This window comes from Budorcas taxicolor, chromosome 5, assembly GCF_023091745.1.
Source record: "Budorcas taxicolor isolate Tak-1 chromosome 5, Takin1.1, whole genome shotgun sequence".
In the NCBI taxonomy this organism is placed as follows: Eukaryota; Metazoa; Chordata; class Mammalia; order Artiodactyla; family Bovidae; genus Budorcas; species Budorcas taxicolor.
Window position 1 is genome coordinate 73,876,265 of NC_068914.1, and position 122,724 is coordinate 73,998,988.

Here is a 122,724-nt window from a genome sequence, read left to right on the forward strand (position 1 = left end):
TCTGTAATGTGGTTTTTGTTCTAGCGGCTGTGGCATTGTGGTTCTTCTTGCTTCTTCTGTCTGCCTTGTGATGGAGGAAGCTAAGAGGCTTGTGTAAGCTTCCTAATGGGAAAGTGAAAGTCACTCAGTCATGTCCGACTCTTTGCAACCCCATGGACACTAAAGTCCATGGAATTCTCCAGGCCAGAATACTGGAGTGGCTAGCCTTTCCCTTCTCCAGAGGATCTTCCCAACCCAGGGATCGAACTCAGGTTTCCCACATTGCAGACGGATTCGTTACCAGCTGAGCCACAAGGAAAGCCCGAGAATACTGGAGTGGGTAGCCTATCCTAGCCTTCCTCCTGACCCAGGAATTGAACTGGAGTCTCCTGCATTGCAGGCAGATTCTTTACCAGTTCAGTTCAGTTGCTCAGTCGCGTCCAACTCTTTGCGACCCCATGAACCACAGCATGCCAGGCCTCCCTGTCCATCACCACCCGGAGTTTACCCAAACTCATGTCCATTGAGTCGGTGATGCCATCCAATCATCTCATCCTCTGTCATCCCCTTCTCCTCCTGCCCTCAATCTTTCCCAGCATCAGGGTCTTTCCAAAAGAGTCAACTCTTTGCATCAGGTGCCCAAAGTATTGGAGTTTCAGCTTCAACATCAGTCCTTCCAATGAACACCCAGGACTGGTCTCCTTTAGGATGGACTGTTTGGATCTCCTTGCAGTCCAAGGGACTCTCAAGTCTTCTCCAACACCACAGTTCAAAAGCATCAATTCTTTGGCACTCAGCTTCCTTTATAGTCCAACTCTCACATCCATACATGACTACTGGAAAAACCATAGCCTTGACTAGATGGACCTTTGTTGGCAAAGTAATGTCTCTGCTTTTGAATATGCTCTCTAGGTTGGTCATAACTTTCCTTCCAAGGAGTAAGCGTCTTTTAATTTCATGGCTGCAATCACCATCTGCAGTCATTTTGGAGCCCCCAAAAATAAAGCCTGACACTGTTTCCACTGTTTCCCCATCTGTTTGCCTAGAAGTGATGCAACCAGATGCCATGATCTTAGTTTTCTGAATGTTGAGCTTTAAGCCAACTTTTTCACTCTCCTCTTTCACTTTCATCAAGAGGCTCTTTAGTTTTTCTTCACTTTCTGCCATAAGGGTGGTGTCATCTGCATATCTGAGGTTATTGATATTCCTCCTGGCAATCTTGATTCCAGCTTGTGCTTCTTCCAGCCCAGCATTTCTCATGATGTACTCTGCATATAAGTTAAATAAGCAGGGTGACAATATACAGCCTTGACATACTCCTTTTCCTATTCAGAACCAGTCTGTTGTTCCATGTCCAGTTCTAACTGTTGCTTCCTGACCTGCATACAGGTTTCTCAGGAGGCAGGTCAGGTGGTCTGGTATTCCCATCTCTTTCAGAATTTTCCACAGTTTATTATGATCCACACAGTCAAAGGCTTTGGCATAGTCAGTAAAGCAGAAATAGATGTTTTTCTGGCACTCTCTTGCTTTTTCAATGATCCAGCATATGTTGGCAGTTTGATCTCTAGTTCCTTTTTCTTTGCTAAAACTAACTTGAACATCTGGAAGTTCACGGTTCACGTATTGCTGAAGCCTGGCTTGGAGCATTATTTTACTAGCATGTGAGATGAGTACAATTGTGTGGTAGTTTGAGCATTCTTTGGCATTGCCTTTCTTTGGGATTGAAATGAAAACTGACTTTTTCCAGTCCTGTGGCCACTGCTGAGTTTTCCAAATTTGCTGGCATATTGAGTGCGGCACTTTCACAGCATCATATTTTAGGATTTGAAATAGCTCAACTGGAATTCCATCGCCTCCACTAGCTTTGTTCCTAGTGATGCTTTCTAAGACCCACTTAACTTCACATTCCAGGATGTCTGGTTCTAGATGAGTGATCACACCATCGTGATTATCTGGGTCATGAAGATCTTTTTTGTACACGGATTCTTTACCAACTGACCCTCCCCAAAAAACAGAAAAATAGAACTACTACATAGTGGTTTAGTTGCTAAGTCTTATCCAACTCTTGTAACCCCATGGGCTGTAGCTAGCTAGGCTCCTCTGTCCATGGGATTCTCCAGGCAAGAATACTAGAGTGGGTTGCCATTTCTTTCTCCAGAGGATCTTCCTGATCCAGGAATCAAACCCAGGTCTCCTCCATTGCAGGCAGATTCTTTACCGACTTACCTGTGAGAGAAGCTCCTCCTAATGGGAAGGACCAGGAAAAACTGGGTCTTGCTCTGGTGGGCAGAGCCTTGCTCAGTTTTTCTAGTAGTCACGTATGGATGTGAGGGTTGGACTATAAAGAAAGCTGAGTGCCGAAAAATTGATGCTTTTGAACTGTGGTGTTGGAGAAGACTCTTGAGAGTCCCTTGGACTGCAAGATCAAACTAGTCAATCCTAAGTGAAATCAGTCCTGAATACTCATTGAAAGGGCTGATGCTGAAGCTGAAACTCCAGTACTTTGACCACCTGATGTGAAGGACTGACTCCTTAGAAAAGACTCTAATGCTGGGAAAGATTGAAGGCAGGAGGAGAAAGGGATGATATAGAGGATGAGATGGTTGGATGGCATCACCAACTCGATGGACATGATTTTGAGCAAGCTCTGGAAGTTGGTGATGGACAGGGAGGCCTGGCGTGCTGCAGTCCATGAGGACGCAAAGAGTCAGACATGACAGAGTGACTGAACTGAACTGGGGTTTTGCTCTCTTCCTGTTGTTTGGCCTGAAGCAACCCAGGCCTGAGGTTTGTGGGCTGTATGGTGAGGTTAATGGTGACCTCCAAGAGTGCGTATGCCTAGGGGGATCTTCCAGGACTGCTGCTGCCAGTATCCCTGTCCCTGTGGTGAGCCCGAATGCAGAGGAGTCTATAAGATAGTTGACTTGGACTCTATCACTGTTATGAAAGACAAAAAAGAATATAAAATAAGGACAGAGGAAACTATTTTAAATTAAAAGACATTGCAATGTGTGGAATTTGGATTATATACTGGAGTAGGGCAGAGACTATAAAAACATTTTTAAGACAGGAAGATTGGAATACAGACCCTGTATTAGATGGTATTAATAAATTATTGTTAAGTTTCATTGGTGGGATAATGGTATTGTGATTCTTGCTCCTGGAAGATAATGTGTTGTATTTGCTTTCAGATTGTTAAACCAAAAAATATATATATATATGTGTGTGTGGAGAGAAAAAAAGAATGTGCAAACAGGGCAAGAGTTTAATGTTTGGCGAATAAAGGTGGACAGTCATAGTACTCATCTTTCACCTTTTAGATTGAAAATTTTGAAAATAGCTGGGATAAAATAATGCTTAAGAAGAGTACGTAAAAATCCTCCTTATAAATGAAATAGGCAGAACTTATGGTAGCTGCCTTTGCATAGTACGCTTATGTATGGTTTTTTCTCTACTTATTTTCTGTACTTCAGATTTTGATAGTACAATATGAGGATAGACTATTTCGGGAATTGGAAAAACAAATTAAAATTTATAATAGTACACTTTAATTTTTAATTTTAAAATTTTATAAAGTATTTTATTTGCTGCGCCACACAGCTTGTGGAATCTTCTAGGGACTGAATCCAGACCACAGCAGTGACAGCACTGAGTCCTAACCACTGAAGCACCAGGGAACTGCCCTATTTTATACAGTTTTTAAATGGCACCCCACTCCCGTACTCTTGCCTGGAAAATCCCATGGATGGAGGAGCCTGGTAGGCTGCAGTCCATGGGGTTGCTAAGAGTCGGACACGACTGAGCGACTTCACTTTCACGTATTGGAGAAGGAAATGGCACCCCACTCCAGTATTCTTGCCTGGAGAATCCCAGGGACGGGGGAGCCTGGTGGGCTGCCATCTCTGGGGTCGCACAGAGTCGGACATGACTGAAGTGACTTAGCAGCAGCAGCATACAGTTTTTAAAGGTAACTTTCCACTTTCCACTGGGCTTCCCTGGTGGCTCAGAGGGTAAAGCGTCTGCCTACAATGCAGGAGACCTGGGTTTGATCCCTGGGTCAGGAAGATCCCCTGGAGAAGGAAATGACAACCCACTCCAGTACTCTTGCCTGGAAAATCCCATGGACTGAGAAGCCTGGTAGGCTACAGTCCATGGGGTCACAGAGTCAGGCACAACTGAGCGACTTCACTTCACTCCACTTTCCATTATGGAATATTGGCTATATTCCCTATGTTGCACAGTACATCCTTGAACCTATCTTATACACAGTAGTTTGTACCTCCCACTCCCCACCTCTATATCGTCCTCACCCCAAACTGGTAACCACTATATCTGTGAGTCTGCTTCTTTTATGTTAAAAATAATATACTTTAAAATTTGAGTTTATAAGTAATAACAAGTCCTTTGTTCTAGTAAATTTTTCAGATTTTGAAAGAAATAAAGTATCTATCTGATATATATATCTATATAATGAAAAGACCATATGAATCATGTGTGTGCTAAATTGCATCAGTCGTGTCCAACTCTGTAAGACCATGTGGACAGTAGCCTGCCAGGTCCTCTGTCCGTAGGATTCTGCAGGCAAGAATACTGGAGTGGGTTGCCATTTCCTCCTCCAGGAGATCTTCCCAACCCAGGGATCAAACCCGCATCACTTATATCTCCTGCATTGGCAGGTGGGTTCTTTACCCCTAGTGCTACCTGGGATAATAATAATAGGAACTGAGCACCTTCAGTATATCAAAACTTTGTATAATCAACTTGTTTAATCATCACAACACTGGTGCCAAGTAGGTATCAATAATCGTCCCAACTCTTACAAATACTAAGTTAACAGAATGAAATTTGAAACAAAGTCTGTCTTAGGTTCCAAAATCTATCCTCTAATAGTCTCTTGTGGTGGAGAGTAATGTTATATAACTGAATTCTGGTTGGCTGAAATAAGTGAACTAAACTGGGAAAAAAGATAAGAGGTTGCAAATAATAGATGCTGCCTGATTAGATAGGCAGACCTAAGCAGTAAGTAGGACATACCTTTGAATTGAAAAGCAAGGATTTTCCCTCCAGTGCTGTCAATACATTCTGAAGAGTTTCTTAACATTAATATCCAGGGCTTATCAAGTGAATCTGAATGATAGTCAGGTAGAATAAACAGAAAATGACTAATGTATTATACTGATTGTTATAGAAGCATCACCCACTAATTCCTTATAAGACCTTGTCAATGGATAAACTAAGGTCTCGTTCAAAAAAGAAGAGTCAGTTGCTCACATGTCTATAAAAAAGTCAGTTTCCTGCCTCTTGAACATTAAACTGCTGATGATCCCCAAGGGAATTAATTGATGGAAAACTCATGCTTACTTTCAGTTAAATCCTAAAATTAGGTTTAAGCTAAGCAAAGCAAAACAACAAAAATACATGGTTTTAACTGGTTGAATGTTAAAAGGAAGGATGAGAAAATAATTACTTCTCCTTTATGCATGAGTTTTCCAGAGTTTAAGGGAGATTCTGTCTTTTTTGTTTTAATAATTCATATTATAGATTAGTCATCATAAAGTTAATCCCAGGTTGGTATTCTTCCTTTCTAAGCATGCTTCTCAGTCACCTCACATTTAATTCAAGGGCCCAAGGAATACAGACTTTTAGCATGGGCTTCGAGAAAATAACATTCAGAAAGTTGATTATAACATTGTCAAAAAAAAAAGTCTTAGTATACATTTCTAGATAAGAAGTAAATTATTTGGAGGTGTTCGCACCACAATTCTCTCTTGGCTTCGGAAAGGAAGTATTAATATTAAATAGTTCTAATTAGAATTTGATTAATAGGCAGATACTTACTTCTTCAAATATCCTTTGAGAGTCAGAAACAAGATGATGATTCAAAAAATATATATCATACAACCAAATGTTTTTGAATAAAATAAAACCTAACTTAAAAGTTTTGATTAATTTAACAAAAACCAACTTTTCTTTTAACTATTAGCTCTTTATTATTTGACATTTATATACATAAAGTATATATTTAGCTGTTTATACAAACTCTAGGAAGATGTTCCAAATGCAAAATTATGATTATAAAGTATAACAAATATATCAAGAAGGAATGTGATAAGTGAGTGCCAAATCTGTAATCACTTATCTAATATGTCACAATCCTTTTATTCCAAAAAATGTTCACATGAGAACTCTAAAATGGGCAATTATTTGTCAAAAGAATAAATGATTTTCATTATGTAGAACATGGAAAGGGACACGATGCAAAATAAAGATTCTTCAGAATTTTTTTATGGAGTTGCAAGTAAGACAGCAGAACCTAAGGCTATAAGGACCTGTCCAAGTAGAATATTTATGTTAAATGTGCCTTTATTGCTTGACTGGTAGAGTTGCTCTGTCAGCCACTTTTGGTTGAAGGATGGTGCGCTATAGACACCAGGAAAATTTTTTCGACCACAGCCATATCCGTAACTGGTAATTCCCATTACAAAATATCGTTTACGTTCTGGTAGGTAGCACATTAATGGTCCACCACTATCACCCTATTAAAAAAGTCCCAAAATAGTATTAGTTACTTCCAGTAGTCTTTAAACAACAATAAATCTGGAATAAATTAATCACATTAATTATATATTTATATAAATATACATTTTTAACTTCTAACTTATAAAGATGCATAGATTTTCAGTTTTATATTCCAACTGAAACAGGTATTCAGTCTGGCCTGTTATTTTTGAGGAACCATATAGCTGGTGGATAAATTCTCCACCTGCATAGTTTTGAACCAAAATACTATAATTGAATTGTTTGGATTTTTTAATGTAGTTACTCAGGAGGAATATAATTTAGGAGTTGTGCAAAATACTATAAATATTGTCTATTAGAATGCTTGTATTAATGCTATGTAGGAATGGTAGAACTAAGATATATAATGGATTCATTTAGGTGTGTGTGTGGTTTGCTAACTAGAGGACAGGAGTGAACGGGCATCTTGCAAGACACGGCATCTTTCTAAGTGTTGACATTAACTGGTGCAGGATCATAGGAATAAATAGCTAAGCATGCAATGCAGGAGACCGGGGTTCAATCCCTGAGTCAGAAAGATCCCCTGGAGAAGGGCATGGCAACCCACTCCAGTACTCTTGGCTGGAGAATTCCATGGACAGAGGAGCCTGGTGGGTTACAGTTCATGGGATCACAGAGTCAACATGACTGAGCAGCTAACATTTAATAGTATTAAAATGACAAATCTTTGTCATAGTTTATACTAGACTGTTAATACACCAAAACACCATTACTGAAGAGTATTAATCATTCAAAACAATAAGGACACTGAGATAACTGTTTAATGCTTAAAGTTTAAGGACCGAGTTTCTAAGGTGTTTTCAAATTCTCTATATAAGGAAAGCATTAAAAAATTATTTTTTGACGATGAGAATGTTTCATTTATGAATGCAATTAAATTAGATTGATTTCTTCTATTCAGTAAGATTTTTAAGGAAAAGGATACCGGAAAGATAAACCCTGAAGAGCAGAAATCAAAATGAGTAGGAAAAGATCAGAGCATGGGACACTGTTTGGGAGTGATGTGCTGGTAGATTTAGATGCAGTGAAGAAAAAAGAGGAATAAATAAAGATTTAAAAGCCACAAGGGACAAAACAAAAAACAGATACATTTGATTTTGTAAAAAAAAATCAAACATGGGAATTCGCTGGTGGTCCAATGGTTGAGAATCCACCTGCTGATACAAGGGACATGGGTTTGAGCCCTGGTTCTGGAAAATTTCACAAGGTGCAGGGCAACTAAGCCTGTGTGCCACAACTACTGAGCCTGCTCTAGAGCCTGCATGCTGCACCTACTGAAGCCTGCACCCGCTAGAGCCTGTGCCCTGCGACAAGAGAAGCCACTCCGGTAAGAAGCCTGTGCACTGCAACTGGAGAGCGTCCCACGCTCGCTGGGACCAGAGGAGCCCATGTGCAGAAAGAAGACCCAGGGCAGCCAAAACAGACAGTGAGATATGTTAAAGACACGATGGGACTTCCCTGGTGGTCTAGTGGCTAAGATTCTGTGCTCCCACCCAGGGGGCCTGAGTTCAATCCCTAGTCAGGGAAATAGATCCCACTTCCCAGATCTGAGAGTTCAATTGCCACAACTAAAGATCCTGCAATGAAGGTTGAAGATCCCCGAGTGCCACAATTTAGACCTAGAGCAGCCAAGTAAATAAAAAAAAAAAAAAAAAATCAAAGACAGCCCTTCCCTGGTGGCCCAGTGGTGAAGAATCTGCTTGCCAGTGCAGGAGACACGGGTTGATCCTTAGTCAAGGAAGACCCCACATGCTGTGGAGAAACTAAGCCCATGTACCAGAACTACTGAGCGTGTGCGCTAGATCCTGGGAGCTGCATGTGCTGAGCCACGTGCCACAACTACTGAAGTCTGCATGCCTAGAGCTCTTGCTGTGCAACAAGAGAAGCACCACAATGGGAAGCCTGCACACTGCAACGAAGAGTAGCTCCTACTCAACAACTAGAGTAAAGCCTGCGTAGCAATGAAGACCCAGCACAGCCAAAAACAAAATTGTTTTTAAAAATCATTAAACGAAACAGAAACAAACCACAGACATGGAAAATAAACTTATGATTACCAGAGGGGAAAGGCATATAGAGAGGAATAAATTATTTAGAAGTATGGGATTCACAGATACAAACTGCTATACATAAAATAGATAAGCAACAAGGATTTCAGTATCTTGTCATAACAATAATGGAAAATAATCTGGAAAAGTATACACATATTACTGAATCAATTTGCTGTACACCTGAAACTAATACAGTATTGAAAATCAACTGTATTTCTATTTTAAAAAAGATAGACAATAACAAGTGCTGACAAGGATGTGGAGAAATTAGAAACCCAGATAATCATGATGGTGTGATCATTCACCTAGAGCCAGACATCCTGAAATGTGAAGTCAAGTGGGCCTTAGGAAGTATAACTAGGAACAAAGCTAGTGGAGGTGATGGAATTCCAGTTGAGCTATTTAAAATCCTAAAAGATGATGCTGTGAAAGTGCTGCACTCAATATGCCAGCAAATTTGGAAAACTCAGCAGAGGCCACAGGACTGGAAAAGATAGTTTTCATTCCAATCCCAAAGAAAGGCAATGCCAAAGAATGCTCAAACTACCGCACAATTGCACTCATCTCACTTCCCTGGTGGCTTAGAGGTTAAAGTGTCTGCCTGCAATGAGGGAGACCTGGGTTCGATCCTTGGGTTGGGAAGATCCTTTGGAGAAGGAAATGGCAACCCACTCCAGTATTCTTGCCTGGAGAATCCCATGGACAGAGGAGCCTGGTGGGCTACAGTCCACGGGGTCGCAAAGAGTAGGACACGACTGAGCGACTTCACTTTCACTTTCACGTACTAGCAAAGTAATGCTCAAAATTCTCCAAGCCAGGCTTCAACAGTACATGGACTGTGAACTTCCAGATGTTCAATCTGGTTTTAGAAAAGGCAGAGGAACCAGAGATCAAATTGCCAACATCTGCTGGATCATCGAAAAAGCAAGAGAGTTCCAGAAAAACATCTATTTCTGCTTTATTGACTATGCCAAAGCCTTTGACTGTTTGGATCACAATAAACTGTGGAAAATTCTGAAAGAGAAAGGAATATCAGACCACCTGACCTGCCTCTTGAGAAATCTGTATGCAGGCCAGGAAGCAACAGTTAGAACTGGACATGGAACAACAGACTGGTTCCAAATAGGAAAAGGAGTATGTCAAGGCTGTAAATTGTCACCCTGCTTATTTAACTTCTATTCAGAGTACATCATGAGAAACCCTGGGCTGGAAGAAGCATAAACTGGAATCAAGATTACTGGGAGAAATATCAATAACCTCAGATATGCAGATGACACCATCCTTATGGCAGAAAGTGAAGAACTAAAGAGCCTCTTGATGAAAGTGGAAGTGGAGAGTGAAAAAGTTAAAGCTCAACATTCAGAAAACTAAGATCATGGCATCTGATCCCATCACTTCATGGCAAATAGATGGGGACCCAGTGGAAACAGTAGCAGACTTTATTTTGGGGGGCTCCAAAATCACTGCAGATAGTGATTGCAGCCATGAAATTAAAAGACACTTACTCCTTGGAAGGAAAGTTATGACCAACCTAGACAGCATATTAAAAAGCAGAGACATTACTTTGCCAACAAAGGTCCGTCTAGTCAAGGCTATGGTTTTTCTAGTAGTCATGTATAGATGTGAGAGTTGGACTATAAAGAAAGCTGAGTGCTGAAGAATTGATGCTTTTGAACTGTGGTGTTGGAGAAGACTGTTGAGAGTCCCTTGGACTGCAAGGAGCTCTAATCAGTCCATCCTAAAGGAAATATTCATTGGAATAGTCATTGGAAGGACTGATGTCAAGCTGAAACTGCAATATTTTGGCCACCTGATACAAAGAGCTGACTCATTTGAAAAGACCCTGATTCTGGGAAAGACTAAGGCGGAAGAAGAAGGGGACAACAGAGGATGAGATGGTTGGATGGCATCACCAACTCAATGAACATGAGTTTGAGTAAACTCCGGGAGTTGGTGATGGACAGGGAGGCCTGGCGTGCTGCAGTCCATGGGGTCTCAAAGAGTCAGAATTGACTGAGCGACTGAACTGAACTGATACATTGCTGAGATGGCCAAAAGGCACATGAAAAGATGCTCAACATCACTAATTATCAATGTTAGAGAAATGCAAATCAAAACTACAATGAAGTATCATCTCACACCAGTCACAATGGCTATCATCAGAAAATCTACAAAGAGTAAATACTGGAGAAGGTGTGGAGAAAAGGGAACTCTTCTACACTGTTAGTGGGAATGTAAATTGGTATAGCTACTGTGGAGAACAGTATAGAGGTTCCTTTAAAAATTAAAACTAGAACTACCATATGACTCAGCAATCCCACTCCTGGGCATACACCTAGAGAAAAATATATTTCAAAAAGATTACATGTACTGCAATGTTCGTTGCATCACTGTTTATAATAGCCTAGACACAGAAACAACCTACGTGTTCATCAACAGAGGAATGGATAAAGACTATGTGATACACATATACAATGGAATATTACTCAGCCATTAAAAAAGTAATGCTATTTGCAGCAACATGGATGAACCTAGAGACTGTCATACTGAGTGAAGTCAGACACAGACAAATATATGATATTGCTTATATGTGAAATCTGAAAAAAAGGAGTACAAATGAACTTGGTTACAAAACAGAATTAGAGTCACAGATGTAGCAAATGAACTTATGGTTAACAGGGGATCAGAGAGCAGGGGTAAATTGGGAGATTGGGATTAACATATACCCACGACTAAATTTAAAGCAGATAACTAGAGAACCTGCTGTATAGCATAGGGAACTCTACTCAACATTCTGTAATGACCTATATGAGGAAAGAACCTTTAAAAAGTGAATATACATGTGTGTGTGTATATATACATAACTGATTCACTTTGCTCTATACCTGAAACTAACACAACATTGCAAATCAAGTATATTCCAATAAAAAACAGAAGAAGTCTCATATTGTTGCATAAGAATGTAAAATGGTGTAGGCACTTTGGAATACAGTTTGACAGTTCTTTAAAATGTTAAGAATTGACTCAGCAGTTCCACTCCTAGGTAGAATTTCCAAGAGAAATAAAAACATACTTACACATAAAAACATGTACACAAATATTTATAGCCATGTTATTTGTAATAGCCAAAAAAGCAGAAATAGCTTAAATGTCCATCTACAAATGGATAGATGAATAAAATGTGACATATCCAAACTATGGTGTATTATTTGGCAATAAAATGAATAAGGTATTAATACATGCTATAATGGAGACGAACTTAAAAACATTATGCTAAGTAAAAGAACGTAGTCACAAAAGACCACAAATTGAATGATCCTGTTCATAGGAAACTTCCAGAATAGGCAAATCTCTACAGACTAATGGTTGCCTTAATGGGAAGAGTTTTTTTTTTGGGGGGGGGGGGTGACAAAAGTGTTCTAAAAATTAGATTATGGTAATGGTTCACTACTCTAAATATAAAATCCCCCAATGAGTTTTATACTTTAAATGGGTGAATTGTAAATTGTATCTCAATAAAGGTGGTAATGAAAAAAAAAGATTCAAGGCAAATATTTCTTAGATTGATCATGATTGTAGAAACCAAGGAATTAGGCAAGCATGGAATAGTTAAAAAGGAGAAAAATAATTAAGACTTGAGAATTAAGACTTCACCAGAAAGTGATCAAAGACTTGTTCAAGTTCCTTTCTGTCTTTAGAAAATATTGATAAGGAAAAGTATTTGGTCTTACCCTGCAAGAATCAAAAATTCCATCTTCATCACCTGCACAAAATGAAGTGTTAGGAACTATACCCCCATAGCTCCTCTCAGAATTACAGAAACTTCGAGAAATATAATGCACTTCTGCTTCATGTAACTCTTTGGTAACATTACCTATTAACAACAACAAAAAAAAAATACCAGTTAAATTATTTTGGAGAGCAGACATTTTGACAGCAATATAAAATGTTCATGTTCAACAGGTTTTCTTTCCATAGTGACTGATTGAACAATTATGTAAAATTGTATCCAGATATGTATGCATGTATGAATGCCTGGAGATACGGTGAAAGAAAGTCGACCAAGTCTTAATGATAGTTATCTCTGGATAGTAGGAATTTCAGGTTACTTTTTTAAAAATCTTTGCTCTCTTATGTTTCTTGGAGGTCTCACAGAAGGATCTGTAGTGTTACAAAATAAAACTATAAAGATTATCAAGGGCTAAAGAGGTAAATGGGGTCGCAAAGAGTCAGACATGACTGAGCAACTGAACTGAACTGAGAGAGGTAAATGCTGAGATCAGTCTTATGTCGTAAGTTGCGAATAATTTTAATTAAGTTTTCTAATGACGCTGTCTTGCAAAATGTTGAATGTGAAAATAAAGCAGATTTCTAATTCATGTACTCCCCTAACTTCTCTGCTTATTCTTGAACATAAAGTGGTTCTTTGCTACAGAAAAGATAGGAAGATATAAGAGAACACTTCAGATTATTCTAAGATTTATCCACAGAAAAGCTACTGTAACAGCAGCATCTGATACCATCAGGCTGTCTCAGAATTGCAGTTGTCATATGTGGAAGCTGAATATTTTATGTGTGCCACATTCTTCCTTAGCTTTTCAAGTAATAGACATTTTCCCCTTTACTGCAAGTGGGAAAATGACCAAACTGTTCCATTCACAGAATTCCATTCTCCTGGAATTAGTCTAGAGGTGATTATATTTGGTATAAGCCTTGTCAATTGGAATACTTATCCAGCTTTTTTAACTGGAGGTGCCAGAGAAGAATCTGTTTCACCCTAGTCACATGATTAGTTATTAATATAAGTTCAAATCAGCCTGCAGCCATACTTCCACATTTATGAGGACAGGCAGCCTGAGGAAGTTAAAGTCAACATGGATAGAGAATAAGAAAAGGAAATAAAAATAAAGTATATCTAATGACATCCAAATTCCTGGATCAAGGCTTCCTAGAGGAAAGATGCATTTCTACCCTTTGTTTTCAAATAATTAAAGTAATACTGGCTGTATACAAAAGAGTATATGTAACATAGACGTTAACCAGATATAATAATGAAATCAACATCTGTAAACCTACCACCTGATTTATGAACAATACTAATCCAATGTGATATTGGTGTAGGGTTATTCAAAATAACTAGAGATTTTTGAAGTAAATAGGAGAAAGAGAGTCCAGGAATAGATGCCTGTGTTTTCTGTTCTGTTCCACTGGTTACTTAGAATATCCTTGCACAAATACAATACTGATCAATTACAAACACCCTCTTCCAAAAACACAAGAGAAGACTCCACACATGGACACCACCGGATAGTAAATACCGAAATCAGATTGATTATATTCTTTGCACAAAGATGGAGAAACTATATATATAGTCAGCAAAAACAAGACCGGGAGCTGACTGTGGCTCAGACCACGAACTCCTTATTGCCAAATTCAGACTTATATTGAAGAAAGTAGGGAAAACCACTAGACTATTCAGGTATGACCTAAATCAGATCCCTTATGATTATACACTAGAAGTGACAAACAGATTCAAGGGATTAGATCTGATAGAGTGCCTGAAGAACTATGAACAGAGGTTCTTGACATTGTACAGGAGGCAGTGATCAAGACCATCCCCAAGAAAAAGAAATGCAAGAAGGCAAAATGGTTGTCTGAGGAGGCCTTACAAACAGCTGAGAAAAGAAGAGAAACAAAAAACAAAGGAGAAAAGGAAAGATATACCCATTTGAATGCAGAGTTCCAAAGAGGAGAGATAAGAGAGCCTTCCTCAGTGATCAGTGCAAAGAAATAGAGGAAAACAATAGAATGGGAAAGACTAGAGATCTCTTCAAGAAAATTAGAGATACCAAGGGAATATTTCATGCAAAGATGGACACAATAAAGGACAGAAATGGTATGGACCTAACAGAAGCAGATAAGAAGAGGTGGCAAGATTACACAGAAGAACTATACAAAAAAGATCTTCATGACTTAGATAGCCATGATGTTGTGATCACTCACCTAGAGCCAGACATCTTGGAATGCAAAGTCAAGTGGGCCTTAGGAAGCATCACTATGAACAAAGCTAATGGAGGTGATGGAATGCCCACTAAGCTATTTCAAACCCTAAAAGATGATGCTGTGAAAGTGCTGCACTCAATATGCCAGCAAATTTGGAAAACTCAGCAGTGGCCACAGGACTGGAAAAGGTCAGTTTTCAAAATGCCAAAGAATGCTCAAACTACTGCAGAATTGCACTCATCTCACACACTAGCAAAGTAATACTCAAAATTCTCAAGCCAGGCTTCAGCAGTACATGAACCATGAACTTCCAGATGTTCAATCTGGTTTTAGAAAAGGCAGAGGAACCAGAGATCAAATTGCCAACATCTGCTGGATCATCAAAAAAGCAAGAGAGCTCCAGAAAAACATCTCCTTCTGCTTTACTGACTAGGCCAAAGCCTTTGACTGTGTGGATCACAACAAACTGTGGAAAATTCTGAAAGAGATGGGAATATCAGACCACCTGGCCTGCCTCTTGAGAAATCTGTATATAGGTCAGGAAGCAACAGTTGGAACTGGACATGGAACAACAGACTGGTTCCAAATCGGGAAAGGCTGTATATTGTCGCCCTGCTTATTTGACTTATATGCAGAGTACATCATGAGAAACGCTGGGCTGGAGGAAGCACAAGCTGGAATCAAGATTGCTGGGAGAAATACCAATAACCTCAGATATGCAGATGACACCACCCTTATGGCAGAAAGTGAAGAACAACTAAAGAGCCTTTTGATGAGGGCAAAAGAGAGTGAAAAAGTTGACTTAAAGCTCAACATTCAGAAAACAAAGATCATGGCATCTGGTCCCATCACTTCATGGGAAATGGATAGGGAAACAATGGAAACAGTGAGAGACTTTATTTTGGGGGGCTCCAAAATCATTGCAGATGGTGACTGTAGCCATGAAATTAAAAGACGCTTGCTCCGTGGAAGAAAAGTTATGACCAACCTAGACAGCATATTAAAAAGCAGAGACATTACTTTGCCAACAAAGGTCTGTCTAGTCAAAGCTATGGTTTTTCCAGAAGTTATGTATGGATGTGACAGTTGTACTATAAAGAAAGCTGAGCACCAAAGAATTGGTGCTTTTGAACTGTGGTGTCGGAGAAGACTGTTGAGAGTCCCTTGGACTATGAGGCGCTCCAACCAGTCCATCCTAAAGGAAATAAGTCCTGAATATTCATTGAAAGGACTGATGCTAAAGCTGAAACTCCAATATTTTGGCCACCTGATGCGAAGAGCTGACTATTGGAAAAGACCCTGATACTGGGAAAGATTGAAGGTGGGAGGAGAAGGGGACAACAGAGGATGAGATGGTTGGATGCCATCACTGAGTCAATGGACATGAGTTTGAGTAAACTTCCCTGGTTATAGACAGAGAAGCCTGGCATCCATGGGGTCACAGAGAGTCGGACACAACTGAGTGACTGAACTGATATACATTATTATATAGTTATAAGGATTTAAGATTATTATTTCTTCTTTGACATAGGAGCTATTTAGTAGTATATTTTAAATTTTTCAAATGTGTGATTTAAATTTTGGGGGGTCATTTTTAAAGAAGCTTTATTTATGTTTAATTTACATAACAATTCTCACACTGTAAGAAAGCAGCTCAATGATTTTTTGTAAATTTATACCAGGCCCACATCCAGTTTTAGGATACTTCCACTCCAATGAGTCCTCTCCATGCCAACTGCAGTCAGTTCTCACCTCTAGGCTCACCCTCAGAAAATGACTGATAGGATTTCTGTCTCTGTAGGTTTGCCTTTTCTAGGAATTTTGTATAAATATATCAGTTGATCATAAACATAAGTTGGGTTGTTTCGGGGGTTTTTTGGACTCTGTATTGTGTTCCATTGATCTCTGCTATGTTTAACCAACCAGCACTGCCGAAATACAAAGGGCCATAAGAGACTACTACAAGCAAATATACACCAATAAAATGGATACCTTAGAAGACATGGCAAATTCTTAGAAAGGTACAATCTCTCAAGACTGAACCAAAAAGAAACCAAATTTGAATTAACAGTACTGAAAGTGAATCAGTAATTTAAAAACTCCCAGCAAACAAACAAATATCCAGGACCAGATGGCTTCACAGTTGAATTCTACAGATATCACAAAAAAGAAAAAATTATAGGGCAGTATCACGGATGAACATAAATGCAAAAATCCTTAACAAAATACTAGCAAACAGAGTCTAACAATGCATTAGGAGAATCATATATCATGACCAAGTGGGATTCAGCCCAGGGATGCAAGGATTTTCCAAGGTCCGAAAATTGATCAGTTTGGTACATTGTATTAACAAATTGAAAAATAAAAACAATATGACCATCTCAATAGATACAGAAGAATTTTTATAAAATTCAACATCAGTTTACAATAAGAGCTCTCCAGAAAGTGAGCATAGAGGGAACATACTTCAACATAATAAACGCTATAACTAACATCATACTCAATGGTGAAAAGCTAAAAGCATTTCTTCTAAGATGAAGAACAAGACAAGGATGCTCACTCTTGCCACTTTTATTCAACATAGTTTTGGAAGTCTGAGTCACAGCAGTTGAAGAGGAAAAAGAAAGAAAAGGAATCCAGATTGGAAAGGAAGAAGTAAAACTGTCATTATCTGCAGATGACATGATACTACACATAGAAAATTCTAAACATGCTACCAGAAAATAAATCAGTACCATACTGTCCTAATGGCTGTAGTTTTTAGTATTAGGCAAATTTAAATTAGGTAGAGTAACTTAGTTTTGTTGTTCTTCAAAAAACTTTTTGACTATTCTAGGTTCTTTGCCTTTCCATATACATTTTAGGATCAACTTGTCAAGTGAAGTGAAGTCGCTCAGTCGTGTCCGACTCTTTGCGACCCCATGGACTGTAGTCTACCAGGCTCCTCTGTCCATGGGATTTTCCAGGCAATAGTCCTGGAGTGGAATGCCATTTGTATGAAAAACCTTGCTGGGATTTTGATAGGGATTGCATTGAAAATATGGGTCAATCTGAGGATAATAGCCATATTAACAATATTGAGTCTTTGAATCCATGAATGTCGTATGTCTTTCCATTTATTAGGTCTTCTTTAATTTCCCTGTGTAACATTTTGTAGTTTTAAGTATACATGTTTTGCACATTTTTAGTTTTTTTTTAAATCTTAATTGGGATTCATTGAGCTTCTTTATTATAAATTAAAGTTTTGTGTTGTTTTTCTTTTTCCATGAAATTCAGGTTGTTTGGGGCTATTATTTTCTTCAGCTATTTTTTTGTCCCCATTTTTTCTCTCTTTCCTTTCCAGAAATCCCACTATATGCATGCTGGTATACCTGATGTTGTGCCACAGGCCTCTCTGAGTGTGTTTATTTTTCTTCAAGAATTTTTTCTCTGTTTTCTCCAGATTATATTATTTCTGTTTCTGTAGTTTAAATTCACAGATGCTCTCTTGTGCCATATCAAATCTCTAGAATTTCCATTTGGTTCTTTTTTAAATTGTTTATTTCTCCACAGGCATTCCCTATTTGTTAAGTCATTGTCATCATGTTTTTAATTCTTTGGATAATAATTTCTGTTTAATTTGTCAAACTATTTAAAGTGCTTCTTTGAAGTCTTTGCTGTATTCAACATCTAAACCTGTCCAGAGTCAGTGTCTATTGACTACTTTTTCCCCCTGAATATAGGGGGAAAATATAGGTCACATTTCTGGTTTTTTTTTTTTCTTAGTTTTTTGGATGTCTTACAGTATTTCTGTTGAAAACTTTGCATTTTCAGATTAATGTACTGTAACAACTCTGGGTTTTGTTTCTCTTCTCAACAAAGTTGTTGTGTTTTCTTAAAAATAACTTGCTGGACTTAAATTGTAGAATCTGTGTGTCCCACATTGTGTGACTGTTGATGTCTCTGCTCAGTTTTTTAATTCTGATTTTTACCTTTTAAGCTGCCTTCACAGGGCTTACCCATGTGTCTGCATAGTTTACTTATCAGTTAATGATTTTGGCTTTCATCCTCTGCTGATGAATCTATGTATGGTTTGGGGAGTGTGTTCAGAGTTCAGTCAGATTTCAACTCTGCCTTGATTTTCACTTTATGCTAAGCTCTCTCAGGTTTTTTTTCCCCACATGTGTATACATGTATGTTTTCCAGTAAACCAAGGATGTTTGGAGAGCTTATCTAGCCATTCTGTAGCTGTCTCATTTTGAGGTTCTTCTTGTCAAATTTCTGATCTTTTCCACTCCTGGCTGCATCTAGGATCACAATCCCAGACCAGCAGAGCTGTTTGTTTCCCCTCTTCATCTCTTGCTGCGTCCAATACTTGTTTAAGATTTATTTTTTTTAATTTTTTAGTTTTTTGAATCAATTACTTTTATTGACAGTGCTACTGGCCTGGATTATCAACTACTACTCCAAATCAAGTCCATATCCTTTGGTAGCAAGATCCTTTTTCCTCATGATCCTCATGATCTTGGTAAAGCTATTACACTGACTGATCAGAAAGGGAGTTAGGAGCAGCCGCAGCAAGAAAACTACAAGTTCCTCTTTTTACCCAAATTTCTAGATGCTTATAATAAACAAATACTCCTCAATTTATTGTGCATTTTTATTTCTAGGGCTCTGAAATGGTTGCTTTTGACAGTTTTTGAGTTTTTTTTCCAATTTGTGCTTATGTTGGGGGATGAGGATTTGCCAACCTCCTTATTCCATCATATTCCCATCTCTCTTATTTCTAAATTAATTGTAATCACAGTATATAGTTTGTACATTACCTGTCCTTCAAACTTGGAGATTTTCTTTATGGCCTAGTAAGCAGTCAGTTGTTATAAAGGTTCTACCTGTACTTGAAAAGATAAAAGTGTCTGATTTTGGGGTGCAGAATTTTCTGATTTGGCTATTAAATCAAACTTGCTAATTCAAACATTATAATTTTATTATTATTTTTTTTACAACCAACACTTTTATTTGCATTTATTTTTTGCGGTATTTATTCCTAGGCTGTAAGTTTTTCTTTCTTCAGTTTCTTCTGGGATATCTTTTTCCTTCTGTGCAACCTCCTTATCTGGTTTAGGAACAATCTGTTCTTTTTCGGTAAGGATCATCTCAATATGACAGAGTTCATGTAGGGGTTGATCCAACTGTGAATTCTCTAAGTCCTGTGCCACGTCTTGGGGGCTTTGTTCACCTGGATGTGCTCAGTGACCAGAGAATCTACATCTAAGCCCTTAAGTTCAGCATGACTCTGCATTGTTGAGCATGTGCAGTAAACTTTCAGCACTCTTTTTTGGCCGCTGACCCTGCGTCCAGCCCCACTGTTTGGCCTGTGCATACCTCCAGCTCCACCGTTGTAACGACAGAATGGCACACATTGCTTCTTTAAAGTGACATCCTCAGATACTTGCTGGCTTTTTGGATGTGCATACCCTTTATGGCCTGGGCAGTTCTACAAATGTTCTTAAAGTGAACACGAACATTTGAACCTCCTGATTTGCATGATTTTGTGGGGTTTTCTGGGTCGAGTGAATAGAGCACCATTTTTAGAGGTCACTTCAGGCCGCTTACTGGAAAGGCAAACATTATAAATCTTTACTAATTTTCCATCTGCTTAATATGCCAATAATAAAAGAGTTGTGTGAAAATTCCCTACTATCATAAGGAAGTTATAATGTTTGTCATACAATTCTATTTTTCTTTAATATTGTCTGCAGAGACTGTTTTCTATGTTTTTTTATTCCTTCCATTAGTTCAGATAGTCAATTTTTTGTGCACCTTTGTGCACTATAGAAAATACATAGCAATCAACCTGTTTGATACTAAACAGTACACTAAATAAAAAGGATACTAAATTTGATTCCTGATAGCCAGAAGCTTATCGTTTAAGATAAGCAAATCTGCCACAGAACTTGCTTTATCACCTAGGAGTCTCAGAAACTATAGAAACACTTGGAACCATCATTCTCTCTGAGAAAGTCTAAAAGTTTAAGTGTCTTGGCATGTAGGCGTGTATAACAAAAGAAGTCTCTATTTCTGCTTTGGAAGATAAATTTCTCTCTCCCACAAGGAAGAAAAAAACATAGAAAATTAAAACACATTTTCTTTTCACTGGTTTATAAAGACCTACTGTTTAAACTCATGATATAAAGAGATATAAAGACATACATAAAAGAATTCACCCTCTGCCAATTATCAGGAAAATCTGTATCAGCAAAATTCAGATTATAATTACCTTCTTCTTTTGTTCTTCCCCAGCCACTTATAAAACATGTTGTGTTTCTGTTTAGTCTTTGGAAAACACCAAAAGGTAGACAAATAGGCTGAATGTAATTATTATAACGCACTGCTTTTTTTAAGTGAAAAAGTGCAATATCGTTATTGTAAGACTCCACGTTGAAGTCTGGGTGGATAATGACTGCATTAACTTGGATCTTCTTGCTGTGTGGCTCTCTCCCTCTTATATTATTAGTTCCAATCACAGCTCTCCACATTACAGGATTTCTGAAAGAAAGTAAATGCTTTTGTTATAAACATGTTTATTTAAGCAAATATTCTTTTTCTCCCACTAGTTTTTGTTTTCCTCAGGTTAGATTAATAATAAAAAAAAATTAATCCTACTTTCATCTGACAAAGTCATACGAAGGAAAAACCTAACTACTGTGATGTAGAAAAGGAGAAAAAGATCAGTGGAACAGAAAGTCTCAAACAGATTCAAGTACCTGAGAATTTAATATATGGTAGCAGTTCTTATCAATGGACAAATGGATGAATTATTCAATAAATGATATTGGAACTAACAAACAAGTTAGAAAAGTGAAATAAAATTAAATCTCTGAAAAATATTAAACAGTAAAATAAACTCCAAATGGATTAAATATTTAAATACACAGATCTTTTAAATAAAGACTTATATTTCAGAGATACATAAAGTGGTATGTCTGAGATTTCTTTCAAAATAATTGAAGGGGGAGTTGGCAAGAATAAAGATGAAATAAGATCAGGCATGAGCTGATGAACTGAAGCTGCATAATATGTATTGGGAATTCACTAAACTATTTACTTTTTAACATTTTTGAAATCCTTGAATAAAACATTTGGATATTAAGTTAGGATGAGAGGCTTAAAACTTAAACCAGACAGAAAATATAGATGAATATACAACTTTGATGTTGGGAAGGACTTTATATATTCCACTGGACTGTATCTTTGTGAGAAAGGACTTTATAAAGCAAGACACTAAATGTAAAAGAAGCAACTAATGGATCTCAAACTACCGCACCATTGCACTCATCTCACATGCTAGTAAAGTAATGCTCAAAATTCTCCAAGCCAGGCTTCAGCAATACGTGAACTGTGAACTTCCAGATGTTCAAGCTGGTTTTAGAAAAGGCAGAGGAACCAGAGATCAAATTGCCAACATCCGCTGGATCATGGAAAAAGCAAGAGAGTTCCAGAAAAGCATCTATTTCTGCTTTACTGACTATGCCAAAGCCTTTGACTGTGTGGATCACAATAAACTGTGGACAATTCTGAGAGAGATGGGAATACCAGACCACCTGACCTGCCTCTTGAGAAACCTATATGCAGGTAAGGAAGCAATAGTTAGAACTGGACATGGAACAACAGTCTGGTTCCAAATAGGAAAAGGAGTGCGTCAGGGCTGTATATTGTCACCCTGCTTATTTAACTTATATGCAGAGTACATCATGAGAAATGCTGGGCTTGAAGAAGCACAAGCTGGAATCAAGATTGCCGGGAGAAATATCAACAACCTCAGATATGCAGATGACACCACCCTTATGGCAGAAAGTGAAGAGGAACTAAAGAGCCTCTTGATGAAAGTGAAAGAGGAGAATAAAAAAGTTGGCTTAAAGCTCAACATTCAGAAAACAAAGATCATGGCATCTAGTCCCATTACTTCTTGGCAAATAGATAGGGAAACAGTGGAAACAGTGTCAGACTTTATTTTGGGGGGCTCCAAAATGACTGCAGATGGTGATTGCAGCCATGAAATTAAAAGACACTTGCTCCTTGGAAAGAAAGTTATGACCAACCTAGACAGCATATTAAAAAGCAGAGACATTACTTTGCCAACAAAGGTCCATCTAGTCAAGGCTATGGTTTTTCCAGTAGTCATGCATGGATGTGAGAGTTGAACTATAAAGAAAGCTGAGTGTTGAAGAATTGATGCTTTTGAACTATGATGTTGGAGAATACTCTTGAGAGTTCCTTGGACTGCAAGGAGATCCAACCAGTCCATCCTAAGGGAGATTAGTCCTGGGTGTTCATTGGAAGGACTGACGCTAAAGCTGAAACTCCAATACTTTGGCCACCTGATGAGGAGAGCTGACTCATTTGAAAAGACCCTGATGCTGGGAAAGACTGAGGGCTGGAGGAGAAGGGGATGACAGAGGATGAGATGGTTGGATGGCATCACCGACACAATGGACATGGGTTTGGGTGGACTCTGGGAGTTGGTGATGGACAGGGAGGACTGGCATGCTGTGGTTCATGGGGTTGTAAAGTCGGACTCAATTGAGCGACTGAACTGAACTGAACTTTTAAATAATGTTTCTTTTCTTTCTTGAATTAAATTATCTTTATTTTAAAGATAAAGATAAAATTAATTTATCTTCCTTGAATTAAAATTTTGTTTTATTGAGAAATAATTGACATACATCATTGTATAAGATTAAGGTGTACTGCATATTGGTTTGATCTACATATACTGTAAAATGATTACAATAGGTTTAATTAACATCCATAATCTCATTTATATGCAATAAAAAGAAAAGAAAAAAAATTCTTGTGATGAAAACTCTTAGGATATACTCTGTTAATAATTTTCCTGTATATCATACAGCAGTCTTAACTATACTCATCATGTTATATGTTACATTCCTAGTTCTTATTTATCTTATGATGGAAGTTTGTACCTTTGACTACCTTTCCTCCAATATCCCTTCTCCCCACAGCCTGCCTCTGGGAACAGCCACAAATCTCATCTCTTTTTCTCTAAATTTGGTGGGGATTTTTTGTTTTTCTTGGATTCTACTTATAATTGAGAACATGCAGTATGAATTTGTCTGTCAGACTTATTTCACTTAGCATGATGCCTTCAAGATCCATCCACAGTGTCACAAATGGTAGGATTTCCTCATTATTTATGGCTAAATTACACACACACACCACATTTCTTTACTTTTTTATCCATTCATCCATCGCTTGTCACTTAGAAGCTGTTGTAAATAATTCTGCTGTAAACATGGGGTGCAGATATCTTTTCGAGTTAATATTTCATTCCTTTTGGATATTGTCCCAGAGATAGAATTGCTGGATCATGTTATAGCACTATTTTTAATTTTTTGAGGACCCTCCATACTGTTTTTCAATAGTGGATGTACCAATTTACACACTCCCATATGCAGTTCACAAGTGTTCCTTTTCCTCCACATCCACACTAGCATTTGTTAGCTGTCTTTTTTCATGATGGTCATTGTAAGGTGATATTTTGTTGTGGTTTTAATTTACATTTCCCTAATGACTAGTGAGTTGAGCATCTTTTCAGGTACCTGTTGACCATTCATTTATCTTCTCTGGAAAAATATCTATTCAGATTCTATACCCATTTAAAAAATCTTATGATCCTTTGTATTTCTGTGGTATAAGTTATACTATGTCCTTTTGCATTTATAAGTTTGTTGTTTGGGTCCTCCCTCTTTTTTCCTTGGTAAGAAAGGGTTTGTCAATTTTGTCTATCTTTTCAAAGAACCAACTCTTAGTTTGGTTAATGTTTTATATATTTTTGGTATCTATTTAACACTGTGCTGATCTTTATCATTTCCTTCCTTCTAATTTTAGGTTCAGTTTCTTCTTTTTCTAGTTCCTTCAGGTACAGAGGTAGGTTCTTTATTTGGTATCATCTTCCTTCTTAATATATGCATTTATTGCCATGAACTTCTCTCTTAGAACTGCTTTTGCTGCATAAGTTGTGTTTCCATTTTTGTCTCAAAATCCTTTTTAAATTTCTCTTTTAGTTTCTTCTTTGATCCATTGGTTTCCTAGGAGAGTATTGTTTAATTTCCATGTATTCATGCATTTTCCAATTTTCCTCTTTTTATTGATTTCTACTTTCATGCTATTGTGGTCAGAGAAGCTCCTTGGTATGATTTCGGTCTCCTTGAATTTGCTGACTTGTTTTGTGGCCTAACATATGGTCTGTCATAGAAAATGTTCCATGTGTACTTGAGAAGAATGTATAATCTGCTACTGTTGGCTAGAAGGTTCTGTCTATGTCTGTTCAGTCCTTCTTGATCGATAGCATTGTTTAAATCTGCTGTTTCCTTATTGATTCTCTCTCTAGATGATCTGTCAATTGTTAAGATCTCCAACTAAAGTCCCCAACTATTACTGAATTGCTATCTATTTCTCCTTTTAACTGTTAGTTCTTGCTTTATATACTTAGACGTTCCAAAGTTGGATGCATAAATATTTACTGTTATTATATCTTCTTGATGGCTTGACCCCTTTATTATTGTTGTTCAGTCGCTAAGTTGTGTCTGACTCTTTGATGGACTACAGCACAACAGGCTTCCCTGTCCTTTATCATCTTCTGGAGTTTGCACAGATTCATGTCCATCGAGTCGGTGATGCCATCCAGCCATCTCATCCTCTGTCGTCCCCTTCTTCTCCTGCCCACAATCCCTCCCAGCATCAAAGTCTTTTCCAATGAGTCAACTCTTTGCATGAGGTGGCCAAAGTATTGGAGTTTCAGCTTCAGCATCAGTCCTTCCAATGAAAACCCAGGACTGATCTCCTTTAGAATGGACTGGTTGGATCTCCTTGCAGTCCAAGGAACTCTCAAGTCTTCTCCAACACCACAATTCAAAAGCATCAATTCTTCTGTGCTCAGTTTTCTTTATAGTCCAACTCTCACATCCATACATGACTACTAGAAAAACCATAGACTTGACTAGATGGACCTTTGTTGGCAAAGTAATGTCTCTGCTTTTTAATATGCTGTCTAGGTTGGTCATAACTTTCCTTCCAAGGAGTAAGCGTCTTTTAATTTCATGGCTGCATTCACCATCTGCAGTGGTTTTGGAGCCCCAGAAAAGAAAGTCCATCACTGTTTCCACTGTTTCTCCATCTATTTGCCATGAAGTGACGGGACCGGATGCCATGATCTTTGTTTTCTGAATGTTAAGCTTTAAGCCAACTTTTTTATTCTCCTCTTTCACTTTCATCAAGAGGCTCTTTAGTTCCTCTTCACTTTCTGCCATAAGGGTGGTGTCATCTGCATATCTGAGGTTATTGATATTTCTCCCAGCAGTCTTGATTCCAGCTTGTGCTTCTTCAAGCCCAGCATTTCTCATGATGTACTCTGCATATAAGTTAAATAAGCAGGGTGACAATATACAGCCTTGATGTACTCCTTTTCTTATTTGGAAATAAGTCTGTTGTTCCGTGTCCAGTTCTAAGTGTTGCTTCCTGACTTGCATACAGAACATGATGCATGGTGCAGCCAAAAATAAAACAAACTTTAAAAAAAGGAAGAAAAAATACGATGGCCAGAAAGCACATGGAAATATGCTCACCATCACTAATCATTAGGGATATGTGAATGAAAACCACAATGAGATACCACTTCACACTCATTCAGATATTTACCACAGTAACAGTGTAAGTAGTATAAGTAATGAACCAAGGATATGGAGACTGATATTCTGAATCTACTTCTAATCAGTGGGGAGTAGTATTGGGAGACAGAAAGAAACAAATTTAAGAGATACTGCAGAGAGTCAACTAACCCTCTGGGTAATGGAACTGTTGGTGAAACTATAATTTAAGAAAATAGAGAAGGGAAAGAATTAGAAGATTTTAAAATTTCATGTTTAAACTTTTTGAGAATGTGACTCCAATATATATGTACAGGAGGGAGCTGGAAATATGACTCAGCTGGAGAGATTTGGGAGTTACTAGCACATGATGACTCTTAAAACGAGTCTCATCTCATTTCTGAGATGAGACATCTCTCAGAAAGAGTTCAGATGATAAGGCAAGAGGATAGAAGGTGGAACTCTTGAAAATACTGTCATTTAAAACATGACAAGGACTTCCCTGGTCCAGTGGTTCAACCCCACACTTCCAATGCAGAGGGTGTGAGTTGGATCCCTGGTCAGGGAATTAAGATCCTACAAGCCACGTGGCACAGCCAGAAAGAAAGAAGAGAACAGTAATCAACTTTGCCAAATGTTATAGAGATAAAATAGGATGAGGATTGAGTGGAGCTCATTGGATTTGACATGGAGGTGGGTCTTTAATAGCATGTTCTAGCCACAAAAATCAGATTGCAACTGGGATTTTATGAGTCAATGCAGGTGAAACAAAAGGAGCCTTTTTTTCAAGGAATCTAGTAGTGAAAGGAAGAACAGGAACAGGTAGGGTTCGTTTGTTTGTTAAATAATGATGAGTTGAGCTACATGTTTGAAAGCTGTAGGGAAGAAACGAGGAAAATATTGAAAAATACTAAAGAGACAGTGAGATATAATGAAACAGCTTAGATTTGAGAATAGGTTTAAATCAATAGATTGCCACTTTACAGCAGTGTGATCTTGGGCAAGTTACCAAATCTCTCTGATCTCTGGATTCCTCAAGAGTGAAATGAAGGTAACAGCAATTTCAGAGGGCTACTGGGAGGGTTCAGTTCAGTTCAGTCGCTCAGTCATGTCCGACTTTATTTAAATACAGAATTATATGTAACATCCTTAAACAGTACCTAATCTCAGAGCAGGTCTTTGATAAATAGTTGTTTTAAGAAGGAATAAGGGACAGCTGATGGTGTAAGATTTAGAAAATGAAGGGGAACAGGAATAGAAGTGGCAGACTTTTCTGAAACAGGAGGAACTCCTAAAAAATATACTCAGTAATGTTGACTTCCTCAGCATCTTGCCCAATTCCTAGTATATAACATATATTGAGTAAATTTTTGTTGAGTGAAAAGGTAAAAATATCAATAAGATTTAGCCTTGAGAACTGTTAGGTAGAAAATTAATACTATCTTCAAATGCTTGGAAGAGGAATGAAATTGAATACACATGGCTTCAACAGGCAGAACAAAAGTCAAGACACTTATTCAGCATAAGAAAAGGCTTTCTAAGAAAAACAGCTGTACAAAATTTAAATGAGATTCTTTCCAAGGTTCATCATCACAAAAGGTATTTTAAGTAGAAAGCCAAATGGTATAGTTATGGTTATGTGTGTGGATTTCCATTCTGACACACCTGGATTTGATCCCTGATTTTGTTGCTTTCCAGGCAGGGTTTCTCTCTAGCAAAGACTGGTTGTGGGGAGTAGTGGAAATTGTGTATGACAAAATGCCTAGCTCAATGCATTAAAGAACAATTATTTCAGACTAGAGAACCCTTTATTTCAGTACTGTAAGAAGGATTCAACTATAGGACAGAGAATTGAACTAAACCCTTAAAATACCTCTATGAACTCTAAGATTCTGTGACAGTATAACACAGCTATACTATTTGATCAAGTTGGTACATCTAGTAGGTTCTGGAACCTTACTTAAAACCACTGCACCACAAACAGTCAGAGGAGGACTAGGATACAGGTTGCCCCTCTCCAAATGTGTTAGTCTCCCCACCGTGTCAAAGGAACAGACCAGTAAAGGTGCAATGTCAGGACTTAACAGCTGAGAAGAGCTTCAAAATATCCCCTAAAAGAATAAAGTAGGAATGTTCTGAATACATACGTAGCATCCTTAGTGCAGTGGGCAGCCGTGAGGACCCATCTATTTTTCACTAAGCTTCCCGCACATACATGAGCACCAGATCTGCCGGAATGAATCTGTAGGCTAACTAGCCATGGCCATGCGCCAGTTTGAGCCTCTCTGCCCCCTACAATCCGAGACCCCTTGAACATACGCATAAGTGGTGCTATTCCACAATCTAAAAATAAAAATGATATATTATTTGAACTGAACATATTATTATATGTATTAGTTTCTAATCTTAATACATTAATATAATCTTTAAATTCCTATTAAAAAACGGATAGAGCAAGCTGGATACCTAAGCTATGTCCATATTTTGACAAAAAAATCTTAGCGAGTTAAACATGATGTCAAATTGCTTACAAATAGACATCAAATAAGCTCAATTCATGAATTTTAAAACTTTACTTCTGAAAAGTTTAATGGTGAGATAAGTTTCTCTGGTCAGGTAACACATTTTTCCCTATCTGAAATGGCAACTGAGAGCTCCTGGGACTGGTGAACCAAGAGCTACAGTTTCTAATACTTGCCGTTTAACTTGTGGGGTTAATTTTTCTGAACTGTAGCCTGAAGAAGTCACCCAACAGCCCTTTCAGCTTTGAATTTCAATGAACTATTAATCTGTAAAATGGGAATGACACACCCCAGAATATTCTAAGGTGCATATACAGACGCACAAGTGTATGGCATTTCTACCGCAAGTACTACTATTACAGTCGTCATTAAAATAGAACTGCTAGGGTCTGTAAATTTTTAGGTAAAGGCAGTTGGTAAAAACAGAAAAGGAGGGCCCCAGATTCAAACACTACTTAAAATGGGACAAACAAAGAAAGGGCGACTGACTGAAGAAGAGACTAGATACTGCCCTTTGAGTCCAACTCTTCCTGTTCCCGGGCCTCGCGCGCCTTCTGACCTCTGGGCCTCCTAGTCACGGCCTCAGGCCACCCCAGACTGCCAGCCTGTTCCCGCGAGGAGCCGCGCCTACTCCTTTCAGAGAAGAGCGAGTAGTGTTCTGAGCATATGAGAGCGCTCGCCAGAAACAACGGCGCTGCGCTCAGGAGCCCCAGCGCCATGTCTGAACTCCCGGTGGGCAAGATGGCGGCAGGCATTTCTTGCCGGCTCCCGCCTCGCCGCGAGCTCCGGGGCCTGCGGCCTAGGTAATGTGGTTTGCGAGGTGGGAGAGAGGGGGGTGGAAGGCGGTGGCGAGGCGCGCGCGGGGCGGCGGGGAAGGACTGTGCACGTGAAGTAGGCTAGGAGCCATACGTGAGGCCTGTGAGGCTGTCGAGAGAACCTGGAAGAGTCAGGCCTCCCCCTTGTTCTAGTTACCGGACAGACGGAGTATCTCGCCCTCAGCCAGCGTCTGGGGATTCGCTGATGAGACCCTCCTGAGCCAGATCTACACGCTTAGACGGTACTGTAAGACAGTTGTGGTAAGAAGGGAGCTGCTGGAACCACTGGAGGGCGCTGCTAGCTCAGATTTCCAGGGCCAGGAAGGCTTCCAGAAGGAAGAGCATCTAAGCTGAAGTGGGTAAGCTGGAGAAGGGAGCCGTAAAGCAGAAGGCAGACAAGTACGGAGGTGGGGATCTGAGGCCAGTTTCAGCTGTACACATTGATCTTACTATAGTTTTATAGTAGTTTACCTTCAACTGATCATCTTAGGGTGAGCTGATAGAATCAAATTTCAGTTCAGTTTAGTTCAGTCACTCAGTCGTGTGCGATTCTTTGTGACCCCATGAACCGCAGCACGCCAGGCCTCGCTGTCCATCACCAACTCCCCGAGTTTACTCAAACTCACGCCCGTTGAGTCAGTGATGCCATCTAACCATCTCATCCTCTGTCGTCATCTTCTCCTCCCGCCCTCAATCTTTCCCAGCATCAGGGTCTTTTCAAATGAGTCAGCTCTTTGTATCAGGTGGCCAAATTATTGGAGTTTCAGCTTCAACATCAGTCCTTCCAGTGAACACCCAGGACTGACTTTCTTTAGGATGGACTGGTTGGATCTCCTTGCTGTCCAAGGGACTCTCAAGAGTCTTCTCCAGCACCACAATTCAAAAGCATCAATTCTTCTGTGCTCAGCTTTCTTTATAGTCCAACGCTCACAACCATACATGACCACTGGAAAAACCATAGCCTTAACTAGACGGATCTTTGTTGGCAAGTAATGTTTCTGCTTTTTAATATGCTGTCTAGGTTGGTCATAACTTTCCTTCCAAGGAGTAAGCGTCTTTTAATTTCATGGCTGCATTCACCATCTGCAGTGATTTTGGAGTCCAAAAAAATAAAGTCCATCACTGTTTCCACTGTTTCCCCATCTATTTGCCAAGAAGTAGTGGGAGCAGATGCCTTGATCTTAGTTTTCTGAATGTTGAGCTTTAAGCCAACTTTTTCACTCTCCTCTTTCACTTTCACCAAGAAGCTCTTTAGTTCTTCTTCATAAGGCTGGAGTTATCTGCATAGCTGAGGTTATTAATATTTTTCCCAGCAATCTTGATTCCAGCTTGTGCTTCCTCCAGCCCAGCATTTCTCATGGTGTACTCTGCATGTAAGTTAAATAAGCAAGGTGACAATATACAGCCTTGATGTATTCCTTTTCCTATTTGGAACCAGTCTGTTCCATGTCCAGTTCCAGCTGTTGCTTCCTGACCTTCATACAGGTTTCTCAAGAGGCAGGTCAGGTGGTCTGGTATTCCCATCTCTTTCAGAATTTTCCACAGTTTATTGTGATCCACACAGTCAAAGGCTTTGGCATAGTCAATAAAGCAAAAATAGATGTTTTTCTGGAACTCTCTTGCTTTTTTGATGATCCAGCGAATGTTGGCAATTTGATCTCTGGTTCCTTTGCCTTTTTAAAACCAGCTTGAACATCTGGAAGTTCACAGTTCACGTATTGCTGAAGCCTGGCTTGGAGAATTTTGAGCATTACTTTACTAGCATGTGAGATGAGTGCAATTGTGCGGTAATTTGAGCATTTTCTTGAATTGCCTTTCTTTGGGATGGAAATGAAAACTGATCAAATTTAAGGACCTACAAAGGTGAGGACAAAGCCTGACTGGAGATCATTGTACCTCACCCCAAATACACACACACACACATACACTCTTCAGGCCCCAGCCTGAGAGAGAATATTCCTTGCCCTGTTAGAATGCCGACATGGCAAACACTGTGGTTGCAACACTGTGGAAAGAGAGCGCAGATAAATGGCCTTAGTTAATCGATCCATTGAACAAGTAGATATTAACTTCACATTTTGTACCATACACCAAAATAAGTATCATATTAAGGGAGATATGTTAAGACCTGGCCCTCCAACCCAGAGAACATTATACCTTGGCTAGTGGAGAAAATCAGGGATCATTCACTTGGAGTTAATGACGAAGGAAGTCGTGACACCCAAGCCTAGTATGAATTCAGACACAGGGGATTGGTGTCAGTTGTGGCAGTCTGGGAAGACTGCCTGTAAGAGGAGGATGTGAGCTGGACTTAGAAGGGGAAGATCAAGAAGAGGAAAGAGATGTAGTAAAGACAGACTAAGGCATAGATATGTATATCTATGTGTTTTTCCAGAGAAACAGAACTGATAGGATATACAGATATAGATATACAGATGTATTATTTTACTCAGTAAGTCATGTCTGACCCTTTTGTGACTCCATGGACTGTAGCCTGCCAGGCTCCTCTGTCCGTGGGATTTCCCAGGAAAGAATACTGGAGTGGGTTGTTATTTCCTTCTCCAGGGCATCTTCCCCACCCAGGGATGGAACCCACATTTGATTCTTTACCACTGAGTCACCAAGGAAGCTCGATAGATGTATAGAGATATATAAGAGGAGATTCTTTTTTATGGGAATTGGTTCACACAATCATGGAGGCTGAGAAGTCCCATGATATGCCATCTGCAAGCTGGAGAACTAGGAAAACCAGTGTTATAATTCAATCCCAAGCCAAAGGCCTGAGAACCAGAACCAGGAGCTCTTAAGTAGGAGGGCAGGAGAGATGGATGTCCCTACTCAAGAATAAAGAGGTAGACATTGCCCTTCCTGCACCTTTTTGTTCTGTTTGGGGCCTTAATGAATTGTATTGGATGATATCTATCCACATTAGTAAGGGCAGATTTTTACTCAGTCTACCAGTTCAGATGTTCATCTCTTTCAGAAACACCCTTATAGACACACCCAGAAATAATATTTTTCCAGTGACTTTGGTGTCCTTTAGCCCTATCAAATTGACACATAAAATTAGCACAATAATGAAAATACCTAGACAGCATATTAAAAAGCAGAGACATCATTTTGCTGACAAAGGTCCATATAGTCAAAGCTATAGTTTTTCCAGTTGTCATGTACAGATGTGGGAGTTGGACCATAAAGAAGGCTGAGTGCTGACAAATTGATGCTTTCGAACTGTGGTGCTGGAGAAGACTCTTGAGAGTCCCTTGGACAGCAAGGAGATGAAACCAGTCAATCCTAAAGGAAATCAGTCCTGAATATTCATTGGAAGGACTGATGCTGAAGCTGAAGCTCCAATACTTTGGCCACCTGATGGGAAGAGCCGACTCGTCAGAAAAGACCTTGATGCTGGGAAAGATTGAGGGCAGATGAGAAGGGCGGGGACAGAGGATGAGCTGGTTGAATGGCAGCATCAACTCAATGGATATGAGTTTGAGCAAGCTCTGGGAGAAGATGAAGGACAGGGAAGTCTGGAGTGCTGTGGTCCATGGGGTCTCAAAGAGTGACTGAACAACAATGATAATACAGTGTGTGTTTATAACTTTAGCTTTTCTTTTTTTTTTTTTTTTACTGTTTTCTGTTGTTTTACAGAGTCTAAAGAGGGAAACCATGTCTTAAAAATTTTAATCAGGGTATATAAGAGAAAAACTGAAGTTGAAGTCTTCCTGGTTTTGCATTTGATTTGATTCTGTTTGGAGTTCAGGATCATGTATGGCCCTTCTTCCCTTTAGCAGAACAATTAAACTTTGGTTTTGGATATGCAGTAGTAGCCTTGGACCCTGCTTTGTACTTAAGGGTGTAAGTATGCTCAGCATAATGAAGAGAAATTTTTCAGTATGCAGAGGAGGCTGGGGGAGAGAGAAGAAAGAAGCGAGCTGCCCAACTACATGGCAGGCCAGGTTTGAGCCAAAAAGATGTCTGTGAGAGTTTCACTGTGGTAGGTTGACCCAGGGTTTTTATGAACAATGATGTGTAACATTTGGTTTAAATTGTTTTATCATTGCTATATTGAACTGTGCTAAAGTTTGCCTCTGTTAACCCAACTACTTCAATAACAAGGGCACAGTGTGGGCTGTGGTAGTCTGGTCACATGGTGGGGATTGGAAGTAAGGGTCAGCAAAAGGACAGTGCCTAGCTCATGTCATCCTCTGAGGTTGTCATGGTTGGCAGCATTAAATCTAAGGAGGCTATTAGTTGAGGCTTACAGGTATTAAGAAGTGGAAAGAGAACAGAAGTTTACGGCTGAACGGAAATTCACTGGGAGGGAGGCCGGGCACAAACTGCAAACACACTGCAGCACAAACTGACCCAACCCAGGGGCAGAGAAGGAAGCAAATTTCCTGTTCCCCAAATAGGTTGGTGGAAGGTGATACCTGAAAGTGGGGAAACACAGTTGGGGTATGTTTCTGTGGGGGAGAGATGCAATCAGATTGGGTATGCATTGTAAGCAGGGCAAGATGTTGGGTCTTGCTGTGGCAAATAATAGAGCTTTGACAAATTTCTTTTCAATATCCTGGTCAAAAATAGGTGCTTGCAGCCAAGTCATGAACTGGCAATGAAAAGTACAGTGGACAGTTTTGGAATAATTTGTTGCATAGCAGATAATGCATCTTGTTTCTCCTGTCTTTGAAAGAGGATGAGGGCATTAATGCTGGGCCTGGGGTTGGATGCGGGGATGTAGGATGGTAGGGTTGACTGGGTCTTGAGTTAGGGGAGATTTTATTCTTCCTAGTTTTCCTTTGTCCACTTGAGTTAGTGCTAGAAATCTTTTTAATAAAAATATTTTATTATATAGACTGTAAATAATAACAAAATAAATTTCTGTGTACCTACCACCTCATTCACTATTTTTGCTTGTTATGAAATTTTTAATCCTTTTGCTTGTTATGAAATATTTAATCCTTTTGAAATTTTTGCTTGTTATGAATATTTATGGTACAGTTTAAAGAATTAAAATAATATAAGGCCACCTATTTAAGAAAAAGAACATTATTGTTACTTTGGAAATCCCTTGTGTACCCATCCCTGATTCTGTCCCTTTCTCTTTCCCTTAGAAAAAAAACAGTATTCTAAAATTTATACTTACTATTCCATTGATTCTCTTTATAAACCTGACTGTACAGTATGGTAGCAACTAACAACAGGTGACCATTTAAGGTTAAATTTAAATTAAAATTCAGTTTCTCAGTCATTTTAGTCTTGTGGCTAGTGGTTACCATACTGAATAGCCAAGTTATAGAATATTTGCATCATTGCAAATTCTGTTGGACAGCAGTGCTCTAAACAATTTTAGTTTTGCATGTTTTTAAACTTGATAGCAGTTGAAGCAGACAGTTCATTTTCTTTTGTAGCTAGCTTTGTTTCTTTCAGTGTTAGGTTCCAAACCTTCATTCATGTAGTTACCTGTAACTGTTGTTCAGTCGCTCAGTCGTGTCTGACTCTTTGCGATGCCATAGACTGCAGCACACCAGGCTTCCCTGTCCTTCATCATCTCCTGGAGCTTGCTCAAACTCATGTCCATTCAGTTGGTGATGCCATCCAACCATCTTGTCCTCTGTTGTCCCCTTCTCCTCCTGCCTTCTATCTTTCCCAACATCAGGGTCTTTTCCAATGAGTCGGCTCTTCACATAAGATGGCCAAAGTATTGGAGTTTCAGCTTCAGCATCAGTCCTTCCAACGAATATTCAGGGTTGATTTCCTAGGATCTCATTGCTGTTCAAGGGACTCTCAAGAATCTTCACCAGCACCACAGTTCAAAAGCATCGATTCTTTGGCGCTCAGCTTCTTTATGGCCCAACTCTCACATCCATACATGACTACTGGAAAAACCAAAGCTTTGACTATATGGACCTTAATCTTCAAAGTAATATCTCTGCTTTTTAATATGCTGTCTAGGTTTGTCATAGCTTGTCTTCCAAGGAGCAAGAATCTTTTAATTTTGTGGCTGCAGTCATTGTCCACAGTGATTCTGGAGCCAAAGAAAATAAAATCTGTTACTGTTTCCATTGTTTCCCCATCTATTTGCCCATCTATTTGCCATGGGACCGGATGTCATGATCTTCATTTTTTGAATGTTGAGTTTTAAGCCAACTTGTTCACTCTCCTCTTTCACTTTAATGAAGAGACTCTTTAGTTCCTGTTTGCTTTCTGTCATTAGAGTGGTGTCATCGGCATATCTGAGGTTATTGATGTTTCTCTAGGCAGTCTTGATTCCAACTTGTGCTTCATCCAGCCCAGCATTTCACGTGATGTACTCTGCATATAAGTTAAATAAGCAGGGTGACAGTATACAACCTTGATGTATTCTTTTCCCAGTTTTGAACCAGTCCCTTGTTCCATGTCTGGTTTTAACTGTTACTTCTTGAGCTGCATACAGGTTTCTCAGGAGGCAGGTAAGGTGGGCTGGTATTACCATCTTAAGAATTTTCCACAGTTGATTGTGATCCTCACAGTCAAAGGCTTTAGTGTAGTCAATGAAGCAGAAGTCAGTGTTTTTTCTGGAATTCTCTTACTTTTTCTGTGATCCAGCAGATGATGGCAGTTTGATCTCTGGTTCGTCTGCCTTTTCTAAATACAGGTTTTACATCTGAAAGTTCTTAGTGCATGTACTGTTGAAGCCAAGCTGAAGGATTTTGAGCATTACCTTGCTAGCACGTGGTAGTTTGAACATTCTTTCGCATTGCCCTTCTTTGGGATTGGAATGAAAACTGACCTTTTCTAGTCCTGTGGCCAGTGCTGTTTTCCAAATTTTCTGGCATATTGAGTATAGCACTTTAACAGCATCATCTTTTAGAATATGAAAGAGTTCATCTGAAATTCCATCACTTCCACTAGCTTTGTTCATAGTGATGCTTCCTAAAGCCCACTTGACTTCACATTCCAGGATGTCTGGCTCTAGGTGCATCGTTTTGTTGGGTTCCCCCCCACACACACACAAAATTTACCTTTTTCTTTTTTCCCTCACCATTCACCTAGAGACTTTCTGGAGACTAGGTGAGAGTGATCACAACATCATTTTTACCATACTCATGGTGTGAATATGCCACAATGTATTTACCTACATTGGCATCTATTATCGATGAACATTTGAATTGTTTCCTGAATTCTTTTCTTAACTGATAACTGTTAAGAGTATGACTCTGAGTTTCTTTGGATTATACACTAGTTTGGGCTTGCTGAGTCATACAGAATATACACCGTCACCTTCTGTGAATATACACCATTACCTTCTTTGCATGTGTGTATGCTCTGTCGTTTCAATCGTGTCTGACTCTTTGAGTCCCTATGGACTGTAGCCTGCCAGGCTGCTCTGTCCATGGGATTCTCCAGACAAGAATACTGGAGTGGGTTGCCATGCCCTCCTTCAGGGGATCTTCCCAACCCAGGGATTGAACCCACCTCTCCTGCATTGCAGGTAGCGTCTCTACCACTGAGCCACCAGGGAAGCCCATCACCTTCTCTAAATAATGCCAGATCGTTTTCTAAAGTGTACCAATACACTCTCCAATGACAACATGTAAAAGTTCCCATTGTGTATATTATTACTCAGTTCAGTTCAGTTGCTCAGTCGTGTCCAACTCTTTGCAACCCCATGAACTGCAGCACACCAGGCCTCCCTGTCCATCACCAACTCCCAGAGTCCACCCAAACCCATGTCCATTGAGTCGGTGATGCCATCCAATCATCTCATCCTCTGTTGTCCCCTTCTCCTCCTGCCCTCAATCTTTCCCAGCATCAGAGTCTTTCCCAATGAGTCAGTTCTTCACATCAGGTGGCCACAGTATTAGAGTTTCAGCTTCAACATCAGTCCTTCCAGTGAACACCCAGGACTGATCTCCTTTTGGATGGACTGGTTGGATTTCCTGCAGTCCAAGGGACTCTTAAGAGTCTTCTCCAACACCACAATTCAAAAGCATCAATTCTTTGGCGCTCAGCTTTATTTATAGTCCAACTCTCACATCCATACATGACCACTGGAAAAACCATAGCCTTGACTAGATGGACCTTTGTTGGCAAAGTAATATTGCTGCTTTTCAATATGCTGTCTAGGTTGGTCATAACTTTCCTTCCAAGGAGTAAGCGTCTTTTAATTTCATGGCTGCAGTCACCATCTGCAGTGATTTTGGAGCCCAAAAAAATAAAGTCAGCCACTGTTTCCACTGTTTCCCAATCTGTTTGCCAAGAAGTGATGGGACCAGATGCCATGATCTTAGCTTTCTGAATGTTGAGCTTTAAGCCAACTTTTTCACTCTCCTCTTTCACTTTCATCAAGAGGCTCTTTAGTTCTTCTTCACTTTCTGCCATAAGGGTGGTGTCATTTGCATATCTGAGGTTATTGATATTTCTCCCGGCAATCTTGATTCCAGCTTGGTGCTTCCTCCAGCCCTGCGTTTCTCATGATGTACTCTGCATAGAAGTTAAATAAGCAGGGTGACAATATACAGCCTTGATGTACTCCTTTCTGCTGCTTTTTAATTTAGCAGTCTTATGGGTATGAATTGAAGACTCATGGTTTCAATCTGCATTTTCCTGACTTTAAATGAATTTGAGTATTTGAATATGTTTTCATGTTTTCATCCTGTATTTAAGGGACATTAATTATGTCATGTTAAGTACCTGCTTAGGTCTTTTATGTGTTTGTCTTATGGATTTCATTAATGTAGCCACTCATCTTGTACTGTTTCCATAGTTTTGCCTTTTTCAGAATATCATATAATACATACATACAATATGTAGGCTTTTCAGATTGGTTTCTTTTACTTAGCAATATGCATTTAACATTCCTCTATATCTTTTCATGACTTGAGATCTCACTTTTTTCTAGTGATCAATAATATTGTTATCTGGATATACCTCAGCTTATCTATCCATTCACCTGTTGAAGAATAACTTAGTTGCTTGCAAGTTTTGGCAACTAGGAATACATTTGCTATAAATACCTGTGCACAGATCTTTGTATAAACATAAGTTTTAAGCTCTTTTGGGCAAATATCAAACAGTGCAATCGCTGGATCATATGGTAAGAGTATGTTTAGTTTTGTAAGAAATGGCCAAACTGTCTTCCAAACTTGCTGCACCATTCTTGCATTCCCATTAGCAATGAATGAGGGCTCCTGTTCCACATTTTTACCAGCATTTGGTGATTTGGATTTGCCTATTCTAAAAGGTCAGTTTTCATTCCAGTCCCAAAGAAGGGCAATGCCAAAGAATGTTCAAACTACTGCACAGTTGCCCTCATTTCATATGCTGGTAAGATTATGCTCAAAATATTTCAAGCTAGGCTTCAGCAGTACATGCACTGAGAACTTCCAGATGTACAAACTAGATTTAGAAAAGGCAGAGGAACCAGAGATCAAATTGCCAACATCTGTTAGATGATGGAGAAAGCAAGGAATTCTAGAAAAATATCTGCTTCATTGACTACACTAAAGTCTTTTGACTGTAGATCACAACAAACTGTGGATGGGAGTACCAGACCACCTAAACTGTCTCCTGAGAATCCTGTATATGGGTCAAGAAGCAACAGTTAGAGCCAGATATGGAACAACAGACTGGTTAAAAATTGAGAAAAGAGTACATCAAGGCTATATATTGTCACCCTGCTTATGATTTCTTTGGAGGGAATGATGCTGAAGCTGAAACTCCAGTACTTTGGCCACCTCATGCAAAGAGTTGACTCATTGGAAAAGACTTTGACGCTGGGAGGGATTGGGGGCAGGAGGAGAAGGGGACGACAGAGGATGGGATGGCTGGATGGCGTCACTGACTCGATGGACATGAGTCTGAGTGAACTCTGGGAGTTGGTGATGGACAGGGAGGCCTGGCGTGCTGGGATTCATGGGGTCACAAACAGTCGGACACGACTGAATGACTGAACTGAACTGAACTGAACTGAACAGAGTATATCATGTAAAATGCTGGGCTGGATAAATTTTAAGCTGGATCAAGATTGCTGGGAGAAATACCAACAACCTTAGATAAACAGATGATACCATTCTGATCCTAAAGGAAATCAACCCTGAATATTCATTGGAAGGACTGATGCTGAAGCTCATTTCTTTGGCCACCTAATGTGAAGAGCCAACTCATTGGAAAAGATGCTGATGCTGGGAAAGATTGAAGGCAAAAGGAAAAGAGGGCAGCAGAAGATGAGATAGATAACATCACCGACTCAATGGATATGGATCTGAGCAAACTCCAGGAGATGATGAAGAACAGGGAAACCTGGCTGCAGTCCATGGGGGTCACAAAGAGTTGGACACAACTTAGTGACTGAACAACCACCACCACCACTCTAAAGGCAGAAAGTGAAGAGGAAGTAAAGAACCTCTTGAGGGTGAAAGAGGAGAGTCAAAAAGCTGACTTGAAACTCAGCATTCAAAAAATTAAGATCGTGACATCCAGTTCCATCATTTCATGACAAATAAAAGGGGGAAATGTAGAAGCAATGACAGGGTTTATTTTCTTGGGTGCCAGAATCACTGTGGATGGTAACTGCAATGATGAAATTAAAAAACGCTTGCTCCTTGGAAGAAAAGCTGTGACCAACCTAGAGAGTGTATTAAAAAGCAGAAAAGTTTTTGAGAGAGAACAAGAATGCAGAGGAGTAGGTGGACGTGGAGTACATCTCTCTCCACAGATACGTCAAGAATACACCTTCAGACACAGAAGGGCTTGCAGTACACCCACTGAGAATAGGCAGGAGTACCTGACCACTGGACAAGAATATATAGAACCACTCAAAACTCGGTAGGATGAAGGAACTAGGGGGAAAAACATGGAGTGTTAGTAGCACTGGACCTGCCCTCGGCGGGTGGGGGAACTGAAGCAGGGGTCCGATCCCCACATTGGGGCAATTGTCTGGGTCAGAGGAGAAACATTTGAGGCTAAGAAACATAAAGCAGCTGATCTGAGAAAGCCTAAATGAAACAAGAATCAGACAATCCTTGCTACAGACATATGTGCCCTGGACAGGGACACAGGTCCCCTAGAAGGTGCAGCAGGTGGGAGCTGGAGCATAGAGATTGTGGAACAATCCCAGGGTGAAGGCTGCTGTTGACTGCTTGGAGACAGACTGAGAGGACATGAGGGAGGAAGTGCCTATAGAGGAAAGCCAGGCAGCCATGGAAGCAGGGATACTGCTGAGTCATGCATGGGGGGTGGAGCTATCACCTTAGCTTCTCTCTCCCCGCATGTCAGCACCGGCAGCTGAACAACAGAGAGGCTGGTCCATCAACTGCCTGATGAGGGGAACAGTAGAGTAGGACTCCACCCAGGGTGCCCCTTTAAGTCCCTCATACGCTCCTTTAACTCCTGTGGTTGAGGCAGTCTGTGTCCCTGCACACTTGGCGCCACCAGGGTCCCCGCAACCCAAGCAGCTGCACTACCTCCATACCTGGCACTCACTGGAGCAGACCTAAGTTCTTCAAGGCAGCATCAGGAGCAAACCCCAGTGGACTACCCACATGCAGAGGCGGAGATAAAACCACAATTGAAACCCAGGGGCAGTGTGGCTAAGGAAGAGACCCCAAAACCTTACCACCAGCTGTACAAGCTGCAGATTAAATCCACATGATCAACTACTCAGACCCTGTTGTCTATAGAATATATAAAAAGACACTGAGTGCTCCCACAAAAGAAAATGCACTAGTTCTGACAGCTGTGGACACCGGAGGCAAGAACACACAGGAGTAGGACCAGATTATAGTGTGAACTGCCCTCACAGCAGGTCCAGAGACCAGCGCAGTGTTGGAGGGCATCCTAGCGAGGTGAGGTGGACTGTGACTCTCAGTGAGGGAAAGGATGCTGACAGCAGAGGCTCAAGAAAAACATTTATTATTCTTATATTTTGACTTGTTCTGTAGTTTCTTTTTGTTTTTTGTTTTCCCCCTCCTGTTGTAGTTGTTGATGTTATTAGCACTGTGAAATCTATTTAAGCTTTTGAGATTTTTTTTTTCCAATTATACTTTTTATTTCTGTTATAGACTTCTGTCTCTATGTTGGCCTTTTGCAGTTCTGTAGTTTTCCTTTTCTCTCTCTCTTTTTTTATTTAAATTTTTAAACTTATTATTTTTTTTACATTTATTCCTTTGTTTGTTTTTCCTACTGTTCTTTACCCCTTGTTGTTAATCTTTAATATATATAAATATTCTTTATCTACTTCTGTTTAACTTTGCGTTTCTCTTCTCTCTTTCTTTCTTTTTCTCACCATATTTGTTAGTTTTGCTTTCAAGCTTTATTCCCCACTTGGCACCTTGCTTTAGTTTTGTTTTCCAGTTTGTGCTTTAGTTAGTTTTGTTCTTAACTGCTGGGTAACATTTTTGGTTTCCTTTGTTCACCGGATCAATCTATTGTACTTTATTTTTGTTGGACTGTTTTGATTTTGCTTATCGGTGTACATGTATGTGTGTATAGTCCATTATTTTAATTATTATTTGCCTGATTTTGTAATTGCCATTTGTCTGGGGTTGTTTTGGGCTTCTCGTTTTTGGGTATTTATTTTAATCCCATTTAATGCCATAATAGACCACTTGTGGAATCTCTGTTCCTGGCCAGAGATCAAGCCCTGAGCCTTTGGAGTGGGAGCGCTGACTCCAAGACCCTAGACTACCAGAGAACTCCTCACCCTAGGGAATATTAAATAGTGAGAACTCCTACAAAGGCAACCACTTGTATACAAGATCCAGCATCACCCAACTATCAGTAGCACCCTGTGCAGGACACCTCATCCAAACAACAAACAAGACAAAAACACAAACCCAATCATCAGCAGACAGGAGTACCACCTCACTCAGCCCTGCCCATCAGGGAAAAAAAAAAGTCACCTCCTTCCACCAGAACACAGGCACAAGTCACACCCTACATGAAGCTTATACAAACCACTGCACCAAACTTACAAGGGCAGAAACCAAAAGAAAGAAAGAATTCAACCTTTAAATCTGGAAAACGGAGACCTCAAACACAATAAGTTAAAAAAAAATAATGAAAAGGCAGAGAAATCCTACACAAATGATGGAACAAACTAGAAACAAACAAGTCCAAATAAATGAAGAGGAAATAAGCAATCTACCTGAAAAAGAATTCAAAATAATGATAGTAAAAATGATCCAAAATCTTGAAAATGGAGAAAATGCAAGAATCAATTAACAAAGACCTAGAATAATTAAAGAATAAACATACAAACAACACAATTATTGAAATTAAAAATATTCTAGAAGGAATCAAGAGGATATCTGAAATAGAAAAATGTATGAGTGAGCTGGAAGATAAAATGGTGAAAATAACTGCTGAAGAGCAGAATAAAGTAAAAAGAATGAAAAGAACTGGGAATAGTCTCAGAGATCTCTGGGACAATATTAAATGCACCAACATTCAAATTATAGGGGTCCCAGAAGAAGAAGAGAAAAAGAAAGGGTATGAGAAAATTTTTGAAGAGATTATAGTTGAAAACTTCCCCAACATGGAAAAGGAAATAGTCCAATCAAGTCCAAGAGATGCAAAGAGTCCCATACAGATAAACTCAAGGAGAAACACGCCAAGACACATACTAATCAAACTAACAAAGATTGAACACAAAGACTGTTAAAAGCAGCAAGGGAAAAGCAACAAGTAACATACAAGGGAAACCCCATATGTTTAACAGATGATCTTTCAATAGAAACTCTGCAGGCCAGAAGGGAATGGCAGGATATATTTAAAGTACTAAAAGGGAAAAATCTACAACCAAAATTACCCTACCCAGCAAGGATCTCATTCAGAATTGATGGAGAAATCAAGAGCTTCACAGACAAGCAAAAGTTGAGAAGTCAGTACCACCAAACCAGCTTTACAGCAAATGTTAAAGGGATGTATATAGTCAGGGAATACAAGAAAAGATAAAGATCTACAAAAACAAACCCCAAACAATTAAGGAAATGGCAATAGGAACATATATATCAATAATTACTTTAAATGTAAATGGATTCAATGCTCCAAGCAAAAGACACAGACTGGATGAATGGATACAAAAATAAGACCCATATATATGCTGTCTACAAGAAACCCACTTCAGATCTAAAGACACATATAGACTGAAAGTGAAAGGATGGAAAAATATATTCCATGTGAATGGAAATCAAAAGAAAGCTGGAGTAGCAATCCTCATAACATACAAAATAGACCTTAAAATAAAGAAGGTTTCAAGAGATGAGGAAGGACACTACATAATGAGGGAACAGTCCAAGAGGAAGACATAACAATTGTAAATATCTATGCACTCAACATAGGAGCACCTCAATACATAAGACAAACACTAACAAACATAAAAGGAAAAGTTTACAGTAACACAATAATAGCAGGAGACTTTAATACCCCATTTACACCAGTGGACAGATCATCAAAACAGAAAATTAATACGAAAACACAAATCTTAAATGATACATTAGATGAGATGGATTTCATTGATATCTTCAGGACATTCCATCCAAATGCAGAAGAATACATCATCTTCTCAAGTGAAGATGGAACATTCTCCAGGATAGACCGCATCTTGGATCACAAATCAAACCTCAGTGAATTTAAGAAAATTGAAATCGTATCAAACATCTCTTCTGACGACAACACTATGAGACTAGATAGCAATTACAGGAAAAAAAACTGTAGAAAACACGTGGAGAGTAAACAATACGTTTATAAATAAGGAACAGGTTACTGAAGAAATCAAAAGGGAAATCAAGAAGAAACGAAAACATGACAACTCAAAACCAATGGGATGCAGCAAAAGCAGTTCTAAGAGGGAAGTTTATAGCAATACAGTCCTACCTCAAGAAACAAGAAAAACATCGAATAGGCAACCTAACTTTACACCTAAAACAATTGGGAAACGAAGAACAACAGACCCACCCCCCCACCCAAGAAAAAAATTAACAGAAGGAAAGAAATCACAAAAGTCAGAGCAAAAAGAAATGAAAGAAACAACAGTAAAGATTAATAAAACTAAAAGCTGGTTCTTTGAAAAGATAAACAAAACGAACCTTTCACCAAACTCATCAAGGAAAAAAGAAGAATCAAATCAACAAAATTAGAAATGAAAAAGGAGAGGTTACAACAGACAATGCAGAAATACAAGGGATTATGAGACTATTATGAGCAACTGTATGGAAATAAAATGCATAACCTGGAAGAAATGGACAGATTCTTAGAAAAGTTCAATCTTCCAAGACTGAACCAGGAAGAAATAGAAATTATGAACAACCCAATTACAAGCACTGATATCAAAACTGTGATAAAAAATCTCCCAGAAAACAAAAGCCCAGGACAAGATGGCTTCACAGGTGAATTATACCAAACATTTACAGAAGAGCTAATACCTATCCTTCTAAAACTCTTTCAAAAAATTGCAGAGGAAGGAACACTTCTAAACTCATTCTATGAGGCCACTATCAACCTGATTCCAAAACAAGACAAAGACAACACAAAAAAAGAAAACTGCAGGCCAATATCATTGATGAACATAGATGCAAAAATCCTCAACAAAGTTTTAGCAAACAGAATTCACCAACACATTAAAAAGCTCATACACCATGATCAAGTTGAGTTTATTCCAGGGATGCAAGGATTCTTCAGTATACACAAATGAATCAATGTGATATACCATATTAACAAATCGAAAGATGAAAACCATGTGATAATCTCAATAGATAAACAAAATTCAGCACCCATTTATGATTAAAATTCTTCAAGAAATGGGCATAGAAGGAACCTACCACAATATAGTAAAGGCTGTATATGATAAGCCCACAGCAAACATTATTTTCAATGGTGAAAAACTGAAAGCATCTTTTCTAAGATTAGGAACAAGACAAGGGTGTCCACTCTCACCACTATTATTCAACATAGTTTTGGAAGTCTAGACTGCAGCAATCACAGAAGAAATAAAAGGAATCCAGATCAGAAAAGTAGAGTGCTCCCTGTTTGAAGATTACATGATACTATACATGGAAAACCCTAAAGATATTATCAGAAAATTACTAGAGCTAATCAGTGAATTTAGCAAAGTTGCAGGATACAAAATCAATACACAGAAGTCACTTGCATTCCTGTGTACTAACAATGAAAAATCAGATAAATTAAGAAATGAATCCTATTCACCATTGCAACAGAAAGAATAAAATATCTAGGAATAAACCTACCTAAGGAGACAAAATGAGTGTAAACAGAAAATTATAAGACACTGATGAAAGAAATCAATGATGACATAAACAGATGGAGAGATATTCCATGTTTCTGAGTAGCAAGAATCCATATTATGAAAACGACTAAGCTACCACATGCAGTCTACAGATTCAATGTGATCCCTATCAAATTACCAATCACATCTTCAAAGAACTAGAACAAAAAAATTTACAGTTCATGTGGAAACACAAAAGACTGAATAGCCAAAGCAGTCTTGAGAAAGAAGACTAGAGCTGGAGGAATTAACCTTCCTGACTTCAGATTATACTACAAAGCTACGGTCATCAAGGCAGTTTGGTACTGGCACAGAAACAGAAATATAGACCAGTAGAACAAGATAGAAAAGCCCAGAAATAAACCCATGCACCTATGGGTACCTTATTTTTGACAAAGGAGGCAAGAATATACAATGGGGCAAAGACAGCCTCTTCAGTAAGTGATGCCAGGAAAACTGGACAGCTACATGTAAAAGAATGAAATCAGAACACTTCCTAACACCATACACAAGTATAAACTCAAAATGGATTCAAGTCCTAAATATAAGACCAGAAACTATAAAACTCTTAGAGGAAAACATAGGCAGAACACTTGATGACATAAATCAAAGCAAGATTCTCTATGACCCACCTCCTAGAGTAATGGAAATAAAAACAAAAGTAAACAAGTGGGATGTAGTTAAAAGGTTTTGCACAGCAAAGGAACTATAAACAAGGTGAAAAGACAACCCTCAGAATGGGAGAAAATAATAGCAAATGACAAAGGATTAATTTCCAAAATATACAAGCAGCTCATACAACTCAATACCAGAAAAAGAAACAGCTCAATCAAAAAGTGGGAAAAAGACCCAAACAGACCATTTCTCCAAAGAAGACATACAGATAGCTAACAGACATATGAAAAGATGCTCAACATCGCTCATTATTAGAGAAATAGAAATCAAAACTATAATGAGATATTATTTCACACCTGTCAGAATGGCCATCATCCAAAAGTCTACAAACAATAAATGCTGGAGAGGGTATGGAGAAAAGGGAGCACTCTTGCACTGTTGGTGGGAATGTAAGTTGATACAGCCACTACAGAAGACGGTATGGAGATTCCTTAAAAAACTAAGAACAAAACCACCATATGACCCAGCAATCCCTCTCCTAGGCATATACCCCGAGAAAACCAAAATTGAAAAAGACACATGTACCTCAGTGTTCACTGCAGCACTATTTACAACAGCTAGAACATGGAAGCAACCTAGATGTTTGACCGATGAATGGATAAAGAAGTTGTGGTACATATACACAATGGAATATTCACATTTCAGTCAGGTGGCTGAACCTACAGCCTATTATACAGAATGAAGTAAATCAGAAAGAGAAAGATAAATATCGTATACTAATACATATATATGGAATCTGGAAAGATGGTACTGAAGAATTTATTTTCAAGGCAGCAGTGGAGAAACACATAGAGAACAGACTTATGGACACAGGGAGAGGGGAGGAGAGGGTGAGATGTATGGAGAGAGTAACATGGAAACTTACATTATCATGTGTAAAATAGGTAGCCAATGGGAATTTGCCATATGTCTCAGGAAACTCAAAGAGGGGCTCTGTATCAACTTAGAGGGGTGGGATGGGGAGGGAATGGGAGAGGGGTTCCAGAGGGAGGAGACATGTACACCTATACTGATTCATGTTGATGTTTGACACAAAACAACAAAATTCTGTAAAGCAATTATGCTTCAATTAAAAAATAAATTAAAAAAAAAAGGCAGAGCCATTACTTTGCAAACAAAGGTCCGTATAGTCAAATCTTTGGTTTTTCCAGTAGTCATGTTCGGATGTGAGAACTGGACCAAAAAGAAGGCTGAGCGCCAAAGAACTGATGCTTTTGAATTGTGCTGGAGAAACTTTTGAGAGTCCCTTGGGCAGCATGGAGATCAAGCCAGTCAATATTAAAGGAAATTAACCCTGCATATCCACTGGAGGAATTGATGCTGAAACTCCATCATGTCCTTTGGCTACTTGATGTGAAGGGCCAACTCACTGGAAAAGACCGTGATTCTGGGGAAGATTGAAGGCAAAAGGAGAAGGGAGTGGCAGAGGATGAGATGGTTAGATAGCATCACCAAGTCAACAGACATGTTTGAGCAAATTCCAGGAGATGGTAGAGGACAGAGGAGCCCGGCGTGCTGCAGTCTATGGGGCCACAGAGTCTTAGCAGCTGAGCAGTGAGTGAGTGTGTTAGTGGAATCTCATTTTTAAAAAAACTAGTTCTTGGCTGCACTGGGTCTTCTCTGCTGCCTGTGGCCTTTCTCTGGTTGTGAACAGGGGCTGCTTTTGTTGTGGTGCGCAGGCTGTAGTAGTTGTGGCACACGGGCTTAGCTGCTCTACAGCATGTGGGCTCTTCCCGACCCAGGGATCGAACCTGCGTCTCTTATGTTCCCTGCATTGACAGGTGGGTTCTTCACCACTAGCACTGCCTGGAAAGCCCCTAGTCCTCTGTTAGGTATGTCTTTTGCAGATACTTTCTCTCAGTCTGTAGTTTCTCATTGTCTTTCACAGAGCAGAAACTTTTAGTCTAATTTATCAGTTATTTCTTTCATGGATCATACTTTAGGAATTATTGCCAAAACCAAGGTCATCTAGATTTTCTCCTGGTTTTTTTTTTTTTTTTAATATTTATTTATTTAGTTAACTGTTGCTGGGTCTTAGTTACAGCATGTGGGATCTAGTTCCCTGACCAGGGATTGAACCTGGGTCTCCTGAATTGGGAGCGTGGGGTCCTAGCCCTTGGACCACCAGGGAAGCCCTCTTCTATGTTATCTTCTAAGAGTTTTACACTTCTGTGTTTTACATTTAGGTCTGTGGCCCATTTCGAGGTAATTCTTGTGGAGGATAGAAGGTCTATATCTAGATTCACCTTTTGCTTACCGTGGATCTCCAGTTGTTCCAGCATCATTTATTAAAAGCGCTGTCTTCGCTCCATTTTATTGCCTTTGCTCCTTTGTTGAAGATTAGTTGACTATCCCTATGTAAGTCTGTCTCTGGGCTCTCTGTTCTACTCGATTGACCTATTTGTCTGTCCTTTTGTGAATATCATCTTGGCTGTTGTAGCTCTATGGTATATCTTTAAGTCAGGTACTGGCAGCTCTTCAACTCCGTTCTTTTCCTTCAATACTGTGTTGTCTATTCTGAGCCTTTTATCCTCTCTGTATAACCTTTAGAGTAAGTTAATATCCACAAAATAATTTGCTGAGGTTTTGATTGGGCTTGTTTTGAACCTGTAGAACAAGTTTGGAAGAACTGCCGTCCTGACAGTGTTGTCTTTCTATCCATTGACATGTGAAATACCTGTCCATTTATTTAGTTCTTATTTGATTTCTTTTATCAAAGTTTTGTAGTTTTCCTCACATAGGTCTTGTACATATTTTGTTAGATTTATACCTAAGTATTTCATTTTGGGGGGTGTTAATGTAAATAGTATTATATTTTCAATTTAAAATTCCAGTTATTCATTGCTGTTATATTTGAAAGCAGTTGACGTTTATATATTAACCTTGTATCCTGCACCCCTGCGGTAATCACTTATTAATTACAGGAGTTCCTTTGTCAAATCTTTTGGATTTTCTACATAGATTATCGTGTCATCTGTAAGCAAAGAAAATTGTATTTCTTCCCTCTCAATCTGTATACCTTTTATCTCCTTTTCTTGTTTTTAGGACTTAACAGTATGATGTTGAAAACTAGTGGAAATTCCCTGGAGGTCCATAGTTAGGACTCAGTGATCTCACGGCCGGGGCCCAGATTCAGTCCCTGGGACAGGAGCTAAGATTCCATGAGCCACAGAGCGTGGCCAAAGGAAGAAAAAGTCCACTCTTACCAGTGCTATTTACTACTGTACAGAAAATCCTAGGCAGTACAATAAAGCAAGATAAAGACGTACTTTAAAGAAAGATACAAAACTGTCTCTATTCACAAATGTCACTGTCTAGATAGAAACCGCCCCCCATCCCCCAAGAGAATCTGTTTTAAAAGCTCTTAGAACTAATAACAGAGAAGGCAATGGCACCCCACTCCAGTGCTCTTGCCTGGAAACTCCCATGGATGGGGGAGCCTGGTAGGCTGCAGTCCACAGGGTTGTGAAGAGTTGGACACGACTGAGCAACTTGACTTTCACTTTTCACTTTTCACTTTCATGCATTGGAGAGGGAAATGGCAACTCACTCCAGTGTTCTAGCCTGGAGAATTCCAGGGACGGGGGAGCCTGGTGGGCTGCAGTCCATGGGGTCGTGAAGAGTCGGACACGACTGAAGCGACTTAGCAGCAGCAGCAGCAGCAGCAGAACTACTAAGTGCATTTAGTATGATCCCAGGACAAAATTTCTCTTTTCATGTATTAGCCAAGAACAATTTAAACATTTAAAATACCTATAAGAAAAAAGAAAAAGTAGTAATTAGGTACAAATCTAACAAAATATGTACATGGTCTCTGCCCAAAAGTACAAAACAGTGAAGAAAAAAAAGAAATCAGAGAACACTAAATGGAGATATATTGTATTTATGGATTGGATGCCTCAATATAGTTGTCAGTACTTCCCCAGTTGATCTATGTATATTTTTAACACAACCCCAGTTAAAGTCCTAGAAGGAGCTTTTGTAGATACAAACCAGCTGATTCTAAAATTCATATAGAAGGCAAAGGAACTGGAATGGCTAAAATAATTTTGGGGGGAAAAAAAAATCAAACTTGAATTCATACCACCTGATTTTAAGACTTATTATAAAGCTACAGTAATCAAGACAGTGGTTTTATTGAAAGGATAGACACATATAGACCAATGGAACATAGTTTATATCAAACCAACTCTTTGAAAATTTGTTGAAAGTGAAAGTCACTCAGTTGTGTCTGACTCTCTGCAGCCCCCATGGACTATACAGTCCATGGAATTCTCCAGGCCAGAATACTGGAGTGGGTAGCCTTTCTCTTCTCCAGGGGATCTTCCCCACCCAGGGGTCGAACCCAGGTCTCCTGCATTGCAGGCGGATTCTTCAGCAGGTGAGCCAGGAGGGAAGCCCTCAGAATTTGTTGAGACTTACTTTATTGCCCATATTATATGGTTCTACTTTCATAAATAATATTTATACGTTATTTACAGTTGCATTTTCTACATCAAATTTCATTGATTTAAAGATGTATGTTTTCCACATTGAAACATCTCTGAAATCAAGTATGCATCTGGCCATCAGTGGCATGGTATAGTTTAACTGGCAATGGCCTTTCCTTCTTAGTGGTACTTAAGATAAATAGCTTGTCTTATAATCAATCAGTGATGGCTTACAGATGATGAAATTCAGTATGTTAGGGCAAGTTTTTTCATTGTTCAAGTGTCTATACTGATTACTTTCCTGCTTTTTGTATCAGATCATGAACTCCTCAATTAAATTGAAGAAAGTAGGGAAAACCGCTAGACCATTCAGGTATGACCTAAATCAAATCCCTTATGATTATACAGTGGAAGTGAGAAATAGATTTAAGGGCCTAGATCTGATAGATAGAGTGCCTGATGAACTATGGAATGAGGTTCATGATATTGTACAGGAGACAGGGATCAAGACCATCCTCATGGAAAAGAAATGCAAAAAAGCAAAATGGCTGTCTGGGGAGGCCTTACAAATAGCTGTGAAAAGAGAAGCCAAAAGCAAAGGAGAAAAGGAAAGATATAAGCATCTGAATGCAGAGTTCCAAAGAATAGCAAGGAGAGATAAGAAAGCCTTCTTCAGCGATTAATGCAAAGAAATAGAGGAAAACAACAGAATGGGAAAGACTAGAGATCTCTTCAAAAAAATTAGAGATACCAAGGGAACATTTCATGCAAAGATGGGCTCGATAAAGGACAGAAATGGTATGGACCTAACAGAAGCAGAAGATATTAAGAAGAGGTAGCAAGAATACACAGAAGAACTGTACAAAAAAGATCTTCACAACCCAGATAATCACGATGGTGTGATCACTCATCTAGAGCCAGACATCCTGGAATGTGAAGTCAAGTGGGCCTTAGAAAGCATCACTATGAACAAAGCTAGTGGAGGTGATGGAGTTCCAGTGGAGCTGTTTCAAATCCTGAAAGATGATGCTGTGAAAGTGCTGCACTCAATATGCCAGCAAATTTGGAAAACTCAGCAGTGGCCACAGGACTGCAAAAGGTCAGTTTTCATTCCAATCCCAAAGAAAGGCAATGCCAAAGAATGTTCAAACTACCACACAATTGTACTCATCTCACACGCTAGCAACATAATGCTCAAAATTCTCCAAGCCAGGCTTCAGCAATGCATGAACCATGAACTTCCTGATGTTCAAGCGGGTTTTAGAAAAGGCAGAGGAACCAGAGATCAAATTGCCAACATCTGCTGGATCATCAGAAAAGCAAGAGAGTTCTGGAAAAACATCTATTTCTGCTTTATGCAGGTCAGGAAACAACAGTTAGAACTGGACATGGAACAACAGACTGGTTCCAAATAGGAAAAGGAGTACATCAAGGCTGTATATTGTCACCCTGCTTATTTAACTTCTATGCAGAGTACTTCATGAGAAACGCTGGACTGGAAGAAACACAAGCTGCAATCAAGATTGCCGGGAGAAATATCAATAATCTCAGATATGCAGATGCTGCTGCTGCTGCTAAGTCACTTCAGTCGTGTCCGACTCTGTGCGACCCCATAGACGGCAGCCCACCAGGCTCCCCCACCCCTGCAATTCTCCAGGCAAGAACGCTGGAGTGGGTTGCCATTTCCTTCTCCAGTGCATGAAAGTGAAAAGTGAAAGTGAAATCGCTCAGTCGTGTCGAACTCTTAGCGACCCCGTGGACTGCAGCCTACCCGGGTTCTGAATCCATGGGATTTTCCAGGCAACAGTACTGGAGTGGGTTGCCATTGCCTTCTCCAGATATGCAGATGACACCACCCTTATGGCAGAAAGTAAGGAGGAACTAAAAAGCCTCTTGATGAAAGTGAAAGAGGAGAGTGAAAAAGTTGGCTTAAAGCTCAAAATTCAGAAAATGAAGATCATGGCATCTGGTCCCATCACTTCATGGAAAATAGATGGGGACCCAGTGGAAACAGTGTCAGACTTTATTTTTGGGGGCTCCAAAATCACTGCAGATGGTGGCTGCAGCCATGAAATTAAAAGACGCTTACTCCTTGGAAGAAAAGTTATGAGCAACCTAGATAGCATATTCAAAAGCAGAGACATTACTTTGCCAACTAAGGTCCGTCTAGTCAAGGCTATTATTTTTCCAGTAGTCATGTATGGATGTGAAAGTTGGACTGTGAAGAAGGCTGAGCGCCAAAGAATTGATGCTTTTGAACTGTGGTGTTGGAGAAGACTCTTGAGAGTCCCTTGGACTGCAAAGAGATCCAACCAGTCCATTCTGAAGGAGATCAGCCCTGAGTGTTCTTTGGAAGGAATGATGCTGAAGCTGAAACTCCAGTACTTTGGCCACCTCACGCGAAGAGTTGACTCACTGGAAAAGACTGATGCTGGGAGGGATTGGGGGCAGGAGGAGAAGGGGACAGAGGATGAGATGGCTGGATGGCATCACCGACTCGATGGACGTGAGTCTGAGTGAACTCCGGGAGTTGGTGATGGACAGGGAGGCCTGGCGTGCTGCGATTCATGGGGTCACAAAGAGTCGGACATGACTGAGCGACTGAACTGATGAGAGGTATATTAAATTCTACCAAGATTATGAAATTTTTTTCTCTTATTTCTGCATTTTGCTTAACATCTTGACCCTAAGTTTAGATGTATTTTTATCTTGCAAGTGACTTAAAATCTTTTTATAGTGACATTTTGTCCCAAGCCATAATTTTTTATGTTCAACATAAATATAGCTGTACTATATTTATGCTTTGTGCTTTCTTTTGGCTAATAATTGGCTGATATAACCTTTTCCGTGCTTTTACTTTCAACCTTGCTGTATCCTTATATTTTAGGGCTATAAACAACATATAGTGAATTTTGTTTTCTAATCCAACATGGCAATCTTTAAAATGCTCGGTACATTTACATTTATTATGATTACTAATATGCATAGATTTCTATAATTTCGGGGGGAAGCAATTTGTCCTGCCTGTTTCTTTTGGATTAACGAGGGTTTTTTTAGTGGGTATAGATTTCTAGATTTCTTACAACATGCAAATAATGTAGTGAAAAGTAGAGGGGTCTTCCGATGTCCTCTGTCATTTCCCCAAGTAGTTGAGCTTGTCAAACACCATGTTTCATGTTTAATTAGTATCCTTCACTGAGCAGTTAATTCCTCAAAATTTTATTTGATTGCTTATTTATGATGGCAGTGGGTAGTGGGGAAAGAAATTGTGACTGTTTTCTTTTTAAAATTCATTGGTGTTTTTGTTTACTGTTTTATCAACTAAGTCTAAGCTTTCTTGCCCATCTTATGACTAAAAAAAATTTTTTTGTTGGCAAGTATTTTTTTCAGAGTTGATGGTAAATTCTAAGAATTGTCATCTGAGAAAAAAAAAATTGCTCTCATATTCAGGTTTTTTCCAAAAGAAAGTATTACTTTATCATAGCTAAAATCCTAAATTTTCTTTGGTCAGCTTGATCTTTCATTTGGGGAATTAAAGTACCATTTATAAGCTTCTAAAAGAGATACTACAGTCTGATATGTTATTTATGGCTTCATGTAGTAAACATAAAAACACGGACTGGTTCCAGACTGAATTCATGATAGTGGTTTCCTTCAGGGAGGAAAATTGGACTAGGGAAAGATGAGTTTTATCTGTGCATTTTTTCCTCTTCAGAAAATGAGCTGAAGGCAACAAAATGTTCACATTTATTAATTCTGAATGGTGCATGTACAAGGATTTGATATGGTAACGTGTAGTTTTCTATGTAATTTTTAAAGTTTGTAAAACTTATGTGATTTTTTAGAACGGAGGTTGCCATCTAGTGGACACATTTAAATAGATCTTTAAGAATCTGTGCTATCCGAGTGCAGAGATTCAGTGAAGCTTTTCAGACTTTCCAGCACATGTTAAGAAGGTACGCTCTAGGTTAAGACCACAGACTGGAGTTGATCAAGCTTAGGTCCAAACCCTAGTTTTGCTATTTACCGTGTTACCCTGGGTAAAGTAACATTAGGTATAGAATCTGCCTGCAGGCCATTTTTCCTTCCTCCCGCCCATAGATGTAGTTCCTCCGGGCAAGTGCGCAGTCTCTCCTCCCGCTCCCTCAGGGTCCGCGGCCACCATGGCGCATTAGAGGCAGCAGTGCCAGCGGCAGCATCGGCCTTTGCAGCGGCGGCAGCAGCACCAGGCTCTGCAGCGGCAACCCTCCCAGCGGCTTAAGCCATGGCGCTTTTCACGGCATTCAGCAGCAGCCTTGCTGTAACCGACAAAGACACCTTCGAATTAAGCACATTCCTCGAATTAAACACCAAAACCTCGCAACATGGCCGAGATGAGCTTCCTGAGCAGCGAGGTGTTTGTGGGGGACTTCGTGTCCCCCTTCGACCAGTCGGGTTTGGGGGCTGAAGAGAGCCTAGGTCTCCTAGATGACTACCTGGAGGTGGCCAAGCACTTCAAACCTCATGGGTTCTCCTGCGACAAGGCCAAGGCAGGCTCCTCCGAATGGCTGGCTGTGGATGGGTTGGTCAGTTTCTCAGACAGCAGCAAGGAGGATGCTTTCTCCGGGACAGATTGGATGGTGGAGAAAATGGATTTGAAGGAGTTTGATTTTAATGATACCCTGTTGAGTATAGATGACCTGGAAACCATGCCAGATGAGCTCTTGGCCACGTTGGATGACACGTGTGATCTCTTTGATCCCCTACTCCAGGAGACTAACAAGGAGCCCCCCGAGATAGTGAACCCAAATTGGCCATCTTCCAGAAAGTTTACCAACAACTGACCAGGGTGCCCCCTTCACTTTCTTGCAACCTCTTCCCCCTTCCCCAGGGGCCCTGTCTTCCACTCCAGATCATTCCTTTAGTTTAGAGCTATGCAGTGAAGTGCTTATCTCTGAAGGAGATAGCAAGCCAGACTCCACCACTTCCATTACTGTGATCCCTCAGTGCATAAAAGAGGAGGATGCCCCCTCAGATAACGATAGTGGCATCTGTATGAGCCCTGACTCCTCTCCAGGCTCTCCCCAGCATAGCCCCTCCACCTCCAGAGGCTCTCCAAATAAGAGCCTGCTATCTCCAGGTGCCCTCAGTGGCTCTTCCCGCCCCAAACCCTACGACCCTCCTGGAGAGAAGATGGTAGCAGCAAAAGTAGAGGGTGAGAAACTAGATACGAAGCTGAAGAAAATGGAGCAGAACAAGACAGCAGCTACTAGGTACTGCCAGAAGAAGAGGGAGGCCCTCACTGGGGAATGTAAAGAGCTAGAAAAAAAGAATGAGGCTCTGAAAGAGAAGGCAGATTCCTTGGCCAAGGAGATCCAGTATCTTGAAGATCTGATAGAAGAGGTTCGCAAAGCAAGGGAGAAGAAAAGGGTCCCCTAGTTAGGGTAGTCAAGAGTATGTGCGCTTGTATATAGGAGGCTGAAGCTGTTTTAATAAATTATTTTGTAGTGAAAAAAAAAAAAAGAATCTGCCTGCAGTGCAGGAGACCTGGGTTTGATCCCTGGGTCAGGAAGATCCCCTGGAGAAGGAAATGGCAACCCACTCTTCTTGCCTGGAAAATCCCATGGACAGAGGAACCTTGTGGCTCAGCTAGTAAAGAATCCATGGGTAGACCTGGCTTCGATCTCTGGGTTGGAGAGGGTAAAGGCTGGAGAAGGGAAAGGCTACCCACTCCAGGATTCTGGCCGGGAGAATTCCATGGACTGTATAGTCAGTTGCAGAGTCAGACACAACTGAGTGAGTTTCACAGTCCGTGGGGGTCGCAGAGTCGGACACGACTTAGTGACTAACACAACGGAGCACTCCTTTAAACCAGGTAAGGACTGCCCTAGACTGGGGGTACAGAGAAGCGTAAGATGCAGTCTCCCCTTCAAGTTTTAAAATAAAGGTGTGTGTTGTTGGGGTAAGGGTATATGTGCTGTTTTATATTGGTTAGGGGGTAGGTTTAAATCCCAGATCCCTGGTTATTAATACTCATATAACCTTAGTTGGATATTAATGTCACCCTGTGAGACTGTTACTTACCTGAGTTCTGTAAGAGATGCAACTCTGTCTGGTCTGTCACTCTTCCTGTAATGCTTGGCATGTAAAAGGCCTTCAGTAGGTTTCTTCTGAATGAATGTCTACTTTAATAGTTTCTTATGCATAGTAATTAATAAATAGATGTTAAGGAAATGGTAAAACTGTACATGTTATTATATAGGTAACTCAATTTTGTAATAAATGTATATGTTAAAACATACTTATTGAAGGCAGCAAATTATCACATATATCCATCAGTTTTGAGGAAAAGGATCTCAACCATGAAATGGCAAAGACTTGGTCTCTAATCCCTGTCTGTGTTTGCTGTAAAGAAAGGTACATGAATAAAGGGACTGAGTTACCAGAATCTCTTAAAAAAAAAAAAAAAATGGCCTACACCTTCAACTGACTCTCTCGAAGGTTTCTGCCAAGGACTTCCCGTGGGTCCAGTGGTTAGGATTCCACCCTTCCACTGCAGGGGGCATGGCTTCGGCCCCTAGTCAGGGAACTAACATTCCGCATGCCACTTTGCATGCTGCAGGGCATGGCCAAAAAAATATACTTCTGCGAAACACTCCCTACAGTGAGCTTCTGAATTCTACAACCTTGATTTAAGTGTTCCTTTCCTTTCTTTATAGGAAGAAGTTTTTGGGGAAAAAAGGCAATATTTGTTAAAAAATAAAAACCAAATTTGAGTAACAGTAAATAATATGATTACTGCAATTAGACTGTGATGTACTTTGACATTTTGTTTCACTATAACCTATGACTTTTCCTTTAACTTAGTCAAATTCACTCAGATTTTATCATTTCAGCATCTGGGAATCTGAATTGCAATTATAACTATCATTCCAAGGCATAATTAATACATGTTTTAACTAGAGAAAAACATAGCCAGTCATTTTAAAATAGTAATTGCTGAATGAAAAAACAAATATGGTAAGATTTCTGAAGCTTTAACACATGTCCATTCTTCATAGAATAATAAAGGGATAGTCAATAAAATTAAAGGGATTAAAAAAAATCTTATATGCTCAAGGATGCATTTGTGGGCAGTAATGTTATTTCCATCAATGTAACAAACAGTAAGTGATAATTTATTTTTAAATTCAATAGTAAATTGAACCAAGGAAATAATTTCATTGGTCTCTCAAACTTTTGAAATCTTAATTTCAGGCTTATAGTATAATCACCTTTAAAGTGTCATAAGCCTCATAAATTGGTATCCATGTATAGACTCCTCAGTGGCTTGTCCATGCCTGTTACATAGAGCTTAACTACATAATGTGAACTAGTGAGCAAGACCCTACACCAGAAATGTATAGGTTGTGGAGTTTACAATATTTGTGTATATCCAGTTGCTAAGGCACTAAGAGCTAGGCTGCTGGAGCCAAATGTAACATCCACCCAATAAACTAACTTTTAAAACACTCTTGATATAACCCACTGACCCCATACCCCTAATATTCTTTAGCCTGATGGACCACTATTTTGAGACTCAGGCTTTAGGATAGTGATAGAAGTAATTCCACTGGTGTTCAGACTTTTCTTTCTTTTCATAAACTGCTGACAAATCAACAAAAAAAGTCCCATTCTAAAAGACCCTGACAATGAAAGATTTTATTAAAATTAATAGATTTATCAATTAAAATTTCTACATGACAGGCCCCTAACCATGTCCTAAACACCTGTAGAACAAAATATTTATTATAATTGGTTCTGACTGAAGCAAAACATATAAATATATCCCCTTAAAATAGGTTGTGCAGCCCAGATTTGTAAATTTATCCTCATTTCAGAACTAGGAATGCACTATAGTTAGATACTAATTAACAAAATGGTTATCAGGAAGCTTGTCATTCATATATCAAGCAATATATTTTATATTCAACAAACTTAATTTTATCAAATGTCCTTTAATTTCATACACAACAATATGATACATATTGTACTAAGAAGCGCACAATAGTTTTGCAGTACAATTTCAAAGTGTGTACAAATTGGAATACAGAGGTTGAACACTGGTGTGCTGACAGCATTTCTGAACTCTGGATAAACTGCATACAAAACTTACAATTCAAATATTAGCCAATCTGGAAACTTTACTTCCCATAATATAAAAATGATACTTTGAGATGCAAAATATTTTTTACTAACTATATAAACATTTAAAATAATCATTAAAAACTTAACTTTAGAATTTATAAAGATTAACTATAAAAATATATTGGCAGTCACTTTTCTTATAAATGTACCATTCACTACAATACAAAATAGTCTCTAACATAAAATTGCCTTAGTAACTGTATTTAGAATCCGATAAACCTTACATTAAACTGATTATAAAATCCTCTTGGAAAACTTTGGTATGCATCTTCAGAAGGTTTTTAAAATACCTAATTATCTTAAGGGCCTGTAAACATTCCATTCTATTAAAGCACAACAGAATAAGTAATGTATATTCAACTGCATACAGAATATAGAATCAAAAAACAATTTATTAAATATTTGTAGAAAATCACCATTCCCAGAGTAACCAAAAAACTATTTAAAAGTATCAAACTTTTAAACAATTCTTTTCCATTCTGATAAAAAATGTTACAAAATCACCATACTCCATTCATGTACCTTAGATGTCTTTTAGGACAAGGCCTCAAAAATTGTTAACCTAGTCTCAAAACCCCTCCTGAGTCCAATGAACAGACTTTTAAAAACCTATTTGAGACCTGACAACAGAACAAGTATATATAATCAAGATACATAATTTATATATTTAGTTATGTATTAGCTTTTCTTTTATATTTGCAATGTAGAATTTATTGGCAGAAACAGAACACACACACACAATTGAAGAAAGGTAAATTTTAGGAAACAGAAATGCAAACCTGTAAGGGTAAACTGATTTATTGTTAAAGGTCTGATTTACCAAATTTCATCTTATCTACCATTTTTGGAATATTGGTAACTATTGTTATTTAGAAAATTCGAATTGGTCAAAGTTCATTGCAAATATTTCTTGAGCATGTTTAATTGTTACAGAGCTTCCAGTTGTGCCAGTAACTTCCTTGAGGTCTTTTTCCACTTTATCCTCTGTCACCAGATCTCTCGTGTAAGGTATTTCTCTTTGAGTTGTAAAAACCTAAATAAAAAGCTTCATTTTTGACCTTTCAATTCATAAAACTCCACTAAAAAGAAAAGAAATCCATCTAATTTTTAGGCAAGTCCACAAAAATATTTTCTTAAGAATCAAACACTTTTATTAGAATAAAGATCCTTCAAAGTTTTTAACTCTTCTATTAGAGTTTTGTTTTGATTTTCCAGAACTGCGACTCGATTTTCCAGGCATTTCACATATTCTTTCTTCTTTCTGCGACATTCTCGAGCAGCTTCTCTAAATATAAGCATTAAAAACCAATGTTAGAAAAAAGTTCAAATTCTTTAAATGGTAAATGTGTGCTGTGTGTGCGCCAAGTTGCTTCAGTAGTGTCTGACTCTGCGACTCTGAAACGTAGCCCGCCAGGCTCCTCTGTCCATGGAATTCTCCAGGCAAGAGTATGGGAGTGGATCGCCATTCCCTTCTCCATGGGATCTTCCTGACCCAGGGATCGAACCAGCATGTATTATGTCTATTATGTCTAACCTACGTTGGTAGGCAGCTTCTTTACCACTTGCACCACCTGGGAAGCCCAGGTGAAAAAAGTTAGAAAAAAAGTTCACATTTTTTAAATGGTAAATGCACTTAAGTAATTTTCCCTGGTCATCCTTTTTTTCCCCTCATTAAAACAAAATTAGGGTATCATCTATATACAGTGAAACACAATGATCTTACGTGCAGAATTCAATTTGCTATGGCAAATGCATGCATATACCTATATAACCCAAACACCATCCATCAAGTCAGACATTTTTATTGCCCCAGAAGTCCCCTCATGCCCATTCTCCCCAAGCAACTACTGTTTCGATTTTTTTTTATCACCAGAGATGAAGTTTTTCCTATTCTATAACAGAACTTCCTTCAGACAACAGTCATACAGAATGTACTCTTGTGTCTGGTCTCCATACTCCACTGTATGGATATAATTACAATCTGTTGATCCATTATCTTGAGCCATTTGCTAGTTTTAGCTGCTACGCATGTCCTTCCTTGTGCCAGTCTCTGAGAACATATGTCCCATTTCTCTTGGATAAACACCAAGAAGTGAAATGTATGGGTCCTCTGGTTAACTTTGGACATATAAATCCTCTAAACTTCAATTTTTAATTATAAACAATGCTTTGATACTCAGTTTTGTACATGTCCTGTTAGCATATTTCTATGGATTTTCACTGAAGTTTTATATACATATACAACAAGTAAAAAAGTATTTTGAATTTTTTTAACTAAAAATGAAGATATTCTCTGCAACTTGCTTTTTTTGACACATACTATTTTAATGATGTATCTATATTGGTACACAGTTCTTTGTCATGCAGACATTTCACTGTTAATTTTCACTTCCCTAACTACTAGTGAAATGGAACATCTTCAAAAGTTTAAGTCTCCTCTGGATCTGCTCTTATTTATTTGCCTGTTCATTCATACTTTTTGCCTATTTTACATTTAGAAATTACTAGAAAGACACACAACCTAAGAACTCTCAATGAATTATACATACTAACCCGTTATCTGTTTCTATATTATTTTCTAATCTACTTGATTTGATATTTTTATTTCTTATATGATAAATTCTCTTTTTTAGTCTTTTTTCTGGCTTAGATTAAAACTGCCATGCACTATATATTCCTAAATTTTATAAATTTTATTGCTTAATTTTCAGAGTTTTCTTTAATCTATCTGTAATTACTTCTGTATGTGGTATAAAATAGGAGTCCAATTTAATTTTCTTCTGGATGTGGAGTTGTGTATCATTTCAAAAACATATTCAACTTTTTTTCATTGGGTTGTACTTATTAATTCAGATGATCTTTATATTTTTTCAAAGAAATCTTTTTGGGGGGGACAGATATGTTGCAAATATCTTCTATAGATTTGAAGCTTATATTTTCAGTCACTTTCTTTTAATGAAAAGTTATTGATTTTAATGAAGATTCATCCATCTTTCATGTTAAATTTTTTATGTGTGTGTTATTTTAAGGAATCTTGCCTATACTTGAAACTGTGAGATTATGTATTTTCAACCTGAAAGTTTTTAAAATTTCACCTTTCACATACTCTTTAATTCATCTGGTATGGTGTGAGGAAGAAATTTGAAATTTTCTCACATAAAATAACTATCCTAGCATCATTTATTGGAGTCCCTCCTTCCCCCAATAATCTGCCCTACCAAGGTTTCATGTATTCACAGATGTGTTTCTGAGCTCTCTACTCTATTTCACTAGTGATTTTGTTTACCTCAATGCCAGTATTACATTATTTTAATTACCACGGTTTAAACAAGATTTGATTATCTCCTCACCTTATTCTTGTCTGGAATATTTTGGCTGCTCTTGACCCTTTTTACTCTTCTATAAATTTTAGTATCAACTTGTCAAGTTCTTCAAACAACCTGTTTGGGTTTTGATTGGAACTGCATTGAATCTATGGATCAATTGGGGGGAAAAATAGTCATCTTTATAATACTGAGTTTCCATATCTGTGGACATAGTATATTTCTCCATTTATTTATTCGATCTTCTTTAATGTCTCTAAAAAACAATATTTTCCATAAATGTCCTGGACATCTTTTGTTAGATTTATTCTTATATATTTCATTTATTGATAATATAAGTATCTTTAAAGTAACTATTTACCAAACTCTTTATTGCTGATGTGAAGAAAACAGCTGATCTTTGAAACTGATCTTATATCTAGTAACCTTATAAATTCATTATTTACAGCAATCTTTCTCTAAATCCATTTTGTTTTTTTTTAATCAGGCAATCATACAAAAAATAGTAACAGCTTTTATTTTCTTCATTTAAATCCTTGTAATATCCCCTTTTTTCCTGATTTACTAAACTGGCAAGGATTTCTAGTACAGTGTTGAAGAGACCTGGTTCTTTTTCATTTCTAAAGAGTTTGCAGATTATTCTCCTGGATATTCTAAGCAAATGAATATATCTTTGTTAAAATTAAAATAGCAGTTTTACTTTTCTTCTCCAATTTTTATCGTTTTTATAGTCTCTTGCTCTTTGATGATTTTCAATGACATCCTTTTCTACATATGAAAAACATGCTTCTTTCTGTCTCTCTTATTAGATAACTGAAGACTTCACAACACTCATTCTGTTGTCTGCTTTTTCTGCTGACTCTTGCTTCTAAAAGGCTGTGTGGTATTCCTCAAGACTCTGGACCCTAAAACCTGGACCCATGAATTTAAATCCTACATCTTATCACTTACTGGGCAGTATAACCTTGGTCAAGTAACTAGACTTCTCTAGGCCTCAGTTTCCTCAAGAAAATGGAAATAATTTTTTGTGAAAATGGTCTAAGGGCTTGGCATATATAATGGAGGCCTAATTCTTTGGGTATTCTGATTTTTCAGCTTATATTTGTTAGAACTCAATGTGTAGGAATTCTTTAGAGCCTGTGTTGAGGTTGCTTTCTCCAAGCAACTGGGGGCCCTGTGAGCCCTCACTCAGTATTTACCTATTTTTTGGACTGCACTGGATCTTTGCTGCTGTGCCAGGGGCTATCCTCTAGTTGTGGTGTGCGGGCTTCTCATTTGGCGGTTTCTCTTGTTGCGGAAGACAGCTGTAGGGCGCACAGGCTTAGCTGCCCTGTGGCATATGGATCTTAGTTCCTGGACCAGGGACTGAATCAATGTCCCCTGCAGTGGCAGGCAGATTCTTAGCCACCAGACTATCAGGGAACTCTTGATACCCATTTTTTAAGTTACAATTCTCAGCTTACTGGTGTAGATCTTCTTGGGTCTTGACCTCAAGGAAGAAAATCTTTGATCCAGTTCTCCAAGCTGGAGTCCCTACGCTCTGTCCCTGGTCCCCTCTGCATACAAAAGCTATGCCAATTATTTACAAAGATCTGAACTTATCCCCAGGAATATACAGCAGCTGCTTCAGTGCTTATTAACATCATGGTCCTATGCTTCTGGTTCATTTCTAACCTCAATAGATCTCTTTCTGCATGCTCATCCAATCATGTAAAGAAATGGTTTTTATATTTCATCAAGCTTTTAAAAATATTATGCAGCCAAAGTTATACTGTCAGAAAGAGAAGTCTCACTCTAGTAATTTTTAACAAGTCTTCTGGGTTTCCTAGGTACACAATCATATCATCAGCAAAGAAACGGGATTATTTTCTAATATTTACATGACTTATTTACTTGTTTTACTGTATTTGTTGGAACCTCCAAAACAACAGATGGTCTCTGCCTTGTTTCCAAGTTTATTTACAGTGATAATTGCTCCCTCTTATTTTTAGTAAAACATTTTATCTTGAAGTAACTAAGTGTATCCATCTGGCCCTTTATGGTAATTTTTATTCCTCTAGAAAATGATTCTTTTACTCTGATTTTCTAACTTACTCGAGAGGACCTGAAAATAGAACTTTATTATAATTTTAAAAATTTGTTGTAATCTGTAGCTATTTACCCTCTTTTGTTTCTAATATAGTTTATTGGTATCTTTTTTCTTCTCCCTTGAACACACTGCAAAAAGCTATCCATTAGATTCTTTTTCTCAAAGAATTAGTTTTAATACCAGATGTACAAGAGATGCAAACAGCATTGTTTAAAATACATATTAAATGAAAGGTAATGTTTCTAGAGGTTAAATGACTACTACATTTTCATGATCAAAATTCATTTTTAAGAACAATTCTGTATCCATATGTATACTAGGTATTATGCCAGAAACCTAGTAACTCTTCCCTATTCTTACTCTAGTCAACAAACAGCAAGCAGAAAATTATTATTTTCACTTAACTTTGTCAACCCAACAAGAACAATACTGTTTAAAAAGTTTTGCTTAAGAGTGCTATTTGAAGAACACAACAGAAATGGAAGAACTCTAGGTCATATATTAATAAGAGACTGTGCAAAGGGACTCACTGATCTGCTAGAAACATGTAAGACAGATTAACAATTAAAATAAAACTGATATAAACTCTTCTCATTTCTAACATATAATCTCAGTTAAAATCTTTCTGAGATTTATAAAAATGTATCACCCATTCTGATAGTATAATTTTACTACTTACCTGTTTTTCATCAACCTTATTTCTCTTTTCAGTTGGGGGTCATCTGTCTTAGATGTCTGAGATGTAAGGGTCACGGGAGATGTCATCACCACGGTTTGTGGTAGTGAAGTAGCTGAAGGTGTGGTACGGATCTGATATGTCTGCATATCTCCTGACGCAGCTGTGCGGTCCAAAGAATAAGTTAAAATGCATAAGTGTCTTTGAAAGTACTCTGGAATGCTTTCCATAGATATTTAAGCATACTTACTTTGTACAACAACCTGGTTGCTGGGCACAAGTATTTGTTGTCCATCAGAAGTCTGTGCATACTGGAGAATTGTTGTACCTTGCTGAGTACTGCCTGAATTTGTCATGGTTAATGTCTGAAGGCCCTGTACTCCATCTGTGCCTGGACTGGCCAGCTGTAAGGCTCCATTTGGGGCAATGGCAACTTTAACCAAAGAGAAAATATAGCTAATGTAAGGCTATACAACACACTTATTACAAAGGATTGGCGAACAAAACAATCGCTTTTTATTAAAACAGGTTTAAATGCAATTTCACTTGATGACTGTTGGTTACTTTAGGTGAGCTACATGTAAAAGAAGTAAAATTTGGCATTTCTTGATAAAATTTTGTATTTCAAATAAAAGTTTGCACTAATCTTAAATTTAGTCTTAAATTATACAATAACTGATCGGTCATTTGGGGCTCTATGGAGCACTACATGCTAATTGTTAATGTTGTTACAGCAGTTCTGGGGCATGAGAAAGGGATACCACTGACAAATAACTTTTAAAGCAAAAATAAGTAGAAGGAAAGAGTAACATAGTCTGTAATTTTTATTTAAAAGCATTAGAAAGATTTTATCTTAAAATTTTTGAATAGGTAAGTGTGCCTATGGAAAAAAATTCAGAAAGGATAAAAAAGGTTACATAATGAAAAAATAAATCTTCACAGGCTTTCTCAGCTCCACTCTCCAGCGGTGACACTGTTTCTAGTTATCCTTAGACTTTCCCTATTGCCACACCACAAATATTCCCATATAATTTATAAAATGACTTCAGGAGAAAAGACATTAAAGTTTTTTAGATGTAGAGATTTAAGTTTACAGTAGCAATTACTTTCAATCCCTTTCCCTGTTAACAGACACACATACATATAAATATATATAAAAAGGAAAAGTCTGGCCTTCCCTGGTGGTCCAGTGGTTAAGAATCTGCCTTGCAAGGCAGGGGACACCGGTTCGATCCCTGGTCTGGGAAGATCCCACAAGCCCAGGGCAACTGTGCCAGCCTGCGCCAGAGCCCATGCTCCACAGTAAGAGAAGCTGCCACAAATGAGAAGACTCTGCACTACAGCCAGAGGGTAGCCCCTGCTTTCCACACTAGAGAAAGACTGCATGCAGCAGTGAGTGCGGCCAATAAATAAAAAATAAAATATTTAAAGTAAAAGGCCCATTATCCCTATTTATTCCACTTGCCATTTCCCACCACCCTCTTGAGATAACCATTATTTCTGGTGCACATCCTTCCTGGTATCTCCCTATGCTCATATAGACTGATATATAATATCAAAATATAGGGACTTCCCTGATGGTCCAGTGGTTAAAAACTGCCTTGCAATGCAGGGGACAGAGGTATCCTGTATTCGTTCATCCCTTGTCAGGGACCTAGGATCCTACATGTTGCAGAACAACCAGGCCTGTGTGCTGCAACTACTGAGCCCATGGGCCACAACTAGGGAGTCCGTGCACCACAACTAAGACCCAATGCATTTATCTATTCACACCATTATAGACAGATATACACATCTTCTGATGTATATGCAAATGTATACATTAATACAGAATTGTTTTCATTTTTGTAACATATCTTCCTGTACTTGATTGACATGTGTATTTACCTGGTTGAATTTACTCTCAATCTGTACTATTCAGTATAGTGGCCATGGGCCACATGCGGCTATTTAAATTAATTAAAATAAAAAATTCAGTTCCTCAGTCTCACCAGGTACTCAGCAGTCACACACAGCTTAGGAGCTACTGTGCTGAACAATGCAGACAGAGAACATCTGCATCAGCAAGGAAGTTCTGCTGCATCGAACTGCCCTTAACAACATGTACTGTCCTGTACTTCGACTGTAACATGCGAAATACTGCCCTAAGTGTCTATATAGTTTTCATAATAATAAACCATGTATCACAACTTTTAACTTGCTAATATGCTGTCTTAAATATTTTTGGAAATAATAATACATGTGATTTAAAAAAATTCAGTTTTGTTTAAAATGAAAAGTGAACCTCCCAACTGCTTCTGAGCTCTGCTCCTAAGTTTCCTTCCTTACAACTACTTTGCCCAGTTTGTATTCTCAAAAATATTCTATATATATTCTTAAAATTATATGTTCGTAACACATTTTACTGAAAGCCTACTATGTGCCAGGCCCAATATCCCAAGGTTATAGTGGTGAACAAGACAAAGTTCCCCTCAAGGAGATCATAAATCATAAATCAATTAAGCTAATCTACATATATTCTATAATTAAGCAAATATACTTTAAAGCATTTATATGTAATTATATTGGAAAAGTACCTAAGAAAATAAACTAAAGGGTGGAGCAATATATTTTAGCCACAGTGGTCTCTCTGAGGAGGTGACACTTAAGCAGAGCAAGAGTGAGGATGTAAGCCATATGAGGATCTGGGTCAAGAACGTGCAGGTGGTAGGGATGACACGTCCAAAGATCCTGAGGCAGAAATGAGCTTCATGTGTTCAAGAAACGGCAAGAAAGTTTGTGTGGCCAAATGGCATCAAGTGACAGGTGATGAGATCAGAGTAGGCAAAGCCAGATCCTGATGTAATGCCTTGTAGGACTTATTCTAAATGTGTCAGAAAGCCACTGAAGATTTTGAGCTAAAGTGGTATAATCTATTTAATAGACATCTTAAATAAACTGCTTTGGTTGCAATATCGAAAACTATCAGATCAAGGATGGGAAGCAAGATAACTAATCGGATACTGCAGTAGTTCGGATGACAGTATAAACCCAGGTGGTGGAGATGGTGAGAGGTGGTCAGATAGGACAGCTGTTTTGTGGCAAGAGCCAATTAGACTTAAAGAACAGGGCTTACGAGAGAAGGGAGACGTTATTTACAAATGGGACAGCACAAATGAATTTCTTGGGGGTGATGGAGTATCTTGATTGTGGTGGTGCTTAGGCAACTCCAAGCATCTGTCAAAACTCACAGACTTACCCCCAAGATAAGGATGTAAGCTATGTATCACTAGCAAGCTGTGTGACGTTAGGGATATTAATTGTCTAACTCTCTAACCTCAGTTCCCTCATAAATTGGTAACTGCCCACCTTACAAAATTACTATAGGGAATAAATGAGATACTGCTAAAAAAGAACTCAGCATTATTTCTGGCTCAAAATGCTACTTATTATCCTTTAATACTCATCACTATCAAAGTGTGACAGTCTATGCCAGCTTCTTCACAGGAAGGTTCTGCTCTGTGTCTGCCAGGTGGGAAGTTACTCCTGCACGTACTGTACTGGCCGGTGCTAGTCTGATAGATGGGAGTTGGAACAGACATAGAAGTGACAGCAGAAACTCCAGGGTTTTCTCCGTCTCCTTTTCTGCCCCGTGTATCTTCGGAAGATAGGTCTTTCAAAATCTTTCTGTGGAAAACAGAACTCTATTATTAATGTTGGTAATGAGGACAACTTTACAAAAAGAAATTACTAAACCTCTTTCAATTTCAGGTTAAAGATACAGTGATCTAGTAGACACCTAGAGTCGGACACGACTGACGCGACTTAGCAGCAGCAGCAGCAGACACCTAAACTGTGGCGTCGAAGAATCATTTGTTTAGCACATACTATTTTTTTACCTCAAGCTAGAGATAGTGAAAGACAAGGAAGCCTGGTGTGCTGCAGTTCATGAGGCTGCAAAGAATCAGACATGACTTAGTGACTAAGCAACAAGACTGTTTAGCAGGCAGGTTACATTTTAGTTTATGATGACCTGAAAAGAAACAATGAGCAAATACCCATACAGAGTGCCTTTTCAACAACAAGGCCCTTGTAGAGGTAGAAAAGGTCTCTTTATAGGAGAGGTGGCTCCATTGTGAGTATAAGGTGCTATTCATTTTCTAAACAGTGTCAGTTACCTTTATTTAAAAAGATCAAATTGGGGACTTTCCTGGCAGTCCAATGGTCAAGAATCCACACTTCCACTGCAGAGGGCACGGGTTTGGTTCCTGGTCTGGGAACTAAGATCCTACCCTACATGCTGCAGGGTGCAGCGATCAATCAATAGATTAAATTTATTTTTTCAACCTTCAACTCTATAATGGAAGAGAAACCCATATTTCCCAGAAAGAAACAAGGAGATTAAAAATACTACTCTAAGACTGGTGGTTGCCAAGGTGGAAGGGGATGAACTGGGAGTCTGGCGTTAGCGAATGCAAACTGGTAACATTTAGAATGGATAAACAATATCCCACTGCATAACATAGGGCACTATAGTCAATATCTGGTGATAAACCATATGTAAAAGAATGTGTGTATAAATTAGGGGGATGGAGCCCATTTTCCTAACTTTGATGGAAAGTATTTAAAAAACTACTATAAAAACACAGTATCTGTGATAAACAAAATTCATTATTTTAACAAGAAGTACACTTGACTCCACAAAAATAAGGCAAAAATAAGGGGATGGAAAAAGATGCCTTGCTGAAAAGAAAGGTCTTCCAAAACACAGCTGCGGATGGAAGGAGCATTGAAAGAAAAAAGAAATTTTTACTCAAGCATTCCACGTTTGTTGGAGAAAAATTAGAAAATCTTAACTACTTGTGCAAAAACAATAACAAAAAAGAATCACAAAGAAAAAAAAATAACCCTTAGCATTAAATGAGATCTTTCATGTTACCTATGCTAAACTTCCAGCCCATTCAGGAATTCTCTAACATTACTAACAGCTTCTATTTATAGGAATAAGGCATCCACAATTTCAAAAAGCAAACTATTCAATTATTGGATGGTCAGAGCTCATCCTTGTTTAGATTCAAAGCTAATTCCACCCAGTGAAACTAGAGAAAGTTAAACTTTATACCCTAATCCTATATCCATGCCCTAGCTTTGCAATATCTGACAACTGCTTCAGGTTTTCTTCATCAGTGGCCAGATAATTTCAGATCCTTCAGATGTTCTCTTATCACATGTTGAAGATCCTTTCCCAGCTTGGTCCCCTTAACCTGGACAGTCTTCCCACCAAGAACCACAGTGGAGAACAAAGGATGTGGCGGTCCTACGAACTCTGTGTTAGCCATCTGTAGAACCGCCACTGTGCTTCCCAAACCTGCTATGTACCAGAATCATCTGGAGAGGCTTATTGAATCCAGACTCCCAAATGACACCTTTAATAATTTGAGTGAGCTGGTCAGGACAGAGCTCGAGAATACATTTAACAAACTGCCTGCAAGGTCCTAAGCAGCCAACCTTGCATGAAATGGTGGAATGCTGTGCCCATTTCTTTTTCAATTTTAAGTTACGAAATATTTTGAGCACAGAAAGTACAGGAGGGCTTCCCTGGTGGCTCAGTGGTAAAGAATCTGCCGGCCAATGCAGGAGCCACTGGTTCAATCCCTGGTTCCTTGAAGATCCCACACGCTGTGCAGCCATGAAGTCTGTGTGCCACAACTATTAAGCCTGTGCTCTAGAGCCAGAGAACTACAACTCCGGAGCGCAGGCGTCCTAGAGCCCGTGCTCAGCAATGAGAGAAGCCACCACAACGAGAAGCCTGCACACCACAACTAGACAGTAGCTCAAGGGCAGCTCACCTCAACGCGAGAGAAGGTGTGCAAGACCCAGCTCAGCAAAAAAAAGAGGACAGAAAGTAAAACACCTACGCACCATATACCAGGAATCAACTCATTGCCATTGTGCCATGTTTGCTTCAGATATCTTATTTTAACAGGAATTAAGTTACATATACACCAAAATGTCACCACCAATTCCTTTCCCTTTTCCCCTCTCAATGAGTGCCATTATCTAAATTGTTATTTATCATTCCCGCATATATTACTTTATTTTACTATATTTTAAGATACCATTTGCCATTGTTTTACATTCTTCCTCATCCTCCTTATTAAACCCTGGAGAATCTTAAAGAGCCATCTTTCGGACTTCTCCATCTACATTCTTTCCAATGAGCTCATCTGTCCCAAAGGCATGAATACCTTGTGTACACTGATGACCCCTCAAAATGGTATTTTCTCAACTTCTCTCCTGAACTCGAAACTCACATATCCAATTGTGTATTGAATGCTTCCATTCAACAGGCACCTCAAACTTAATACCTCCAAATCTAGTATCAGATATCCTTCTACCCCTGGCAGTCTTACTCATGTCAGTAAATATCAACTCTACTTTTCAAAAATTTTGGAGTTGTCCTCTTTCTCACAACCTTTATCCAATTCATAAACAAATCTCATTGTTTCTATCTTGAAAATATATTCAGAATCTTACCCATCCTCATCACCTCCACTGTGGTTCCCCAAGTCCATACCACTAGCTCCTCCTGACCGAACAACAGCCTCTAGCAGGTCCTCCTTGCTACAGTCTGCTCTCCACACAACAACCAGTCATCTTTTTAAAATGTCAGTTAGATCAAATCACTCGTGTGCAATGGTTCCCTATCAGAATAAATGACATGGTTGACAAGGTTTGTCCCTGTGACTTCTCCAACCACAGCATCCAGCCATCTTGCTATAAGATTATCAGTTTTACTGATTCCACACCCTCCTACCCCACAAAGAACCACCTTTCAGTTATCTCTGTTCGTTTTCTCTTTAAGTTCACAGATTTCTGCGCTCCGGCACTCCCACTTGCGCCACTTGTCTTGCAGGATGTTAGTTCCCCAACCAGGAATTGAACCCTCCAGCAGTGGAAGCATGGAGCCCTAAGCAACAGACTGCATGTGAATTCCCTGATTTCTGCTCTTAATCTCTATTATTTTTTTTCTCCTGCTTGTTTTAAGCTTATTTTGTTTCTCCCCTAGTTTCTTAAAGTGGAAGCTGAGACTGTTGATTTGAGACCTTCCTTCCTATATAGTGTTTAATAAGGTAAATTTCCCTCTATTTCCTACTGATTTGTTATTTCCTACAGAGTTTGGTATTTTGTGTTTTTAATCTTTCATTAAGTTCAATGTTTTCTAATTTCCCTTAAGATTTTCTGTTTGGTTATTTCTAAGTGTGTTAATTTCTGTATGGAGATTTCCTGTTATCTTTCCTTTATTGGCTTCTAGTCTAATTCAAGTATGAGCAAAGAGCTTTGTGTAATTTCAGTTTTTCTAAATTTGTTAAGGTTTGTTATGATCCAGGATGTGGTCTTTCTTGGTGGATATTCTTTGTGCACGTAGGTGAAGTGTTCTAACAATGCCAATTAGATCCAACTGGTTGATGGTATTGTTCAGTTCTATAATCTTGCTTATTTTCTGCTGTAACTTCTGTTGGATACTAAGATAGATGTACACAAATTTTCAACTGTAACTGTGGATTTATTTTGCTTTTCAGTTTTCTAAGTTTTTGACACATGTATTCTGAAGCTCTATTGTTAAGTGCATACATAGTTAGGGTTGTTATATCTTCTTGGTGAACTGATTTTCTCTTTATCTCTGATAATTTTTTTGCTCTGAAGTCCATTTTGTATGATACTAATACACCCACTTTACTTTCATTTTCATTATGTTATTTCTCTTGGTTATATGTATAGCAATATTAGTAGTGGTTTATAACATAAATATGTTCAGTATTTTGAAGAACTGCCAGATTGTTTCCATAGCCACTGTCCCCCTTACCAACATTTGTTATGTTTTGTTTGGGATTTTTTTAAGCATCCTACTAGGTTTGAAGTGGTATCTCATTATTTTGATTTGCATTTACCTAATGAAAAATCATGCTGAACAATTTTTTACATGCTTATTGGCCATCTGTGTTTCTTCTTTGGATAAATATTCTAGTCTTTTCCTCATTTTTTAACTGGGTTATTTGTCTTAACAATATTCAGTCTTTCAGTTGATGAAGATGTAATGTCTTTTCAGCTAAGATTTTAAAAAATTCCTCTCAATGAGATTTTGTAGTTTACAATATGCAAGTATTAGTATTATATATATCTGTTAAATTTACTTGACTGGTCAAAAAGTTCATTTAGGCCTTTCCATATGGAAAAAACCCAAACAAACTTTTTGGGTGACCTGATATATAACTTGGATTTATAAATTTAATTTCAAGTACTTTATATAGTTTATGTTGTTATGAGTAGGACTGTTTTCTTAATTTCATTTCTGGATTGTTTATTGCTAGTGTAGAGAAATACAGTTCATTTTGTATCCTGAAACCCTGCTGAACTTGTTTATTATTTCTACTTTAGTGGATCCTTTGGGATTTTCTATATATGAAATCACTGTCATCTGCAAACTTTTATTTCTTCCTTTCCAGTAAGCTTTTTAATTTTCTTAACTGCCTGAGAGTAGAAGTAGTGAGACATTCATAGCCTTGTCTTGTGCCTGCTCTTAGGAGGAGAAAATATTCAATCTTTCTCCATTAACTATGTCAGCTACGGGCTTTTGTAGATACTCATCATCAAGTTGAGGAAGCTCCCATCTATTTGTCTGATGAGAATTTTTATCATTGAAGGGCACTGTGTGTGTGACTCTTTGGACTGAAGCCTGCCAGGTTCTTCTCTCCCTGGGATTCTCCAGGCAAGAACACTAGAGTGGGTTGTCATTCCCTCCTCCAGGAAATCTTCCTGACCCGAGGATCGAACCTGTGTCTCTTGCATCTCCTGAATTGGCAGGCAGATTCCTTAGTGCTAAGTCATCGGGGAAGCCCTTTAACCCTGATTTCATCAAATGCTTTTTGTGTCTGCTGAGATGACTATAAGTTTTCCGGTTTTATCCTACAAATATGATTTATTACATTAATTGACTTTCAGATGTTAAACCAATTTTCCAGTCCTGGGATAAATCCTACTCAATTATGGTGTATAATACCTTCCATCTGTTAACCTATTTGACTTACTAATATTTTGTTGAGGATTTTTGTGTTTGTATTCACAGGAACACTGGTATATAGTTTTATCATCTCTTTTAACTAGTGAGTTTCAGTCATGTGCTCTTTTTTTTGGCCACACCTCAGGGCGCGTGGAACTTCCCTGCTCAGGGATGGGACCCATGCCTCCTGCAGTGGAAGTGCAGTCTTTTTAACATTGATTTTTATTATAGATTGCAGTTGCTTTACAGTGTTGTATTAATTTCCACTGTACAGCAAAGTGAATCAGTTATACATACACATATATCCCCTCTTTTTACATGTCCTCCCATTTAGGTCACCACAGAGCATTAAGCTGAGTCCCCTGTGCTGTACAGCAAGTTCTCATCAGTTTATCTGTTTTATACATAACAGTGTATATATGTCAATCCCAGTCTCCCAATTCATCCCACCCACCCACCTTGGTATCTGTTAATTTTTTCTCTACATCTGTGTCACTATTTCTGCTTTGCAAATAAGTTCACCTGTACCACCTTCCTAGATTCCAAATATAAACAATATTATACAGTATCTGTTTTTCTCCTTCGGACTTACCTCACTCTGTATGACAGTCTGTAGGTCTATCTATGTCTCTGCAAATGGCACTACTTTGTTCCTTTTATGGCTGAGTAATATTCCATTGTGTATGTGGGCCACATCTTCTTTTATCCATTCCTCTGCTGATGGACATTTAGGCTGGAAAGTGCAGAGTCTTAACCACTGACCCACCAGGGAATTCCCATGCTCTCTTAACCACTGGCCCACCAGCGAAGTCCCATGCTCTCTTAATATAATTACTGATACTGGTGGAACTAACATTTTATTATTTGCTTTTTAAAAAAATTCTTCTGCATTCTTTTAAGATTTTTAAAACTCCATTTTAATTTACCTATTGTGTATCTGACTAAATCTCTTTGTATAGTTTCTTTAGTAGTTGCTCTGGTGTTACAGTACAGATGACAAGTCTACTTAGTCAATGTTTTCCCACTTGAAGTGAATCTTAGAAACCTTACTACCACATTAAATCCCTACCTGATCCCATTTATTTTGTAAGTTGTCTTATATTTTACCTCTGCATACACTGAAAGCCCCATCAGAGTCATTTTTCTCAACTGTCAAATATATTTCAACTATCAAACTATTCACCGAAGAACAGTCTATTATATTTGCCCAGATCTTGCTATTCCAAGTTTCTTTTGGTCTTAATAACTTAGTAGTTATTTTAGAGAAACTCTGCTGTTGATGATTTCTCTTAGTTTTCTTTTATCTGAGAATACTTAGTTCAACTCCATTTCCCAGGGTTATTTTTACAAGACACAGAATTCTGGATTAACAGTTCTTTTCTTTCAGTACTTTAAAAATGCTATTCATTTCTTCTAGCCTGCAGTTTTGGTGAGAAATCAAGAGTCTTTCACAGCATTCCCTTATAAGTGGTGTGTCATATAAGTGGTTGCTCACAATATGTGTTTATTTCATAGCTATTTAATTATGGCATGTCTGGGCAGGGGTTTCTTTTGTGTTTTATCCTGTTTAAGATTTGCCAAGTTTTTTGAATCTGTAGGTTTCACTGAACTTGCGAACATTTCAGTCATTATTTCCAAAAGTATTTTTTCTGCAACATACTTTTTTTCTGTTCTATGACTCACATGACACAATGTTAAATCTTTGGGAACTGTCTCTCTAGTCCCTGGGAATTAATTTTTCTGATCTCTATTCTTCAGACTGGATACTCTCCACTGAACTATCTTTAAGTTGAGTAACTTATCTCTGTTCTCCTATTGAATCCATCCAGTGAGGTTTTTTTTCAGTTAACTGTATTTCTCAGCTATAGAATTTGTTTCGTTCTTTTCATATCTATTCTTTTTGCTGAGAGTTTCTATCTTTCCATTCATTTCAAGAGAATCTACCCTTACTTGTTAGTCAGAACATTGCAGTAATAGCTCCTTTAAAGTCCTTATCATATAATTCCAGTATCTTGTTCATCTAGGAGATGATGGCATTTGCTGATAGTCTTTCCTTACAAGTTAAGATTCTTCCAGGTTCTTTGTATGCCAAGTAATGGACATTTTCAATATTATGATACCTGACTCTTTTTTAAATCCTGCAGAGAATTTTTGATATTCTTCTTTTAGCAGGCTATCAACCTGGTTGTATCTAAACCACAAGTTCTGATTGGCCTTCTGTGTGTTGTAGTTCCAACATCAGTTTCAGTTTTCAAAGACTCTGCAGTGCTATTCAGATTTGACCCCGTGTGCACCATGTAGCGGCCAGTTTGGAACTTGAGCTGCAAAGTAGTTCAATTCTTAAAATCTACAGTCCTTTCAAATTACTATTAAAGTTAACTAAAAGTAAACACAGATATCTAATACTTTGCCAGAAGGTAAGTCTAAACTCCTCCTCAGCACAGCAACAGGGGCCCTTCATAACCTGGCTCAAGCCTATCTCTCTTAACACATGCCTTCTGATACAAACACATGTTCCTTCTTGATGTAATCTGCTTTGCATTAAACCATTCAAACTCATGTGGTAATATAACACACACAGGATTTGATACATGAGCACTAACCTGTAAGATGGGCGCCGTGCTAGGATCCCGTGGGTTTTCTGTGAGGAGCCTATGCTGTCGGATGAGTCCTGAGACTCCTCACTCTCTGATAAAGATGATACCTGAAAAACAGAACTGGTTTTACTAAGATGAACAAACCAAGTGGGAAAAGAATTAAATTTAATTTTTACTTAAAAAAAAAAAATCTGTCTTCTACCACCCAAATTCATTTGTCATTAAATCTAAGGTCTAAAAGAAAGAAAGAAAAGGAAAAAGGAGGAAGTTTATTTCAGGAGTCTAAACTAAAGAAACATACAACACAGCAGGCTCAGAACTACGAAGTCTATCCCCCAAATGAAGCAATACTACTGCACTAGAGCTGTAAATACCAGTCTTGAGACTGTTGCACACTACTCAGATTTTTTATCATTAATGCTGTCTGATTTGGATTTTGGACATGCTTTGAAATGCTACTAGATATCCAACTAATATCTAGTTAATAGATAATGACATTGAGGAGTCTGCTGAATATACAAACCTGTGTGTCAGGGAAGAGCTCTGGGCTAGACATACATATTGGAAGTCAGCTCTCTAGGACAGTCCTTAAAGCCACAAGACTAAGTGAGCTCAGGAAGGAGAGACAGGACAAAACCCAGGGACATTCTTAGCAGTAAGAGGTTGAAAAGAAGGGGAGGAACCAGCAAATGAGGCCAAGAATAAGCCACCAGTGAGGCAGGAGGAATACCAAATGAACGCAGTGTCCTTGAAAAACTAGCAAAGGCAGAGTATTAAGGAGAAAAGAATGATCAACCATGTCAAATTCTGCTAGCAGGTGAAGTAATGTAAGGACCCAGGACAACCATTAGATCTGGCAAAGTGGAGGTCACTGGGAAGGGCAGGTACAAACATAAGTAAATTTAAAAATCTGTAATAATTAGCTTTATCTCATTTCATAATTGAATTAGTTAATACATGTAAAGCATTCAGTGCATGGCATAGCACAAGTACACATTAAATTTTAACTACTATTAATAATAAACCTATTGATTGTCTGTGAAAGCCTCCTTGATGAGATATTTAACTTGAGATCTGAAAGGCAAGAGAAGCCAATGCTGGAAATGTTGAGGAGAAAACTTTCAAGTAGAGAAAAAAGTAAAACCTATTAAAACTAGTCAGCACAATAACCATATGCAAGTTTTAAGTTACATCTTACAACTGAGGAAATATGATATTTTTTAATGTATTAAATTTCTCAATATTTTTCTGAAGTTACATTGTGATACCTGACTTCTTTTAAAAAAATAAAACAGGCTTCTAGAAAGGACATAATAAATAAATTCTCTACATTACCTACTGTATACAGAAAGCCTTCCCCTAAACTATTTAGGCTTAGATCTTAAATTTCCAAAGAAGCTTATTTTACACTGTACCTTCAAAAATGAGTTCAAGTATACTTATACTTTTTTATATCTTAAATCTTTATCTTTTGATAGAAAAGAAAGAACGGGTCATAATCAGTAATAGTTAATAAATAATCACAGTAACAAACAACACAGTAATAATTAAAGAAGATCAGTCGCTTCTGTTTCCTCAAGCATCACAGATATACCATTTCTAATCTAAATCTTAGCTGTTTTACCTTTTGTCCGCAGATTTACTCCAAAGCCTCCCAGTGAACTCAAGAAAATAATTCCTAGAACTAAGACATTACTTATAACTAAGAGGAAGAACCTCTAATGACAGCACTAGCAAGTAAGAGTAAAATCCTCACATTAAAAACTCAGAAAAACCATGCAGCAATCACCTTTCACAAAGGAAAAAACACATAAAGACGGAGCTCCAGAGCTGACAGCCCTGCCAGATGCTGTATATACTCAAGAGGGAAAAAGAGCTACACACACAGTGTACATACTCAAGGAAAAATGAGTTATACAGACACCGTATATGCTCAAGAGGAAAATGAGCTACACAGCCACTGTAAATACTCAAGAGGAAAGATGAGTTATACAGCCACTGTATATACTCAAGAGGGAAAATGGGTTACAGATTTTCTTCCAAGATAGCTGCTTCTAAAAATGAGAGATGACCAAAGGCATTCTGAGACTCATAGGAGCCAGAAGATAAAACGGGGAGAAAGAGTAAAAAGCAAAGAACCCAGAAAGGCTCTTTCCTTCCTACTGTTGCCAGCTGTAAATAGACAGGCGTAAGTAAGAATTTTACAATGAGGGAACTCTCTTTTATATGATCACCATAAAGCATAAAGTAGGTACTTTCTTACTTTGCTAAGACACTCACATCATCACCCTTTCTTCAGAATTCTCTTTTTCGTGAAGGATACCACTAGGATAAAAAGATGCTTTCCCTTCAGAAAATCTTTCATTTCCTTAAATTTTGAACAATAACTTCTCCCCAAAATTGCCTTCTGTTTTCACTGGGTAGTATATACATGAAACTAGCAGTTCTAAAACTTTTCCATTCACTTCATTTGTTCTATAGTCCAATCTCTAAGACATCGTTATCTTGGTCTGTAATACTGAAACTACAGCAACTTCAGTTGTCCAAAGACTCCAGGTTCACAAGTCCCCTCTCTCAGCCACTAAGTCTTTTAATTTCTGTACCGTTTGCACGTGTGGTGGGTGAATTACAGAAGACTGAGCTGTCTGGATGACCCCCTGAACCTGTACTTGCTCTCCAGGAAGAGGTACAATTGTCACTGGCGCAGATCCTCTTAATGACATCTAAGAACAAATAAAAATTCAATTAACATAATATAATACCTGTGCATGTAAGATAGCTGAGTTCTTTATACTAGAAAACACATTTTAGAGCTTGTTATATATAACGACATCTATTAATCACACATTAGCTATTTTCTGTGTGCAGGAGATTGCACTAGGAGTATAAAATGAACAGAGTAAGAGTTATAATACAAGCAAAAATAGAGAAACCAAACTATTGTGGGAGCAAAGACAGAGTACTATTTCAGCTGGGTCTTGAAAGATATATAATTTCCTGATGGTATGTATGGGGAACAGGGTTGGAAGATATTTTGGGTGGTGGAACTGATTGTATAAAAACATCACTGTTCTTTAGGACATGTCATTCTGAAGAGAGCTGGTTAAAAACAATTAAGAAATCAAGGGTCAAAAAGTGAGAGAGGGGCTTCCCTGGTAGTCCAGTGGTTAAGACTTTGCACTTCCACTACAGAGGACACAGGTTCGATCCCTGGTTGGGTAACTATTATCCCACATGATGTGTGGTGTGGCCAAGAAAAAATTTAAAATTTTTTAAAAAGTGAGAAATACCAACTTTGGGCAGCATCTTTAAAAATTTTTTTTTCATGATTAAATTTTTTACTTAAAATATTTTATTTCTGTGGAAAGCAGATGGGGAGTCATGGAAATACCACAATAAAATACTAAACCAAGAAAAGTCCACCCATCATCTTTCAAGACTCAGCTCAGGTTCTACCTCTTCCAAGAAGCTTTCCCAGAAATTTTCAGATCTCTCACCTTCCCCTAGACTATGCTGGTTCTAAGCATTCATCCTGGGCTTAAACACAAAATAAAATACAAGGCTGCTCCTCAAGTCCTGAAAATCACCTTCGTGACTCTTTTCTGTGTATGCAACAGGTCCTCAATAACAATGCCTTATTCACTTTCATTTAAGGTTCTTTATCCTTTCCCAAAGTTGGATTAAATTCGTCTCACTATCCCCTGAATGCCTAGGTCATAAAATATTGTATATAAAAATTTATCCAAATTATCAGAAAGGGAGTGTAAAAAAACACCTTTTAAAACTGCATTCTCCCAAAATAAAATACTTAGGAATAAACCTGACCAAGGAGATGCAAGACTTATAGGCTGAAACTATAAAACATTAAGAAAGGAAACATTAGATAATTGAAAGAAATGGAAAGACAGGCCATGCTCTTGGATTGGGAGAGTTAATATTGTTAAAACACAGTAATACCCAAAAACAGATTTAATAGAATCCCTCTCAAATTACCACTGATATTTTTCACCAAACTAGAACAAATAATCCTAAAATTTACATGGAACCATAAAAGGCCCAGAACTGCCAAAGCAATCCTGAAGAAAAAGAACAAAACATGAGGTATAATCCTCCCAGACTTCAACAATACTACAAAGCTACAGTAATCAAAACAGCCTGGTACTGGCATAAAAACAGACATATAGATCAATGGCTCAGAAAAGAGAGCCCAAAATTAAACTCACACACCTAGTCAGTCTTCAACACAGGAAACAATATTGTATGAATACTGTGGGAGAAGACAGTCTCTTCAGCAAGCAGTGCTGGGAAAGTTGGACAGCTACAACACACCCTCTCACTATATACAAAAATAACACGACATCGTAAAACTCCTAGAAGAGAACATAGACAAAACATTCTCTGACATGAATCGTACTTATGTTTTTTCAGGTCAGTCTCCCAAGGCAACAGAAATAATAACAAAAACAAAGAAAAGGGACCTAATCAAACTTACAAACTGTTACACAGTAAGGAAACCATAAATAAAACAAAAAGACAACCTATAGAATGGGAGGAAATATTAACAAATGATGTGACCAACAAGGGCTGAATTTTCAAAATTTACAAACAGAGCATACAACTCAACAAACGACCCAATCCCACAATGGGCAGAAGACCCAAACACACCTTTCTCCAAAGAATCATACAGATGGCCAACAGGCACATGAAAAGATGCTCAACACTGCTAATTTATTAGAAAAATGCAAATCAAAACTATAGGGAGGGGGAATTCCTTGGTGGTCCAGTGGTTAGGACTCCAAGTTTCCACTGCAGTGGGCACAAATTTGATCCCTGATAGGGAACTAAGATCCTGTAAAAAACCCAAAAACCAATGAGGTACCACCTCACACCAGTCAGAACGGCCGTATTTAAAAGTCTACAAATAACAAATGCTGGAGAGGGTGTAGAGAAAAAAAAAGAACCCTCCTACACTGTTGGTGAGACTGTAAGGTGGTGAAGTAGTGCAGACACTATAGAAAACAGTATGGAAATTCCTTGGAAAACTAAAAACAGATTTACCATATGATCCAGCAATCCTACTTCCTGGGCATACATTGGACAAAACCACAATTCAAAAGATAAACGCATCCCTGTGTTCCAAGCAGCACTATACACAATAGGCAAGACATGGAAACAACCTAAACATCCGTCAACAGATGAATGGATAAAGAAGATGCAGTATATATAAACAGTGGAATACTACGCAGCCATTAAAAAGAATGAAATAACGCCACCTGCGGCATCATGAACACAACTAGAGACGATCATACTAACTGAAGTCAGAAAGAAGGATGACAAATACCATATGATACCCACTTACACATGGAATGTAAAAGACGACACAGAGGAGCCTGTCTATGGGACAAACAGAATCAGGGGCAGAGAGAGAAGAGGCTGGTGGTTACCGAGGGGGAAGGGTTGAGGGACGGAGTGGAGTGAGAGGCTGGAGTTAGATGCAAGCTTTTATACATAGAATGGGTGAACAAGGTCCTACTCAGGTACAGCACAGAGAACTATATTCAATATCCTATGCTAAACCATAAGGGAAAAGAATATTTTAAAAAACCATACATACATACATTATTCTCGTCAATGTTATTTTCCCTTACGGTTTAGCACAGGATATTGTGTGTGCTCAGTCACTCAGTCGTGTTCAACTCTTTGCTGTCCAAGGGACTGTAGCCCACCAGGCTCCCCTGCCCATGGAACTTCCCAGGCAAGAATACGGGTTGCCACTTCCTACTCCAGGGGATCCCCTGACCCAGCAATTAAACCCATATATCTTGCATCTCCTGCATTGGGAGGTGGATTCTTTACCACTAGTGCCATCTGGAAAGCCCTGGCATAGGATATTGAATATATACTCTGGAGAAGGGAATGGCAATCCACTCCAGTATTCTTGCCTGGAGAATTCCATGGACAGAGAAGCCTGGTGGGCTATAGTCCACGGGGTTGCAAAAAGTCGGACATGACTGAGCGACTAACATACACACACACATATATATGGAGAGAGAGAAAAGAGAGATTATTATTATTGTTATTAGTTTTAACTGAATCACTTTGCTGAACAGCATAAGTAACACAAATATTCCAAATCAATTATACTTTGATTAAAAACAAACAGAAACCCCTTTATCCAGGCACTGAAAACTGTAGATTCTTAGCACAAGCAACTCCATTCAACCTCCCTCACACACTGTAAGAGACAAGACCAAACTCTAGCACACCTGTCAGCTTAAGGCTGTGTCCCTAGGATGACCCAGTATCTTCAAAAGGTCTCCCTGAGAAAGCTTAATGCTGCCAAATAATTAACTGCTTGTTCTAGCCAACACCTTTGACCTCACTTTTCTTGGAGTACTTAACCTTAGAAAAATTGCAGCTGTCAATCCTTTCTCTGACCCTTGAAATACAAATCTTTTACAACCCAGAAATGTCTCTCTCAAGGACCTGAAAGTCATCCCTTTGAAATGTAATCACCGAGAAGGACAGGGCCCTTGCCTACCAGTCTCTGTGGAAGGATGGGAACCTCAATTTGAGAAGCACCAATTAGCAAGCGGACACAGATGGCTTGATCACACTGACCAACCTCTCCACTTAACATCTTCAATACTTTTCCTTTAGTACACCCCAGCATTTTAAAAGGGACCCAAATTTTCTTTCGGCAGAGTTGAGCTTAATTTATGCTGGAGTTTCTCTTCCCTACTGCATGAGTGAACTGTGAAATCTCGCTGCCTTTAACAGGTGTCTAACTGTGTTTTTGTTGACAGTATCCCTCTATGGAGATACAGAAATTAATGAGTAAAAATAAACAGAACTCATGAATCTTAAGAGTCTAGCTCTAGAGGTACCATTACCCTCAGAGGTTCCCTTACTTTTCAGATCCTAACTAAAGCCAGTTCAGTTCAGTCACTCAGTCGTGTCCGACTCTCTATGACCCCACGGACTGCAGGATGCCAGGCTTCCCTGTCCATCACCAACTCCCAGAGTTTACTCAAACTCATGTCCATCGATTCGGGTGATGCCATCCAACTATCTTATCCTCTGTCAACCCCTTCTCCTCCTAGCTTCATCTTTCCCAGCATCAGAATCTTTTCCAATGAGTCGGTTCTTCACATCAGGTGGCCAAAGTAATGGAGTTTCAGCCTCAGCATCAGTCCTTCCAATGAATATTCAGATCTGATTTCCTTTAGGATGGACTGGTTGAATCTCCTTGCTGTACAAGAGCCTCTCAAGAGCCTTCTCCAACAGCACAGTTCAAAAGCATCAATTCTTCGGCGCTTAGCTTTCTTCATTTGACTACTGGAAAAACCATAGTAATGTCTCTGCTTTTTATATATGCTGTCTAGGTTGGTCATAGCTTTCCTTCCAAGGAGTAAGCGTCTTTTAATTTCATGTCTGCAGTCAACATCTGCAGTGATTTTGGAGCCCAAGAAAATAGTCTCTCACTGTTTCTGTTGTTTCCCCATCTATTTGCCATGAAGTGATAGGACCAGATGCCATGATCTTCGTTATCTGAATGTTGAGCTTTAAGCCAACTTTTTCACTCTCCTCTTTCACTTTCATCAAGAGGCTCTTTAGTTCTTCGCTTTCTGCCATGAGGGTGGTGTCATCGGTCTATCTGACGTTACTGATATTTCTCCCAGCGATCCTGATTCCAGCTTGTGCTTCATCCAGCCCGGCATTTCACATCATGTACTCTGCATATAAGTTAAATACACAGAGTGACAATATATAGCCTTGACATACTCCTTTTCCTATTTTGGAACCAGTCTGTTGTTCCATGTCTGGTTCTAACTGCTGTTTCCTAACCTGCATATAGGTTTCTCAAGATGCAGGTCAGGTGGTCTGGTATTCCCATCTCTTTCAGGATTTTCCACAGTCTATTGTGATCCACACAGTCAAAGGCTTTGGCATAGTCAATGAAGCAGAAATAGATGTTTTTCCGGAACTCTCTTGCTTTTTCGATGATCCAGCGGATGTTGGCAATTTGATCTCTGGTACCCCTGCCTTTTTTAAATCTAGCTTGAACATCTAGAAGTTCACAGTTCACATACTGTTGAAGCCTGGCTTGGAGAATCTGGAGCATTACTTTGGTAGCATGTGAGATGAGTGCAGTTGTGCAGTAGTTTGAATGTTCTTTAACACTGCCTTTCTTTGGGATTTTGAAAACTGACCTTTTCCAGTCCTGTGGCCACTGCTGAGATTTCCAGATTTGCTGGCATACTAAGTGCAGCACTTTCACAGCATCATCTTTTCGGATTTGAAATAGTTCATCTGGAATTCAATCACCTCCACTAGCTTTGTTCACAGTGATGCTTCCTAAGGCCTACTTGACTTCGCATTCCAGGATGTCTGCCTCTAGGTGAGTGATCACACCATCGTGATTACCTGGGTAGTGAAGATCTTTTTTGTGTAGTTCTTCTGTGTATTCTTGAACCTCTTCTTAATATCTTCTCTTCTGTCAGGTCCATACCATTTCTGACCTTTATTGAGCCCATCTTTGCATGAAATGTTCCCTTGGTATCTCTAATTTTCTTGAAGAGATCTCTAGTCTTTCCCATTCTATTGTTTTCCTCTTTCTTTGCACTGATCACTGAGGAAGGCTCTCTCATCTCTCCCTACTATTCTTTGGAACTCTGCATTCAAATGGGTATATCTTTCCTTTTTTCCTTTGCCTTTGGCTTTCCTTCTTTTCTCAGCTATTTGTAAGGCCTCCTCAGAAACCATTTTGCCTTCTTGCATTTCTTTTTCTTGGGGATGGTCTTGATCATTGCCTCTTGTACAATGTCACGAACCTCCGTCCATAGTTCTTCAGGCACTCTATCAGATCTAATCCCTTGAATCTGTTTGTCACTTCCACTGTATAATCGTAAAGTGTTTGATTTAGGTCATACCTGAATGGTCTAGCGGTTTTCCCTACCTTCTTCAATTTCAGTCTGAATTTGGCAATAAGGAGTTCATGATCTGAGCCACAGTCAGCTCCTAGTTCTGTTTTTGCTGACTGTACAGAGCTTCTCCAACTTCAGCTGCAAAGAATATAGTCAATTTAATTTCAGTATTGACCATCTGGTGTTGTCCACGTGTAGAGTCTTCTGTTGTTGAATGAGAGTGTCTGCTATAATCAGTACATTCTCTTGGCGAAACTGTTAGCCTTTGACCTGCTTTGTTTTGTACTCCAAGGCCAAATTTACCTGTTACTCCAGGTACCTCTAGACTTCCTACTTTTGCATTCTTTTTTGGGTGTTAGTTAGGACATCTTTTTGGGGTGTTAGTTCTAGAAGGTCTTGTAGGTCTTCATAAAACCATTCAACTTCAGCTTCTTCAGTGTTACTGGTAGGGGCATAGGCTTGGATTACTGTGATATTGAATGATTTGCCTTGGAAGCAAACGGAGATCATTCTGTTGTTTTTGAGACTGTATCCAAGTACGCATTTCAGACTCTTGTTGACTATGATGGCTACTCCATTTCTTCTAAGGGATTCTTGCTCACAGTAGTAGATGTAACTAACAGCCATCTGAGTTAAATTCACCCATTCCAGTCCATTTTAGTTTGCTGATTCCTAAAATGTCCATGTTCACTCTTGTCATCTCGTTTCCACTTCCAATTTGCCTTGATTCATGGACCTAACATTCCAGGTTCCTATGCAATACTGCTCTTTATAGCATCGGACTTTACTTCCATCACCAGTCACAATCACAAGTGGGTGTTGTTTTTGCTTTGGCTCTATCTCTTCATTCTGTCTGGAGTTATTTCTCCACTGATCTCCCACAGCATACTGAGCACCTACCAACCTGGGGAGTTCATCTTTCAGTGTCCTATCTTTTTGCCTTTTCATGCTGGTCATGGGGTTCCCAAGGCAAGAATACTGAAGTGCTTTGTCATTTCCTTCTCCAGTGGACGACATTTCGTCAGAATTCTCCATCATGGCCCATCCACCTTGGGTGGGTGGCCCTATAGGGCATGCATGGCTCATAGTTTCATTGGGTTAGACAAGGTTGTGGTTCATGTGATCAGTTAGATTAGTTTTCCGTTATTTTCATTCTGTCTGCCCTCTGATGGATAAGGACAAGAGGCTTATGGAAACTTCCTGATGGGAGCGATTGCCTGAGGGGGAAACTGGGTCTTGTTCTGATGGACAGGATCATGCTCAGTAAATTTAATCCAATTTTCTACTGATGGGCAGGACTTCGTTCCCTCCCTGTTGTTAGACCTGAGGTGGAGATGATGAAGATAATGGTGACCTCCTTCAAAAGGTCCCATGCAGCACTGTGGCACTCAGTGCCCCCAACCCCACAACAGGCCACCGTCAACCCACACCTCCACCAGAGATTCCTGGACACTCACGTGCAAGTCTGGATCAGACTCTTGTGGGGTCACTGCTCCTTTCTCCTGGGTCCTGGTGCTCCCAAGGTTCTGTCTGTGCCCTCCAAGAGTCAGTTTCCCCAGTCCTGTGTAAGTTCTGGCGGCTCTATGGTGGGGATGATGGTGACCTTCTCCAAGAGGGCTTATGCCATACCTAGGTCTGCTGCCCTTGCGGCAGGCCACTGCTGACCCGTACCTTCCCAGGAGACACTCAGTCACAGTTCTGGCTCAGTCTCTGTGGGGTCTGTGGGTCCTGGTACACACAAGGTTTGTTTGAGCCCTCTGAGACTCTCTGGTGGCTAAGGGTTTTGATTCTAAACGCTGTTTCGCCCCTCCTACCATCTTGCTGGGGCTTCCGCTTTGTCCTTGGATGTGGGGTATCTTTTTTTGGTGTGATCCAACATTCTCCAGTGGTGGTTGTTCAGCAACTTGCTGCTGAACAAATAAAGCCAGTCACTCAAATAATGAGGCAAGCTTGTGAGGGGGATAATTTACATGTCTAAAAGGATAAAAGTAAATCATTCCTCCAGAGTTTCTGGTAACCCTTGTGTTTTGTGCAGGCTATGGATCTGGCACATTTTAAGGGAAAAAGCTACCAGATTTTGTTTCAGCTAGTAGTCATTGCTATGCCTTACTAATCGTCGTTTTAACCTCACGAAATGCCTACTACTCAGAGTGCTAAAGCCTTGTGTCTTCCCACTGCCACTCTCAAACGTGATCATCTAAATCCTGAGGTCTTTCTTAAAGAAAGAAAAGGAGAGAGAGCTGCTGTTCCCTGCTCCCCTCAATTTTAATCTGTGGTTGAAACACAGATGATTGCCTCCACCTGTTATTTTTCAGCACTAACAGAGCCTTCTGCAATGAGAAATGTTCTAAATCTGCACTATGCAATATGGTAGTTACTGTCAAGCATTTCAAATGTGGCTAGTGTGACTGAGGGACTTTTAAATTTTATTTAACTGTAATTTAAATTAAAAATGAAATACCCACTGTGGTTACCACACTGAACAGTTATAGACCTTAGAGCTGTAGAACCTACTAGTACACCATGGCACTAACCTCAGAATCTCTTGTGGGAGATGTTAGAAGACGTAGAAAATGATTTTTTGGAGCTGCTCTGGTTAAACTGGGAACTGCATAACTGACTGCCTGTCACACTACTGTAGCTGGGCTGATTCTTATACAAATAGCTGGGCAAAAAATTAGCATACTGCTTTTCAGCTCCATAACTGGAATTCCCTGGTAGCTCAGAAGGTTGAAAGTCTGCCTGCAGTGCAGGAGACCTGGGTTTGATTCCTGGGTTGGGAAGATCACCTGGAGAAGGGAATGACTACCCAGTCCAGTATTCTTACCTAGACAATTCCATAGATAAAGGAGACTGTAAAGAGTTGGACATGACTGAGCAACTTTCACCTTGCTAACTGGGGGGTCCTTGGACCATAAAAACTTGGGTGAGGGAGGCTGGAGAGTTATTAGAGTGGCATGGTCAAGAAACCTCTATTTATTAGAGTATGAATCCGAAGTCTTCTAACTCCAGAGAGGCACACCAATTTCTGGAGTCAGACAGACATGGGCTGATTTTCAGCTAAAGGCTGTCATTTTCAGCTCTGTGATGCTGAACAAATTTGTAACCCTCGAGGGCCTCAGTTCTCCTTTGTAAATAGAATATTACTTTTTCAGAGTTAAAGTGAAGATTAAATAAGTAATAAGTAAAAAACAAATGGAATGGGGGAGGTAAAGAAAAGGAGCCTGCATATATATCTCTTACTTGGATCCTGTTTCAACAAACTGTTACAAAAAAAAAAAAAAAAAAAAAGATTTGTGTGTGTACACACACATAATAAATAACAAGAAAATTTAAACACTGGTTATTTTATGACAATAAGAATAATATTTTGGTATGATAATAGTAATGTGGTTATGTTTTTTAAAGGAGTTCTTCTGTTTGAGATACACACTAAAATATTGAAGGGTGAAATGATAACTAGAATTTGCTTCAATATAATCCAGTTGTCAGCAGACCAGAGGGGACAAGGAGCCATGAGTTTAATAATTGCTGAAAAAGGATGATGGGAACCATAATGGCTCAAACATCTCATCTTCGGAATATGTTTGAAATTTTCCATATTAAGTTTTTTGAAAAATACTCAGTATAACAGTGAACACAATAGTGGCTGATCCTGTGTGGCTCCAGAGCCCAATCCTCTTTGCAAGACATCTTATTCCTCCTTACCATTGAGTTTTAAAACCTCTCACACTGCATGTTCTCAATTTGCTTCCCACACAATAAGTTTATTTGTTTTGCTTTTTCATTTCAAGGAAAAAGAAAGAACAGACTGTTTTGACATTTGGAATGATGATTTTTTACTTACTTCAGTATCAGCTACGGCACACCCATAAGCCCAGGGTATCTGCTCAGTCATTAACAATTGGATTAATTCAAAATACAAATGAAAAATAAAATCAGTGAAATTTTTACATCTTTTGGTTTACTATTTAAAGATAATTTAACTGCAGTTCTGTGGTTTAAAAAAAATTTTCCCCGTAGTTAAGCCTATGCTGTACTTGCCCCAAAGTGTTTCTCTTTCTAGGTCTCAAAAGATTCAAAATGATCTGAGGCTTCCCTGGTGGCTCAGTGGTTAAGAATCCACCTGCCAACACAGGAGCCAAGGGTTTGATCCCTGGTCCAGGGACATCCCACACACTACGGAGCAACTAAGTCCGTGCACCACAAGTATTAAGCCTGCAGTCCAGAGCCTGGAACTGTAACTACTGAATACTGAAGCCTCTGCACCCTACAGCCCGTGCTCCACAAGTGAAGCCACTGCAAAGAGAAGCCTGTACACTGCAACTAGAGAGTAGCTCCCCTAGTCACAACTAGGGAAACACGCGTGCAGCAACGAAGACCTCGCACGGCCAAAAATAAATACACGTTAAAACAAGATGGGACAGAGAGGATTCATACATGGTCAGCTGACCAAAGAAAAGAATTCATACTCAAATTACAAACAAAATAAATTCATACTCAGAAGTATGCTTTCAGGAAAATGCCAAATCCAAGTATCTCCTATACAATTACTTCTTATTTTTCTTTAAGTACATATCCTTTTGTACATTCAAGTGTACTTAAAAAGAAAACCTTATTTCACTACAATAAACAGAAACTAGTATCATTTGCTATAACTATATGGTAACTATAAAAATAAATATAATGACAACAGTGCTGCTATTAAATATATTTTGAACTTAAAAACAGCGTACAATCTTAGATGTTTCATATTTCTTAATGCTTCTCTGTCCTCTGCTTCTTATATTCTAAAGACTCAAGATTCTAAATCACCAATCCGAAACCTGAAATACAGTAAGAACAAATAAGAGAGTAAATAAAATCACCTATCAAGGCGGACTTGAACTGCTCTCAAAGGAGAGAGGAACATTAAGAAGCCAGGATTTTCTCTAGGTAAAGATAAAAAGGACCACATCATCAGGTTAAGGTAACAAAAGGAACATTCCATAGGTATGGAGGAGGGAAGGGGTGAACAAAATGTTACTAGTTCTCCAGTAAAACCCAAATTAACATGACCTAGATGGTATAAAAAAAGAAAAGAAGAGCCTGAAACTCTAGAGGTGATTCCCCAGGCACCTGGCAATAGTAAATTCTTTTTGGAGAAAAAGTCTCATCCTTGGCCACAAAAAATGTCCACAGTTTCTCAGGATTAATGGACAGTAAAGAAAAAATAACCACAAGGCAGGAGAAACAAGATGCAAAAACTACAGTAGACAGTACAATCAGACCCAAATGATTTTAGATAATGACATTATCAAAGATTATAAAACAGTTATGCTATGTTTAAATACATGGTAGACTATTTCAAGAAAAGCTTGAAAATATCTTCAGTAAACACAAAACTACAGTAGATTTGAAAAAGAACCAAACATTTTCTAAAAACGAAGATGTAATACTTGAAATTTTAAAAATCATTGTTCAGATACACCAAATAAAGCTGAAGTGAACCTTAGTGAGTGGGATTATAGGTATGAAGAAATTATCTGAACTGCAGTATGGACAGACAAACAGATGGAAAATGAGAGGCTGAGTGAGAAGGACAAATAAGAGGACAGACAGAAAATGTGAAGAGATAATGGCTAAAAGTATTCTTCGAACAGACCCCAATCCATAGGCTCAAAAACCTTAGTAACTCCCATGGGGAATAAATAAGAATTCTACACCTAAACACAATATAAGGGAACCTGCAAAACAACTAAAGGTAAAGAAAAGACTATAAAAGTACCTAAAAAAAAAAGTTTATATTTAAAACAGCAATAGTCATGTCTTAATCTGACTTCTCAAAAGCAACAATGGGAGACAGAAGCCAACAGATTGCTATTTTAAGCGTGCTAAAAAATAACCTAGAATTCTATGCTCAGGGAAAATACCTTTTAAAAATGAAAATGAAATAGGTATTTTCAAGAAACAAAAACAGAGCAGCAGACTTACGTCAAAGTAAATTCTAAAGCAGTGGTTCTCAACCAGGAATGATTTTGCCCCTCAACGACATCTGACAACGTCTGAGGACATTTGGGATGTCAGAACTGGGTAGAGGGGTTGGTACTGACATCCACTGGGCAGAGACCACGGGTGCTGCTAAATATCCCACAATGCACAATCCCCCACAGCAAAGAACTGGCCAGCCCAAAATGTCCATAGTCCTGAGGCTTTTCTAAAGCAAATACTTAAAAGTAATCTCAAGTGGAAGCTGTGACATGTAAGAAGGAATGAGGAGCAAAGAAAGTGATAGATATGTGGGGAAAAAATGATGAATACGTAAAATAATAATGTTTTATGTGACTAAACGAAGTAAGAGAATAAATGGGAAATAAATATTCTAAAGTTACTGGACTATCTGAGAGGAAAAGTATTAATTAACTTTGGGCTTTACTAAGTAGGCATGCTGTAATTAAGAAAAATCACTAAAAAACTAGTAGTGAGTTTATGTATAGTTCAAATTAATACAAGTGATGACAGGATGGAACGAGAAATACCTCAAAAGAAGACAAGAAAGGAGAGAAAAAGAAACATGGAACCCGTGGGTCAAAAAGTACAAAATAAGATAGTAGGTCTAAATATGTATCAGTAACTATGTCAACTGTACATGGGTCAAAGCTCTGTTAAAGGTCTAGGAGGGACTTCGCTGGTGGTGCAGTGGTAAAGAATCTGCCTGCTAATGCAGGAGATACAGCTTCAATCCCGGTCTGGGAAGATTCCACGTGCCCATGTGCCACAACTGCTGAGCCTGCCAGCTGCAACTACTGAGCCCACAAGCCCTAGAGCCCGTGATGCACAAAAAGAGAAGCCACTGCAATGAGAAGCCCATGCACCACAATGAAGACCCAGTGCAACCAAAAGTAAATAAATAAATAAATTTAAGTCTAAGACTCTACAATGGAATACTATTCAGTCATAAAAAAAAGAATGGACTCTTGTCAGCTGGGACAACATGAACAGATCTTGAGGGCATTATGTTAAGTGAAATAAGTCAGACACAGAGAGATAAAAACCACATGACCTCACTTACATGACCTCACCACATGACCTCAAGCTCACAGAGAAAGACTGGTGTCTGCCAGAGGCAGGAGGTGAGCAAAATGGGTAAAGGGGGTCAAAAGATACAAACTTCCAGTTAAAAAACAGCTTGGTCACAGGAAGGCAATTTACAGCACGGTGACTATAGTTAATAATACTGTATTGCTTATTTTAAAATTGCTGACAGAATAAAATTTAAAACTCCTCATCACAAGGAAAAGAATTTTTGAAACTGTACAGTAAGGGATGGTAATTGGACATACTGTAGTGATCATTTCCCCATGCACACAGATATTAAATCCTTATATTGTACACATGAAGTTAATAGTGTTACATGTCAATTACACCTGAAACAAAACAAAAACCACCATGAGATACTGCAACATACTCACCAGAATGGTTACAACTTAAGGAAATAAAACCAATTTGGGGCACTTAAGTGTATCAACAGGGTTCTCATAAACTTCAGATGGTGTTGTCAATTGGTATAAGAAGTTTATAAAACTGTTGGCAGTATCTAATATAACTAAGTCAGGGGCAGCCGAGAGGAGCTACCCTATGCCTGAGTCACAGGCGGTGGCCAAGAGGAGCAGGGTGGTGGCCGAGAGCTCCAGGCTGCGACGGCACAAGAGCGGCCGAGAGGAGCTACCCCATGCCCGAGGTCAGGGGCTGCGGCTGAGAGGAGCTACCCCACCTCCAAGGAGCTGCTGCTGCGCAGGCGCAGGAGGGCCGAGAGGAGCTACTCCACGTTCAAGGTCAGGAGGGGCGGCGGTGAGGAGATAACCCTCATCCAAGGTAAGGAGCAGCAGCTGCGCTTTGATGGAGCAGCCGTGAAGAGATACCCCATGTCCAAGGTAGAAGAAACCCAAGAAAGACGATAGGTGTTGCAAGAGGGCATCAGAGGGCAGACACACTGAAACCATACTCACAGAAAACTTGTCAATCCGATCACACGGACCACAGCCTTGTCTAACTCAATGAAACTAAGCCATGCCCTTTGGGGCCACCAAGACGGGCGGGTCATGGTGGAGAGGTCTGACAGAATATGGTCCACTGGAGAAGGGAATGGCAAACCACTTCAGTATTCTTGCCTTGAGAACCCCATGAACAGTAGGAAAAGGTAAAATGATAGGATATTGAAAGAGGAACTCCCCGGGTCAGTAGGTGCCCAATATGCTACTGGAGATCAGTGGAGAAATAACTCCAGAAAGAATGAAGGGATGGAGCCAAAGCAAAAACAATACCCAGCTATGGATGTGACTGGTGATAGAAGCAAGGTCCGATGCTGTAAAGAGCAATATTGCCTAGGAACGTGGAATGTTAGGTCCATGAATCAAGGCAAATTGGAAGTGGTCAAACAGGAGATGGCAAGAGTGAACGTCGACAATCTAGGAATCAGCGAACTAAAATGGACTGGAATGGGTGAATTTAACTCAGATGATCATTATATCTACTACTGTGGACAGGAATCCCTTAGAAGAAATGGAGTAGCCATCATGGTCAACAAGGGTCTGAAATACAGTATTTGGATGCCATCTCAAAAACAACAGAATGATCTCTGTTTGTTTCCAAGGCAAACCATTCAATATCACAGTAATCCAAGTCTATGCCCCGACCAGTAACACTGAAGAAGCTGAATGGCTCTATGAAGATCTATGAGACCTTTTAAAAGAACACCCAAAAAAGATGTCCTTTTCTTTTTTTTTTAATTTTTACTTTATTTTGCTTTACAATACTGTATTGGTTTTACCATACATTGACATGAATCCGCCACGGGTGTACATGAGTTTCTGATCCTGAACCCCCCTCCCACCCCATATCATCTCTCTGGATCATCCCCGTGCACCAGCCCCAAGCCTTCTGTATCCTGCATCGAACATAGACTGGCGATTCGTTTCTTAGTAGTAGTAGTAGTCTGTCACTCAGTCGAGTCTGACTCTTTGAGACCCCATGGACTATAGCCTACCAAGCTCCTCCCTCTATGGGATTCTCCAGGCAAGAGTACTGGAGTGGGTTGCCATTTTCTTCTCCAGGGGATCTTCCCGACCCAGGGATCAAACCCAAGTCTCCCACATTCCAGGCAGACACTTTAACATCTGAGCCACCAGGGTTTCTTACGTGATAGTATACATGTTACAATGCCATTCTCCCAAATCATTCCACCCTCTCCCTCTCCCTCAGAGTCCAAAAGTCTGTTCTATACATCTGTGTCTCTTTTGCTGTCTCCAATACAGGGTTATCATTATCATCTTTCTAAATTCCATATATATGTGTTAGTATACTGTATTGGCATCCCACTCCAGTACTCTTGCCTGGAAAATCCCATGGATGGAGGAGCCTGGTAGGCTGCAGTCCGTGGGGTCGTGAAGTCGGGCATGACTGAGCAACTTCACTTTCACTTTTCACTTTCATGCATTGGAGAAGGAAGTGGCAACCCACTCCAGTATTCTTGCCTGGAGAATCCCAGAGATGGGGGAGCCTGGTGGGCTGCCATCTATGGGGTCACACAGAGTCAGACACGACTGAAGTGACTTAGCAGCAGCAGCAGCAGCATACTGTATTGGTGTTTTTCTTTCTGGCTTACTTCACTCTGTATAGTAGGCTCCAGTTTCATCCACCTCATTAAAACTGATTCAAATGTATTCTTTTTAATGGCTGAGTAATACTCCATTGTGTATGTGTACCACAGCTTTCTTATCCATTCATCTGCTGATGGACATCTAGGTTGCTTTCATGTCCTGGCTATTATAAACAGTGCTGCGATGAACATTGGGGTACATGTGTCTCTTTCAATTCTGGTTTCCTTGGTGTGTATGCCCAGCAGTGGGATTGCGGGGTCATAAGGCAGTTCTATTTCCAGTTTTTTAAGGAATCTCCACACTGTTCTCCATAGTGGCTGTACTAGTTTGCATTCCCACCAACAGTGTAAGAGGGTTCCCTTTTCTCCACACCCTCTCCAGCATTTATTGCTTGTAGACTTTTGGATCGCAGCCATTCTGACTGGTGTGAAATGGTACCTCACTGTGGTTTTGATTTGCATTTCTCTGATAACAAGTGATGTTGAGCATCTTTTCATGTGTTTTGTTAGCCATCCGTATGTCTTCTTTGGAGAAATGTCTATTTAGTTCTTTGATCCATTTTTTGATTGGGTCATTTATTTTTCTGGAATTGAGCTGCAGGAGTTGCTTGTATATTTTTGAGATTAGTTGTTTGTCAGTTGCTTCATTTGCTATTATTTTCTCCCATTCCGAAGGCTGTCTTTTCACCTTGCTTATAGTTTCTTTTGTTGTGCAGAAGCTTTTAATTTTACTTAGATCCCATTTGTTTATTTTTGCTTTTATTTCCAGTATTCTGGGAGGTGGATCATAGAGGATCCTGCTGTGATTTATGTCGGAGAGTGATTTGCCTATGTTCTCCACTAGGAGTTTTATAGTTTCTGGTCTTATGTTTAGATCTTTAATTCATTTTGAGTTTATTTTTGTGTATGGTGTTAGAAAGTGATCTAGTTTCATTCTTTTGCAAGTGGTTGACCAGTTTTCCCAGCACCACTTGTTAAAGAGATTGTCTTTAATCCATTTATATTCTTGCCTCCTTTGTCGAAGATAAGGTGTCCATAGGAGTGTGGATTTATCTCTGGGCTTTCTATTTTGTTCCATTGATCTATATTTCTGTCTTTGCGCCAGTACCATACTGTCTTGATGACTGTGGCTTTGTAGTAGAGCCTGAAGTCGGCAGGTTGATTCCTCCAGTTCCATTCTTCTTTCTCAAGATTGCTTTGGCTATTCCAGGTTTTTTGTATTTCCATACAAATTGTGAAATTATTTGTTCTAGCTCTGTGAAAATTACTGCTGGTAGCGGTCCTTTATAATGTCCTTTTCATTATAAGGGACTGGAATGCAAAGGTAGGAAGTCAAGAAACACCTGGGATAACAGGCAAATCTGGCCTTGGAATATGGAATGAAGCAGGGCAAAGGCTAATAGAGTTTTGCCAAGAGAACACACTGGTCATAGCAAACACCCTCTTCCAACAACACAAGAGAAGAATCTACACATGGACATCACCAGATGGTCAACACCAAATTCAGATTGATTATATTCTTTGAAGCCAAAGATGGAGAAGCTCTATACAGTCAGCAAAAACGAGACCGGGAGCTGACTGTGGCTCAGATCATGAACTCCTAAATTGAAGAAAGTAAGGAAAACCACTAGACCATTCAGGTATGACCTAAATCAAATCCCTTATGACTATAGAGTGGAAGTGAGAAATAGATTTAAGGGACCAGACCTGATTGACAGAATGCCTGATGAACTATGGACTGAGATTTGTGACACTGTACAGTAGACAGGGATCAAGACCATCCCCCCATGGTAAAGAAATGCAAAAAAGCAAAATGGCTGTCTGGGGAGGGCTTACAAATAGCTGTGAAAAGAAGAGAAGTGAAAAGCAAAGGAGAAAAGGAAAGATATAAGCATCTGAATGCAGAGTTCCAAAGAATAGCAAGGAGAGATAAGAAAGCCTTCCTCAGCGATCAATGCAAAAAAATAGAGGAAAACAACAGAATGGGAAAGACTAGAGATCTCTTCAAGAAAATTAGAGATACCAACGGAATATTTCATGCAAAGATAGGCTCGATAAAGGACAGAAATGGTATGGACCTAACAGAAGCAAAAGGTATTAAGAAGAGGTGGCAAGAATACACAGAAGAACTACACAAAAAAGATCTTCATGACCCAGGTAATCACGATGGTGTGATCACTCACCTAGAGCCAGACATCCTGGAATGTGAAGGAAGTCAAGTGGGCCTTAGAAAGAAAGCATCACTACGAACAAAGCTAGTGGAGGTGATGGAATTCCAGTGGAGCTGTTTCAAATCCTGAAAGATGATGCTGTGAAAGTGCTGCACTCAATATGCCAGCAAATTTGGAAAACTCAGCAGTGGCCACAGGACTGCAAAAGGTCAGTTTTCATTCCAATCCCAAAGAAAGGCAATGTCAAAGAATGTTCAAACTACCGCACAATTGTACTCATCTCACACACTAGCAACATAATGCTCAAAATTCTCCAAGCCAGGCTTCAGCAGTACATGAACCATGAACTTCCAGATGTTCAAGCTGGTTTTAGAAAAGGCAGAGGAACCAGAGATCAAATTGCCAACATCCGCTGGATCATAGAAAAAGCAAGAGAGTTCCGGAAAAACATCTATTTCTGCTTTATTGACTATGCCAAAGCCTCTGACTGTGTGGATCACAATAAACTGTGGAAAATCTGAAAGAGATGGGCATACCAGGCCACCTGTCCTGCCTCTTGAGAAACCTGTATGCAGGTCAGGAAGCAACAGTTAAACCTGGACATAGAACAACAGACTGGTTCCAAATAGGAAAAAGAGTACGTCAAGGCTGTATATTGTCACCCTGCTTATTTAACTTATATGCAGAGTACATCATGAGAAATGCTGGGCTGGAAAAAGCACAAGCTGGAATCAAGACTGCTGGGAGAAATATCAATAACTTCAAATATGCAGATGACACCACCCTTATGGCAGAAAGTGAAGAGGAAATAAAAAGCCTCTTGATGAAAGTGAAAGAGGAGAGTGAAAAAGTTGGCTCAAAGCTCAACATTCAGAAAACGAAGATCATGGATTCTGGTCCCATCACTTCATGGGAAATAGATGGGGAAACAGCAAAGCCCAAATATTTTGGGGCTCCAAAAATCACTGCAGATAGTGATTTCAGCCATGAAATTAAAAGATGCTTACTCCTTGGAAGGAAAGCTATGATCAACCTAGATAGCATATTCAAAAGCAGAGACATTACTTTGCCAACTAAGGTCCATCTAGTCAAGGCTATGGTTTTTCCAGTGGTCATGTATGGATGTGAGAGTTGGACTGTGAAGAAGGCTGAGCGCCGAAGAATTGATGCTTTTGAACTGTGGTGTTGGAGAAGACTCTTGAGAGTCCCCTGGACTGCAGGGAGATCCAACCAGTCCATCCAAAAGGAGATCAGTCCTGGGTGTTCACTGGAAGGACTGATGCTAAAGCTGAAACTCCAATACTTTGGCCACCTCATACGAAGAGTTGACTCATTGGAAAAGACTCTGATGCTGGGAGGGATTGGGGGCAGTAGGAGAAGGGGACGACAGAGGATGAGATGGCTGGATGGCATCACAGACTCGATGGACCTGAGTCTGCGTGAACTCCAGGAGTTGGTGATGGACAGGGAGGCCTGGCGTGCTGTGATTCACGGGGTCGCAAAGAGTCGGACACGACTGAGCGATTGAACAGAACTGAACTGAGTATAACTAAATATCTGCATAACAACTCATGTGTAGCACAGACATGTACAAGTGTGTTCATTAAGCATAATTTACAATACCTAAAAACTGAGGGGAAAAAGTCTAGTAGAGTAGATCTTTTTTTTTTTTAATTCAGTTATATAGCATTAACAAGAGATATACCTAAAACCTAACTTAAAGACACAGAAAGACTGAAAGTAGAGATGCAGGGAAAAAGACTGCCATTAAGATACTAAACTTAAATTTATATCAAACTAGACTTTAAGGTAAAAGGTAGTTTTAGAAATAAAGACACAAAAGGGATAATTCTCCAGGAATACACAGTTTTAAAATCTATATTCATTTATTAACAGCCTCACAACATACTTGCAATCACAGGACACAACTACAATGGAAGATTAAATGTAATGCTCTCAAATCAAAGAACAGACAAAAAGTGATAAAGCCATACAAGGTTTAACAACACAACCTAAGCTGACCTAATAAATATAGAACTCTGCATACAAATGCAGAATATACTTTCTTTTCAAAAGCATACTAAACATTTTTAAAAGCTTACCATGGATTATGTGATAGCAAAGTTTACTGCAAATTAGTTTCTGAATTATTAATTTTGTGACCAAAATCGCATTCTATTACTTCATTAGAAGATATATCAAGAAACCACAGATTTGCTTCTCAAGAGAAAAACAGGTAATTCCCTGGTGGTCTAATGATTAGGATTCAACGCTTTCACTGCCAAGGCCTGGGTTCAATCCCTGACTGGGGAACTAAGATCTCACAAGCCAAAACACATAGCTACCAAAAAAAAAAAGGGTACTCCAAATTATATAGTTACTTAGCAAAATACACTCAACATGAAAGTTTTGAAATACAAACTCAGTTTTGTTTTGGTGTTTTTGTCTGTACTACACAGGCAAAAATGCTGTATCTTAGTTTCCTGACCAGGGACTGAACCTGTGCCCTTGACAGTGGAAGCAAGGCGTCCTAACCACTGAATCACCAGGGAATTCTCTGAAACTCAGTATTTTTTTTTTTCGTAAGGAATTCAACAAAGTTGGAGTCTTAATAACCCCAAGGACAGAAACTTGCTGGTCATGGCTCTTCTAAATAGTTGTGTATGATATAATGTACTGAGATTTTTTCTAAGGTGTAACTGTTGCTCTTAGTCCTCTTACTACAAAAACCTCTTTTCATCAACAGGAAATGCTACTGTGTGTACTCATTATTTCCTTTGAAAAAGCTCACATATACTCAAGACCTCTTGGGTTTCCAACATTTGGACACATTACAGTAACTCTTTTGCTACTACTATACTTCAGATATAGATCAGAACATTTTGTTCTGATAGAATGTTCTATTCTGGGGAACATTAATTTCTTACCATAGACTGTTAAGTGAGACTTCTCATGTTAAAGTCCCTCCATACATACTGATTAACTTAAATTATGAACCTTTATTCTATTAGTTCAGTCATATTACTTTATATAATTTTGGACTGTAATCCAACAGTTCTATAGGCCAAGTCCAGAGTATTAACACTATAGACAGTTGTTATGATAAAATGATGTATCTAAATTATCCTAACATGTCTACTATAGGTAAAATTTTACTTTAGCATATTTGTAACTTATATCTACTCTCACATCCCACTGAAGAAATTAGCTACTCTTTATACATTTTCTAATACTTTCTGAAGCTAAGAGTCATCCCCTTAGAACAAAATCTTATTTTACACTGTGCAAAATGAATGGGTAGATGATGAGAAAATCTGAGCTGTTCATAACTCGTAATCTGCTTTCAAAATTAAAGAACACAAGTGAACCAGTTTCTTATACACATATAAAATTTTTAAAAAAAGATTAGACTTAAGTGCAAGATCTAAAACCATAAAACTTCTACAGGGAAAGAGACAGTAGAAGTTGGACACTGGTCTTAGTAACATTTTTCTGGATTTGTTTCCTCAGACAAGGGCAACAAAAGCAAAAATAAACAAATGGTACTACATCAAGCTTAAATACTTTTAGCACAGTGAAGGATAATCTCAACAACAAAAAAAGGCAACCTACTAAATGGGAGGAAATATTTGCAAATGATATATCCAATAATAGGTTAATATCCAAAATACAAAAAGAACTCAAACAACACAAAACCACAACACCCCAAACAATCCAAATGTTAAAATAGGCATAAGACCAGAATAGACATTTTTCTAAAAAAGACATACACATGGCCAACAGACACATGAAAAGATGCTCAATGTCACTTATCTCTAGGGAAATGCAAACCAAAACCACAATGAGATATCACCTCACATCTGTCAGAATGGCTATCATCAAAAAGACAAATAACAATTAATGAATGTTGGCAAGGATGTGAGGAAAAGGGAAATCTTCATGCACTCTTGAGAATGTAAATTGGTCCAAACACAACAGAAAGCAGGACAGTGATTCCTCAAAAGATTAAAACTAGAACTACCATAGGACCCAGCAATTCCACTTCTGGGTATTTACCAAACAAACCAAAACACTAGTTCAAAAAGATATATGTGTACTTCCCTGGTGGCCCCGTGGTTAAGAATCCACCTGCCACTGCAGGGGACACAGCTTCGATCATTGGTGGGGGAGATTCCGCAGGGCAACTAAGCCCATGGGCCACAACCACCAAAGCCTAAGCGCTCTAGAGCCCATGCTCCACAACAAGAAAAGCCACTGCAATGAGAAGCTCATGTACCGCAATGAAGAGTAGCCCCCACTCACCACCACTAGAGAAAACCAGAGCACAGCAACAAAGACCCAGCACAGTCCAAAAGGAAATTAAAAGATATGCGCCTCTATGTTGATGGCAGCATTGTTTACAATAGCCAAGATATGGAAGCAACCGAAGTGTCCTTCAATAAATGAATGGATAAGGATGATGAACAGTGGAATATTATTCAGCCATAAAAAAGAAGGAAATCTTGTGATTTGCAACAACATGGAAAAGACCCTGATGCTGGCAAAGATTGAAGGCAGGAAAAGGGGATGACAGAGGATGAGATGGTTGCACAGTATCACTGACTCGATGGACATGAGTTTGAGTAAGCTCCGGGAGTTGGTGATGGACAGAGAAGCCTAATGTGCTGCAGTTCATGGGGTCACCAAGAGTCAGACACGACTGAGCAACTGAACTGAACCAGATGTATCTAGAGAGTATTATGCTATGTAAAATAAGTGGGACAGAGAAAAACAAACCCTATATAGTTTTACTTATATATGGAATCTACTTTTTTTAATGAACAAACAAAAGATACAGACTTACATATACAGAGAACAGATTATCCAGAAAGAAAGGGAATGAAGGTTGGGGGAAATAAGTGAAGGAGATAAAGAGGTATGAACTTACAGTTGTAAAATCATCTGATCACACTACCTGATAGAGAAAAAGCATCTGAAGCATCTGACAGATTTAATATCATTTCATGGGGAAAAAAAAAATCTCAGAAAACTTAGAAGGGAACCTCCTCAAACTCACAAACAAGATCTATAAAAACTTACACAGCTAATGTCAGATTTAATGATGAAAAATGAATGTTTTCCCTTTGAAACTGGGAAAAGAAAAGATGTCCATTTCATCACTCTATTCAAGAAAATTCTGGAAGCTCTAGCCATTACAATAACACAAGAAAAAGAAACAAAATGCATACAGATTGGAAAACAAGAAATAAAACCAACTCTATTTGCAGCTGACACTACTAAACATACAAAATCCTAAGGAATATTAAAAACAAATGAAAACACCAAAATCATCCCTCCTAGAATAAGTGTGTTCAGCAATGTTGCAAGACTCAAGATCAATAGCCAAAATCAACTGTACTTCTATGTCCTTACAATAACTGAAATCTAAAATAATACAATATCACCTACAATAGCTCTAAAGAAAATATGCAATATTATTTACAACTGCCCCAAGGAAAATAAAATACTTAGCTATAAAACTAACAAAACAGATGTGGGAATAGGATGTCAGTTCTCCCCAACTGATCTACATGTTCATAGACACAGACAAGCTTCTTCTAAAATTTGTAAGGAAAAGGACCTAAAATAGCCAAAACAATTTTGAAAAAGAATAAAATGGGAGGAATCATCTTCCCAGTGTTAAGGCTTCCTACACATGGTACATAAGACAGTGAGGCACTGACAGAGAGACAGCCATATAGATCAATGGAATGCAACAGCGAACTCAGAGGCAGACAAATATCCCGAAGTTATTTTGGATAAAAGGGCAAAAGCATTTCAATGGAGGAGGGTACTCTTTTCAACAAACAGTGCTATAGCAACTGTACATACACAGGCAAGCAGAAAACAAAAACCCTCAAATCTATACAAAAATTATCTTAAAATCAATCATGGACTTAAATGTGAAATATAATACTATCAAACTTTAGGAGAAAATGGGGGAAAAGTCTTTGAAATTTAGGACTAAGCAGAGACTTCTTAGATAAAGTCAGCACAGTCCATAAAAGGAAAAATTTATAAACTGGACCTAATCAAAATTTAAAACTTTCAGCTCTGTGAATGACCCTATTATACAAATGAAAAAGGGAAGTTATCCTTCTAGTCCCCACACCATCCATACTGGAAACACGTAAATAAACTTAGATTTTTAACTCTCTATAGAAGAATCTTTCTTTCCTGAAAAGTAAAATCCAGATGACCGAGAACATCCAAGACATTAAACAGAGAACCTCCAGGTAAGAAAGGATTACCAAAAAACACTGATGTGCACGTGTAAACACACACTCTTAGCTTATCCCCACCTTGGGTGAAGTTCTCAGGTCAAAAATATGAATGGAATGAAAATCAATCAGTTTTAAAAGTGTTCTGGAGTCAAGCTTATTTGGAATTTCTTAAATTAGCCTCATTTATCCTCATCCATTGCCTGGAGCCAACAAACAACTGTGGTGATTATAAAGTCTGCAGTTGTAACAGACACCATGATAGAACAGCCAGATCCCCTTTCTCTGGTAAAAGAGACTTCCTCCCCAGCTACTGGAGGACAGCTGCTGACAGTGGTCAGCCCTCTTTGGAAATACCCTAGCTGATTAGTCACCTTGTCTGAGGTCACACATACCCCTTCCCAGATCAGTCAAGACAGAATACCTGGTGCATGCATGAATAAAAAGCCTGGCTGGTTCCTTACCCCAATTCTGAAGAGCAATCTGAGCTTCAAAGATCCCCACTGAGGTCCTCAGTGAGACTGAATCAAAGTCCAACTTTTCCCTCTGCCCAATCCTGTTTCCTTCTACTTCTTTCTTTCCCTTCCACAGGTGGTAATCCCAAAAGTCTTCCTAATAAACTTCCTGCCTGCTAATATCCATTGCACTGTCTGCTACCCAAGAAACCCAAGCTGTGTGGGAAGTCAAACTGCTGGAATTCAAATTATATCTCTAACCTTAATAGTTGTAAGAACCTCTAAAATGGGGATTAAAAAACCACAATAGGTTGCTAAGAGGTTTGAAGGTGTTAAAACATGTTTAGAATACACGAGGCACACAGTGGATACTCAATACACGTTAGCTGTTGCTCCTGTCATTGTTTCCCCATTCACACATGGTTAAAGTACACAAGTTTCTCTACAGCATGAGAATTCTCTACAGCATGAGAATTACTGAAATCTATGAGCTGAAAAAGACCTTAGAAATCACCACATATGATGCCTTAATTTCCAGGTGCTGAATATCACATCTAAATAAGTTGGCTCAAGCTAATATTCCAGTCACTAAATGATAAAACCAGGATTCGAACCAGGTCTTAAACAAGGCTGCGTCTCAACCTATGTATATTTTGTAATTAAATGAACTGCATCAAGTACTGAGCCCTTCACCTTCACCTTTTTGCCATAAATGAACCTCTGCTCTCCTCTGGAGAACACCACCTCTCTCCTCATCAGTTCAGTTCAGTCGCTGAGTCATATCCGACTCTTTGCGACTCCCTGGACTCCAGGACACAGGCCTCCCTGTCCATCACCAACTCCCAGAGCTTACTCAAACTCATGTCCACTGAGGCAGTGATGCCATCCAGCCATCTCATCCTGTCAGCCCCTTCTCCTCCTGCCTTCAATCGTTCCTAGCATCAGGGTCTTTTCCAATGAGTCAGTTCTTCGCATCAGGTGGCCAAAGTATGGGAGTTTTAGTTTCAGCATCAGTCCTTCCAATGAATATTCACAGCTGATCTCCTTTAGTAAGGATTGGTTGGATTTCCTTGCTGTCCAAGGGACTCTCAAGCATCTTTTCCAACACCACAATTCAAAAGCATCAATTCTTCGACACTCAACTTTCTTTATAGCCCAACTCTTAAATCCATACACGACTACTGGAAAAACCATAGCTTTGACTAGACAGTCCTTTGTTGGTAATGTCTCTGCTTTTTAATATGCTGTTTAGGTTGCTCATAACTTTTCTTTGAAGGAGCAAGTGTCTTTTAATTTCATGGCTGCAGTCACCATCTGCAGTGATTTTGGAGCCCCCCAAAATAAAGTTTCTCACTGTTTCCATCGTTTCCCCACCTATTTGCCATGAAGTGATGGGACCAGATACCATGATCTTCGTTTTCTGAATGTTGAGCTTTAAGCCAACTTTTTCACTCTCCTCTTCCACTTTCATCAAGAGGCTCTTTAATTCTTCTTCGCTTTCTGCCTTCATTAACTCTACTATCTGGAATCTCGGCAATCCTTGGACTCCACAGAAACCTATAATCCATTGCATCTACTATCTTTTCCCTGCTTTCAACCCCATCAAGTCCCCACTTCTTCCTTACACAGCTTAAATTTCAAGGTCCAGCATTACTATCACCGTGTCACATACACCTATGTCCTTGTCTTTTCTTGCTTTGCTATAGTCTCTGCACTAAACAGCAACCTGCTAACTCACATACTCTACGCCTGTAGCTGGTATACAAGTATCTGAATCCAACTGGAGAAAAAAACAAGCTGAACTTAATTGTCTCACTTTAAGTTCATGATCACTAACCTCAAGTGGACTGTTAATGCTTTCCAACAATTCTATTGCATATCCCTAGTCTACCTATGTTCTCAAAATGTTTTATTTGACTGAAAAACAATGTATCAAAAGAAAACTTTCAGAATAGCTCATCCCCAATCTACCTACTTAACATTCCCAATCTACCTACCTAAAAGCACTGGATCACCAAGGAATTCCCACAATGAAGTATTTTTAATTATGTTCACTATTTAAGTATGTTCACTATTTAAACAGAATGCTAAGGCACATTTTAACAGACTACAATACACTATAAACAAAACTTTTAAATGTACTGGGACACCAAAAACTTTGTGTGACTTGGGCTTTATTGCAGTATCAGCTTTACTGTAGCAGTCTGGAACACAGTATTCATTAACACCAAACTTACAGTCAACAGCACTACAAATCATACCTGAGTGACACTTATCTAACACATTTATTTTCTATACAAGGTACATCATAACTTTCTTGCACTTAACACTTAAGGTCTAGGCTTAGAACCCATTTTAAACAGCAAAATCACCAACAAAAAGCACAGTAATGTGAAAAATACGGCAATAACTAGACCACAAAGAGAATAGTTTATAGTATGAGAGCTAACAAAAGACAAAATACTGCCATTATTCAGCCTCAACTGAGAAAGTGACTCATTTTTCACTACAATACACATGGCCACTAATGACCATAAAACTACATACTGATTTGGGGGTTACAAACAAATTTTACTAAGTAGGTAAATCTGCAAATACAGAATCCTTGAAAAGTGAAAATCAACTACATTAATAGTTATTGTTACTCCTCATCTGACCTACCAGCAGCAATTTACATAGCTGACCGTCACCTCATTCTTAATTTCCAAAATCCTAATCTCTCTCGTTTTTTTTTTTTTTTTAACCACTTTAGCCATCCCTTTTCAATCTCCCCAAACCCCAAATGTTGGGAGTCCCAGAATCAAATCCATTGACTTCATCTCTGACTACACTCAACCCCAGTAATCTCGAGATATTGTGGCACAAATCTCAGGTGCTCTGTTTTCCTTTTCCCTTTTTCTCTCTGGATAATTTCTGTTGGTCTATTTTCAAGTTCATGGATTCTTTCCTCAGTTGTGTCAGGTGTATGAATAAACCCTAAAACATACTTCATCTATGTCACAATTTTTACTTCTAGCATTTCCATTTGACTCTTGCATAGTTTCTGTTCCTCTGCTGAAATTTACCTCTTGTTCATACATGTTCTCCACCTTTTCTACTAGAACCTCTAATATATTATTGTTATTTTAAACGCACTATCTGATATTTCTAACAACTGAGTCACCCTGAGTCTACTTCTGACAGTGGGTGTTTTAGGTTTTTTTGCTTTTTTGTATGTGCTTCACGTGTAAGGACATCATGTGCAAGGAGAGTAGAGGCTGAGGAAACAGTATTTATGCCTAAAAATAGGCACACTACTTCTTTTTACTAGGCTTTTAGTGGAGGCGATGGGGGCGGGGATGAGTCAATCCATTCAGGAGTTGAAACCCCCATTCAGGAGCTTGGGTTCTGTTTCGATTACCTTAAGTACACTTCCTGTGTTTAGTCGCTCAGTCCTGTCCGACTCTTTGAGACCCTCTGGACTGTAGCCCACCAGGCTCCTCTGTCCACAGGATTTTCCACACAAGAATACTGGAGTGGGTTGCTATTTCCTTCTCCAAATAATCTTCCAGACCCAGGGATCAAACCGGTATCTCTTGTGGCTCCTGCACCTCAGGCGGATTCTTAACCTCTGAGACACTGGCTTCCCTTTAAGTGCCCTACCAGCTCCAAATTCCTCTTCTGTGACCTTCGGCTAAGGGTGGGGTCTGGTTTGCCAGAGGGTTTTTCTTAACGTTCTTGCTCCACCCTCAGCCTTAGGCTTTCTCTGTATACCTGACCCAGTGTCTCTCTAAACTCTTAGCACTCCCCAAGGGCAGGGGATAGACTGCTTTTGCTTTATATGCTTGGAGGAATGGGGGCAGATGGGTAAGTTCTGTTATCCTGGCCTAGTCTCAACTGACCTGTTCAAAATTGGAAAAGGAGTACGTGAAGGTTGTGTACTTGTCACCCTGCTTATTTAATTTATATGCAGAATACATCATTCGAAATGCCAGGCTGGATACAGCACAAGCTGGAATCAAGATTGCCAGGAGAAATATCAAAAACCTCAGATATGCAGATGATACCACTCTAATGGCAGAAAGCGAAGAGGAACTAAAGAGCCTCTTGATGAAAGTGAGAGTGAAAAAGCTGGCTTAAAACTCAACATTCAAAACACTAAGATCATGCCATCCAGTCCCATCACTGCATAGCAAATAGATTTTCTTGGGCTCCAAAACCTACTGCGGACAGTGACTGCAGCCATGAAATTAAGATACCTGCTCCTTGGAAGAAAAGCTATGACAAACCTAGACAGCGTATTAAAAACCAGACATCACACTGCAGACAAAGGTCCATATAGTCAAAGCTGTGGTTTCTCCAGTAGTCTCGTACAGATATGAAAGCTGGACTATAAAGAAGGCTGAGCATCAAAGAATTGATGCTTTTGAATTGTGATTCTGGAGATGATCTTGAGAGTCCCCTGAACAGCAATGAGATCAAACTAAAGGAGTCAATCCTAAAGGAAATTCTGAATATTCACTGGAAGGACTGATGCTGAAACTCCAATCCTTTGGCCACCTGATGCCAAGAGCCAACTTATTGGAAAAGACCCTGATGCTGGGAAAGATTGAGGGCAGGAGGAGAAGGGGACGACAGAGAATGAGATGGTTGGATGGCATCACCGATGTGATGGACGTGAATTTGAGTAAGCTCTGGCAGATAGTGAAGGACAGTGATGTCTGGTTCTGGTGTGCTGCAGTCCATGGGGTTGCAGAGTCAGACATAACCTAGTGACTGAACAAGTCTCAGTCTCAGGAAGTGAGGCTTTCTCCCAGTAGTAGGCAAACTAATGATCTGAACCTGGGAAAGTTTTCTGCCCTTCCCTCAGGGTTTATGGATTTTCTTTTTCTTTTCACTTCTCCCACCCATAATGGAAAATTTGGGTTTATTCCCTTCCCCAAGTTGCTTAAAGCTTTTTTCCATAAAGATGAAGGGTCTAGGCAGGCCTGTACCACCTAGAGAGGCATTCTCTATATCCCTTGCTTCCTAATCTTTCTCATAAGCAACTCTTGGAGGTCCTTGGAGAAAAGCAGGACTTTGGCAATTCATTAGAAATTTAGCTAAATTCTATTCCCCCCCTCCCCCCCTAGGAAAGTCCCACTTCCTTCCTGTGCTCTGCTACAGGTGAGCCATGCCCACATCCCACTTCTAATGCATTGAGAGAAGTTATGATTTTTTATACATAATAGCTTATTCTTGTTTCATAGTGGGAGCAATATGCTTTCCAGCTTTCTAAATCCTAAAAGGAAGCCAGAAATCACTCCATGAGTTCAAATATTACCTATACATCTAGAACTTCTAAATTTTTATTTCTAGTCTGGACCTCTCTTCTGGACTCCAGACCATATATATCCAACTACCTGCTGGACAAGTCTACTTGTATGATTTGCCAGACAGATTCAAAGGTGGCCCCCATGGTCTCCACCTTCTGGTGTATATGCCTTTGTGTGAGTGTTAGAAGGATCTGTAGCTTGCTTCAAGCCAACAGAATAAGGCAAAGATGGTGGAATGCCATTCCTGTGATTATGTCACGTTTTATGGGAAAGGAATAGGGTTTCATCCCTCATTATGTTATATAAGGCCCTGTCTTGTCAGCTGACTCATCCTAATTCTCTTGCTGAACTTAAAGAAGCAAGCTGCCATGCTGTGAGTTGCAAACTGTAGGTGACCTCTAAGAGCTGAAGGTGGACTCCAGTCAAAAAAGAAGTTCTCAGTCCTACAGCTGCAACAAAATGAATCCTGCCAACAAACGGAGTGAGCTTGGAAGTGAATTCTTCTCGGTCCTAGTCTCCAGATAAAAAGGCAGCCCTAGCCAACATCTTGATGCAGCTTGTGAAACTGTGAAGCAGAGAACCCAACTAAGAAGTGCCTGACCCTACAGAAATTATGAGATAATCAATACGTGTTGTTTTAAGCCACTATATTTGTAGTGATTTGTTTTGCAACACAGAAAACTAATACAGATAGTACCATAAACTTAACATACCCAAAAGCCAAATTCCTGCAACATCTCCCCAAAAAGAAAGAAAAAAGTTCCAGTGTTGTCCATCTCAATAAATGGCAACTCCATTATTACAGTTATTCAAGTCAAAAACTGGACAGTCAATCTTAACTCCTTTTTCCTCTAAACCCACATCCAATCCCAAAGCAAACACTGTTGGCTTCACAATCAAATTGCACCCACAGTCTACCTTTATCTCACCACCACCACTGCTTCCACCTTAGTCTGAGCCACAGCTGTCTTTCATGCACGTTTAGTGTCTTTAACAGCCTCCTAACTGGCTTTCCTACTTCCACTCCACAAAGCAGACAGAATGATTCTATTAAAATATCAGTCAGATTACTTTACTCACCCCACTCCAAAGGTTCCTCATCTTACCGAGATTAAAAGGCAGAACTCTTACAGTAGTACACAAGGCCTACATTATCGGCAGCTCCCCTCCCAGCCCAGCCTCTCCGCCTCCCCCTGTGTCACCCGCCTCTCCCACCACAGTGGCTGCCCCGCTATCCGGTAACCATGCCCCATGCAGTTCAGTCTCCGAGTTTACAATTGTTGGTCCATATAAGTAAAGAGACATGTCCACAGACAGGACTTCTCTGACCAGCTTATATCAGACGGCAAGTCCCCATCCCCATGAACAATCCCCTATCCCTCCTATCCTGCTCTATCAGCCTCACAGCACATATTACCAACTAATATGTTTTATTTTCTCCAATACTAACTAGAATATATGTTCCATGAGAACTGAAACTTTTGTTCCCTGCTATATCCCCACCTTATAGTGAATTACTGAATAATTACTGTATTAGATACTTTTTCCTTACATAATTTAGAGTCTAACAAAGCAGTCAAACAACAAGGATCTGGATACAAAGTCAGTGACATTATTTTTAAAAATCACTATAAAACTATTCATCATCTACAAGTGTACTTATTCTATCTCTGTAAATGCGCTTCTAAGGGAACTTGGAAAACATTCACATCTAACCAAAATTACTGAAATGTATAAGTAAGTGAACTGAATTAAAACATTTGTGACAGGCTCTACTAACAGAAAGGTAACTGAAAGACTCTATCACTGTTTTTCCAGCCCTACATGGAGACAATACTATTATTCTTCACAGATACAGCCAAATAATAGAGAAGAATAAATCAAGCTTGAAGGAGTAATCCTTTAGATGCTTAGTTTTCCCACTTTTTCATCTCTTTTATACTCTGAAAAATTATTGGGGAACTTTCATTTAAGTCAGCTTTTAATCTAATACTTACATTTAAGATTTAAATGAAATTTTAAAAATACCTGATAGTTCATTTTAAAATAACAATCATAAATCCACTACATATTAACATAATATTTTAATTAATAAAACTAAATATCTCCCCCCAAGGTTAGTGAGAGAAATGACATTGTTTTACATTTCTGCATATCTCCTTAATGTTTGAGTTAATAGAAAATAGCTGAAATCTCTTTATCTGCTGCTACATTAAATATATGCCACATGTTGTTTTGGTGGAGGTATATGAAGGAAGATGCATGGATCAGACAATTTGAAATTTTAAAAATACAGTGGATAAGAATCTGCGTGCCAGTGCAGAGGACACAGGTTCAATTCCTGGTCTGGGAAGATCCCATATACCATGGGGCAACTAAGCCTGTGCACCACAATTACTGAAGCCAGAGCTCTAGAGCCCACCAGCTGCAACTACGGAGCCCATGAGCTGTAACTACTGAAGCCTGCACGCCCTAGAGCCTGTGCTCTGCAACAAGAGAAACCGCTGCAATGAGAAGCTCATGCACCACAACCTAAGTAGTCCCTAAATCTCCACAACTAGAGAAAAGCCCAGGCAGCAGTGAAGACCCAACACAATCAAAAATGAATAAACTAATTTTTAAAATACCATTAATTCCTGGGACTTCTCTGGCGGATCAGTGGTTAAAACTCTGTGCTTCCACTGCACGGGGCACTGGTTCAACCTGTGATCAAGGAACTAAGGATCCTGCCTACCATGTAGCCAAAAAAAAAAAGTTTTTTTTTTAACTTAAAAATTAAAACAAAAAAGACATCAGTTCTGCAATGTACATGTCTGTCAATTTAAATTATCAAATGAATATACCTGTTTTCCAGTTAGGCAAAAATATTTTCTATATATCCATAATACATATACTGAACTGAAGATGGTTTGAGTCCTGAAACTATTATTCTCTATTTCAAGTTAGCCTAAAGAACCAAATTATTTTTCATTTGTCTTAAGTAGCAACAAAATTAGTCTGGAAAAAAAAAAAAAAAAAACTAATCATGTACCACATAAAATGAAATCTTTCAATATCTCCTCAAGTTCTGAGAAGTATATACATATTAAAATAACACTAAGTATATTTTGTAGAAAAGATAATAAAACTGAATCATCTTGACAACATTCATAAACTTTCCTCCCTTCCATACATTTCAACATTTTAGTTTTTCTCTATTGCTTATTTTTTTGAATGTTAGTAATTATTGACTTCAAACAACAGATTCATCTGCAATAACAAACACTGCTAACTGGCTCAATATTTTGGCTGGTTCCTGCCTTACCTGTTGAGCAATATGAGAAATATGAGCTGCCTGAACTGTTGAACCAGACTGAGGTGCTGTCTCTGAAGTGTTACTCTTGTGAGAATCTTCCATAATCAACTGTGAGGAGAAAAAAAGTCAGTTAAAAGATGCTTTCTAACTTCATTTTCAAGAAATCTTATGACATTTCTCTTCTTAACATGCATACTTTTTCAGAAGAACAAAACAGAGCTTTTCCATACTAAAGGCTTAGTTCAGTTTATCCAGACTCATGTTCCTATACCTCTGCTCTTGGGTGTACAGTGACCTAATGATAAAATCTTTTAAAATGGCAAATAAAAAGTGCTATAGAATATAACTTGGTTGCCTCCATGGAAGAGAACTGGTAGCCATGGCATAGAAAGACAATAGAGATTTTCCTCGCATAGTCTTTTAATTTTTTTTTTTGAGTTTTGATTCATACGATCACGTTTAAATTTAATAAATGGTATACAAATATAAATTATTATGACTACATTTTCAAATGCTACTCCACTCAAGAAGTATGACAGGACTTCCCTGGAGGTCCCGTGATTAAGAATCCGCCTGCCAATGCAGAGGACACGGTCTAGGAAGATTCCACGTGCCATGGAGCAACTAAGCCTGTGTGCCACAACTACTGAGCCCGGGTTCCGCTCTGCAACAAGAAGCCACTGCAAGAAGCCTGCGCACCACAATGAAGAGCAGCACCGCCCCCAACCCCCCACACACACCTGTCAGCAAGAGAGAAAGCCTACATGCAATAGCAAGACTCAGTACAGCCAAAAATAAATATTAGATAAAATTTTTTTAAAAAAGTATGATATGCAGGGACACAAGCATTCTTTCCTGCAGTCTAGGGAACAGTTTCTAATTGGATACCTAGTTTAATATAGAGAATTTATTGAGCAAAGGTTGAACAGAATAAATGAATGAAGTCACACCTAAAGACTTCCTAAAGATCTAGATGATCTAATCAACTGCAGGACATGTAGGCTGGATAAGAATGAGAATAGGTGGGTTATGAGAGATGGAATTTATCAAGGAGAACTACTTAGAAACTGGTAGAAGTTTTAGGCAGAATTTAAGGTTTTGATAATTATGTGGAAAGACATAAAAAGAGAAAAGTCTGGCCAGCAAAAAATGAAAAGATACTCAATTTCATTAAGTATCAGAGAAATGCAAATCAAAACTACAATAAGATACCACCTCACATCCATTATGATGGCTAATATTTATTAAAAACCAGAAAATAAGGGTTAGCAAGGATGTGGGGAAACTGAACATTTGTGCACTATAGTTGGGAGTGTAGACTGGTGCAATCACTAGGAAGAACAACATGGTAGTAACTAAAAAAAATTAAAGACAGAATTACTATACGATCCAGCAATCCCGTATTTGTGCCTCTATCCAAAGAATTGAAAGCAGGGTCTTACAGAGATATCTGTACAGCCCTGTACATGGCAGAATACAGCCCTGTATACAGTAGCCAAAAGGCAGAAGCAACTAAAATGTTCATTGATGAGTGAATAAACAAAATGTGATATACGAATATAATGGTATACTACTCAGCTTTAAAAAGGAAGGAAATTGTGATACATGCTACAATATAAATGAACTTTGAGGACATAACCCTAAGTGAAATAAACCAGTTCCCAAAAGACAAATATTGAATGCTTTCACATATTTAAGTTACTTAGGAATAATCAAACCCATAGAAACAAAGAATGATGGTTATCAGGGACAGGAGGGAGAGATGGAGAGTTGTTGTTGTTTTATGGTATGAAAAAGCTCTGTAGATTGGCTGCACAACAATGTAATGTATTTAACACTACTGAATTGTATACTTGAAAATGCTTGTGATGATAAATCTTATTTTATGTGTATTTTCCCATAATTCAAAGAATTTTAAAAGAGAGAATTCTCTAATGGTCCAGTGTTTAGGATTTGGCACTTTCAATGCTGGGGGCCAGGTTCAATCCCTGGTCAGGGAACTAAGATCCCACAAGTCATGCACTAATTAATTGATTAAAAAATTAAAATAAACATAAAAAATCATTTCCATTGTATACATTCTAAAAAGGGGAATTACTTGGTTAAGAAGTATGAATATTTAAAGCTTTCTGAAAGAACTGTAGTCCACCAGAAAGTGAAAGTGAAGTAGCTCAGTCGTATCTGACTCTTTGTGACCCCGTGGACTGCAGCCCACCAGGCTCCTCCATCCATAGTATTCTCCAGGCAAGAATACTGGAATGGGTTGCCTTTTCCTTCTCCGGAGGATCTTCCCGACCCAAGGATCGAACCCAGGTCTCCCACACTGCAGGCAGACACTTTAACCTCTGAGCCACCAGGGAAGCCAGTCCACCAGAAGCACATGAGAAAGCAACAGGAATTTTTTAAAGCCATTACTAACGCAATAGATGGAAAATGGTATGCTGTCACACATTTTAAAAAAATTCTCCATTAATTGCATGAGCTCTGTTTATATTATTTGTCCATTCATCAGATCTTAGTGTTGTCCCTATGACCTTATATGATTTCTTCATATAAATTTTATTTCTATCATGTTAATACAAATACTCTTCCAATATGACTTAATTATGATTATTTTAAAATTTTGTCAAGTTCATCTGGTGCTTCCCTGTTGTTTCTTGAACTGCTTTTGAAGCTACATATGGACTCTATTTTAGGAAGAGTGCAGTGATTTTTAATCTACACTAAGAGAAGTGGTAATCCCACAGATTAAACATACAGATAGCATCAAAGATGGAATTTTATACTTTCTACATATTATTGCTACTGAAAATGCCTTTTTAAACACTCCATTTCAGAAAACACAAGAATACAGAGCAGATAACAAAAAGAATAAAATACCTAAGAATAAACTTACCTAAGGAGACAAAAGAGCTGTATACAGAAAACTATAAGACACTGATGAAAGGAACCAAAGCTGACATAAACATATGGAGAGATATACCATGTTCCTGGGGAGGAGGAATCAACATTGTGACAATGACTACTCCCGAAAGAAATCAGCAGATTCAATGCAGTCTCTATCAAATCACCAATGGCATTTTTCACACAGCTACAACAAAAAATTTCACAATTCGTAGGGAAACACAAAAGATCCCGAATAGCCAAAGCAATCTTGAGAAAGAAGAATGGAGCTGGAGGAATCAACCTTCCTGACTTCAGAATATACAACAAAGCTACCATCATCAACAAAGTATGGGACTGCCACAAAAACAGAAATACAGACCAACGGAACAACATAGAAAGCCCAGAGATAAACCCATGCACCTATGGGCACCTTAGCTTTGGCAAGGAGGCAAGAATATACAATGGAGAAAAGACAGTCTCTTCAATAAGTGGTGCTAGGAAAACTGGACAGTTACATGTAAGAGAATGGAATTAGTACACTTCCTAACACCAACACAAAGATAAACTCAAAATGGGTTAAATAGCTAAATGCAAAACCAGAAACTATAAAATTTTGAAGGAAAACATAGGCAGAACACCCTCTGACATAAATCATAGCAAGATTCTCTATGACCCACCTCCTAGAGTAACGGAAATAAAAACAAAAATAAACAAATGGGACTTAATTAAACTTAAAAGCTCTTGCACAGCAAAGGAAACCATAAACAAGATTAAAGACCACCCTCAGAATGGGAGAGTGAAGTGAAGTCAAGTCGATCAGTCGTGTCTGACTCTTTGCGACCCCGTGGACTGTACCCCACCAAACTTCTCCATCCATAGGATTCTCCAGGCCAGAATACTGGAATGGGTTACCATTTCCTTCTCCAGGGGATCTTCCCGACCCAGGGATCGAACCTGGGTCTCCTGCGTTGGAAGCAGATGCTTTAACCTCTGAGCCACTAAATGAAGCAACTGACAAGAGATTAAACTCCAAAATATACAAGCAGCTCAACATCAGAAAAGCAAACAACCCAATTAAAAAATGGTCAGAATACCTAAACAGACATTTCTCCAAAGAGGGCATACAAATGGCTAATAAGCACATGAAAAAATGCTCAACATCTCTGATTATTAGAGAAATGCAAGTCAAAACTACAAGGAGTTATCACCTCATACCAGTCAGAATAGCCATCATCAAAAAATCTACAAACAATAAATGGTGGCGAGACTGCACCGCTGGAATGTGAATTAATACAGCCACTAAGGAGAACGGAATGGTGATTTCTTGAAAAACTAGGAATAAAACTATCATATGACCCAGATAATCACGATGGTGTGATCACTCACCCAGAGCCAGACATCCTGGAATGTGAAGTCAAGTGGGCCTTAGGAAGCATCACTACAAGCAAAGCTAGTGGAGTTGATGGAATTCCAGTTGAGCTATTTCAAATCCTGAAAGACGATGCTGTGAAAGTGCTGCACTCAATATGCCAGCAAATTTGGAAAACTCAGCAGTGGCCACAGGACTGGAAAAAGTCAGTTTTCATTCCAATCCCAAAGAATGGCAATGCCAAAGAATGTTCAAACTACTGCACAACTGTACTCAACTCACACGCTAGTAAAGTAATACTTAAAATTCTCCAAGCCAGGCTTCAGTAGTACACGAACCGTGAACTACCAGATGTTCAAGCTGGATTTAGAAAAGGCAGAAGAACCAGAGATCAAATTGCCAACATCCGCTGGATCATCTAAAAAGAAAGAGTTCCAGAAAAACACCTATTTCTGCTTCATTGACTATGCCAAAGCCTTTGACTGTGTGGATCACAATAAACTGTGGAAAATTCTGAAAGAGTTGGGCATACCAGACCACCTGACCTACCTCGAGAAACCTGTATGCAGGTCAGGAAGCAACAGTTAGAACTGGACATAGAACAACAGACTGGTTCCAAATAGGAAAAGGAGTACATCAAGGCTGTATATTGTCACCCTGCTTATCTAACTTATATGCAGAGTACATCATGAGAAACGCTGGGCTAGAGGAAGCACAAGCTGGAATCAAGGTTGCTGGGAGAAATATCAATAACCTCAGATATGCAGATGACACCACCCTTATGGCAGAAAGTGAAGAAGAACTAAAGAGCCTCTTGATGAAAATCAAAGAGGAGAGTGAAAAAGTTGGCTTAAAGCTCAACATTCAGGAAACAAAGATCATGGCATCTGGTCCCATCACTTCATGGGAAATAGTTGGGGAAACAGTGGAAACAGTGGCTGACTTTATTTTTCTGGGCTCCAAAAGCACTGCAGATGGTTGACTGAAGCCATGAAATTAAAAGACGCTTACTCCTTGAAGGAAAGTTATGACTAACCTAGATAGCATATTGAAAAGCAGAGATATTACTTTGTCAACAAAGGTCTGTCTACTCAAGGCTATGGTTTTTCCAGTGGTCATGTATGGATGTGAGAGTTGGACTATAAAGAAAGGTGAGTGCTGAAGAATTGATGCTTTTCAACTGTGGTGTTGGAGAAGACTCTTGAGAGTCCCTTGGACTGCAAGGAGATCCAACCAGTCCATCCTAAAGGAGATCAGTCCTGGGTGTTCATTGGAAGGACTGATGTTGAAGCTGAAACTCCAATACTTTGGCCACCTGATGAGAAGAGTTGACTCACTGGAAAAGACCCTGACGCTGGGAAAGATCGAGGGCAGGAGGAGGAGGAGACGACAGAGGATGAGATGGTTGGATGGCATCAACTCCATGGACATGGGTTTGGGTGGACTCCGGGAGTTGGTGATGGACAGGGAGGCCTGGTGTGCTGCAATTCATGGGGTCGCAAAGAGTCGGACACGACTGTGCTACTGAACTGAACTGGACTAAAACAGAGGTTCAAAGAAGTTGCCATTTCTATGGATCTCACTTAAGATGTGAATTTAAGATCTGAAGCCAGAACTATTTTAACCCCAAATCCATGTTCTTTCATTCTACACTGCCCCTCTTCCAGGAATACCTTCACCTCTCCAACTTATCCACCTGGCCTACTCATTTTTAAGTTTCATTCCAAACCCAACTGCTCTGGATCCTTCCTTCCTTGTTCCACTGTACCTTGTTATTTATAATGAGGTTACTTAACTTTCTAAACTGTTTCTATTGACACGTCTGTTTCCCTCAGTCTCAAGGTGCCTAAGAACAGGGCCTTGTGAACGTACGCTCTGCGTCCAGCAGAGATCATCAGGTATGTGGTAAAACAGTAAGCATCAACAAACATAGTACTATGAAGCGGGTCTTAAGCTTCTCCACCTGTAGACGGTGGACAAGTCTGAGGACAAGAAGTCTACTGCTTGACATTTCCACAACTCAACTCATGATATCCCCTCAAAATTGCTCAGTCATACTTAATTTGTTTCAGGTCTTCAAATGTGCCTGCGATGCTTCCTCTCACCTTCCAGCTTTTATGTATGCTGCTTCCTCTGCCAGAAACACTGTCCCTCCTCATGTGACCTATTCCTATGAGTTATTCTTACAGCCAAACTTTCCTGCCTCCCTTAGACTGGTCTAGATGAAGTCTAGAAGCTTAGCTGTATCCCCATGGCACAAGTTTCCTCTACCTTTCATGGCACTCATCACAGAATTGAAATGACCTGTTTTCTGTCTCCCCACCAGAAGGCAAGCTCTAGGGAGTCAAAGACCACATCCTACTCCCAAAATAATACCTTGCACTTACTACTACTCAATAAAATGTGTTTAGTTGGGTTTACCTACCTAAAACTGATAGAAACAATGATATCTTCAAATACCTTATCAAACAAGGTTATCTTCAGAAAATTACTTCAACCCAGCTTTAGAAACACGAAAATTCAGGCGCAAGAGAACACCCTATTTTAGAGCTGAAAATTCAGTAGTATCAATATAAATAAATGGGATGACATGTGAAGAGGAAAAAAACATGTTGAGGGTACTACCACCTACTGGTGATATAGCAACACTGCACAAATGCATCAGACAAACCGTCAAAGTTAACAGCAAATTCAACAGAACGTACTCGTCTTCAAGAACACCGTACTGATTCTAATTGAGACAGAGGAAAACTGCATATTATAGTCTATAGGAAAAACAGCATTTAAATAAAACTGCATACATCTGTTCATAATGAAATTTTCGGGATAAAATTATTTCTGCAAACATAAGCAAATATACTTCGCTACGATAAAACAAATACATCACAAAAGAGGCCAGTTTGGCGAAGATGCTTGCCAAATTTATGCTGAATTAAGCCTCAGAAACGGAAAGGATCCGGAAGACTATTAGCCCATTACGCCTCAAAAGCTGACAGAACTAGTCATTGACATCTACAACAATAGTAGAGAGATCAAGCGGGATGCTCCACGGCGAAGTGGATGCTCTGAAATACCATGCTTAGTTTTGTGACACAGGAGGAAATAGAAGAGAACGTATTCTCGGTTTGAACGTCTGTCCGTTGGTAAACAGACGAGTTCTGTCACTCCACACTACCTTCCCATGACTGCTTCGTGTATGATTATTCTACCGTATGTCTCCCCACTCGACTGGAAGCTCCCGGATGATAAAGGTTGGCTCTGGCCCAACAGCGAGCGGTCCGGGCCCCGCACCCCGAGGGCGCCGGGCACGCTCTACGGTCTTCGGCGAAGATAACCGGTCTCTGGCGACGCTCGGCGGACGACGCGCGGAGGCCAAGGCCATGCTGCCCTCCCCACGGCTCCCGTCCCAACCCCGAGACCTTCGACAGAGGGCTCTCGCCTTGGGCCGCAGAGGCGGCTTCAGAGGCGAAAACCGCCGCGCGGCGGGAGGTCTTCGTTTTAATTTTCATTGGGGGACAGCAGGCGGGCGGGAGGGAGGAATACACCGCCGACTGAAAGGGCGCAGCAGGCCAGGCAACGAGAACCGGAAGCGCGCCCCGCCGGGGGACAGCGAGCAGCCCCTCCCCCTTCCGCCAAGCGCCCTCCGCACCCCTCCCCCACCGCCGCCGCCCGCGCGACCCCCACCGGACGCGCGACCCGCCTCGGCGTCCCCGCGGGGGCCGCGTCCCCGCGCCCTCCTCTTGCCCGGGGACACGGGAGCACGTCCCCACCCGCCTCCCCCGCCCCCTGCTTACCTGTGGCTGCTGCCTTGCCGCTGTCCGGGGCGGGGAACTTCCACTCCCCCCTCCCAGGTGGGTCCGAATTCACTACCCACTTCCCCACCCCCTCACGCGGCGGGGGACGTGCCTCTTTCTTAGGGGTCAGGCGGGGCGGGGAGAATCAGTGTCACTTAACAGCCAACTGTCCTAAGCTACCGTTTCCTCGGCAGTCAGGGCCGCCACTGGCGGCATGATCTACACCAGGCCGGGGGCGGGGGAGTGAAGGGGGGCAAAACTGAGTAACAGAGCGTGGGGGGTGAGGTTAGGGCGGTCCTTCCGTGAGGGCGCCGTCCTACGTCACCGCGTTGCGCACGTGACGCGCCGCCATCTTGTGCCGGGTATCCCGGGACGGCGAGTTCGTGTCGCAAAGGTGTTATTCTGGCGAGAGTTGGGCGTGGCGTTACCTGCAGTTCCTTTTAGCTTCAGGAGCTGTCTTCACTGTTCCCAGACGTCTGTTTTCAGAGGCCAGCACCCACTCGGGGGCTCAAGAGGCCGCTCGGCCTGAGGCAGTGTTCTTCGGTTCGTGGCGTCAGTCTCAGCTCGGCTCCTACTTGGTGCGGCCCAGAGCTGTCGTCCGGGCTTTGACCCACGCCTGACCTGCCGCCTGTTGTAGACAGAGTGACTTGAAGCCTGAAGGCTTGTCCTCAGTTTTTCTTACCACTCAGACTAATGTTAATCCCATAAAACGGCGTTAAGAGTTGTATCTTTAGTCACACATGAAAGGATTAAAAGCCACACCCACAAGGTGTCGGCAGGGTGTGTTAGTGTGTCATGCTGAAGCACAGATTTAGCCCAACTTAAACTAGAGAAAAGTTATAGTACAATCGAGTGTTGTAAAATAAAATCACACCGGGAATTTCCTGGCGGTGCAATGGTTAGGATTACGCGCTTCCACTGCAGGGGAAGCAGGGCTCCATCTCTGGTCTGGGATCTAAGATCGCGCAAGCCGCACAACCCGACCAAAAAAATAATAATACAATGACACCGTCGTTCTGATACATTACAAAAAGCTTTTTAAACTTTTTTTTAATGAGTGTCTACTTTTCTGGATGGTGTATTATTCTGATACATATGAATTTTTTTATCCATTTCCTTGCAAATGTTCTTCGCTGACTTTCTGGAGATAATAAATGATAAACATTTTAATTTGCTCTTGACAAAATGTTCCATAATTTTTCTAAAATTTTCCTAGCTTGAGATCTCCACGTAGGCAACTTGAGTCGATAGGGCCCTTCCCTTTTGACCTTTAAGGCCGGATAATGTGATTTAATTATCACATTAAATTAGGGCCGGATACTGTGCTTTAAAGCTCAAGTTACTTACTCTGTGCCAAACTGTGCCAGACTCTCCTAAAAACTCACTAATGTTTATCCATTGTCATTCATTCAGGAAAACACTGACTACCTATTAAAACCTACAACAGTTAACTGCCCGAGGTTTGTTTTTGGCAGAGCCCTGTGGCTTGTGGGATCTTAGTTCTCCCAACCAGGGAACCCAAATCTCCTCCATGGGAAACACAAGGTCTTAACCACTGAACCACCAGGGAAGTCCCCAATTGCCCTTACTTTAGCTTTTCAATTAAGTAAATTATCCAGCCTAAATGTGTCTTATCAAAATTGGGGAAAGTGTAATACTCATCTTATGTCCCAACGTTACTTAAAGAATCAAAATGTCATATATCATAGGAAAGCATAGTCCTATAAAAGAGTGGAGAAGAGGTTCTCAGACATCAACCTTTCATGATTAACAAAGCCTAGC

At 39.3% G+C, this 122,724-nt stretch overlaps 3 protein-coding genes across 4 annotated transcripts; 1 reads left to right on the forward strand and 2 right to left on the reverse strand.

The window, feature by feature from the left end:
• Positions 1–6,263: 6,263 nt before the first annotated feature.
• TMPRSS12 (transmembrane serine protease 12) lies at positions 6,264–29,498 on the reverse strand. The gene is made up of 5 exons (XM_052640546.1): positions 29,311–29,498; positions 28,405–28,602; positions 20,872–21,140; positions 12,341–12,483; positions 6,264–6,515 (listed from the first exon to the last, which is right to left on the reverse strand). Exons 1-5 carry the CDS (start codon positions 29,496–29,498, stop codon positions 6,264–6,266), a joined length of 1,050 nt encoding a protein of 349 aa, XP_052496506.1.
• A 25,558-nt stretch (positions 29,499–55,056) lies between these two features.
• Positions 55,057–56,457, forward strand: LOC128048350 (cyclic AMP-dependent transcription factor ATF-4-like). Its single transcript, XM_052640725.1, is given in 2 exon segments — positions 55,057–55,750; positions 55,752–56,457. Coding segments are annotated over 2 exon segments (1,053 nt in total). The 5' UTR covers positions 55,057–55,327; the 3' UTR covers positions 56,382–56,457.
• A 2,476-nt stretch (positions 56,458–58,933) lies between these two features.
• Positions 58,934–121,167, reverse strand: ATF1 (activating transcription factor 1). 2 transcript variants are annotated; one of them, XM_052640815.1, is made up of 7 exons: positions 120,943–121,167; positions 112,903–113,001; positions 76,861–76,961; positions 68,753–68,883; positions 65,468–65,650; positions 65,221–65,380; positions 58,934–60,414 (listed from the first exon to the last, which is right to left on the reverse strand). In XM_052640815.1, the coding sequence occupies exons 2-7, from the start codon at positions 112,993–112,995 to the stop codon at positions 60,270–60,272; spliced, it is 813 nt and encodes a 270-aa protein (XP_052496775.1). In that variant the 5' UTR covers positions 112,996–113,001; positions 120,943–121,167; the 3' UTR covers positions 58,934–60,269. The 2 variants fall into 2 exon arrangements, with proteins under 2 accessions (XP_052496775.1, XP_052496776.1); XM_052640816.1 differs by lacking the exon at positions 120,943–121,167 and adding an exon at positions 120,358–120,478.
• Between the last annotated feature and the right edge of the window lie 1,557 nt (positions 121,168–122,724).

What these genes read in the sequence shown, in the direction of transcription:
- ATF1 (XM_052640815.1), bottom strand. Translation starts at nt 112,995, where the DNA reads ATGGAAGATTCTCACAAGAGTAACACTTCAGAGACAGCACCTCAGTCT. An exon ending in TTTCTCATATTGCTCAACAG is followed by an intron (nt 76,962 to 112,902) that starts GTAAGGCAGGAA and finishes TCTGTTTTTCAG; the next exon opens with GTATCATCTTTATCAGAGAG. An exon ending in CAACCAGGTTGTTGTACAAA is followed by an intron (nt 65,381 to 65,467) that starts GTAAGTATGCTT and finishes TGGACCGCACAG; the next exon opens with CTGCGTCAGGAGATATGCAG.
- TMPRSS12 (XM_052640546.1), bottom strand. Translation starts at nt 29,498, where the DNA reads ATGGCGCTGGGGCTCCTGAGCGCAGCGCCGTTGTTTCTGGCGAGCGCT. An exon ending in GGGAAGAACAAAAGAAGAAG is followed by an intron (nt 12,484 to 20,871) that starts GTAATTATAATC and finishes TGTTGTTAATAG; the next exon opens with GTAATGTTACCAAAGAGTTA. An exon ending in GAATTTTTGATTCTTGCAGG is followed by an intron (nt 6,516 to 12,340) that starts GTAAGACCAAAT and finishes CTTTTTTAATAG; the next exon opens with GGTGATAGTGGTGGACCATT.